This window comes from Alosa alosa, chromosome 11, assembly GCF_017589495.1.
Source record: "Alosa alosa isolate M-15738 ecotype Scorff River chromosome 11, AALO_Geno_1.1, whole genome shotgun sequence".
Lineage (NCBI taxonomy): Eukaryota > Metazoa > Chordata > Actinopteri > Clupeiformes > Clupeidae > Alosa > Alosa alosa.
In genome coordinates this window covers 8463874-8599973 of record NC_063199.1, presented here as the reverse complement: position 1 = coordinate 8599973, position 136100 = coordinate 8463874, and the positions used below count along the sequence as shown (strand labels likewise).

The following is a 136100-nucleotide window of genomic DNA, read 5'->3' as shown; positions in this document are numbered from 1 at the left end:
ATGGGAAAGGTAATGAGTTCTCTTGATGATGCTCTCCATCCACCTTTTGTTTTGCTATTTAACTGTTATTATTGTGCTTTTCTTACCAGGACACAATATATAAAAATGCAATGTTTGGATACTGATGCCTGTTGGTGTAAACAGATCCTATTGTAAAGATGAGCTTGACAGAGTGTACAGAGAGAGAGAGAGAGAGAGAGAGAGAGAGAGAGAGAGAGAGAGAGAGTGCACAGAGTGTGAGAGAGAGAGATAGAACTGGAGTAGTGGGAGAGAGTGTTAACTGACATAGAGAGTGAAGAGAAAGACAATCCATCTCAAGTGACGGGCAAATGTGTAATGAGGGCCTATCCACACGGAAGTGGGGGAACTTTTGAAATGTGGATGTGAAGACCAACACCTGTGTGTGTGTGTGTGTGTGTGTGTGTGTGTGTGTGTGTGTGTGTGTGTGTGTGTGTTGTAGAGGACCACAGAGGCAGAGCGGTGGAGAAGCTGCTGTATGGGGTGGAGAATAACAGCACTCTGCTTGAGTGCAGCCCCAGGTCCCTGCAGGCCAGACTCCTTTGGTTTCTGCTGAGAGGAACTGACATGGAAGAGGTTAGCCACACACACACACACACACACACACACACACACACACACACACACACACACACACACACACACACACACACACACACACACACACACACACACACACACACACGCTGCCGAGAGCCTCAATTGGGTCTGAAGTTTTAAGTTCAGTTGGACACAGCCTGTCAAACTTCTGTCCAAGGCTGACCACATCCTGACAAACAATACTGAGTTTGAATTCAAGCTGAACTTTTACTCAAAAATGATTGACTTATCCTGGCCCCATTTCAATCAAGAGACCAAGAAGGTGTTCAGATATTTTTTATTGTGAAATATGATTAATTATTTTAAATTACTATTGTTTATTATCAATAAGATAAAATATAGTGCATTTTCATCAGACTTTTCCCATGTTTGCCACCGTGGACCACAATACCATATCACATGCGTTACTGGGAAATAACCAAATGTTTTCTCTCAAAGAGCTAAAAATTGTCCCTATTCTGAATGCAACAAGTGATGCTGGGATACTTGCTCAATCCCACCCATTAATTGGCACCCGAGGGAGAGGAGATTTAATAGCACGTGTTAGCAGACACAGGATTCGATGCACATTACACTCAGTGTGTTAGCATCTGTTTTCTTCTAGCTCCGCTATACATCAAAGCGTGCGAGTGGGTTCCATGTCTATGTGGAAGCCTGGAAAGGGCCTCTTATCTTCAGTTCTCATCCAGTCTTAAATAATGCTAATACAGGCTACAGTGTGGAGGTGTTGAGCGTAACCTCTCCATCAGCCAATTTATAAACACATTTAAACCACAGCGCAGAAGGGCCCTTGTGGCCACTTCTGGTCTTCAATAAGCCCAATTATCGACAGAGTGGCAAATAACTACAAGGGTGCAACCTTTCCTCCGTAAAAGGGCCTGCTGATAAAGAACCACTTGTTCTGCTGGAGGTTGGGTTTATGTAAGACATATACAACTTAATAGCCCTGTCTGTAAGATAGAATTTAGACTATTATCACACAGAAACTCTTATTTGACTTGTCAGAGGATTATTTTTCCATAATGTCTGATGTTTAATCTGAATAAAAGGTGAAACCTCATATTTATAGAAATCAGTGATTGAAAGAGGCTTCAAGAGGCTTCCTTTTCCCAGTGGTATGACCAAAGTCTATCACCAAACATGTGGTGGAAGTGCTCTGGCTTAACCTGCGTGTGCTGAACCCTCCTCAGATCCCTGGAGACGAGCGGGTGGTGAGGACGGGCCACGGGCTGCTGTTCCTGCGCCTGCGCCGGGCCGACGCCGGCACCTACCTCTGCCAGTCGGTGGAGCACGGCTTTGTGCAGCCGCTGGCCCGCATCACCCTGGAGGTGCTGGAGGAGGAGCGGCTGGAAGGGCTGCTCCACCGCGGGGGAGGAGGAGGAGGAGCTGGGGGTGAAGGGAAGGAGGAGAGGGATGACGGGGGTGACGTTAGCCCCCTGCACCGGTCGTCCGCGGCCCTGCCCTGCCCTTTCCCCAGCCTGCCCACGGTGCCAGCCACCTCCAAGCTGTGGTACAAGGAGTTCCTGCAGCTCATCGGCTACAGCAACTTCCAGCGCGTGGAGCAGTACTGTGAGCGCGTGTGGTGCGTCGCCTCCGACAAGAAGAAGAAGAAGATGAAGGCGCTGGCACCCAAGTGGAGGTTCCCCCAGGGCACCGAGCGGCGCCCAAAACAGCGGGCGCCGCGACACACTCCCGATTAGAATCAGTTAGGGAGCGAAGGGAAGCTGCGAAGGAGAGAGGGAGGAAAAGAGGGAGGAAGAGAGAGAGAGAGAGAGAGAGAGAGAGAGGAATTGACAAAAAGACAGAATGGAATCAAGACAGAGACTGATAACAGAACCATGAACTTTGCCTAGAGACAGAGTTGTGGATAGGACAGACATTTCAAACATAATCAATACCACAGTTGTTGAAAGCAAATGGCACAGCCAGGCTGTAGTGGTGAAGTGTCGAATTACACCTCCTGACATTTGTGTCCATTTTCACTCAAACTGTGCACAATGGATGATAATAGGATAATGTGATAATCACATGCATTTCCCCTTGCTAAAGCTGGACTGATTTTGGACATTGGGGAAATGAGGACATTTGAATGCCATTATCGTTGCCATGGTTATGTCAGTATAAAACAAATGCTCTGCAGGCTAATGCTCCTGTAATTGACAGGCTGTGTGCGGGGTTTTCTTAGTGCGTAGCTCTCTTTGTGCATTTTCCTCTGCATGTGTCCCTCTGCTTATCCGCTACAACAGACTCAGAGGATATTACTTGGCTTGTAAATAACGATGTGTGCTTTCATTCAAAGACCACTGAAATAAGCTTGGTACACTGACAAACTTGATTCAAAAGGCATGCCACTGGTTGATAGGCTCTTAAGTCTACAAGACTAAACTGTTCATTGCCAAAAGGTTTGGGTCGGAAAGAGAGCGAGATAGATCAGCTGAATTATAACGCACACCTCATACGTATTCCTCCAGTCTGTGTCATATTACTTAAATTATTATAATGGGTGTATTGTACGTCTTTGTTAGTGGTGTTAGTTTACCTTTACCAAGAAAAAACAAAACAAAACTGGAAATGCCATACTGATGTGTAGTAGAGACTGTATGAAAGTAGAATTGTTTTTTTGAATTATTGTTATTATTTACTACTACTTATTTAGTAACAGGCATGATGATTTCAATAGATATCAGACTTGTTTTTAATTCAGGTGACAAAAATGATTTTTCTTTAAGTGATATAAGCTCTACAGTATGACGCAAATCAACATCTCAGCTGAAGTGAGTCTAATACTTGAACTCATCCTCAACAGCAGTTGATTAGTAAAAACCACTATAAATAAGTTCACTATTGCTGTTTACCTGTGTGTGAAATGTACATGGCGTATAGCATCATGTGTTTTGGAGGTCAGTGTCATGCAGTGAAGGCACCTGTAAGATGTCAATAAATATTATGACAAATAGTCTGTGTGAGCCTTCAAATAAACAGCAGGTAGAGAGGTAGACACCAACCAGAAAGCCAAGAATGTTATTAATATTGTGTTTTTGTGTTTGGTCATTTAGTGTGTGTGTGTGTTTGTGTGTGGGTGTGTTTGTGTGTGTGTAGTCATCTACAGTATGTATTGGTGTACAGGATTCCCACCAATATGTGTGTATGTGGGTAGAAGGGTCCGTTCTTAACTGGCTGTGTTTTCCACAGGCTATATCTGTTTGTGTATGTGTTTGTGTGTGTGTGTGTGTGTGTGTGTGTGTGTGTGTGTGTGTGTTTTGAATTCCTGGACTGCTGTACTTTCTGACTTGATGGATGCACACGCTTTGTATTCATGCAGCGGCGTGAACTGATCCAGGTGTTGTTATTCTCTGTTGTGTGGAACAGGCAGGTAGTCAGGCATCATGGCCGCCACTCTCCTCCACTTGCGGTAATGGAACTGCAGATGGGGCTCATAATTAGCAATATGGCTGCCAGGCTCGCGAGGCTATGATTTATGCCACGTCTGAGGAAAAGATTTGCTTCACTGGAATGATGGCATTTGAGAAACGTTTCAGAGAATTGACTCCGCAAGGATCTATTTAAGTTAGTACATAATTAAAGGTGCTCAGGCAATATGTTTTTATGATTTGATGTACACTTCACAGTAATTCATGGTTTTATGGTAATTCGTGTATGCTTTCACATGCAGAATGGAAAACCCTACTCTACCTAGCATATGGTACTGTGGCATAGCATAATGTACAATTATATCAGGTCTGTCTGTTTCAGCAAATTGAGCTTAATACTGCTCTCAGTATTTGCAATGTGGTCAGCAGCTGCAGTGGAAAGCAGCCTTTCTCTGAGCTCATTGGCCCCTGTTTGCAGTTTGCCTTTGGCATATTTGCCAAATATATTTGCTTACTTGGACAGCGGTTCGTGAGCTTCCCCCTCCAGGTGCCTTTCCTGTCTGCCCTTATCAGTGCCTCTTACACCACACCGTCTGTGGACGTCAGCAGTGCTGGATAACAAGCCTTTCCCCCTGCTCACACTATTGCTGCTCAATCACACTCTAGCTCACACTATTGCTGCTCAATCCTCTCCTGTACAAGATCAAGTCAGTGTCACATACAACTTGTTTTTCATATGCGAGGCTGTATTGTTCCATGTTTTACATATCTTAATTTATTAGCATATAAACAGCATGGCAGAAAGTTTTAATGTTTTTCAGTGACCTAATCAGGAGATCATATTGGTTATATGGTTGTGACATGTCATCAGCATCAAAGTAATGCTGTCCTGCTAGACCACTGATGATCAAGTGTGTCTGAGAGGAAAAAACATCAATCAAAACGACACTGATTCAATCATTAATCAAACACAGTAGTTGACACAACATTCTAGTTTCCAAGAATTCTGGCTTTCATTTAACATCCTTTTCTAATGTATCAAACCAGACATAATATTCTGTCAACAAGGTGATCTCAACAATACTGTTTCCTCACCTAGGTAACTTCCCCATTGTAGAAGCATAATTAGACCCAAAACGCCCCAAATACTCAAATCACACTTTTTGCTGCATCCTACTGCATGCATGGAATGTACTAGTGCTATATGGAGCTATATGATCATGGAATGTACTAGTGATATTGAGCTATATGATCATGGAATGTACTAGTGCTATATTGAGCTATATGATCATGGAATGTACTAGTTCTATGGACCCTTTCAACAAGGTAAACAAAAACAATGCTTGAACATTCTATTTGGGCCCCAATCTACTTCCTCTGCATTAAGATAACATATGGAATGTTAAAAAGGAAGTCTTGTGGGGCCAACTATGATGCTGATAATGGAACTCTCTTGAAAGGGTCCATATTGAACTATGTGATCATGGAATGTATTAGCAAAAGTATTCACATTCATTACTGAGGTAGAAGTATAGATGCTAGGGTTTAAAATGGCTTCTGTAGAAGTTGAAGTATCAGCTCAAGCTTTTTACTGAGGTAAAGTGTATGTTTCAAAACTACTTAAAGTACAAAAGTAAAAGTAATGTAAGGGGAAAAAATGCCATTAAGGACAAAAGCTTAGGCCGCAACACAGTGGCCTATAGTGCTACCCCACCTCCCCAAAAAACATTTTTCTAAAGGCCATAATGACTATAATGGTATTTTACATTACATTACATTACATTACATTTGGCTGACGCTTTTTAACCAAAGCGACTAACAACATGGTAAACAGTAAGTTTTAGAACAATTCTCACAATTTTAGGACAGTTTAAAAAAAACATTAGAGTACAGTAAGAATAAGTCGTCGGTGAGTGCTGTTTTTAGCAGTTACTTGTCAGTTTAAAGCGGCTGGTGAGTGCTAGGATCAGTAAGACTTGTTGTAAGTGTTGCTATGAGTAGATGTTCTCTAAAGAGCTGGGTCTTCAGGAGTTTTTGAAAGTGGAAAAGGATGTCCCTGCCCTTGTAGGAACTGGCAGTGTGTTCCACCAACGAGGAACAACAGATGAGAAAAGTTTGGATTGGCTTGAGCGTGCCGGTGGGTAGAGCTAGGCGTCGTTAGTCAGAGGAGCGCAGCCGGTCTGGAGGTAGTGTAAGTCTGTATGAGGGCATTCAAGTAGGTGGGAGCAGAACCGGAGACTACTTTGTAGGCAAGCGTTAGAGACTTGAATTTGATGCGGGCCGCCATAGGTAGCCAGTGTAGCTGGATGAGCAGCGGGTAACATGTGCCCTTTTGGGTTGGTTGTAGACCAGGCGCCGCCCCGCGTTCTGGATCATCTGAAGTGGTTTCACTGCGCAGGCTGGGAGACCTGTCAGGAGGCATTGCAGTAGTCGAGTCGTTGAGATGACTATTGCCTGAACCAGAAGTTGGGTAGCATCTTGAGTCAAGTAAGTCCTGATTTTCCGTTATGTTGTAGAGTGCGAAACGGCATGACCGGGCAACTGAGGCAACATGATCTGAGAAGTTTAGTTGGTTGTCGAGAACAACTCCTAGATTTCTTGCAGTCCTGGTCGGTGAAACAGACAGGGAGTCAAATTTGATGTTGATGTCGTGGTGTATGGTAGGTTTAGCTGGGATGACCAGCAGTTCAGTCTTTGAGAGGTTCAGCTGGAGGTGGTGTGCCTTCATCCATGTAGCTATGTCTGAAAGGCAATCTGAGATCCGTGCTGAAACCAGGGGTCGTCAGGTGGAAAGGACAGATAGAGCTGTGTGTCGCCTGCATAGCAGTGGTATGAGAAGCCGCTTGAACGGATAATCTGTCCCAAGGAGGTGGTGTAGATAGCAAAGAGGAGGGGGCCCAGCACTGAGCCCTGGGGGACCCCTGTGGTGAGATGGTGAGGTGCGGATAGCTGACCAAGCCATGATACGTTAAACGAGCGTCCTGTGAGGTAGGATTCAAACCAGGAGAGAGCAGAACCGGAGATGTCAGCGAGTATAGAGAGAAGGATACGGTGATTAACCGTGTCAAAGGCAGCCGATAAGTCAAGCAGAATGAGTACTGATGACTGATGATTAACATTTTACAATGTTAATGTTGAAAAATTTGGGTTGCACTAGGCTACCTGTCGGCCCAGTGTCAACCGCATATACCCATTGAAAATGAATGCATTTTAGTACAGGTACGGCCAGGGATGTAAGGTTTTTGGCTGTTCTTCCTGGATATCAACCTGGGAATGAAAACAAGCCAAAATGATATAGGAGTAACAAGGCTATTTTTAAAATGTAAGGAGTAGAAAGTACAGATAATTGTGTGAAAATGTAAGGAGTAGAAGTAAAAAGTCCGCTGAAAAATAATTACTCCAGTAAAGTATAGATACCCAAAATGTCTACTTAAGGAAGGTAACGAAGTATTTGTACTAGTGCTACGTATATTGAGCTATATGATCATGGAATATGCTAGTGCTATATTGAGCTATATGATCATGGGAATGTGCTAGTGCTATATTGAGCTATATTATCATGGAATGTGCTAGTGCTACATTGAGCTATATGATCATGGAATGTACTATCATGGAATGTGCTAGTGCTACATTGAGCTATATGATCATGGAATGTACTAGGCTACATTGAGCTATATGATCATGGAATGTACTAGTGCTACATTGAGCTATATGATCATGGAATGTGCTTGTGCTATATTGAGCTATATAATGTGCTAGTGCTACATTGAGCTATATGATCATGGAATGTGCTAGTGCTACATTGAGCTATATGATCATGGAATGTACTAGGCTACATTGAGCTATATGATCATGGAATGTACTATATGGAATGTACTAGGCTACATTGAGCTATATGATCATGGAATGTACTAGTGCTACATTGAGCTATATGATCATGGAATGTACTAGTGCTACATTGAGCTATATGATCATGGAATGTACTAGTGCTATATTGAGCTATATTACCTCACTAGCCACTTATTATGCTTATTATGCTGCTGAAACTGTAAGGAGATATTATTAGGATTAGGATTATTATTATCTATAAGATAGATATTACAAAGTAAATATATATATATATATAGTCATATTCTGCATGCAAATAACAGCAAAGACATTTCAAGTTTATCAACTTTAAATGTAAGCCTCAGCTTGTACCCACTTTTATCAATCTAATAATAATAGCACTACTAATAATAATAATAATTAGAATAATATGAATTTACTGGTGACAGGAGCTAGTAAAAACAGCTAGTTAACCTTGTTTAATTGGGCACAGTATCCCCAGTAAAAGGGGCCTTGTGATGCCCATGCTCCATTGCATTATAGATAAAGCCCTTCAGAAATGATGCGAAGACAAACTGAGCATAATGCCCTGCAATATACAACATTATTACACTTTATTAACAAAATGTGGTTGAATGCAATAATAAATCAGATATATACTGTAGTTTGGCACCCGCTAGTCCCTTGAGTGTCCAGGGATACCTTTGACGCCACTGAAGCAGTGCCAAGATGAATGTATATATCTGTGTTCTCATAGTTCATTTGCTCTGCACTCATTTTCCCATAATTCTGGACTTGGCAACTAATTCCAGATAGGAGGACGCTGGAGAGATCCCCTGCTGCCCTCTGACAGACTGACAGCTAATTCCACCTTTAGTCCGGGATCCCAGGTTCGAAAATGTTGTCCCTTCTCTGAGACACATAAATAAATCCCAAGCAAAAGATTAATGTGGATGGGGTCTCATCCCATAGCCTGCCATCAATAACATTGTTGGACTCCTCGTCTGTCAACAGGATACAGATAGGCTGACTGGAGAATGACTCAGCCTGTAAGGATTATTTATCCTTGGCAAAACATTTAAGATTTTTAGATGGTAGGAGAGGAAAAAAAAGATGAGGGCATTGTGACTGTTAGGATAGGTTAGGTCACATGGTAGGGAGAGCGCTGACTGACAGGTGGGGCTTCATGATTAGCCGTTGTGGGGTTTCAGTTATACTCTTTTATGTTTTGAATTGTGGGAGGCTTTTAGTGCTTATAGTAATATACCCTAGACAATGAAGAGCTGGCCTCATTGCCTCATAACAGTGACATTAGATCTTATGGGGTAAAAACCAAAATCACTGTAGTTTGTCATTTCCTGTGTGCACTACATGAGATTGGCAGAAAGGTGCAATATCAGATTTTCTGCGGAAGTAATTGTATTTGCCCTTTTAACTGGGAAGGAATATGTGAAAAATCATGAAGATTGGGCACTTCTGGATAAGTTTTTGATTTTTGGCAGGGTTAGGTACTGTATAGGCCCAAGTTTTCAAAAATCCATGGATACAAGTTGGGGTGGCCCCCCTAGTGGCAGTTATCCATAAAATCCAAAATGGTCCCCGCCGAAAATAGAAAAGGTTATATCTCAGCTTCCTTTAGTCTTAAATTGTTGTATAATGTATTTTCTCTACTTTGTTTGATACAAGGAATCCAATTTTGATATGTTCTTCTTATTTTAAGTCCATTTCCATGTTAAATCTTGTATTATAGTCATATTTAGCTCATAAACTGTCAATATCTCTAAAAAAGACACATTGAAATATTACTCAGGTCCCTAGACCCATATTTTCCCTCCAAGGTATGCTTTTCTTTGTTGATTGGACAGGTCACTATCACTATAGTGTCAAAAATCACATGTTGTGACCAAAAGGACCATTGTTGAGGCCTTGAATAAACACAAATTCAGAACTATGCCACAGTGAAAAGTTACAGTATATTAGGCTTTTCACCATGTCAAGGATCAATATTATATTTTACACACAAAAAAACCATTCATACTTAAACCAGAGACTTTCTAATGAGGAGACACAGCACTCAAAAAATCCTCCATAGAAATACATGAGCTTAGTTTGTAAAGGCAATATGGCAGTTGTCTACGCAAATCACACCCCTTCCAGGGCAAAATGTTGACATGTGAATACATTAAGCCAATCATGTGCTGTGTTGTGAATACATTGAGCCAATAATGTGGTGTGTTGTGAAGACATCGTGCCAATCATGTGTTATGATCTCACCGCTGGAGCAAGATTGGTGTCGTGAAGCCTTGCGCACGCAACCCATTCCATAACCACTCATTCCATGTATAGCGCCACCTAGTTAAACACAAAAAAGTAAAAATTAGGTGTTGTAATCGCAGGTATCTGTGACCTAACATAGTCAAAACTGCATGAAATTGGAAGTGTAGGATCATTATGACACCCTCTGAAAGCATGCCAAGATTCGTGGAATTCCGCTCATGGGGGGCCACACAATAAGTTAATTTATGTTACTATACACCAACTGGCCTGTAGGTGGCTGGAGACAGTTTTCTGTGAATATCTCGAGAACCGTAGGGCCTAGGAGGTCCACCTTTTTTTTGTATGTTGGTCTTAAGGGGGCATGTCAACCCATCCCATTACCACTTATTTCATGTATAACGCCACCTAGTTAAAAATTAAAAAGCAAACAATTAGGTGTTTTCATCACAATATCTCTGGCTGACATGGTCAAAACTGCACGAAATTGAAAGTGTAGGATCATTATGACACCCTCCGAATGCTTGCCAAGTTTTGTGAACTTTTGTTCATGGGGGGCCTTACAATAAAATAATTTATGTGTACATTTAGTGACCGTGCACCAACAAGGATTCCCGGGACACTGAAAGACCGGGGTACATGAAACTTGGTGGGCACGTAACCCCACATGGATAGCATGGAAGCATCATTTTTCGTTTTGATCTGTTAAGCATCTTAACCCATTCCATGTGCACACATGTGCATAAACAGATACACACGCACACACATACATTCACAGTCATCATACTGTACGTATGACTAGGGTTGCAAAATTCCGGGAATTTTCAAAGTTGGAAACTTTCCATGGGAATTAATGGGAATATATGGGAATTAACAGGAATAAACGGGAATTAATGGGAATAAACTGGGAATTTTTAATATGGCAAGTTAGTCTATAAAAGGGAACTTAATGTAGTGGACAAAACCCCATTTTGCAGTCTAATATTAGTTAAAACAACCTGATTTAATACAATTTCAGTCACATTTCTACCCTGCACATACTGTTTGTCAATCACATGCACACAGCAATCGGCATAGGCTGCTAGACATAAAGGAAACCTATGGTGCGTTCATATGCATGGGGAAAAAATGTTCAAACCAATCGGATTTTGTTGTTGAGTGGTGTGGTGTATCTTGGGCAGTTCAGTGTTGCTAGTTTAGCACGCTTAGTAAACCATAGGCAGAGAATGGGATTTCCGCTAGCATGCTAGCTAGCTTTGTATGCTAAGCTAAGCGAAAATACCAACATACAAATCATATTGCTTATTACGAAACAAAATGTTAATGTTTGTATACGAAACAGTTTGTATGAATTACTCAAAATTCCCAGTTAATTCCCGTAAATTCCCATTAATCCCCATAATTTCCTTTAATTTCATTAAAGTTTCCAATTTTGAATATTTCCAAAATCCCCCAACTTAACTTTCCATGGTAAGTTTCCGGAAAGTTTCCGGAAATTTACTGGAAATTTTCCGCCCCTTTGCAACCCTACGTATGACACATACTCACACAGTAGACATATGTACGCATGCATGCACATGCACAAACACAGGCACATAGCACACACACACACACACACACACACACACACACACACACACATAAACATAAACATGTACACGCACACATGCACACAAGAATTTCTCAGAATTATGAACAGGCAAGATGGGGGTGGGGTTGTATAAAATGAATTTTACATGTGAAATCTATGAACTAATCATGTTTTGGTACTTGTTGTCTAGCAGATACCAGTGAGAATTGAGTGTGGATAATGCAAATTAATGAGACAGTTAGAATCATATAGGCCTTTCAGCATGATTTATTTTTGTGGAAAAAATGTGCTGGACTGGGCGGCGGTCATATTTTGTACCACTCTGCGGTACATCTAGTTTGACTAAAATGTAATATTGATCCTTAACATGGTGAAAAGCCTAATATAACTTTTCACTGTAGCATAGTTCTGAAGTTGTGTTTATTTAAGGCCTCAACAATGGTCCTTTTGGTCACAACATGTGATTTTTGACCCTATAGTGATAGTGACCTGTCCAGTCAACAAAGAAAAGCATACCTTTGAGGTAAAAATATGGGTCTAGGGACCTGAGTATTTCAATTGGAGATATTGACAGTTCATGAGCTAAATATCATTATGATACTACATGGAAATTGACTTAAAATAAGAACATATCAAAATTGGATTCCTTGTATCAAACAAAGTAGAGACAATACATTATACAACAATTTAAGACTAAAGGAAGCTGAGATATAACCTTTTCTCTTTTCGGTGGGGGCCATTTTGGATTTTATGGATAACTGCCACTAGGGGGGCCACCCCAACTTGTATCCATGGATTTTTGAAAACCTTAGACCTTTACCTAACACCCTGCCAAAAATCAAAAACTTATTCAGAAGTGCCCAATTTTCATGAATTGCATCCTAGCTATTTGAAGTGTCATCTGAGGCATCACACTGTACAAACTAGAAATGGAAAAGTTTTAAATGATTCACAGAAACCAAACCTTGATTGGATTGAAGACAACAGCCAAGATTAGCACAAATGCTAACTGCTACTAATGCAGCACAAAGACCCATATAGAAAGTACACCTAAAAAAGTAAAGTTACTTCAAGACCTCCAAACAGCAAGGATGCAGAGTCAAAACCAATATAGGAGGAAGCACTACAGTGAGATTTACTGGGCTCCTACCCTGCAGCAGTCAAAGAAAGGTAAAAACAACAAGCTAGCCTTGCTCTCTTCCAAACACTAAAAGCTTCAGTAGAAGGCAGCCTCACTGAGGCCAAATGTGGCAGTGGAACACAAAGCCAAATTGGAATTCAAAAGGTGACCTTCCCAGAAAGGTAGACATCGATTGATATGGACAATCATTGCCAGGGCTTCCATGAAAAATTTTCAGAGGCAAAGCTCTAATGATAGTGACTTGCTGTTCCTTAGTGGCCCTAAGGGCAAGCAATGCTTTCCAGAGATGTGAGATAAATTGTGGACCTCACAGACAATGTCTTCACGGATACCATTGATTATGGTAACCTGCTGTTGGCTACTAGAAACTATACAGAGACATCCTGTTACATGAAAAACAAGGCTGCAAGTGTAACAGCTAAGTAGCCTTGGCACAAATACATTTATGATAAATTGGACTGGACTGGGATGCAACTGCTTGGCTTGAAGCTCTGAATCCTGAGAAGTGATACTGCATGAAGTTAAGACAGCAGGCTCAGGCCCTTGTCATTTCTGAGAAGTGACACTGGTGTGATAGAGTCCAAGCTTTGGAACAATCTAAAATGAACAATAGTAGATAACATAATAAGAAGAGCAGACCTATAGTTCAGTCAAGACCACTTTTGTCAAGAGAGTATCAGAGTAAGAGAGGTCTGCTTCTGTTCTGGGATCCCCCTGCCATTCCATGTGCAGACATTGAAAGCCTAATTGGGAGAGCAGCATCGAGAATAGCACAAAGCAGCTTAAATAAGGTGCCTTGAACAGATGCATCCAATAGGCATAGTATGGGATCAGCATAGTTGAAATCATCTAACTAAGATCAGCTGACTGGCATGGCATGTGAGCTTGACTCTATGGCCTGCCTAAACCAACAGCAAAGATTATACATAGGCGAAGCAAGATACTTCATCAGGAGCCACTTCCGGGAACTCGGATCGCATGGGGGGGGTCAAAATCCCCCTTTATGCAGACCAGAGGCAGTGACTGTTTCATTGAAGGCTATGGCTATAGCTCAGAACCCTTCTGACCATTTCAGGTATTTTTAGCATTTTTGAGCCTTCCAGTTTGGAGAAAATCCACCTTATATCAGGTGTGCACCTGTTATTTATTCTGCTGCTGTTGGCCAGTGGCTACGTGTCTGACAGGTGGAACGTCATCAATACTCCAATGACACGCCTCTTTTTGCAGACAGGAAACAATCCCAATTTCGCGCCCATAGACATGAACTACGACAACGTATCTTGCTCTGCCTATGTATAATCTTTGCCAACACTGCTCCATTCTTAGTGACTGGTAAGTTATGATGGAGGGCAACTGAACTGAAGTCTGCACAATGGAGATGACACCACTGAAGAGGGTTAAGGGCTGGCCAAAAGAGCACGGCTAGTCTAATTGCGTGGAACCTTTTGAAGACAACCAAAAACATTTTAGCTGGTGCCCATTTGTGGTGACTCAAAGATGACTCAATTTGTGACATTTTCTATTTTCAACGAGTAGGGAGAATGGGAATCACGTGCAAATATAATTTATGAAGGACAAGGCAATTTGAACAAAGCAGAATGATCATGGATTCTCAAACAGGAAATATATTGACCACAAAGCGACTTAGCTAAAATTTCCATGGGCACGGTTTCCTAATTTACATTCAACACCACAATATCCACTTTTGACCTCTGAAATAACATAATAGAGATTTCCAGCCCACTGAATGACTCTGAGGTCCATCATTAGAAAAAAATAGCCCTTGGTCATGGTGGCATGGATTGCTGTTGAGACATGATTATGATTCTGTGTGGCTTTATTTGCATGCAGAACAGGCAAACGGTGAAGAAGAACTTGAATGTGACAGCAGGAGAGAGCAGGCATTAAGAAAATGGTACCCTCCTCCCTTGTACATTGCATGAATGCAAGTATGATTACAAACACGCACACATGCACACATGCACGCACACACACACACACACACACACACACACACGCACACACACACATTTGTAAATGCAGTGTACCATGATTTGATTTGAACTCAATACATGTATACATACACCAGCATCTCAGAACAGTCAACCATTAGCCATCAAGCAAACCCTGGCAATGCCTCCATTTTATGAGTAAAGTCAGCCTCCACCTTGCTTATCTGAAATTCCAATCCAGCTTCTCCCCTGGTCCATGCACCTCACCCATCTAAACCCATTTGCAAAGCACAGTTATATGGCTAAGCTGTTATTTGTCCGGACCGCTCTCCCTCCCTGTGTTTGGTGGTGAGTGTTCATTAACAAGCATGTGCCGTGTTTAAGAATAACAGCTCTGCATCACCAATGGAGATAATTTCCATTGCATTCTTCTTATCTCACCTTTGACAGACGTGCTGACAAATATAAGCATTTCCCTTCGGGCAAACGGCGTTTGATCTGACAAAAAGACTTTCATTTTTTTAATCACATGAAACTGTCATCAAAGGTGTGGAAACAGATGAGAGAGGCCTATCTTCCATCTCCTTTTTAATCCCCATGCCTATGTGTTGTCACTATCACTATCAAGCTTATGTTTTTTGTATGCTTATATTGTGTGTAGAGTAAATATTTATGGTGGCCTGAAATAATAATAAAAAAAGACCTCCACGTATTATTTTATTATGTCCATTTGACAACGTAAGGCAGTGATGGAAAATCCATTGTGAAAACACAGTGAGAAGCATACGCCTGCCTGGATAGGATCACTGCCTGAGGAGCAAATGTCCATTATCAGAGATTATCAGCAGGCAAATAGACACTTGTCTCTCCGCTATCAGGGCAGCACAAGGAGAGGCACAGGCAAACAAATGAATGTCCCAGCAGCCAGGGACAACCACTGTGCATGAGACAGCGATCAAACGCTCCATAAAGACTGAAAACAAACAGCCCCTGAGGGTAAAAACATGTTTAACCCAAGAGCAAAATATTATTTAGAGCTTAGTCTGAATTTATTTTCATCATTTCTCATCAATAGTCTTTGAAAAATGTTATATTTTTTAAGTGCACACACAGACCATGTGATATTTACATAGCAGCCCCTGCAAGGGTGTGCTGGTAATGAGTGGAAAAGAGCAGTGAAATGTAGCATATTCTAATTCATGTGGGGATCACATGAGTAGAGAGAGAAATGGAACACAGGGATTTTCCTTGTCATCTGTGCTGAAAATGCACCCAGTCAGAGTTTACGAGCCCTCTGCCTTCAGTCCAGTGTGTGGGGACTGGACCGTTTCTCATGGCCACGGTGCCCGGCGTGACAGAGGTCAGAGTCTTAAGTGCTGCACTATAGTGCGAGTGCGGCACATCACGCGGGAAGCCCCGAGCCGTACGTCTTTGTGTGGCTGCCAACTGTAAACATGTCACGTGGCTGTGCTTGCCTGTGCCTACCATCCACCCCCATACCCACCCCACACAAACACACACATACATGTACACACACAGATGCACATAATGCACCCTGAGTCACGGCAGGGGAGGGGTGGTGGGAGGATGTGAGTGGGAGGGCATGAAGGTGGGGGCAATAATACCCACAATCCATCAGAGTGCGTGACACCTCGGTGACGCATCATCCTCACGACGTAGAGAAAGAAAAGAGAACTCGGATACTGAGTCACACACACACACACACACACACACACACACACACACACACACACACACACACAGGCGCGACACATCCCCACTGAAGGGAAGACGATAAAGAGAATAAATGAAAGTGAGACAGAGAAAGTCATAGAGAGAGAGTGAAAAGGAGGACACAGAATAAACACACTGTCATCAGAATAAATGCAGATGGAATGAGGCAGTTGATATGAAGGGCTGTTAAGCATACTGTTTTAGTCCTCTTGATGTCTAACATAGGATTATAAATGATGCCAAAAAACGATCATGAAATGCATAATGCTCTCCTGACATGATCCAGTCTAAAACAAATATCGCCTTCTTAGTTGCTTGTGCACACTCTACTCAGTGTATGTTCCTCCGTGCCCTCTAGTCTACGGTCAAGCAAAAGACTCATTCCGCAGTGTGAGGGGGCGAGGGCAGTGCCAACTGTGAGGCAGCAGACGTCACTTAATCCCGCTGTAATCATCGAGTCTGTGGCTTCCCTCTCATTTCAGTTCCGTTGTGTAATCTGCACTGATCGCCTGCACTTATTGCGTAACCTCGCCGACCTCTGCATCGTAAAGACGCAACAGCTGGTCCCATCTCACACATAATAAAATCAAAGCGAGGAAGAGCAATACCAAGCAGGCACACAGTGTTCAACGCCAATCAGCAAGGGGCCCTGGCTGCGAGGGCAAATATTTATGCTGAAAATCAATGGGATTGATCTCGGGGTGGAAACGTGAGTGAAGGAAGCTGTTTAGCTTTCCTCTGGCGAGCTGTATTTCATTGCATCTCTTGGAGGTACGGTATGCAAGGAATCTATCCTGTCTCAATATCGGAACAGACACATTGACCGACCTGTCCTATATAGAACAGGGTTTAATTAAGAGGTGTGGATGCACACATACCTGATTCAACAAGTCGGCTTTTTCTGACTTCACAACAGTTCATTTGGGGATAACTTGAGTGTCTAGTTACGTGCGTCACAAATGTCTCGTTGAGGGCTCAAGAGTTTGCGTGCATGATGTAATTCAATGCCTTTGAATGTTTAGATGGAAATATATATTCCCCTGGTGTTGGCTCGCAGGTGGGTGGGGTGGGGGTGTTGGGGGAACAAGCAAGGCCGAGGCCGAGGGCAAATGTGATCTTTCCACTTGGCCTCACTGCTTCTCCCTCCGTGCCATGCTTTTAAAACACACCCAACAGAACAGTGAGGGGAACGAAACAGAGAGATACATATGAATATCACATATATAAGGAGGCCTAAATGTACATGTCTGCAGCCTTCCTCCTGTGGAACAGGCAAAAGAGGAGCTTGTGAGACCCCGGCGGGATGAGATGGCAACGATGAGGTGTGAACACTGCTCTCTGCCCTGATATAGCCGACCGGTGGGAGCGAGGCTGTTTGAGGAACAGCTGTGTGGCCGTGTGCGGATCATGAATAAATGAGCAGAGACCTGATCCCCCATAGCCCCACAAGAGCAGAAGCAGGAGCAGGAGGGGCGCAGTCATGCTGTCCCTCTCTGGCTTTACACCCCGGTGTGACCACTCAGCACCACAATGCACCACACCACACCGTGCCACGCCACCCTGTTGCCACCAGTGAAGGTGATCGGGAGGCAGAGTGTGCCACGCGCTGCATGTGAAATGCACACCACACTGAGAGGGACGTGGCGGTTCTTTTCATGCTCTCCTTCCCATGCCATAACTGGAGCATTCCATCTCAAGGTCAAAAGAGGGAGGGTAGGACGAGAGAGAGGGAGGGAGAGAGATATTAGGCTACTAGGTTTTTTACTTGGTGCCTGTTCATTGTGTATACTGCTTTGTACACATACTGTACATTTGTGTGTTCCACATTTGCTCAGATTTGCATAAAAAGTGCCAAGTCATATTTTTTGTGGGTTATTGTATATGTGGGCATTGTGTGTAGGCACTGTAGGGCTGTATCTGTGAATGACACATAAATTCAATGACACATAAATCCACCAGAATTAGAATCCTATGAATAGATTTTCTCCAAAATCCCTGAAAGTGGTTCGAGCTATGAGTCAGTGTCTGCTCAGAGCCTTTCTCGGGGCTGCTCTGCACAACCACAAACTATGGAAACTCTTATTCCGTGACAAGAAAATATGAATACTCCTGACACTTTTTTCTCTTCTCTGAGGAATGCTTTTAATACACCTCCAGTTCATATCTCTTATCAGTAGTGCTTACTGATGGAGGTAAATAATGATAGTACGTCAATAATGCTATTACACAGTGTTCCACATACGATTTGAAACCATATGACCCAAATACAATAGTGCATATTTCTAATTTGATGTATCTCAGCTGTCCAATAAATCACTCAGATCAGACTCTTACCCCTCAACCTTAAGGTTGGTGGATAACCTAAATCAGTATCCAAACCTCAAATTTCATTGTAAATTTCACTGTAAAACAGCTAAATGTTTTGAGCTCATACTTAGTTTAAAGGAGAAGACAAACCCATGACTGTCACTTAACAGATGTCGGGGAACAGAAGATATGAGGAAAAATAATCTCTTCAGCAATCTTTCAGGAATGACACCATAGCCTCTGGCGTCAAAAAAACAACTAATTTGCTAGTTAGCATGCTAGTTCGATGCTGCATCAATTCTAATGTTTTTGATCCAACGGAAACTTGTTACCCAAAACATTTAAAAACTATAGCTTTTTTAATCATATATCGGTTATACTTTACTTGACAGTATCGACATAAGAGTGACATGACACTGTCATGAACGTGTCATAAACAAGTCATAAACTTTTATGACATAACGCCATTAAGTATCATTTATCAGTATTATTAAGTATCATTCTGCTTTTGTCATAACAAGTTAGGATTAGGGTTAGGTTTAAGGTTCATGTGTCATGATGACAGTGTCATGTGTTCCATGTCACTCTTATGTCAATACTGTTAAGTAAAGTGTTACCCATATATCTTCCAACATTGACATGATTTGTACCTAGAATTTACGATATGAAGGTGGATAATACATCCATGAAGCGAAAATTATTCTGACCTTGTGATAGCCACTCTGACATCGCGAGTCCAGTTGAAGCAATTTGTTTTGGCAACCAAAAATGAAATTCAGGAATATCCCAATCCCAATTATTGACTTGCACCTGTTTAATGTCATATGTTCGCTTATAAATAAAGGCTGTGCTATGGGGTAATTGTAAAGTTTTACCAATTATTTATTTTCGAACATCTTTACTTCTGAAGACACTTAAATACACTTAACAAATACAAATAAACTTGAGCATCGAGCGGATTTAAAGGAGAGTGCCCCTCACAGCAAATATAATATTGGCCATTTTTGTGATGTGGATGCAGGGGCGCTGCTAGATATTTTGGGCCCTATGACAGACAATAATTCTACTATATATTATCGGGGAGGGGGGGGGGGGGCTCTCTGGGGAGTTACCATACCAAGACTAACTAAATTCACTAAATTTAACTGAATTGGCCCTCAGGTGAAAATAAAAAGAAACATCTCTGATAGCATAGTAAACCATTGTACCGCTGGGGTTGTCCTCTCATCTTGTTTTACACCTCTTCAATTATATAAAGCTCCTTGTCTAGACCTCACTATTGCATTACGCCTCCAAGGGCAGCCCATTCCCCTTGTGCACATTGTTGTACAGCAGTGCATCCACTGTTAGTCACCCTTGCTATAATAATACTGATTCTTTTCCCCATGACCTTTGAACAAATGGGCTCTACAGCATCCACTCACAGATCAGGGATCAGTTTTTTTGTGGCCGTAGCCTCTTGAGGGAAGGAGCCTAGAGGGTAAGAGATCATAAATGATACAGCAGCAGGTAGTTGTCATGGGGAGCAGGAGTTCACCTGTTAATCAAGGGAGACACTGACACAGTCATAGCAGGGTCCAGTTTGGCACACAGTCCACAGCTGTTAAGACTAAACCACACACATATACGTGACATATAGGGCAGCTTTCCTTCTCTCCTGTGTGGGAAAGTAGGGAAGCTTCTCTTGCTTTTGATGTATCTTCGCTGATTGCTCTTTTAAAATCAGCTTGTGTAATTCTAGTAAAATGTACACCTGTTTTAATGAAAAACGAAGACAGGAAAAAATCATGGAAAACACATCATAAAACATATAAGAAAGCACCTTAATTTTCTTTTTTTTAACAGTTCTAATGGCATTGGTGTCACAGGCAATTCAACCCAGCTCAGGTTGCACACAAACCCCACGACGTATGTTGTTGGCCCAAAGCTGGCTAATAGCTCAACACACTGGCCCAGTGTTGAGCTGTGCAGCGGGCTCAGTTACTGGAGGACTAATGCGAATCTGACTTCTGTTGCACCACAGCCTTCAGACGACTGATTAAAGTGACTGATGACCAGAGAGATCTCCTCCACGGTCACCTGGGGTTGTTTGGCACTGTGATGTGGTTGGAATGCTATACCACCAAAACCACGCTATAGACCTCCTGCAGTTAAGTTTCCAACCTTGGACGCAACTTGCTGGTAAGAGTAATCTTGTGTGTCATTGTTGGAATAAATTGAAAGAATTTCATCTCTCGTTATGAATAGCAAAATCATAAACATAAACATTCTATCAAGGTGGAAGGCAACACCAGAAATATGTAAATTCATGCCTAGAAAATGCTAATTAATCTATTTAGGCAAAATAATAGCAAAGATGATAAACTAGCCAATGTATGGTTGATATAATAATATCGAGTGCCACACAACACCTATCATCAGTGAGCACAAAAATAAAAATGTGTTTAAACTTAAACCAGCTTAAACCACAGTTCACAGTAACTTAGCCTACTGCTCAAAAACAGGGCTAGCCAAAAAAAAAATACAAATTTAAGTGAGGATGCCAATGTTTGTAACCTGTGAAGTGGTTTCATTTGCGTCACTGATGGAGGGATTAGGCATGCGTGCCACTTTAGGGTTTTGCACTGTGAAAAGCAGATGCAGATGCCAGGGCTTCCCCTCACCATCATCCATCACCAGCACCAGCATCATCAGGACCATCGGGAGCCACACAGCCCTCCTTTTTAAGCCCCCTAATCCACTAGCATTTCTCCCCCCTCCTGTGGAGAGAGAGAGACACCCGCGATGCCAGGGAGTGAGTGCTAGTGCCACTGACGAGAGGCGATCGGCACTGATTTCCTGACAGGCCCCGATTGGACAGAGCCAGGGGCCTGAGGAGATTAGGGGGTGGACTCTCATCGCGCTCATCAAGCGGACCATTCTCCAGGGGGAAGAGAAGAGAGAGAGAGAGAGAGAGTGGGAAAGAGAGAGAGGGGTAGAGAGAGAGAGACTGTCCCTTTAAGAGTATTTTTAGATGCAGGCGGTTAGCAGTGGTCACTGGTCAGGAAAATGTGCATTAGCGTTGGCAGAATGTGTGAGCATGGAGGAGGACGTGGGTGATGCAATGTGGATTTAACTATATTTCCTAGGACATACAGTAAAAAAAGAAGACGTGGAAAGACTACAAACTAAAAAAATCTATTCCACTGGATGTGGACTTACATTATCCCAACTGACAACTGGAAAGCACATGACAGACTGAAGGTATGTTACTCACATCAATGCTTTGAAATGAATTAATGGTACATCATTTTCTCTCATAGAGTACACTTATAGTTTACTATAGCTTACATACTATTCACATGCCACACAAACTGAAAAAAAATATATCATGAGAAATGACCAGAAGATCGAATGGTCATGCATTGATGAATTCCACGCCATTAAACATTATCTTAAGCAACTGTCAGACTTACACCAATACGGTCTTCTGTGAGCTTATCCATCACTGGGGAAGTGTAGCCCAGGTCCATCTTCTTCCTCCTGGGGCCAGATATTTAAATTTAATGACACTGGCAAACAGTGAGTGATCAGGTTACTGTATTCATTACCAGTTGACCCTGGCCTATACTCATTTAGAACACTGTGACAGGCCCCACTCGCTTGGCTCTCTGTAGTCAGCGTGCCAGAGCAAGAACTCTGGCTGTACCCCCTGAGCAACGTCACTCCCATCACCGTGATATTAATTACCTGGGCTTCTTTAGTTACATTCTGCATTTCATGCAGCTTTGGAGGGAGCAGCGCTTATGTGTGGAATATTTTATCGAGGAGAATGTACAATAGATGTGGACTGGACTGCATCTCTCTCTCTCTCTCTCTGTGTGTGTGTTTGCAAGCTTTGTGTGTCTGTCAGTGAGTGAGAGAATGAGCAGGGGCGATTGGATGTATCTGTGTGAGTATGTGTGAGTGTAAAGAGAGAAAAGTGATAGTAAGACAGATGGAGGGAGAGAGAACAGTGAGAGAGAGAGGAGAGGCAGACAGAGTGTGTGTGGGAGAAATGTGAATGCACCGCTCTCTCTCTCTCTCTCTCTCTCTCTCTCTGTCTCTCTGTGAGATTGTTTCCGCTTTGCTGATGACAAATGTCGCTCTGTTTGCCCGCGCTAGGCAGAGCAGCCAGCCAACGTCCGGGCAGTGCCACGGACCTTTTTGTCAGGCAGACATGCCCCCGCACACACCTGTCTGAGCCTTCATTACACAACCTGCAGGAGCACAGGAATACCAATCCAGCACACAACACAGCATCCAAAGGCATCACCATCTCATCCTCTTGCCAGTTTGGGCTAGCCACTCGGAGTAATCCCCCCTGCTCTAGTCCTTTCTACACCCGTTTTGTCCTCTTGCCAGAAATACCTCCCTAGATGTCCTTTTGATGTGTAAATACACATTCTGATATGCTCTGCAGTGTTTGGCTCTTTTACTGTTTTGTTTTGACATTGCCAAATGCAAGCAACTGCATATTATGAACTGTCATAAAAAGATTATGTTTTCAACACAGCAAAAGGTCTACACAGGCCTTGCTTGTAGAGCTCAACAAAGACACTGATTTGACTAATATGATAATAGGATATAAAACCAACCCTCACAACGCACTGAACCATCACCCCGGTTAATAAAAAGAGAAGACAGACACGTGCAAGGCTGGTGTCTGACGTTAAGCCGTTTTAACTCGGAGCTGCGGAGGCAGATGCCGGGATGCGATGTGAAGCGTCAGTGGGGGCGGCGTTTTAATGCTGTTCACTAGCGGCTAGCAAGGCAGCACAGCCGAGTGGATGAGAAGCCACTCTCTGCTCACTCGCCAGATTGAGAGCAGGGAATAATAACAAGCTGTGCAAGCATGGGGACCGTTTGCCCTTTTCTGCCCCCGATGAACATGAGCTCAAACATGAACAGACAACACCCACATGCATGTTTGCACACACACAGACACACACATGAATGGATTGATAAGCAGTCACTTAGTGTTACTACATTTACATAAATGGGATTGGAATAAGTATACTGTTTTGCAGGGCTCAACGTTAACTTTTGAAAGTGGTTGCCAGCTTTGCCATCTTGCCAACTAGGCATGAGGTTTTGGTTCCCAAAGCCAACCAAATCTGGTTGCCACTTGTAACAATTTGGTAGCCAAGGGCAACCATTGGCAACCATTAATGTCGAGCCCTGCTGCTTTGATGCTTTCCTCAGTATCCTACATGTGAGGGATTGCTTTGTCACGACTCATGTACACACACATAGACACACACACACACACACACACATACTGTAGGCACTTTTACTCATATTCACAATCAGTCACATGGTCTCGTGTCTCATCACATCCCACCCAGTGCGGAGGGAGATGTGGGTTGTGTGAATCCAGCACGACTCCAGCTCCCACATGCACACGCACTGGTCACACCTCCACTGTCTGCTCCTCCAACTGAAGATGGACTGGATGCCTAAAGAGAGGGTTGGATTAATATGTTGGAAACCTATCACTTTGTCTATCCCTCTATCTGTCTCTCTTTCCATCAGTCTGTCTGTCTACCTGTCCGCATCTTCTGCAATTTCTGTTTACAGGGATAGTTTATTTTAGACTGAACTGTGCTGAGGGTCTCAAAGGAGGCATTTAATGCTGAAGCCATATTGTGATGGTACTGTTTTATTGTGTGGTTCTGCTAAACTCTTTATCTAGTCAAGGGTTTTGATATGCAGGACTGATTGTTCCTACTTTGAAAAGACACATGGTTAAAAAAAAATGCTGTGTATGCCTGTCACTCAAATTCTCACTATTCCATTGAGACTCAAAATAACCTGTTTCTTCACACCCTCTCTTGAGACACACTGATTAGGAAAAAAAATAAAAATACTCAACACTTCTCTTAAAAGGGTTATTGTTTATTCAAAGGACAAACAATAACAACATAGTAAGCAAAGGGTTAAGGGTTGGCCAGGTTTGTCACTGCTACATCCCTTTTGGCTAATTAACTGCATTGGTTTGTACAGTATATGGTTCCAGATAATATTGGATTGTTTTTTTTAGCCAAGTCTTTTGGCACTGCCAGATTGTTTCTTCAATAGTCTGGTGCAATGCAGAGTCACTGTCACTGCTGAGAATAAGTTAAAGTCTGTGGCTTGATCGGATCTGCATCAGTTGAGGAAAAACTCTATCTGGCCGGGCTTGTTGTCAACTCAGCTCAGCACCGGCCATGTGAGGCCACTGGGCTCACAGGTTAGAGCGCTGCCATTCCACACGATTGTCCAGTGGGACCTCTCCACTGAGATCAGACAGAGAGAGAAAGAGAGAGAGAGAGAGAGAGAGAAGGGTAGAGAAAGAAAAAGAATGCAGAGATGTACAGAAATGTATCAGAGATGTGGAGGGTGGGGGTGAAGGAACACAAAAACTGAGCAATGAAGAAGTGACATAAAAAAACAATACTCAGACAAAAACACCCACAATGCACTAGGATGGTTTCCTCTCCTTTCACGTTTCATCTGGAGCCCTGCCCTTCTGCTCTGTTCTGTCTGGCAGTCTGATCAAACAGATCCCTGATTGGAGTTGAGCTCTGCCAACACCGCAAGGCTGCAGGCAGCTGGTCACACTTAGCTGCCGTATGCTTTTCTTCACACCCAGACTTTTTTATATTTACATACATATTTATACGGGAGAGATGGCTGATATTCAACCAACGGTTGAAAGTCATTCATAAAGTATCCAAAATGCAGCTTCTACCCAAACAATTGGACAGAGCCATACTGTACAGCAAGAGGTTCTGTTCTGGTGTTTCTTCTGCAAAGTTAGCGTGTCGCGCGGGATGGATTCCGTCCCGTCGACAGAGATGCGTCAGAGTGAGTGAGTGGATTCCTTTGCTTCAGAGAGGTGTGTTGACACAGGACCAGGTCCAGGCCAGATGGCTGGTGACTGAGCTCAGAGAAGGCGTCTGCTGTCGTCCGTCGGGCCCGATGGCAGATTGCAGGCGTTGCGACTTCCGTACGTCCTCCTCACGCTTGCTGGTATTCTGAGCCTTCCTTTTCAGGCCATATTAGGAGATTTGATACTCATGTTGGTGGTGGCACAGATGGTGGATTAGCTTTGGATTTATTCTTTGATATCTCAAATGAATTATGCTATCCTGAGGAGGGAACTATTGATAGAAGTGACAGGCTTCTAAATGATTCAGGGAGAAATTAAAGTCTTCTTTCTGTGCCGTCCGCCCACCCTTAGAAGTCTGTTAACCTTCCTCTGTCACCATTTCACGTACTTCAATGTGCTGGAGGATGGAAATGGACTTTTATATTGGAAGCACTGTGCGCCACATCATTATATTTACCAAACCCAAAACAAGTAACTGGAACTGAAAAATAGCTCCTGATAACATATCTCTGGCTGATGAAAGAATACCCATCAAAGGGTCTTTGCTTCATGGGCATCAGATCCTATCATAACAGATCATTCCAGACTTATATTCTCACCCAAACACAGCACCACATCACATTCACTGATTCTCATGGGTGATTCTCTCACATGCTACAGCTTCTCAGGTACTGTAACACACAGTGCAATCCATTCACAGTAGACAGAACTGTAATACAGTAGCCTAATGCAAGGAAAGAGCTCCAGGTAATTGCCTGAGTCAGGGCTGATGGCTTTTATAGATCCACCATTAAGGATACCAGGGCTCATTATATTTCTCTCAGGACTGTGGTGCTGGAGGAAGACAAAGGCTTTCCAATACCTGCAAAGGAGAGAAAAGCTATTTTCCCTTCAGGAATAACCTGTGGTTTCTTCTGTTTGTGAGCCTGGGCATCATGGATCTCAGACCAACAGGCTGAAAGATGGAGATGAGAGTAGGAGAGACCGAGAGTGAGAGAGAACTGATTTGTCATTAGTGTGTACTGGCGCCCTGAAGGTGGTGAGCAGTTTAAGAATGCTCAAGCTCTACTAGCTGCTGATGTTGACCTTGAGAATTAGCAACACATGAACCTAGCATGTAAACATCACTGATTTTAGAGACTAATATGAACATAACTGCACAGTTTTGCGGTATTATTCAAGGCATTCAACCAATGATTGATCTATCAAGATGTGGATTCTAAAACCACAAAAATACAGGAAGCTCAATGACCACACAGCCACCTACCTTGGCAAATAAATATAAATTGTGCAAGGCAAAAAGTAATGGTAAAATAGACCTATCCAGCAGTGACATTAAACAATGTAATGTTTTCTATCGTTTAAGGGAGAAATACACCGTATCGTCGCTTTAATTTCAATTTTCTAGGGGTGAGGTAGCCTACGGAGATCAGCTGTCATATACTGAACATGCGCAGTTTGTAGAGGGGCTGAACGCGTTGCCTCTGCTGCTGTTGATCTCTCTCTCTCGCTCGCTCTCTCTCTCTCTCTCTCTCTCGCGTAACCTCCGTCCTCCGTGGAGATACCAAGGAAACGTTATCGGAGGAGAGGGAAGTCAAAAATGGGGCAATAATCAGAGATGGCAGTACGACGTGAGGTAATGTTTGAAAGGGTATTTTTCGCGACATTCGAGCGCTTTTATGTTGAATTATTGTGTTTGATTCCATGATTTGGTAGCCCATATGAAACCTTTGGTTAGATAGACCCGTAGAGGGGGACACTCCGATGAAGCCTGTGCTCGGGGATGCCTGTGATGGGGTAGGCTAACGATTGATGTTGTAACGGAATAGGCTAGACCAGAGCTCTAAAACCTCCCGAAATATGACAAATTGTTGACTCGGTTTATCATACATGTGGGCCAAAAAGTCATAGTAGCCTATTACTAGGGGGGACCACTGCGTGACAGAGATGATGGTCCGTCCACTTTCAGCAGTCATATGCCTGTCGTCTTGCCGACTCTTGTATTATGCATGCAGTTGGCTTTGCTAATCGTCTGTCTGGAATCACGACGAAAGGAACTGAATTGCCCGCAGCAGTTTGTTCACGTTATCAGTGAATTGTTTGATAGTTCGGCATTCCTTTCGTATCCCCGTCGACTTATTTGTATTTTAGTGGAGAATTCGAATTCTGAGAACATGTCAGCATTTGTTACAATTTACCCACACTATCAAGGTATTTCGTTTTGGTATGATTGAAATTATTTTGGCTAGAGTGTTCACTACACATAGTGAATGGCTGTATTAAAACCCGGATGTGCTGAAAGTCTATCCATAGACTGGTTGTGACTGAGGCTCACTTGTAGTAGCTACTCTTGGATTTCTAGTAGCCTACACTGCTCTTGCATTCGGCTATACGTCGCTAACGTAAAACGAAGCATCTTACTGTACGCGGAAGGGTAAACTGTACCTTGTCATTGGTATGTTGAAATGTTCCCAGCAAAAAGTGATGGTGCCTGTAGGTACATGGCGGTACATGTAGGATATTCGATGTAGAACTATGTCCTCGAACCGTGATGTTTTGCACCGCTGTTGGATGCCTTTTCTGTCATTTAACACAATAGTCCACTGATTATTCTGTAGTGGCTGAGAAACATTGGCATATATTTTCAAAATGAAAAGTTATTCTTTGAAATTGACCTCTTTTTCTGGTTTGGTTGCATTCACCTTTTCCAGGGCTTAAGGTGAACGTATTGTATTACCCACTGAAAGGAAGGCATCCGACTATCTTTTCTGCCGTGTGGAAGTGTAGAACAGAAATCAATAGCGAGGGTTTAGTGCCCTGTCCAAGGTGCTGAACGAAAACGTCGAATCAGGCTCACGGTGAAAAGGGAGAGTATCATTCATGGTACCGAATCATGTTGAAAAAGGAGAACATTATTCATGATACCACCACCCGATGTTGTATACTTGCCTATAACAAGCCAATTGTGCTCTTACCCGTAGTAGGCCATTAGTAGACTCAAAATCAATCACATTGTCTTTTGCCAATGATAAGTGGAATAAGGTGTTTAAGCCCTTGGAAGGAGTTATTATGGTCTCTTTACATATGCTAGTCACCTAGAAAAACATGGAACTGACCTCTGAGTGGACAATAGGCTACTTCATTAAGCAGTGTTGCTTTGTTTATGTAGGTTTATGTATGTAGTATTATGCAGATGCTTTATGTTCCCATAAAGAGCTGGAATGGGAATACTAGGATATAATGTTTGGCTATCATTCATATCTTCATCTATGTTTGTAGACAGATTTGCTTAATCACCCCACATTTTTTGTGCATAATAAAATGATAACCAAATTCCCTCATAATCATAATCTACAAAAATGTAATAATTGTTTGTTGATGGTTCCCAAAAGAAAGCATCCATCAAATACATTAGTGGCATGATCAGAATGTTATGGTTATTCAGCATTGCCCCAAGCGAAATACAGACAAAATCAGTACAAGCACAAATACAGCTCTAAAAACTCTGAACTGTATGTGCAGATGTGTCATGGAGTAAAAACATAACTCTTTTATGTTTATTGTAATATGTATCTCACCCCTGAACAATCTAAATCCTTTTTCATTCATGTATGACATTGCCATCCTTAAACATCAATTTGTAACAGAGTCGTTTGTAACAGAATCATTTTCTTCTTTCTTTCAGAGGCAGATGTGAGTCACCAGATCCATCAGTCAGGGACAGCCCCCGAGCTCTCTGAAGTCTGTCCCACCGTTCATGCCAGCGGTGTGGGTGCCTCAGACCAGCTGGCCCCTGGTGAAGGGATCCCTGTCTCTTCAGCCAGCCCCACTGTCCAGTGTGGAGACCCAAGGCCATGTTCTCCTCTAACTTCCTGAGCGGGGGCAACCCTCTCAGTGCCGTCTCCTCGGCCGTCAACAAGTTCAGTCTGTTCGGGGAGGATGGAGATCCTGAGCAGAACAAACAAAAACAGCAGCAGCAGGCCAACCCTCAGCAAAAGCCCCCAATCCAGCAGGGGAATGGCCAGCCTGCATCACAGATAAAGGGTGGCCCAAAACCAGGGGGGCAGCTACCCCAGGGCTCGCCCAAGACTGGACCCCAGTCACAGCAGGGGCCCAGTAGGGGAGGACCTCAGCAGCAGTCAGCCTCCGGGAAGCCTGGGACTCAACAGCAGCCAGGAGGCCCGGGGCCTGGGGCTCGTGCCCCAGGGGCAGCCCAGGGAGGACCCTCATCGCAGGGGCCTGCCAAAACTGCAGCCCAGGGAGGACCCCCATCACAGGGACCTGCCAAGGCTGCAGCCCAGGGAGGACCCCCATCACAGGGAGCTGCCAAAGCTGCAGCCCAGGCTAAAAGTGGGCCCGGGCCAGGGGGTAAATCACTGTGCCCCATATGCAAGAACACGGAACTTAATGTCCAATCCAAGGAGCCTCCAAACTATAAAAACTGTACACAGTGCAAGAGCCAGGTCTGCAGCCTGTGTGGATTCAGTCCCCCCGACTCAGCGGTAAGATGGTTTATGTTCTAAATTCATTCCCACAAATCATGGTAGAATGTGTTGTCACAGTGTACACAGTATAACAATATTTTTTGTTGTGTCTTGCAAAAGGATATTGCAAAATGTCAGACTGCATCTCTGTTACTGAATGTTGTGTTTGAAGTAAACCTTTTTTATATATGTAAAACACACACAAGCATGGTTTTGCAGAATACAAGATTCGGGTAACATATTTAGCAGATTGTCCAGATTTAATTTTTTCTAGTATTTTACGGTATTTCATGGTTTCAGTCAAACATTCATATTCTTGTGGGGAAGAAATGATACAATTTAGCCTTTCAGATGAAAGCAAAACATTTATTCAGATGTTTAACTCAAACTATTTTGTGAGAAAATCATGAAAAGGAACTCAGCTGAAGTGCTCAATTAAACTTTATTATAATTGTAAGGGCACTCACAGTATATATAATATTTATGAGTTTCCAAGAGCTCGGAGAAGGTTGATTAATGTTTAGCCTCTCTTGGTCCTTGCTTCTTTATCCATGTATTGTCTTTTTTATGGCAGCAGGAGGCATGCACTAACACACCTAAATGTGTTGAAGCGTGAACCAGTTTACAGTTTCAACAGTAATCCCATTAGAGCCACATAATGCAATTAACTGCAGGATGCAGGCTATTGAGACTAATGAACATTAAGGGCTCACGTGACACTGCACAAATATGTGCAGAATGCAGATGCCATATTTTCATAATTGGTTTAGATCATATTAATGCATTGGTCATTTATCTGTGTCTTCTTTTGTAATTATAGGGGAAGGAGTGGCTCTGCCTGAACTGCCAGATGCAGAGAGCTCTTGGAGGTGCTGAGCCTCCAGGTCCTCCTATGAAGAAAGCCCAGCCCCAGGCCAACAAACCCCCAACAGCCTCACATCCACCATCGGCTGCCCCACAAAAGACAGATATTCCAGGATCTCCTGAGAGAAAACAGGCCACGGTGAATGCTGCCCCGCCCAAGCAAACCCAGGAATCTGCAAAACCTCAACAACAGATGCCAAAGGGTGGACCCTCCCCTGCCAAATCTGCACCACTTCAACAGCAGCCACAACCACCAAAGCAGGAGTCTGGCTTGTTTGGCTTTGGCTTTGGTGGTCTGACTGACACTGCTAGGTCCAGATCCCCCTCACCTCAGCCTGCTGGGAAGGTTATGGGCTTTGGCTCTTCCTTCTTCAGTTCAGCATCAAATCTGATCACCTCTGCTGTTCAGGATGAGACATCTCCTACACCACCCACAGCCCGTAAGGAGTCTGTGTCAGCTCAGGCTCCTGCAAAGGCTCTATCAGCTGCGGGGACTAAAGCCCCTGCACAGAAACCAGAAGCAAAGAAAGCAGAGCCTCCACAGCAGCCCAAGGCTACAACAACTCCAGGCAAAAAGGATGTACCCCCATCGGGACCTCAGAAAAAGGAAGGACCCTCGCAGCCTCCCTCCAAAGCAGCTCCATCCTCCTGTCCTCTGTGCAAGGTGCAGCTCAATAAGGGCTCCAAGGATCCTCCTAACTACAACACCTGCACTGAATGCAAAAGCACTGTATGCAACCAGTGTGGATTCAATCCCATGCCACATGTGAAAGAGGTAAGCAATTATCAGCATTTATCTTTTGTTGTCAAAGTTGACCATGTATAGTAAGTCAGTTGACCAGGACTAGTTAATATGTTTTTGCACTGTAGTAAGGGCATTCTTTTAACATAAACATATTTTAGTCACAGTTCTGTTATTTGGATTTTTGTCTTAGAATGGGATGAAATGTTGGAAACACAAGTGTGCCAATCTCAGCGTTCAAATGGTTGTTTCAGTAATTATATTGCATGGTTGTCTATATGTATATCTGTATTGTCTGAAAGTAAATGGCCAGCTTAATTAAGAAAATGTGCAGCTTTTAAGTGGTCAGCTTCAAACACAGGCAGATGTGCTTTCCATATACAGTATAAGAGACCCTTACATTTAGCTGAAAGTGAGATAGCAATATGTTCTGTTTTTGTTTTTCATTCTATGTGCCGCCACCCAATACTCATTTTACATGATAGACTCTCTGCAGATTATAAAGTCAACCTCACCTGTTTTGCTAGAGGCTGTGTAATGAATTAGCCAGACTGCTATCCTGTACTGAGTGTGATATTCAACCTCTCAGAAACATAAACAGGGAAAATTGCATGTGATTCCCCAGTTGTGTAGGAATGAGTGGCTTTTGATGCATTTATCCAGTGAGAGCTCTCATCTCCCTCAGGCCCTTCATCTGGCAGGGTAGACGATGTTGGCTTCAGCCCCTAATGGCAGATTCATCTCTGAGGTTGTCTCCAATACAAAGGACTTGACCCTCGACACTGTAATTTATCGCTGACAGTTTGCATGCAGCCTGGCAAGGAGAGTCCAAGGATACTTAATTGCATGTGGTACCACCATGAAGAGATCACGGCCAGTCCCATTGCCAGAACTAATTTACAGATATGCTCTTTTAGGATCCCCCAACACCACTTGAGGGCAAGGTGGACAGATTGTGTCTCCTGTACTGGCAACCATGTAGATGTCAATTTACATCTTTTAATAGTTAAAAAAACAAGGTCACCTTTCAGTTGGGTGTCACTTCATACAGTAAATTCACTTCCTGTTCATAAATACTTAAAGGTGCACTCAATTCTATGATACTAATTCCATATACATGTTGTCAAATTCAGCTAATTACTCCTTATTGTCCTTTAGGTATCTGTTCAGTGTTTGTGTGCAGAATAAAAAAAGTCTGTTCTGAATATACAGTCCAGTCCAGTAAATGGGAAACAAGCACAGAGTCTCAGTCCAAGTCATAAACTAGTTAGTTAGTAACTAGCTAGTTAACACGGTACTACTGGACACAGAAGGGAGTAGCGTAATTTGATTGGATGTTGAACAAATTTAAAATTAAATAAATACCAAAATTAACAGGGCATGTGATCCAGAAAGAATACAATCATGTTACTTTCAGATTATGCATCTGAAGTGGCACACATTTGTTCTTGTACATAATAACATACAAGAAATTACCAAATCTCAACCAAAGAGCAAGGTCTGAACTATATAATAATATAATGCTACAATATTAAAATATAGAAAATATATATTTCAATTAAAATAAAATAAATGCAAGAGTGTTTTAAACATAATTTAAACATTCATTATGCTAATCTGTACTGGCATGAAATGCTTCCGTTTGAGGAGTTGGAGAGGGGAGTTTCCAGGTGTGTGGCCTTTTTCCTCTCTATCTACAGGTTCTCAGGTATTTTAAAGGATTGTGACCAGCACACAGTAAGTGAAAAGTGGAGTCTGTGGAAAAGTGTTGAGGCATGCAAGAGTGATTTACAAATTTAATATCATTACAGGTCAAGGAGTGGCTATGTTTAAACTGCCAAATGAAACGGGCACTTGGAGGAGATGATCCTCCAGGACCTATGATGAAACCTACACCACAGTCTAAAAAACCCTCCCCAGCATCCCAACCCTTTAACAAAGCAGTTCCTCCCCCTGTCTCACCTCAGAAGACACAGGGATCACCACCTGTGACTGGAAAAGATGTGAATAAACTTGCCCAAACTAGCCAGTCTGCTCCATCTACCAAACAGCACCCGCAACAAAATCCCCCTCAGCAGGTCATTGACAAAACACAGACAACTAAAAATCAAGCCTCCCCTGCCAAATCTGCTCCTTCTGCACAATCTGAGCCTCCAAAAGAAGAGACTAGCTACTTTGGCTTAGGCTTTGGTGGGGTGAAAGACACATCCAGATCCCGTTCTCCCTCACCACAGCCCACAGGATCTATCACTGGCAAGGTTTTCGGCTTTGGCTCTTCAATCTTCAGTCAAGCGTCTAATTTGATTTCATCTGCAGTACAAGATGAGGGCCCCACAAAATCCCCAGCTGTTCAGAAAGATTCTTCATCAGCCCAGGCCTCACCCAAAATATCAACTGGTGACAGCAAGGCATTGCCTACAAAGAAAGAGGATGACAAGAAATCAGAGGTTGCAAAACAAGAGCAAAAGTCATTTGATCAAAAGAAAATAGAGGCAAAGCCAGCCAGTCAACAGTCAGATGATCTTTTGAAAGATAAAGAGAATATGACAAAAGGGAAACAACTATTAGGTGAATCATCAAAAGTCACTACAGAAAGAAAGGCTACTTCTACCCCTGGTTCTCTTCAGAAGAAGCTGCTTTCATCAGAACAGCCAGCCAAGGAAGAAGCTAAGCCTGTTCCATCACCTGCCAAAAAGGTCATCCAAGAGGATAAAAAGCCTGAAAGTCAGAAACCATTAAGCCAGGTCAGTGCTAATGGGATGAGACTAAGTAATACAAACTCAACAGTCCAACAGTCTCCACAGCAAAATGCCTCTCAGCCACAGAGTGCTGGCCCACCTCAGCAGCAGCAAATACCAAGCTCTGCTGGTTTGCCTGTCAAAGGCACACCTCAAACACAGACTGAACCACAGAAGCAGGATTCAGGATTGTTTGGCTTTAGGTTTGGTGGGGCTAAAGATAGATCTAGATCTCAGTCACCATCATCTCACCCAGAAGGCTCTGTCTCTAACAAAGTTTTAGGGTTTGGATCATCTATTTTCACTTCAGCATCTAGCTTTATCAGCTCTGCTGTGCAAGATGAATCAACAAACGAACAAGCTAGTGCTAGCAAAGACTCTACACCTAGCCTATCAAATCAAATTAAATTAGAAGACAGTAAAAAAATAGATGAAAAGCCTGAGAACAAGAAGCCTATAGAAACAAAGCCTGTTTCTATGTCAGCCACTAAACCTACTGCTCCATTAAAGGCTGGAAACAAGGAAAAAACTCTTGCCACACCTGAACCCAAAGATACTGTAGCTGATAGTTCCCCACCCTCAACACAACCAGGTAGTGTAGAGGGAAGTAAACCGTCTTCTAGCACTAAAGCTGGACCAGCTCAAAAGACAACACCATCTGATCAGAAACATGCTGATGATAAGAAAGTAGATGAAAAGCTAGGTTCAGCACCACCCAAACAATCTATTGCCTCACCTCCCATGAAACATCCCTCTCCCCAGGAAGTCTCTCAAAAACCTCAACAACCAACACCCTCAAACACAGCTTCACTTAAGAAATCTGTCCCACCATCATCTGATCCTCCTAAACAGGATTCTGGATTGTTTGGGTTTAGCAGCCCATCTAGATCCCAGTCACCTTCATCTCAAACACAAGCGTCAGTTTCTGGGAAGGTTTTAGGGTTTGGTTCATCTCTTTTCAGCTCAGCATCCAACTTAATCACCTCAGCTGTAGAGGAGAACTCAAACAAACAACCCACTGGAACAAAAGATTCTGTGCCCTCAGTTTCCTCTCCCAAAATTCTAAGTGACACCAAACCCCTGCTTAAATCAACATCAGATGATAAGAAAGTTGAGCAACCAATGTCTACAGGAAACAAGCAAGAAGAAAAGAAACCAGAGGTTAAGAAACTGAATGTAGACTCCCAGGCCACACCACCATTAGTTTCAGTAAACACATCTTCCAAACCACAAGTGCAAACACAACCACAACAGAAAGAAACAGCATTATCCTCTTCACAAAGCAAACAGGCCACACCATCTGTGCAGACAATGAAAATTGAAACTGCTAATATTGTTCCAAGTTCAAGTGAAGATAGCAAAGTTCAAGAGCCAGTTAAATTAGCTAAATCTCCTAGTCAGACACTGCCAAAACACCAAATCTTACCACAAAAACCCAGTCAACAATCTCCTGCCAAAACTGCATCACAACCCAAATCTGAAACACCAAAACAAGAGTCTGGATTTTTGGGATTTGGTTTTGGTAAAGACAAACAGCCTGCCTCAACTCAGTCCACAGAATCTGTATCTGGGAAGGTTTTTGGATTTGGATCCTCCATCTTCAGTTCGGCATCAAACTTTGTGACATCAGCTGTCCAGGGTGAATCCACTGCCACAGCACCTAGCTTGCAGAAAGATACTGTATTACAAGCCTCTCCCAAGAAATCAGAGCCAGAACCCAAACCAACTACTGTACGAAAAGAAGAAAAGTCATCAGTGAAACAACAGAGCAAGGCATCAACTTCTACACCTACAACAAAAGTGCCTGACATGCAGGAACAAGTGGAACGGAAATTACTAGACAATAAACAGGAAGATAGAAAGGCCATTATTAAGAAACAAGAAATCAAGACAGAGAGTGATAGACAAAAACAAGACAATACCAAAGTAGAAGGCATCAAACAACAACCCTCGGGTATAACACCAACTACTAAACAAATCAAAGACCTTCCAAAAACAGCTCCTGAAAATAAAGATTCTTTAACAACTGGTTCCCCACAAAGAAAGGAGATTGCCCCATCAGCACAGCCAAGCAAACCAGTTACAATTCAAAAAGCACAGCCAGGCAACGATAAACCTGAGGATAAAAAATCTCAAGATCCAAACTTCAAATCTGGAATAATTTCCACAATGATTCCTGAGCATGAATCAATAAAAAATGAGGTTTCTGGAAAATCAAATGTGAACACAACCCAACCCAAGCAGGTTCCCCCAGAGCCAAAACGTTCACAACAACCTCCTCCCCAACCTCATGTGCAGGCTGCAAAGTCACAGGAGCCAGTGCCAAAAACGGTTGTCCCATCTACAAAACCAGTGTCCTCTGCACAGTCTGAACCTCAAAAGCAAGAATCCAGTTTCTTTGGTTTTGGATTTGGAGGACTGAAAGATACATCAAGGTCTCGTTCACCTTCACCTCAACCAGCAGGATCTGTTTCAGGAAAAGTACTAGGATTTGGCTCTTCAATGTTTAGTTCTGCATCTAATTTTATATCCTCTGCAGTCCAAGATGAACCATCCTCTGTGGAAAAGGGAGCTGTTCCACCAACATCTCAGCAGAAAGGAGCTATTCAACTTCCATCTGGACAAAAGGGAGTTGCTCCACCACCATCAGAACAAAAAGGAGCTGTTTTACCACCATCTGCAGAAAAAATGTCTGTCCCACCACCATCAGAACAAAAGGGAGCTGTTCCACCACTACCTGGGCAAAAGGGAGCTGTTCCAACACAAGCCCCTCCAGCAGAAAAAACAGTAGAGAAAGCAGGGGATGTAAAAATAGATGCTGAGAAAGTAAAAAACCTTGATAATATTGGATTATCTGTTAAGAAGCCAGTGGAAGCAACAGTTAAGAATCAAAAAGAAGCTTTGGAAAAGACAGATGAGAAGCAAAAAGCACCACAGGAACAAAAAACGAACATTCTTACTCGGGAAGACAAGAGACCACAAGAAAAAGCATCTCAGGAACAAAAATCAGTGGCCATAGAAAAGAAGACACAGAAACCAGAGGAGGATATTGTGGAAGAAAAGGAGGACAAAAAGACAACAGAGGACAAAAAAGCATCTGGTGTGTCTTTCATCATGACAAAAACAGACAAGGAGCCTCAGGCTAAAACATCATTAACTCCATTAAATAAAGAGTCTACACCATTACAATCTGTAAAGGAATATGTTCCTTCATCTGCTTCTCTTGAAAAGAAGGAACCAGTCCACATAACACCACAATCAACCAAGAAAGAGTCTGAACAAACTACCACTCAAGGTAAAACCATTGCAACAGGTGTCAGACAACCCCCACCAAAAATGCCTGACCTACAAAAGATTCTTGACAAACATCAACAGAAAACACCCAGCAGTAGTGACTCACCAGTCAAAGCTAAACCACAAGCAGAGGCCAAAACTCCAAAACAGGAGTCCAGCTTTTTTGGGTTTGGGTTTGGCGCGGCTAAAGATGCATTAAAATCACAGTCAGCCTCTGCAGGCGTTGTTTCCGGCAAAGTTCTTGGCTTTGGCTCCTCCATGTTCAGCTCAGCATCCAATTTAATCACATCATCTACACAGGAAGAGCCTTTAGAAAAACAGCCTGTGGTGCAGAGAGGCCCTGCACAATCACAAGTCTCACCCAAAACTCCTATCATAGAGACAAAAAGACCTGCTGTTGAGACAGCAGTTGACAAAACATCTGAAAAGGTTGTGAGTAAGAAGGGAGTGGAGGGGAAGAAACCAGAGAAAAGTGGTGATGAGCCACGGCAAGAGGAGAAAACAGTGGAAAAGAAATTAGATGAAAGAAAAGTAGATAAAAAACTGGATGAGACAAAACAGGAGAAAGCAGACAACAATGAAACTGTGGCCAAGACATTGATAGAAAACAGAGAGAAGAGAAAGCAAGATGAAAAGAAAGAAGATAAAATAAAGTCTGAGGAAATTAAACCTGAAGCAAATAAAGACATCCAGACAACAGGGAAAGATAATAAATTAGAGAGGAAGAGTACTGAGAAATCTGAAGAAAAGAAAACTGATAAGAACAATTCAGAAGTTACTAAACAAGAGGTTCAGAAGTTAGTAGAGGCCAAGAAACACATGGAAAATTCTATTGAAGACAATAGGCAAGTCAGTCAAACACATAGAGTGAATCCAGTAGATAAAACGTCAGATAATGCTAAACTGAAGGATATACAACCTTCCACTGTTGCCAAAAAAAAAGCCCTCAACAACATCACCACAGCCATCACCTCAGAAAAATCCTTCTTCTACAGATGACACAGAAAAGGCAAAACCCCTTCCTGGATCAGTGCAAATTACTATGAAGTCAGATTCTTCAAAACCTGTCCCTAGCACTAAAGAAGGCAATCCTCAGAAACCTACTGAAGTGCCAAAGCCCTCAGAGGCACAGAAAACACAGGTACAAAAGAGCACAGCATTGACTAAAGAGTCTGATGTTAACCAAACTCAAAATCCTCCTCCACAAAAATCTGCCCAACAGCAAGCACCTACTAAACCTCCACAGCAAATGCCTAAGGGTCCTGCTAAAACCCCACCACAGCCACAGCCCGAACCTCCAAAACAGGATTCTGGATTCTTTGGTTTTAGTTTTGGTGGGGCTAAAGACAGATCTAGATCTCAGTCTCCCTCAACTCAGCCAGCAGATGTGAGTGGGAAGGTGTTAGGTTTTGGCTCATCCATTTTCAATTCAGCATCCAGTTTTATCTCCTCGGCCGTGAAGGATGAGCCAACTACTACACCTGCATCCACTCAAAAAGAACCTGCACCTGAATCTGCACCAGGTCAGCCTGGTAAACAAACTGTGGGAGATACTAAACCAGTCACTGCACATAAGATAGACAGTCTTAGATCAGATGAGGAGAAAGAAAAGAAAAGTGGTCCAGATGAAATTAAAAAGGGCAGAGGGAAACTGGATGATAAAAAAACAGAAGTACAAAATGTTGCACAAGGGAAGGTAGAACAGAACCTTGACAGAAGCAACCCAGATCTCAAAGCCTCTGTGGCAAAAAATACCACTTCAATCTCACTCCAAAAGAGTGCTGCACTGCCTGCATCTCCACTGAAAGAGCCAGGAACACCAGCAGAACAAACAGGCAAGGCAGAATTTGCAAAACCCATTACCAAGTCATTAGACCAAAATATATTGCAGGCTAAAACTGATAGTAAGACATCCCAAGATGCTGCCAGCACAGCAGCAACCAAAGCACCCACTGTTGCACCCGATACGCAACCACAACCACAAAATCCAAAACAAGTACCAACAAAGCCTCAACCAACACCAGGTGGAACAACATCCCCTGCCAAAACTGTGCCACAAGCAGAGTATGTGCCCCCTAAGCAGGAAACCAGCTTTTTTGGCTTCGGATCTGGTGGTAAAGAGGCTCCCAAAACCCCTGCTGCTTCAAAGCTTAATGAGTCCATGTCGGGAATGCTGTTTGGTTTTGGTGGGGCTAAAGACACATCTAGATCCAGATCACCTTCACCACAGGCCACAGAGTCTGTCTCTGGGAAGATGTTTGGCTTTGGGTCCTCCATTCTCAGCTCAGCTACAAACTTAATATCTTCAGCTGTCCCGGATGAGGCACTCAGTACTCCTCTGGCCCAAAAGGAGTCTTTGCCAGTCCAGGCCTCTCCTAAGAAAATGGGAGAGAAACCATCTGTGATACAGACGCAAGAGGGAAAACAAACTTTGCAAGAGCAGAGTCAGACGTCATTGGTAGAGACAAAACCAGGTCTTGTGTTAGAGCCCACATCATCACCAACTCTGAGCAGAACAACAAAATCCTCTTGCCCTCTCTGCAAAGTGGATCTCAACATGGGCTCCAAGGAAGTACCAAATTACAACACCTGCACTGAATGCAAGAGTGTTGTATGTAACCTCTGTGGATTCAATCCAGTGCCACACCTCACAGAAGTAAGACTATCTGTTCAAACAAGCAACAAAAGACATTATTTTAAGTTTAAAACATTTCATTTCACACAGTAGTGCACAAAGACATTCACCTTCCATTGCCATGGTTATCGCTCATTTCCAGATGTTTGCTATACTACTAAACTTTTCTTTCTGATTGGACTAATAGTATTGTGATTTACTTTACACTGTGTATGCCTTTTGTGTGCATGTGTTACTCTATATTAATGTTTTATTTATAGTTTTTAATCTTGATATTGTGTTATTAGTTGTGTAATTTGTGGTACTTAATACATTTCGTTAAGGCCTACTGCACAAACAAAAGGCAGATCTGTCAGTTTTTACATATAGTAGAGGCTGGTTTCTTTTTTGTCCTTGCAAATGTCTATTGGATGAGATTAATGTAGTCAAATTATTTTGAAAGGATATGTTTTAGTAAGGTCAAAAGAAGCTATATTTGGACAGATCTGTCTTGAGGTATCTCTACAATGACATACCTGTGTGCAGTCTGCTTATATTTTATTGCTAGTGATAAGTTTCTGTATTTTGTTGGGTGGATGGTCCTGTTGGAATTTTTCAGCATGCACACCTGTTCACCCAGTTAACTTGTTTTCAATATGATGCCGTTTTTTATATAAATATGTAATTTTAACTTTGAAGTGAATAATGTATAACTTCAAAGACATTTTACAATATGCTATTCACGAGCACAGCTCTACAAAAGACAGTGGCTATTGATCCAGACAGTGTTAAAATAGTACCATTGCTATTTTATCAAAAATGCTGGGAAAACAATGTAATTTGCATCATTACCTTGTTCTAGAAACACAACACTTGAAAATTGGTAAACCATAGTCAATCCATAGGTCACACTAAGTTGGATTCCTTTGAACTATTTGGTCCTACTGAAAAATGTTGGTTGTTGTTCAGGATAGATTTTAAACTGCAGCCTTATAGTTGAAATTATCATATTATGCATTACCTGATGTAATGTTAGTGGCTGCATGTTCTTGTCTTAAAACTGTTTTAGATTAAAAGTGCCTTTGAGCCTGGACTTTCAATGACAGAAATGCATCAAACTGCAAAACCAAGTTGAAATGGACAGTACCATTTTCTCACACATTTAGAATGTGCTACAACCATAGATGAGCTGGTCAAATACACATTTTGTTTTTGTCAGAACATGGTAAAGTGGGTATTTCATTGTTTTGTCAGAATCTGGTTTAAAAGCCACTCTCTTTCATAGTCTTACTTATAGGCTATATTGTTTGGAATAATACATGTTCTTTGAAATGCTGTCCTGCCTAACAAACTGTTACAAATGCTAGGACAGTGGCATTCTTTATAATACTTTTGTGTGTTCTTCCATTGTTTATAATGAACCATGCATTGAGAAGCTCTTTGAATGTTACCTGGAAAGTGCTTAATAATGCAGGCTATTATTATTGTAGATGTATGTTTTTTTCTGTTGGTAGTGTGTTGGTGTTTGTGTTTTTGTTCTAATTCTATTGAACTTTAATTTATTTTGTGACATTGTGAATAAACATCAATATTCAGACACTTATTCAACAACTTTTTTTGTATCATTAGGTACTGTTTCTGTTTATACCATTTTGCATCCAAAACTATTAATTTAATATTGTATAAAACATGAATTAATATTTGCAGGATGCATGCCTTTTTTGCAGTACTAACACAGTGTAATACTCTTGTTTTTGTGTACAGTATGTGATGGGTGGAATAACAGATGCTGATAACATTGTCTCTTTATCATTACAGGTACAGGAATGGCTTTGCTTGAATTGCCAGACACAGTGGGCTCTTGGAGGTATGGAACCTCCAGGCCCTCCTATGCTGAAGCCTCAGGGTAACAAAGTACTGGCACCTTCTCAACCAACTGGCAAGGATGCACCTGTACCAGACTCTACACAGAAGATGGCGTTACCTCCAGCAGGGGCCCAAGAGAAAGACAAAAAAGTAGAGAAATTGCCCGCTGCTGAAAGCAAAGCTCCTACTCAGCAAGGGTCTGGGAAACCTGCACAGCCAGCTGTGAAAGCTGAGGCTTCTCCAGCTAAATCGCCGGTACCAATGCCACAGGCTGAGCCACCCAAGCAGGATTCTGGCTTGTTTGGCTTTGGCTTAGGTGGTCTGACCGACACTTCTAGATCCAGATCTCCCTCACCACAACCTGGCGAGTCAGTGTCTGGGAAAGTTATGGGCTTTGGCTCTTCCTTCTTCAGTTCAGCATCAAATCTGATCACATCTGCTGTTCAGGATGAGCCAACTCCTCCCACAGCCCGTAAGGAGTCTGTGTCAGCTCACGGTCCTGCAAAGGCTCCACCATCTGCGGAGACTAAACCAGCTGCTGCAGCACAGAAACCGGAGATGGAGGAGAAGAAACTACAAAATAAGAAGCCTGAGGAGAAGAGGCCACAGGGTGCCCCTCAGGCTAAGGTGACAACTGAGCCACAGACAAAAGAATCTCAGCAAAGTTCTGTGGGTTCATCTTGTCCACTCTGTAAAGTTCCTCTGAATATAGGGTCTAAGGATCCTCCGAACTTCAACTCTTGCACTCAGTGCAAGGCTACTGTATGCAATCTATGTGGATTTAATCCCACACCCCATCTGACAGAGGTAAGCCACGATCAAGAACCATCAAATAACAATTTAGAAACATGTTTATATACTGTTACCTCATGATGTGTATCACAACCAGTGTATTTAAATGAGTTGTGTTCATGTATAACACATATTCAATTTCATTATTTGATATATGCATGCTTTAACATTTGCGCTATTTGCAAAAATATATAATTGTGTATCATTAATATTAATATTATACTGTTACAGGCCAAGGAATGGCTTTGCCTGAACTGCCAGATGAAACAAGCTCCAGGACCTCCGGTGATGTCACCGCAGCCACATACCAATAAAACCCCAACAGCATCACAGCCCCAAACTAAAATGCCATCCTCTCCTCAGAAGAAAGAAGAAGCCAAACCACCAGAGCCCACCCAGCAGCCCCAACAGCAAAAACCTACCCAAAAAGAAGACCCTGGTAAACAGCAAATGCCAAAAGGTGCAACATCTCCAGCCAAAACTGCTCCACAACCAGAGGCTAAACCACCTAAGCAGGAGAGTAGCTTGTTTGGGTTTGGGTTGGGTGGCATCACAGACACAGTTAGGTCGAGATCTCCTTCTCCTCAACCTGCTGAGTTTGTGTCTGGGAAGGTTATGGGCTTTGGCTCTTCCCTGTTCAGTTCAGCATCAAATCTGATCACGTCTGCTGTTCAGGATGAGCCATCTCCTACACCACCTACAACCCGTAAAGAGTCTTTGTCAGCCCAGGGCCCTGCAAAGGCTCCACCAGCTGCAGCAGCACAGAAAACAGAAGAGAAGAAGCCTGTGGCACCCCCTCAGGTCACTGCACTGTCAGCTACAGAGACCAAACCACCTGCTGCACAGAAACAAGACAAGAAACCAGAGGACAAGAAACCAGAGGACAAGAAGTCAGAGGACAAGAAGCCAGAGGTAGCTGCACAGGCTAAAGCACCATCAGCTCTAGTTAAAAAGGAGGAACCTCCAGCCAAGGCTCAAGAGACTCAACCTGGTCCATCAATGGGAAAATCATCCTGCCCGCTCTGCAAAGTAGACCTCAACATTGGCTCCAAGGACCCGCCCAACTATAACACCTGCACCGAATGTAAAACTGTTGTGTGCAACCTTTGTGGATTCAATCCTATGCCTCATCTCACTGAGGTGATTGTTCAAATATTCCATTGTTATTGTACATTTAAGTAGTAATGTAGTTTTTTGTGAATTATTTGACAGTGGATGTAGTATGAAATACCACCACATTGAAACCGTTGCATGATTACACTGTTGTTCCACAATACAGTAACTGTAACCCTTGTACTGTTGCAGGTTAAAGAATGGTTGTGTTTGAACTGCCAAACTCAACGAGCCCTTCGTGGAGTAGAACCTCCAGCTGCACCACAGGAGAAGAGACCACAGGACAAACCATCAGTAACTGCTACCACTAAAACCCAAGACCCAGGGAAACCTCAACAAAAGATTCCAGAAGGACCTCCTCCTGCTAAGCCCGCACCACTGCAAGAAGCAGAGCAACAAAAGCAAGAGGGTGGCTTATTTGGATTTGGATTTGGAGGAGCAAAAGACAAAGCTCGGTCTCGTTCGCCATCACCTCAACCTGCAGAATCTGTCTCAGGGAAGGTCTTTGGGTTTGGCTCCTCCTTCCTCAGCTCAGCCTCAAATTTGATCACCTCTGCAGTTCAAGATGAGACCCCTGTACAGCCCCCCTCCCGAAAGGGCTCCATACAAGCCCAATCCCCTTCCCAACCAGCTTCCCGAAAGGGATCTGTCCAAGCCCAACCGCCATCCCAACCAGCTTCCAGAAAGGGTTCTATCCAGGCTCAACCGCCATCCCAGTCCCCCTCCCGTAAGGGCTCTGTCCAAGCCCAACCTCCTGCAACTGATGCCAAGCCATCAGCCACAGCTGGTCAGAAGCCTGTGGAAAAGAAACCGGAAGCAATCAAAACAGAGGAGCCTGCAAAAACCAAGGCACCATTGACACTGCCTAAAACAGATCCTGTTCCCAAAGCAGTTCAGTCCTGTCCTCTGTGCAAGGTGGATCTTAACATGGGCTCAAAGGATCCTCCAAACTATAACACCTGCACAGAATGCAAGAATACAGTTTGCAATCTGTGTGGCTTTAATCCGATGCCACATCTCACAGAGGTATGTATTTCAAGTTCTTCCTCAGATTCTGTTTTAATGAGTTGTCTTCAGATTCAAGTTCAAATAACAATATTGAGGCTGATTATTTTTGTGTTTTTCCTAAAATGTATCTGTTCAATACACTCCTACAAAATATAATTTTATACCATTAATGAACATCCCACCCAATTTTAGGTCAAGGATTGGCTTTGCTTGACATGCCAGATGCAGAGGGCAACTGCTGGCATGGAACCACCAGAACCACCAATGATAAAACCTCCATCACAGCCTACTAAGGCCCCAGCAATGCCACTCCAAAAGGAGACACCTGTTACTCCTGCACCACAGCCAGCAGAACCTGCAGCTCCAGGGTCACCTAAAGTCAAGATTGCTCCTGTTGCAGCTTCTCCCAAAACAGCAGAGGCCCCAGCACCTGCCTCACCCCAAAAAGCGGCTATACCACCAGCCTCACCTAAAGTCAAACAAGCTCCAACGCCTGGGTCACCAAAAGTTAAGGAAGAACCAGTGCCACCCTCACCGAAAAAGAAAGAAGTTCCAACTCCATTGTCACCACTAAAGAAAGATGTGGTGGAAGCAGGATCTGCACAAAGACGTCAGTCAATACCAGGTGTTTCAACACCTCCCCTTAGAAGGGAAGCTAGTGAAAGTGGCTCTCAAAATAGGAGACAGTCCTCACCAGCTGCAGCAGTATTACCAGGATCGCCTCTCGCACGTTCTCCTAATAGACAACCATCATCTCCAGTTGTTACATCTCCAGGATCACCTCTGAGAAAAGCAAGCGTGGATGCTGGTCAGACGCAGAGGAGGCTGTCCTCTGCTGGAGCATCTCCATCTCCAGGCTCACCTATAAAGAAGGAGACTGTGTCAGATAGCTCTCCACTTAGAAGACAGTCCTCTCCTGCCACAGGAACACCTCCAGGGTCACCCTCAGCAGGCCCTGAAAGCAGGAGGCAGTCATCCCCTCTGGTGGCTCCCAGTCCAGTTTCACCAAAGAGCAAGCAGGCTCCAACACCAGGGTCTCCAAAGCTCAAAGAGGCTCCAGCACCAATTTCAGACAAAAAGAAAGAAGCCCCTGCACCTGGGTCACCATTGAATAAGGATGAAGTGGATGTAGGTTCTCCAAACAGGAGGCAGTCCTCTCCTGCAGTACCTGCCACTCCAGATTCAACTGCTGCGAAAGAAAATGCTGCAACAGCAGCAGCACTTAGAAGACAGTCCTCACCAGCAGTAGCACGAGGACAAGTCCAGAAGCCTGCTTCACCCAAACTAACCGAACAACCAACCTCTACCGAAACCAAGCCAAGTGCCACCCCACCAAAGCAACCAGTAACCCAGCAGACACCTCCACAGAAGGGGCCTGCCACACAGCAGGCACCAAAAATGGAAAAGGCAGCACAGGCACCTTCAGCTCCCAAACAGGAATCTGGATTCTTTAGCTTTGGATTTGGAGGTAAAGCAACACCAAAAGATCAGCCTCCAACATCTCCAAAACCAACAGAGTCTGTGGCTGGGAAGATGTTTGGCTTGGGTGGTCTCACAGATACAGCTCGATCTCGCTCTCCATCACCACAACCTGCTGAGTCGGTGTCCGGGAAGGTTATGGGCTTTGGCTCCTCCTTCTTCAGCTCGGCATCCAATCTCATCACCTCTGCTGTTCAGGATGAGCCAACTCCAACACCACCGGCTACCCGTAAGGAGTCTGTGTCAGCTCAGGCCTCCACTAAACTACCAGTGGGAGCAGAAACAAAGCCACCTGCTGCACCAAGTCAAGAAAAGGAGAAACCAGAAGTAGTTCAAGTGAAGGAACCACCAGCTCCCACTAAGAAGGATGAAACACCATCCAAGCCCTCAGAGGTACAAGTTGTACCAGCTGCAGCGAAAACATCTTGCCCGCTCTGCAAGGTGGACCTTAACAGAGGCTCCAAGGATCCTCCCAACTACAACTCATGCACTGAATGCAAGAATATTGTGTGCAACCAGTGTGGTTTTAACCCCATGCCACATGTAACTGAGGTAAGATAATTCATGAAAATGATTTTAAATGTGAAAATAACCTTTTGTCAAAAATGAAAAAAAAACTTAAGTCTACAGCAATCATGTAAAGACATATTAGAAAGACAACTCTTTTAATTGCCTGGAAATATTTAAATTAATTCACAAAACCAAAGTCCATATAATACCAAATAATAATGCTTTGAATGCAGAGGAATATGGGGAACCACATACTTTAATTTTGTTTCATTTTTGGGAAATAAAACCACTCATTAGGAAGGGTATCCCATAGAGGAAACTATCTTTGAAAGGCCTACCGGTATATCTATAGATAATTTACTATAGTCTGTATGGTTTTATTTTGACATTTTTATTTTTATTTTGCCGAAGAATAAATAGTGCTAAATAATTGTTTGTTTTGCTTTGTTGCTGATTTCCAATTTTCCTAATTTCAACACACTAGACACACTTCCCAGTTAGTCTGAGATGATAAATTTACTGTAAAAACAGATTATACTCATGGTATACTAATACACTGTGTAAATGAGGTGATATGCTTGTGGATTACACTCTCCTTGGAGAGTAATTTACACGCCTCATTGGAAATAAGGCATACTTATTATCCAAACCCTATTTATTGATTTCTATGTCAAGGTAAATATTGAAACAACAGCCTATTAATGATGGGAGTGCACTTGACCCCAGTTATTTCTAAATTGTTGCAGGTTAAGGAGTGGCTCTGCCTGAACTGTCAGATGCAACGAGCTCTTGGGGGTGTAGAACCACCTGGCCCACCGGTGAAGGCACCTCAGAAGCTGCCAAGCAAAGTTTCTGCTCCACCATCACCACAGAAAAAGGAGATCCCTCCCAGTGTGGAGCCTCCTCAAAGTCAGAAACCCACAGTTGTTGAGAAACCACCAGATCAACTTCCTGCTGTGGCCCCTCAGCAAAAACCAGCTCCACAGCAAGAAGTTGGGAAACCACCACAGCAACCATCCAAAGGGGCAGCCCCGCCACCTGCCAAGGCAGCTCCTCCTCCACAGACTGAACCTCCTAAACAGGAGTCTGGATTCTTTGGCGGCTTTGGTTTTGGTGGAGCAAAAGACACCGCCAAAGCTCAGCCTACACCCCCATCTAAGCCAGCAGAATCTGCTACAGGATTCTTTGGCTTTGGGAGTCGCACAGACACCGCTCAAGCTCGATCTCCTTCACCTCAACCCGCTGAGTCAGTGTCCGGGAAGGTAATGGGCTTTGGCTCCTCTTTCTTCAGTTCAGCATCAAATCTGATCACGTCTACTGTTCAGGATGAGACATCTCCGACACCACCTACTGCCCGCAAGGAATCTGTATCAGCCCAGGGTCCTGCAAAGGCTCCACCAGCTGCGGACACTAAACCACCTGCTGCAGCACAGAAACCAGAGGAGAAGAAGCCTGAGGCTCCTCCAAAGGTCACTGCTCCATCAGCTGCAGTTAAAAAGGAGGAACCTCCAGCAAAGCCCTCTGAAGCTCTAGCCTCCAAACAACCTGCTCCTCCTAAGTCATCGTGCCCGCTCTGCAAAGTGGATCTCAATATCGGCTCCAAGGATACTCCCAACTACAACACCTGTACAGAGTGCAAGAACATGGTGTGCAACCTTTGTGGATTCAATCCCATGCCTCATCTTGGCCAGGTAAGAACAATTTTTACATTTATTCTAACTAGCTGAGCAGCTGTGCATCTTGTCCCCTGTTGTGCAATGTATGGCTTGGTTATAAAGGAAAAAAGGTAAAAGGAAAGGCATTGCGCTTTGTGGGAGCTTTTAGAACTTACTCATTAGAATCAAGTGTTTCAAGCGTTATCTAAAGAAGGATTAAGTTGGTGGCATTTATTATCTGATGCACATGTAGTTGGCTGTTAGTCAAGGCTTAAAATAGTGAGATCTGTCTGTTCATTTGTTGTTTCTGCCTGTGGTCAGTGGATGGAGCATTGCTCTGTCTACCATATTAATGTTTTATTTAAAGTACAATCGCTGAGACTGTCTGATATCAGTATTGCCCCAAGGTTGTATCTAGAGTCGCATAAATGTAACAAACAATGCCTTTAGTTATTTTTCACCTAATTTCATTACATTATCTACTCTGATGTCTCTCTTGAATTTGTATCCCCTTCAGACTCCCTGTACTGTTTATCATTCTGGCAGGGACAGAATGAATAGCTGTGTGAGTGTGTGTGTGAGTGTGTTTCTGTATGTGTGTGTGTTTGTGTGTGTGTGTGTGTGTGTGTGTGTGGACTGTGGACTCTCCTTGGTAGTTCCCTTGAACTCTATTATGGACCCTCATCATTGTGCATTGTCCATATCATTGCATTCTTGCTCTTTGTGAGAGCTGCCCAAGTGGGGAATAGTCAGCTAAATTCATTTAAATTAAATTTAAATCTAGAGGGATACAGTAACCGATTGGGGGTCTTTCTCTGTAAACATTCATGTCCATTGGCCAGATGTTCAATAAAAGCCTTGTTCTGTAGTAAAGTGATTTTACTTTCCGAAGCCAGACATGCCATTTTCAAACATTGACTGCGGCTTTGCCTGCAGAATTCCGAGGGTATTTATCAGAAGGAGGGAAAGGACCTTTTAAAAGCAGGATTGTAAATTAGATAAATTTGGCATTTTATTTGGTTAGCTGCCCAGACCATGACTTTATATTGTTGGTGTGTGTGTGTGTGTGTGTGTGTGTGATGTGTATGTGTGTGTGTGTGTGTATGTGTGTGAAAGAGTGTGTTTAGAGAAGGTGTGTAAACTGTCCTAGCTCGGCTTGTGTGTCAGTTATTTCCCTTAGATAGTTGCATTGTTTACGTGTAAAGTGTGTTTGTGTGTACTGTATCCACGTACCTTGTTCATTGTGAATATTCATGAGCGTGCTGCTGGGACAGCTTCCTCTAATGTGAAATGTGTTAGGCAGCCTTTCATGCAAGTGTCCTGCCCTCCCTGCAGCCTTAACGCCACATATATATGAAATTACATAATGGCTCATGCAAAGATCCGGCCAGCAGCGGAGGAGGGCAGGAACTCTATTAAAGTGATTGAAGGTTGTGCAACAGCATTAACGCAATGGGATCTTATGGGTTTGCGCGCATGTGTGTTTGTGTGTGTGGAAGCTGTGAGCACATGGGCATGTGTGTGATATGCCAATAAGTGGTGGTAAGATTGTTTTCATTGTAACCCCTGTGGGTCTGTGCGTATCCTTTATATGTTGTACCGAAATGCTGTATTCACCATCTGGTCATTGCCCAAAACAGGGGGAAGATGGTACTGTTCTTCGAACTCACATACTCTCTGACACCTACTGTACAGCCAGCGACCTCAGCTCATTCCCACTGTCCCAATGTGATCTTGATTCAGTTAAGAGAGTGGCTGAACAAATGCTGTATATGTAATACATCACATTTGTCACTGGTTTCTAGTGATGTGCATTCATGTACTGTAAGGGAGATTAAGGAAGATTTCATATCACATATATGAGCAATGTGACATTTTCACTCACACTGTTCCCTCCATGACACGTCATAGAGAAGAGAAGCTCTGTGTTTGAGGTTAATGTATGTGTACAGAACAGGATCAAGTGACCTCTCAGCCCTGTCATGCCACAGTATAGCCAAACTACTCATTATTGTGAAATCACATTACAAATGTTCACAATCCTATTAGGAAATAACAATTTATATACATGTGAATCTGATCACAGTCTTTCGAACATTTCCCTAGTGATAATAGTGGCTATGATAGTCCATGATAGTTGTCCATATTGCTGTGGTATTTTGCCATTGTTTCCAAATGTGTCATCTATTTACCAGTTCTCCTAACACAAGCCATGCTAAACTCATAAATCCTTGCAGTACTTTCTGTTTTGGTCTCCCAGCTAAATGATGGGGGTGGTATAAACACTTGAGCCTTTGAAGTTCTAATTGGCAATTTCATCTAGAACTAAATAATGTTAACAACATTAGAGACTCCAAGAGTACATCCAGAAGCTTGTATGTACCTCTCTTATTCTGGAAACAGTGGGTAAAATCCACGCATAGACATGAATCTATTAGACAAATACTGAGGGAATTTTATATACCATATATTAAGCTCAGATAGTATCTAAAATGAGAAGGAAATACTGTTACCTTCAGAGAGAAGATGTTTAAATAATTATGTGGGTCTCCAGGTAAGGCTTGAATTATAGGTGGTCAAAATGTGTTAATAGTCTATTTGATGTAAATACGTAGCCCTGAAGAAATAATTTTATTATCCACCTTTATCTCTAAATGTAAGTCATGCTCCTTTTAGGCCTATTTAAATCCCAAAGGATTTAAAATGTCAAGCCTTGCAGGGGCTGCAGTAGAAATGATGTCCAAGATATGTACACAGGGAGAACATAATGGAGAAATGGAGAGAGGATGAAAAGGGGAGGACAGAACAAGGGAAATCACTGGCGAGAGAGAGTGCAAGAGAGAGAGAGAGAGAGAGAGAGAGAGAGCATTAGACCAGGACAATAAGGCACAACTGATGAGAAAATCACTCTCCACTCAGAGACGTGACCTCAGCACCAGACAAGCATCAGTCTTTTCAGCTCAAGGCTTTTTTTAAGCCCTCAACCACTGTGATGCGTGCTCTTTTGACTGACAGGCACGGCCTATTCTTTGGGAATCATTGAAGCAGCATTGGTGGTATGTTTAGTGAAAACCAGAGAGAAAAAGTGAGAGGGAAAAGATGGAGTGTGAGAGAAATGGGGTGAAAGAGGAGAAGAGAGTAATGAAAGAGAAACAGTGGAAGGAAGATGTCAAGAGGCAATACATTAAGGAAAGATGGGAAACACAGAGAGGACTTGACTGATGAGAAGATGGAAGGGTAAAAACGAGAGAGAGAAATAGAGAGAGAGAATAAGAATGGAGAGAGAAGAAAGAGAGACGAAAATAGAGGGAGATAATGGCACTCGGTTCATGTCATGACTGGGAGCAATTTTAGCCATTTGTCTCACACCTCCCCCTTCCATTTCTGCCGAGCCGATCATAGCCAGTTAGTGGACATGCCTTATCACTGTCATTAGCACAGCCGCATGCGTTTAGTATTAGCACTGGCTGAAATGTGAGCATCCCCTGACAGCTGAGCTGGGATATGGTGTGCCAGCCCTGCAGCCTACCTGTAATGAGGAGAGAGTGTGGAAAGACCCAAGGGTTGTGTGTGCTAGTTGCACATTAATAATGCAGCTGTTAGCGTTTTAGGAGACAGGTAAAGCAGGTTAATCTAATGTAATTATGCAACGTTGACCTGGTGTGCCAGAGATCATTAGAGTAATGTGCTCCTATGCATTTGGCATGATTTTGGCCAATAAATACTCTATTCAGGTGAAACATTGCAATGCATTAGCATTTTCTCACAGGAATAGGGTTGGCTTGTTGTGTGTCACCGTACCAAACTGTTGATCATTTGATGTTAATTTCAAGAATTCAAAAAATGATATGTCCTCATTGAAAATGGCCAGTTGTTTTTCCAATATTTTTGTTTTAAATCCATGTCCATTATCTTGTACAACTGGTTTTCAGCTTCATTTTCAGTCAATGAAATCAACAAAATCATTACCCACTAACAAAAGTGGCATGATACTGAAAATAGCTCTTAATGACTTCAGGGGCGGATTAGATTCTCCTATCATATTTTACCAGCAATACTCAGAGGAGCACTGCATGCAAACGTTTTAGGCGTGACTGTGCTCTCTCTCATCTTTGACTGGCAGCTGTTCTCTGCATCCCCCGCCAATCCACACTCATAATGACATTAGTAGGTCTCTCCGATGCAACAGTATCTGTGCAGCATTCTTTGTGAATTCCCGAGGTGTTCCAAAGCTGTGTAAAATAGCCAGGGGTGAGGCAGAGGCACATGCCACAGCCATCGTTCTTGCTCGGTCGCTCGCTCGCACTCGAGCGGCTTTTGAAGGAGTGAGCTCACAGCACAGCCCCCAGTCTCTAAGCCACTTTGCATGTTTTCGGTCATTTAAAAGGCACCACCAGGCGAAAGAGCACTGGGACGCTGAAGCCCAGGCCTGGCTTTGCTGTGAGACGAGGTGTTGGATGGCAGCCAGTGTTTGGCTAAACGAACCTCATTTTTTTTTTTCTGACTGCATTCAAATCTAACTACCATAGTGTCACTGAGATAATCAATTCAGCAGCTATCTAAGGGAAATAACAGACAGACACACACGCACACACACACGCACACACACACACACACACACACACACACACACACACACACACACACTCTCTCTCTCACACACTGTGCCATCTTCAGCCTCGCTCCTCCAACAAGTACATGTAAACATCCCCACAACCAGAAGCAGCAATTCTCAGGACCAATTCTCGGGATAGCACTTTCCTCATTCTATATTCCTGTAATCTGCTCTTTTTCATCTCTCTCTGTCTCTCTTGCCCCCCCCCCCTCTATTTCTCTCTCTCACTCCTCCACTCCCCTCCCCTGCCCATGCAGTGCTGTTTGTCAGATTGCAGGACCCATGGGCCTGCACTCCATTCTCAGTACAGAGCACTCAGCTTATTACAGATTAGTGGGTCAAGATTCTCCATTATCATACTGGCTGATTTATCTGGCGTGAGGCACTGTGGGGGCTGTTGAAAATGCAGTATATTAGCCAGCAACATCTGTTGCCAAAGGCATCTGCCAGGAAATCGATAAGGTGCCAGAGCAGGTTCCGCTGTAGTGGCACCGCACCAAGGCTCTGATATACAGCGCGGGCTCTTATTCAATTCCCCACTCAAATTATATTCAATACTGTCTCCTTAAGCCTCAAAGGCCCAATAGAGCCCTTGAAAACCCTGGGAAGATGTAGACAGGAATATTATTATGACCTGTAGGATGTTATTCAGTGACTGCATGGTCGCAGGAAATGACCTTGAGCTTGTGTGAGATATTTAGTTGCTAAAGACCTGAGGATGGGTAATATATTTGGTCAGTCATCCAGGGCAAATGACATGGTATTGTTAAGGAGATGATTGAACCCATTAATCTTGAATGCTCTGCTCTGTCTTATTTTACCAGGTGCCATATCAGGCAGGATAGTTAAGGTGTATTCATGTGAATGATGGAATGAAAGAATGTTAGGGAGTCATGTAAAATATCTGCAAGTCTTCTTAATTCTATTAATGTGTGTGTGTGTGTGCGTTAGTGTGTGAGTTTGTCAGCATATATGTTGTATGCCACAATTACCTTGTTTGTAGCTGCTCATCTAGCAGCAGGGGGTTGGAATTACAGTATGGTTCATCACAGGACACGTGCTGCTCTGTGTGGCCTTTTCCAGCCCTGACTGGGAGCTCAATTAAAGAGAAGGGGGCTGGCAGGCGGCCAGTGAGCCACGTGACCCAGCCACTACTGCTTCAGTCGGCTGCCATCCCCACCCCAAGAGACAGGCACCCTGGGCGAGATATCCAGCTTGATGGGGCTAGTTAGCGCTGCTCACAGCATGCCAACAGCATAAACAGCATAGCCCATACACTTGCACAGATTAGACACCTTCCTTTGGTACTGCTCATTTTGTATGTCTTTATAAGGCTCTGCCCAATTGGAGAATAAATTGGTTTCTATTGAAGATGGATAATAGTCAGACTCATTAAGCTTTAGATATAGCTATGATGGGCTTATTTCTATGCCCAGTAGTGACTGTCAAAGATCTACAGCTATTATTTTCCACAAGATATGGGATATCCAGACCTATCAACATTCATTTGAGACAGACAGGTTGCGTAACTCCAGTTGTAAATAGCATCTTTAGAGAATTTGAACTCATAGGAAAATCACAATGAATCCATACTTCAAAAATCAATAAAAACAGAACAGGTCTCTGATTTTTGTAGTTGTCCAATGGCTTTACAGAAGAGTGAAGAGCCGTTTTGACCTACCTGTGACCTTTTTCAGAATACAAAACAATATGCTGTGGGCAGAGGGTGCATATTAATTACACAGCATCCATCCAGTTTCATGCAGAAAGACATGGCATGAGCAGCTTATCACCTAGTGCCGTTAACAATCACCACCCAGTCCCTCAGATGATTAATTCACACAAGCTTTTGAAACACTCTATGTACATTTGTAATTGTTAGTGTAAATGATTTTTTGTGGTTTAAGTTTAGTAGTACCATCTGTGAGTTGGAGGCCATTGGAGAGAAAGAAAAAAACAAGAATCAATGCAAGGGCGCCATCTTTCTTCCTCTGATTACTAATTAAGGGCTTGATTGGCGCCGCTAGTGGCACAGCTCCTCTGATTAGCCTAGGTGTGCTGTGGAGGGAGACAGCTCATTCACGTGCTCAGACCCCTGGCACAAGCCCATCACCACAACTCCCAGGATAGACCTACAACCACTGAATTCATAAACAAAGTAGATTATCCATGCTAGTGCCAAGTATGAATCAATCAGGCAATTAATGTGAGGTTTGGATTATGTGAGCAGGATAATATTAAGATTCAATTATGGTTTAGCTTACATTTTAATTTTCATCATAATCGTCATAGTTGCACATAACATGTCAAAACGTTTGTGTAGAGACGTTTGTCTTCTTGCAGGATGAGTGTGGATGTGTGAGTGGAACCTGGCCGTGGAGCCTTGGTGATCAAAAGATTAGTAGCTCAATCTTGCTCCTGATTGTAGATTAGACCCCAGCTGGATTCCTTTATAAAGGGCAGAGGCAGGAATTCTCTAGGCAGTGTGATCGTGTCTGTAATTTATTTTTATAAAGGCGGCTTTGAGCGGATGTCAAGGGGAGCTGTGCACCACACATACCGTTGCCCACTCTTGGTTGCCAATTGATTAGCATTTCAGTGGAATGGAGGTACATTATGATTCTGCATTTGTCTCAGGCATTTCTTCCCCTGCATTGCAAGCCTTTCACTCGAAACCTTCAGAGAGATACATCACCCCAGATTCACCAAATCTCCATAGGGTTTCCTGCACGCACAGAGCTTCACGTGGATTTGAAGGAAAGGCGGCTTTGTGTTTCAGACTGATGCAATAATCACCAAATTTGAAAATCAATGAATATACATTCTTACCAAAAATATCAAAGTAACAATGTCAGTCAGGAAAGTTGGAGTGATTAGTGCAACATATTATTATAAAAACTGTTAAAACAAAACAATAGACTTTTGGGATGTCACCTTCTAAATACATAGGCACAGCCTTGTTTACCGAGAAATTTAGTGGGTTATTGTAGCCTCCAGTATTCCTTGACTGTTGTGTGTTTTGCCCAAGTGTAATTACGCTGTCATGTTGTGTTACAGTGAACTGAGCTATTGCTTTCTCTAGACACTCATGATTACAGCCAGAAGCTTAGCCACATTATTTTTGCATGGTGGTGTTCTATGCAATCTTTCTTATAAGGCAATCTCTGTATCTGTAAGGATTTGTTAGTTACACATTCATTTAAACTAATCCTAGCTATGTTATTTTTCTCACAGCATTTTTCTTGATAAATTTTGCCGCCTTCATTCATGCATGGAAAGAAGGGCGATGGTATCCATATTAATCTGATAATCGTTCATGGACTGGCTATTTCTCCAAAAATATTTGATGCTGTGTCCCGTGAGAATACTTGTTGCAGTCCATAAAGGACAGCAAGTCAAGTCTCTGCAAATTACATCTATTATGATATGAGATCTGCTTCTATGACTTGTGTTATGATTCACAGATCAGAGAAAGAAATAAGTTGCCAGTAGTAGTCTTCTATCAAAACTGTTAATGTGCTGCAATAAAAATCGGGAAGAACATCATTCGCGTAAATGTGGCAGCTCCATCCAATGACAAACACTTTCTCTTTTTTTTCTGGGAAAAAGAAGAGTAGAAAACGTTTTTCACCCGCTCTTTGTAGCCAATAATGAAATGTCAGCCTTTGACAAAGAGGACTCCATTAGAATGCCTGTGAATACAAATTAAGAGATTTGAGAGTGTTTCTGAGTCAGAGCAGTGATGTGTGAAAAGAGGTCTCCTAGCTTCTCAACCCAGAGGTTTAGGTCAGGGCTGGAGCTTGTTAGGTCCTCTCTGTCCCCTTCTGTCGTCGTCTGTACAAGCTGTCAGCTTGCTCATATTCTTTGCCGTGCTATTTCTGGGAGTGATTAGGGTTCCGCAGCTACACATCTGGCATTAAAATAAGCCTGTGTCTGTGAGGGGAAAAACACTGGACAGAGAGGAGGTTACATCACAGCCCAGGACTAAGTGTAAAAGTACATGAAATATTATTTTGTTTGCGTCACCAGGCACAGCATCTTTAATCTCCCAGGGAAAACATGGCATCTGTGTTTGTGCACGTGTGTGTGTGGAAGGGATTTTCCTTTTCTACTTCCTCTCTCTCATTTTCTCTCTCTCGCTCTCTCACTCTCTCTCTCTCAATCACTCCCCCCCTTTATATGCAATCATACACACTCTCTGCAAACACATTGCTCATAGTAGTCCCATATCCTTACATCTAGTCTGTCTCATTTTACATATTTACATATTCCATGTTTCACTATCCCAATGTCAGCAAGGGAAATCAGGAGAGGCTTAAGACAAAATGAGTCAGAAGGGAATGCAAATTCTTTTTCCCAAATGAAATGCTACTCATGAAATGCTGAGTATTAGCATATCTACTGAGCACTGCAGAGCACTGGCTGGCTAAACTGTTTGGCTGACTCATGTACAGCCATGTGTTTCATATGTATTTTTTTACTGTAGCACCTAACACAAATAAATTGTATACAAATATCTCTGGCATCACACAGAGTTATGTTTTCTTGGTTTATCAAAAGTATGATGTTAGCTGGCAAAGGGATAGAATTATTGTGTGGAGTAATCCAGCGATTAATGAGGATTCTTGTTGTCATAATTACATGTTTACATAATACCACAGATATCCTCTAAATTGAGAATTAAAGTACTTTTAAAAGCCAGCCAACCAGTTTCATACTGGGCCTATATGGCCACCATAGATAGAATATTTAGAAAATTGATTAAATGAATGATATTCGGAATACATACCAGAGCACCAGGCTTCAGAAATGTTTTTGGTAGCTTGCTGTGTCATTTAGTTTTGATGAAGTCCAATGATTACTGAAAACCTCCCTATAGTATTGAGTAATCTTGTGAACTGTTTCTGTCCACAGAACGAGTGGCTCTGTTTGAACTGTCAGACCCAAAGGGCTCTCGCTGGACAGCTGGGTGACATGGAAAAGATGCCAGCACCAAAGCCACAGCCAGCTAAAGCAGAAAAGCAGCAGCCCGCAGCTCCTCCCAAAGTGCAGCCTGCAGTGCCCAAAGAGGCCATGGTGCCCATTGCATCTCCAGCAGCCTCCAAACCTGCACCTCCTAAAGAGGAAGTAGTATCCACTAAGGCTGGAGACCTTCCTGTTTCACCTGCTCCTGCTGCACCTACAACATTGCCCACTGCAGCCATTGTCTCTACCGAAACACCTGCAGTGCCACCTGCCTCAGCTGCTCCACCTGCAGGTTTTGCAGTACCACCCAAAGAGCAGGCTGAGGCTGTGGCACCACAGAAGAAGGAGGCAGAGAAGACAGTGGCACCTGCCCAGGCAGTCGAACCAGAGAAGGTTCTTGCTGTGCCAGCTCAAACTAACATTCCCACTGCAGAGCTTAAACAAGCAGTGGCTGTTCCACAGGTTGAACAGGTAGCGCATGCTATGTCTGGTGATGTTGTAGTCGATGTTAATGTTGATGTATGTGCCGTCCATGTCCTTGATGTTGTTGATGTCCTTGTCAGAGAGGATGACAGAGACAAGGAGGTCCTCACAGAGGAACTTCCTGACAGAAAGGGGGAAATCATGGAGCCTGTAGATAGATCTACAGGAGACTTGATGATCGCAGAGAGCATAGATGAGGGACAGCAGGAGACAGTGGACAAAACCGCAGAATCAATGGACACCTCTACAGAGTCAATATCTTCAGAGCTTTCTCTAGAGGAGCAGTCTGAAACAGAAGCTGATCATGCTGATCTAGTTTCTGATGCAGGGGAAGATGCTGAATTATATGATAATAATGTTTCTGAGGTCCAAAGTGAGGAACTCTCTGAAACCCATGAAATTGCTGAAATTACATCTGTTGTAGAAGATGTAGAGATATGTGATGGGAAATCTGACATGCTTTCAGTTGTTGAGTCTGCAGTGCAAAATGTACAACTCACAATTCCTGAGGCATTAGAGAGGGAGGAGATACTTCAAACAATTGACAGACAGTCAGAAGTGACCTCAGCTCTCCTGTCAGAACAAGAGTGTGAATCATATGAAGACATTGTTGAGCAGATTGCTGAGGTGTTATTTGATGAGTCAGAAATGCATGATGCATCACAGATCATGGAAGGGTCTGAAATAGATGATGATGATGATGCAGAACAAGGTCAGGTCAGAGAGAAGTCTGAATTGTATGATGGAAGTGTAGAGCCAGTTTCTGAGGTCTGTGTAGAAGAGTTAGAAAAATATACTGACACTACCAAACTTGTGTCTAGTGACCTTAAAAAGGATAATGAAATATTTGAAGAAAATGAGGAAGGATCACATGCGTGCAATGGAAATACAGTGCACAGTTCTGAGATCTTTGTTCAGGAACCTGAAGTAAATGTGGAAGATGAAGAAATAATGTTAGAGCGCCTGGAAGAGAAGAATGAAATTCATGTTGAAAATACAGAAATAGGTAGAGTAGGCTCTGAGGTTCCAGTTGAGCAGGCAGAAGTATGCATTGATGATGTTGAGCAGGCCTCTGAAGTTTCAGTAGAAGAGAACAAAATAGATGCAGAAAAGAGTGAATTTATTTCCGAGGTCCCAGTCATAGATACTGATGTGTGTGCAGAGGAGTCCAAAATTATTCCTGAGGCTTATGTGAAAGAATTAGATGTGTATGCTGAATTGAAGTCAGAGTGTCTTGTACAGAAAGAGGATGCATGTATTGAAACTAAAGCAAAGGCCTCTGACACTCTAGCTGAATCTGAAATACAAGCTGAGAAATCAGAGATACTTTCAGAAGTCCTGGTCCAAGAGCCTCCCATAAAAGACATTACTGTAGAAGGAGATACAACTATTTGTGATACCACAGTAGATATGCTATCTGATAAGAATGAAATTATTACAGAGCATGTGATATATACAAAAGACTATGAATTTACACACAGCATAGTAAATGATCCACAAGAGGAAAAGGCACAGTCTGTGTCGGAATCCACTGTCACATCTCTGTCAACTGAGAATAATGTAGATGCTCTTTCAGACAAAGTGGATGAAAAAATCAAACCTCTGGAAGCTTTTACTGGAGACTCTACTGCAGTTCATGTAGACGAACTGCTTGACACACAAAGTGAAAATGCAGAGGGGAATCTGGATATCGCTGTAGAGCAACCACCATATACACCAGAGAACAGTATGACATCTGTGGAAGTATCCACAGGTGACATTGTGTGCACAGAGGTCCTAGTAGAGGAAGCATCTGACACAATGGACAAAACAACTGAAGTTATGTGTCACACAATATCAAACGAACAGAAAGAAAATAAAGAGCCTGTGGAAATATCTGTAGAGGACTCTTTGTCTTTAGAGATCTTAGAAGAAAAAACATCAGACATGAAAGTGAATGTGACACATCCTGTGGAAATATGTACACAGCAGCCCATGTCCACAGAGGTACTCCTTGAGGAAGTGTCTAACACTCAAGAGGAGAAAACTGAATGGGCAAAAATACCTCCAAGCGAATCTGTATCTGTAGAGGTCTCAATAGAGGAACTATCTGACACACAAGAAGAACAAGCAGTGTCTGTGGAACCATCCACAGAGGAGTCTGAAGTAAAGGTAAACGTCATACACTGTAGACTTGTAACAGTTCTTGAATGCATTGATGACATAGTTAGGCATTCATGTAAAAAGAGACTTAATATGCCAAAATGCTACCATGAGGCATATCCAGAGAACTGTTTTACATTTCATCCACAGTTACCTTTCTTTGTTACATACCAAGAAAGGTTCTTAGATCCAAGCCACTGGGAACTGTTCTTCATGATCCCCCTTCTGTAGCCCTCCATCACAAACACTGTTTGAGTTAGAGGGGCTGTTGTGTTTGTCATCATTCCTTGTCTTGTTCCTGTCATTTTTGTTGTTTTTGTTGTTCTTGTTAGTTCTTCGTATGTTCTTATTGTATGTACAATGGCTGTATAAGTTGCATTGTAACTCATTGTAACCTGCTCTCTGTCACTATAGGTGCAACCAAGTGGACCCAAATCTCAGATTCAACCACAAGAAACCCAAGATAACATCATGAAGGATGACGTTAAGATTGTAGTAGAGAGCAGCCCTACCACAGAGGTCCCCAAATCTGATGAAGACAAGCTATATGTAAAGGATGTCAAAGACATACAAGGTAAAGAGCAGGACCTAAGGGGACAGGATATTATGCGGATCTCACCAGAGTCTTATAGTTCTGCAGAGGAAGAACTAAGGGCAATCCAGAAAGCAAGTGAGGTGGCTACAAAGACTGCACCCACTGAGAAGTTGACAACTCATACACCTGACACTAAAAAGCAATTAGACTCCATAGAAGATAGTAGTGAGAGTGAGCCTTCGCCCCTATTGCAGAGGAAGAAAGTCAGTTCTGTATCCTCTAACAGTGAAGACTACAAAGTAGAAAGTCCTGAGTCAATGGATGATGAGGAATTTATTCGTAGGCAGCTCATGGAAATGGGTGCAGATGTGGACTTATCACCATCTGAAGAAGATAGCAGTGCAAAGAAAGAAATCCCTCTAGACACAGCTGAGGCTGCCACAGAGAAGCCAAAACGTGTCTTGAAAAAACTTAGTGTTGAACTTGATGTCAGTCCAGATCACAGCCAATCATCAGACGATCTTGATTCTGACAAAATCCATATTGTCCCCCTTTCTCAAACAGTCAGCAAAGAGGATATGGATGTCTCTAATGAAGCTGCAAAGCATACTAAGACCATTGACACAGCTGCTGCCATGATGGAGCACAGGGGTCCTCGGCGCCAAAGCACTGAAGACGCTGATGCATCAATGGAGAGTCTGGTTGATTCAATCGATGACCGGTCTAAAGGTGATGGGTCATCTAGCCTCCATGCTTCTAGCTTTACACCAGGAACAGCATCACCCACATCTGTATCATCCCTTGATGAGGACAGTGACAGCAGTCCAAGAAATAGACGAAAAAGTGGAGAGGGCAAACACAAAAAGGCCAAGCATCGACAGCATGGCCAAGGACTTCCCACCATTGAAGACTCCTCTGAAGAGGATATTCTTGGAGAGGGAGACCAGCTCAGAGATCAGGAAAAACAGACTGACGTTGATCAGCAGCTGAGCAAGAAGGTCCCCAGGAGAGAAAAGATAAGGATAAAGGTAAATAAAGAAGAATTGCTCAGGACATCTGGATCAGAACTCTCACCAAGCATTGAATCTGAAGCTGAAGATGTTACCCCCAAGGAGACACCTCAAGTAATAGAAAGAGAGTCCTCCTTGCCATCTATCTCTCCCTACATTCCGTCTGCAGAGACATTGCCAGAGAAACCTCTGAAGAGTGCAGATCAAGCTTATGAAGAAATGATGCAGAAAGCTAAAGCTATGAAGTCCAAAATGGATGTCACACCACCTGCTGTTGAGTCTTTGTATGGTGGTATGTCAATTGAAGACTATGCATATGAGTCATTAGTTGAAGGGCCATCGCATACTGATCAGGAGTCCGAAGCAAGCATGCTTGCAGTACAAGAGTCGATGAAAAAACTCAGAACACCTGAGGAAGTGTATGAGGAAATGCTGAAAAATGGAAAATTAACACCAGATGAACAGCTGTCCCAGCCAGAGATAGCTCCATCCACAGCAGCTGAGACTTGTTATGTGACAATTATAGGTAGTGATGGAAAGCCACACTTAGAGGTACAGCAAGAATCATTGACACCTGGAACAAGCCCTTCGCAGACAAGTCCAGTATCTCCTGTAACAGATTCACTGTCCTATGATTCACCTGAGGTAATACTTATTCCCTCAAGTGGAGAAGAGGAAGAGATAAGAGAAGAAGTGCTGCCACCAGATTCCACTTCAGTTCGAAGATCTCTCTATCCAATTCCAGATCTAAAGATCATTCAGTGCTCTTCTGGTGAGGAGGAACCTGAGGAAGGTGACAGTAGTAGTTATGAACCTCAGATTGCTGCCAGTGCAGAAAGTTCTGAAGCTGAAATTGAACTTGAGAAACCAGTGGCAGTGGCAGTGGCTGTGCCAACATCAGCGGAGGCATCAGCAGATACAGAGCCTATCTCGGTTGTTTGTGAGGTTCCTCAAGCCAGACCTGGATCAGTCATCCCAGTACAAGACACAATTCTGTCACCAGAGGTATCACCCTCCTCCTCATCTCCTGATTCAAGTTTATCAATGACCACTGCAGTCTCGTCCTCACCATTATCTGACCAAACTCCAGTATCTGCTCCTGTTTCTCCTGCTGTTGTTGAAACCCAGGCTCCAGTGATTATTCCAATCCCAGACATTGTCTCTGAACCATGTGTCTCAGATCAGAAAGAACCCTTACATGCTGCAACCTCTTTTGCAGTATCTAAGAAGGAAGTTCCATCAACTTTTCCACCACAGGTTTCTGCACCAACTCCAACTGTAGCAGCTGCAGTCCCAGCTCCTGTCAAAGTTCCAGTTCCTGCCCCAGCTCCAACCATAGTTTCAAAAGTACCTCCTGCCCCACCTCCCAAGCCAGTAATAGTTTCCAGCCCAGATATAGTGTCTGCTCCAGCTCCAGTTTCAACACCATCTTCTATATCCAAGCCAGCTGTAAAACCTAAGCCAGTTGTGCAGTTACCTCCAGCCCAAGCACCTCCAAGTGCAGTAACAGTGTCAGATCAGACACGCCCACCTGTATTACCTCTGACTCAAAGTCAGGCTGCTGTTCTGCCACCATGTCCAGCCCCACCCCAGGTCACAGCTTCTGCTCAAAAGCCAGCATCATCAATTCAAGCACCAATCCCAGGTCCTGTCACTGTCCAAATGCCAAATCTTGAGTCATCACCAACCTCAGCTCCAACTGAAGAACCTCTTCCTCACCCACCTTCTGCTCCAGTACCTCAGGTAGCACCTGCCCAAGCAGTTCAATCAACAGCTGTTACTCCATCACCAGTTCCTGTGCCAGTCCACAGAGCCGTAACATCAACTGTGCCCGACCCAACTCATGTAGTTGTACAGATGCCAGATTTGGTTTCTTCCTCATCTCAAACTGCAGTTCCAACACCAGTCCCTACCACTGCTATTGCCTCAGCATCAACATCAGCCCCAACTATCCTGCCAGCCAAGGAGCAGATTCCTGTTTCAGTGTCTGTTGCTGCTTCAGTGGCAACTCCACCAGCACCTGCATCAGCTGCTGCTACAGCAGTAGTGCCGGAACCAGTCACTGCTCCACCTGCAGCTGTAGCAGTTCCTACTGCCCCTCCTCGCCCTCCTCCTCCCTCTCTGCCTACAACACAACCACCTGCCTCAGTTTTAATCCAAATGCCAGCCCACAGCCCATCTGCAGAGGAATTAAATGCAGCTATCCCAATAGCTCAAAGACCGTCACAACCCCCTCCACCCCCATTACCTTCTACTGTCTCACAACCCCAGACCCCCACAGTGGCTGTGGCTCCAACAGTTATTCCAGCTGCACTTCCAGCAGCTGCCCCAGTTGTGTCTCCAACTATAACTACTACAGTAGCCTTTGGAACACACCCACTGCAGTCTGTGGTAGTGGACATACAATCAGGAATCCAAGGTATGCAACCACAGCAAGAGGCTAGAACAATTGCACTCTCTCCCACATCTGCATCTCCACAGATTTTGCCCACTGTCCAGACTAGACAAGGGCATGTGGTCATCATTGTGCCCCGTGGTGCTTCATTTGAGAACATATCAGTGATCAATCAGTCTGCACAGGAGATTGTGGCAAATTCAATTGCATTAGCAGCTGCTGGCCCTGGTGAGGAAGTCACTGCTCAGATACCTACCACTTGTATTCCATCTGCTCCAGCTCAGCCATCTGCTCAAGCTCCAGTCACTACTGCTGTGCTGTCCACACCCTCAACATCAGTACAAGTGTCTGCTCCACCAGTAGCTCCCAAGCCATTGAACACAGTGAATACTGTCTCTCAGGGCAAAGAAGGGGTTTCAGAGCCACCACTGACTCCTTCAGTACAACCTGTCTCAGCAGCAGCATGGATCAAGGCACCGCCTGCTTCTGTCATAGTTGATACTCCATCAGAACCCCCTGTAGTGAAACAAACAGTCACTCCTACTCCTAAACCCATTGTACCACCCCCAGTTCCTCCCAAGCCAACCTGCATTCCAGCAGGGTTAAAGTTCACTCACAGGCCAGGGGAAATTGTCCGCCCTCCACTGTCTCCTCAGCCTGTTCCTGTTCAAAGGGTTCTGCCTGATCTACCTAAAGCTGCCACATTACCAAGAACCAGAGAACCACCTAATGCACTGTCATTTAGTCTGACAACCCCTGTCCAGTCTAAGTTCAGTGCAACGTCTCCTAAGTCTCCTTTGTCACCCAGGTTTGCAAGATGCCTGGAGACTTATGTGGTGATAACTTTGCCATCGGAGCCAGGATCACCTGTTGAAGGGATAACCACTCAGGCCCCATTGCGGCGCGGATCTCTTCCATTCTCAAGTCTAACAGGGTCAGTTTCAGCAGCACCACTGCCAAAACCAAAACCACAGCAGGTCCCCTTCCCTCCTGCACCAGTGCCCCAAACAGAACAGATTATGGCTACATCCATAGATGTACAAGTACCAAAACGTGAGGTAATGGTTGTATCAGCTCCACCTCCACCACCAAGACCTGTAGACACAGTTGTGGCAGTACCGCCTCCACCAGTGGCAGTACAAATGGAATCAGTGGCAGGAATAGCTACAACACAACAAGCAGACCCAAGAGTGTGCATAATAGCCACACCAACACAAGCAGAACTAACACACATATTTGTACCTGCTGAACCAGTAACCATAGAAATGGAGCAGTTGGTGGCAGCTCCACCTGCATCACAGCCCCAACCTGAAGAAGCTGTTCCACTTTTGGCAGATATGGCTGCTCAGCCTCAACCAATGCCCTCTTTGGCATCGGAGCCTGCAATACCACCACCAGTACCGATGGTACCTGTGGCTGCTCAATCTCAGTTGCAACCAACTGAAATTGCTTCTGATACAATACTGAGGCAACAACCACAACAAACAGCTGCATTTGTTACTACCCAGGCCATATTGCAGGAACAGCCTGTGGCCTTTGTGCCTGTGGAAGCTACATCCATCCCACAGCAAAATCAACCTCTGGCTGCTCCACTTGTAGCACAACAAATGATGCCTGTGGGTGTTCAGCCTGTATCACCACAACCAGTTCCCCCTGTGTTTGCTCAGACTATATCACCACAGCCAGTCCCACCTGTATTAACACAGCCAGTTCCACCTGCAGCTATTCAGTCCATCTCACCACAGCCAGTTTTACCTGTAGCTGTTCAACCTATATCACCACAACCAGTTTCACCTGTGGTTGTGCAGACTATATCACCACAGCCAGTTCCACATGCAGTTATTCAGCCTATATCACCACAACCAGTTGTACCTGTGGCTGTTCAACCGATATCACCACAACCAGTTGTACCTGTGGCTGTTCAGCCGATATCACCACAACCAGTTGTACCGGTGGCTGTTCAACCGATATCACAACAGCCAGTTGTACCTGTGGCTGTTCAGCCTGTAGCAGAAAAACAAATCACGTATGTGGCTGTCGAGCCCGTATCATATCAACAACCAATGTCAGCTCTTCAGTCTGTGCCACCACAACCAGTAGACACTATCCCAGCTCAGCTTATATCACAACAACATGCAGTAGCAACTTTAGTTGCTCAACCCATAACACAAGAGCTGATGGGACATGTCGCTGCTCAGCCAATGGTACAGCAACAACCAACTGAACCTGTGGCCATTCCACCTTTTACTCAAGAACAATTGATCACATTTGTTGATGGTCAACCTGTATTGCAGCAACAACAACAACCTGAAACACTTCTACCAATGCAACAAAGACCTCTACACACAGCTACAGTTCTTCCCCCATCACAACAAGAGCAACCAAATGCCTACCCAGCCCAAGTTCCATTCCAATATGCAACCATGGGACAGAGTGAAACTGTTCCTCCTGGTGCATTTCATCAATTTGCACCACCAGCAGAAGATCAAGAGCCACTCATGCCAGAACCACCTACTGCTCCTGTGGCACCAGTTACATATACTCAATTCACACAATCAATAGCAAGTGAAGAAATAATAGGGCCAGAAAAAGTTGTTTCAAGTGTAAGTCAAGTGTACTCTGCAATTTCAACTACAGAGCAGCAGCCTGAAACAATGCCCAAGGTAGTGACTCAAGTTGTTACAACTGAAGTGCAGAGAACAACTATGGTTTCAGTTGTACAAGAAATAATGCCTGAAGAACCTGCCCCAGTATCACCCAGTGCTAGTGTTGTTATGGAACCAGAGACCTCTCCCATCAAAGTCCAATCAAAGCCAAAACAGAATGGAAGGATTCACTACCCAGGAGATGTCATTGATCTTTGCACTTCAAAAGTCAGTGTCACCATGACTGACAAAGGCATGGACTTGACAGCTCCTGAATCCAGCCGGCAGTCTTTCTCAAGTGATTCCAGTGGGCGGCATTCAACAGCTGTTCAGCCAGAGGTGGTAAATCTGAGTGCAGAGATTACACCAGCTACAACGCTCTCTGTTGTAACGGATAGCATCACAATAGTCACTTGCTCCGCCACCATTGCTTCGTATAACAACACTACTGAAAAACCACTGGATTTGGGCAATGCTACCTCTATGCCTCTTCCACTCACAACCTACACACCATGCAAACCTGTTGCACAGATAGTATATAGACCAGTAAATTCCCATCCTAAAGTCACAACAAGCATGGAAATTCCTGTTAATCTATCCTATGGGACTGTAGAGAGCATGTCAAGTGCAACCACACCTGTAACAATTGCACCTGGGGGCATAATGAGTGACTCTACTGGTGTTCCACCCCTTATTCCAGCTCACACAGAGGCATACGCTTCAGCCGTTGATCTTACCACATCCAAGCCTGTTATGGTGGCTCTGACCACCTCTTCAGGTGTGGTGACCACAATAGTGGAGGATGATGGGACCCCTGTGGATCTCACAGCAGGCCGAAGGGCTATCTGCTGTGATGTCATCTACAAACTTCCTTTCACAGGGAGTTGCAGAACACAGCAACCCGCCACCACAATGCCTGACAATCGGTTTGGCTACAGAGATGATCATTACCAGTATGGCACTGCTACAACCCTTGGCATCACAGACCTTAGTAACATGAAAAGCTCAGTTTCAGATAACAATTTCTCTGAGGCTGGACTCTTCTACCACGAAGGTAAAAATGGATTAGGTTACCACAATGGAGCTTCAGACGGTGCCATAGACTTGACTTCAGCAAAAATGTCTACTGGTGAGTATGATTTTGTCTTCATGTCATCTTTTGCATGTGGTCCCTCTTTGTTCCTTTCCCATTTTCTCATTAAATGTAAATATTGATTTCTGTTCTGTTTTGCTTAATTTTTGTCTTTTTTTCTTTTTCACACAGATGCTTGCATGTGCCTGCGTGTTTTCCCACAGTGTTTTGGCTTTGCTTCATGCTAAAGAATAAGCATGAAAAATGTGCATGCATTACTTCTCTACTACTACTCTCATTCATGTTTTTCTTTTTGATATATTGCATGCCAATACTTTCGTATTTAATCACTGATGAAGAATGAGCTTAAGATCATATATATATCTATATATATATTTTTGATTATACAGCAGATGAAGCTTTGGACTACTCAAGCAAAGGCACCAGAGCGATTACCATCATCACCACTGCACATCAGAGTGTGCTAAGGTCAACAAATGGAATTGTTTATTCATCTATTGCTGAGCCCATTCCATCCACTTATGCAATAACCACTCAGCCAGGGTCAATATTCACTTCAACATACAATGATTTGGTCGAATTACAACCAAGTAGCACTATAGAGGCATTCTCAACTTTACAAAATGTCCCTACCCCTTATGGGTTCATACCAGTAACAGCTGCTGGTCAGATCATTTCACATGAGACTGGACTTTCCAAAGAGATTTTGCCTGCAGTCCTTGCCAACCTTTTCCCAGGTATGGCACCATACCCTGAAATATATTCTGATGCAACCCTTGAAGCCATAGCAGCCTCACTGGACACTTTGCTCTCCCCGAACTTCCCTGGTTTTGATGATGGCAAGGATCAACAGTATTATGCTGAGCGTGAGTTCCTTGAGTTGGAGAAGTTGAAGCAGTTATGCCTTGCTGAAGAGCTTGAGTGGGAAAGGCAAGAAATCCAGAGGTTCCGGGAGCAGGAGCAGATGATTGTCCAGAAGGAGATTGAAGAGTTGCAGAACATGAAGCATCAGTTGCTGTTACAGCAGGAAGAGGAGCGTCAAGCCCACTTGATCCTGCAACAGGAGACTTTCGCCCAGCAGCAAGTGCAGCTTGAGCAGATCCAACAACTTCAGCAGCAGCTGCAACAACAACTGGATGAACAGAAAATATACCCATATGGCCGAGACACACTGGAAGGCAGGTCCCCTCCAATCAATACAGACACACGTTTCCTGCACCAGCAATATATTGGCAGAGGTGATGGCCAGTATTGGCCTGTTAAGGATGACACTTCAACGCCCTCCTTAGTACCTGGTCAGGACCAACAGATCTTGGGCACTGCTCCCACTGAAGGCATTCCTGAATCAGCAAGAGTTATTAAAGATGCTAAAACCGACTCCGCACTTGCAGTGAGTGGCAAGAAGATTGTTGACAGTGGTGTGCAGACTGATGATGAAGATTGTAATGAAAAGCCATATCCTGGCAGGAGAAGAAGGAATAGGAGAAGTGTGGACAGTTGCGTTCAGACTGACGATGAAGACCAGGATGAATGGGACACTCCCATCAGAAGCAGGCGGAAGTCTCGATCGAGTAAATATGGAGATTCTGAGAAATGCAAGTCTTCTAAGGTCTCTAGCATTGCCATACAGACAGTAGCTGAGATATCAGTTCAGACAGATCATTCTGGAACCATTAGGCGTTCACCTGTGCGAGCACACCTCGACACCAAGATTGATTTCCCTGGGACTGGAAGACAGCTCAGAGGAGAAGAGTCTGACTCTGATGAATCATCATCGCACACGGGTCCCATAGAGATTGGTATAACCACCCATCTCAAAGCAGATGGCACTGGCTCCACTCCAAAGTCCCCAAAAGTTCTGTATTCTCCCGTCTCACCTATGTCTCCAAATAAGTCCATAGAGTATAGCAAGTCAGGCAAAGGTGGACAGAAGATGCTCACTGTTGAACATTCAAGGCACTCCCCAGGCAGTCCTAGATCACTAAAGCCTTCACAAAGATCCCTGTCTGACAAGTCTCTAAGCCCAACTACTGAAGACAGAATGACATCCACCTACCATTACTCTGAGAACTATGCGGTGAGTAAATCTTAAATGATTGAAAATCTGTAATCATTGTTTTGCATTGTAAGTATTCCAGTCTAATGTCCATCTATCATATGCTGTGATCATTTATGTAGCCTCATATTGCATTGAGTAGAAATGGTTGTAATTAACAGTGCTGTTTGTTTTGTTATTTTGCAGAGCAAAGGTTCACAGAGTGGCACACCTTATGGTTCTCAGAAAAAAGTCAAGCGTACCCTGCCACACCCTCCACCAGAGGAAGATAACATTGTTGGACCATCTGGGTATAGCACTGGCTCAGCTCGAAGAAGGATGTGTAGGAATACCACTATGGCTCGTGCCAAAATCCTGCAGGACATCGACAAGGAGCTTGACCTGGTGGAGAGGGAATCCTCCAAGCTCCGCAAGAAACAGGCAGAACTTGATGAGGAAGAGAAAGAAATTGATGCCAAATTGAGGTACCTAGAGATGGGCATCAATCGTAGGAAAGATGCTTTGTTAAAAGAGAGGGAGAAGAGAGAAAGGGCTTATTTGCAAGGGGTGGCAGAGGAAAGAGACTACATGTCAGATAGCGAGGTCAGCAATATCAGGGAGGCGAGGCGTAATGGCCGGGGGCTTGAAAGACCACGAACTGCTCCACAATCCGAATTCAACCAGTTCATCCCAGCACAGACTGACAACGAGTCCCAATATGGAGAATACTATCAGTATGCCCCTCAGACCCAAGCAGACAGCCATTACCCCCAGCAAACGCTGTACCAGCAGCAGTCTGTCTACCATCAGCAGGTGTCCCCCTATCAGACCCAGTCTGTGTACTCCTCAGTGCCGAGCCTTCAGCAGTCCCAGCAGACAGGCTACCAACATGCCTCTCAGCTGATGATGATGCAGCAAAAGCCAAGGCAGTCCGCCATTTCAGAACTAGAGCCGAAGATCACCACCAACTATGAGGTGATTCACAACCAGCCACTCCTGATGGTCCCCTCCTCCACTGAAAGCACATATGGCGTTTCTCAGCTCGGGGGGAAGTACAGCAACCTAGACCTTAGGATGGCCTTGGAGGAGAGGGGCAGCATGGCCAGCAGCCCAATGTCCAGTATCTCAGCTGAGTCCTTCTACACAGACATTGACCACCACAATGCTAGGAACTATGTTTTGATTGATGACATTGGTGAGCTCACAAAGGGCTCTTCTGGACTCAGTTCCAGCTTCACCATCCCAGATAAAGACATGACTAAGGCTGACCGCCTGCTCCGTGCAGCAGAGGTGCGGCGCACAGCAGAAGTGGCTGACTTCCTTGGCTCCGGGAGGCTCTCCTATGGAAAGACTGAGGAGGACTCAATGGAGGAGCCATATGAACTTAAACTTCTGAAGCAACAGATTAAGCAAGAGTTCCGGCGGGGTACAGAGGGTCTGGATCCCCTCACTGGCTTGCCACATTACTTGCCAAGTGACAGCAGCTACAGACACTTCCCTAAGTCAGAGAAATACAGCATCAGCAGGCTCACCTTGGAGAAGCAGGCTGCTAAACAGCTCCCTGCCTCTGTCCTGTACCAGAAGCAGTTAAAGCAGAAAAAAGCAGCGCTAATGGACCCAAAAATTACAAAGTTTTCCCCCATTCAGGAAAGCAGGGATCTTGAACCAGACTACAGTCATTTTTTAGCATCAACCGGGTCCTCGGTGGGTGGGCTGGCCACCAGGGCTCGGCTTCTTCAAGACGAAATTACCTTTGGGTTGAGGAAGAACGTAGCAGAGCAACAGAAATATCTGGGCTCTACTTTAGGAGCTAACCTGGCGCAGTCTTTAAACTTGGGACAGTCTCTCAACCTCAGCCCAGGGTTGAGATCATCATTACAAGATGACGGCACCTACCCTAGTGGTACTCGCTCTAGACCTTCGTCCCGGCCATCCTCTGTGTACGGACTTGACCTTTCCATAAAAAGAGACCTGTCCAGTTCCTCACTTAGGTTAAAGAGTGAAGGTGAGGGTATGGACACATCATTTGGTTCAGCCAGAGCCAAACCAACCAGCCTTCCCATCAGCCAGAGCAGAGGACGCATCCCAATAGTGGCCCAGAACTCTGAGGAAGAGAGCCCATTGAGTCCAGTCGGTCAGCCCATGGGTATGGCTCGAGCATCAGCCGGCCCACTCCCCCCAATTTCGGCTGACTCTCGGGACCAGTTTGGCTCAAGCCACTCCCTCCCTGAGGTCCAGCAGCATATGCGGGAGGAGTCCAGGACCCGCGGGTACGACCGCGACATAGCCTTCATCATGGATGACCTGCAGGGTGCCATGTCTGACAGTGAAGGTAAATTTGCTCTAAGCCTGTCTCCAAATCCTGTGGATATGCGCTTCATGCATGGACCTAATTGTGTTCATATCTGTGTGTGTCTGCTTTAAGTGCATGATGATTCACTTCCTGTTTGCCATGCTTTCATCTTGCTTCTGTAAGACATTGCATTTAGATTGTCAAGTGTGTCAAGTGATGTATATGTTGTACTTCTTTTCTCTTCTGAGACACAAATATTTATTTGTGAATCTGTTCTATGTGTGTGTTCTTCTCTTAATCAAACTATCTTCATGCTTTATTTAAGTCATTCATGTTTTTTTTTTCCAAACATAATGTCTGTACATTTTAAGGTAATTGTAATTCACTAATGATAAGTAGCTTGATGCTTAAATCAAAATTAGGTTGAGGGTATAACGGTTAAGCTGAAGGTGCCATTCAGAACAGACAATATATTAGCTTAAAGGGAAACCTTTCCTCCCAAAATAAGATATATTGTCACATTTTTTGTATATATGTAGATATTAGCAGGCATGACCCCATAGTTCTAACACTATCCAGCATTGTACCAAAAATGATTATCCATGTTATATTATTTCAATTTGTGTCATATACTGTAAAAGTCGGTCAACAGTTTGATAAAGAAATATGTGCTCAGTGCATTCCTCAGGCAGTTATGGATTGCTGACCACAGAGGTTTTTACGCTGAGTCATGGAGCCTTAAGGCCAGTGCCTTGGCATAAAGGTCACAGATTTGATTGTGTATTTACTGGACTGTCTTGCTCACTTTGAGTGAATGTCATTAATTCCCATAACTACTGCTCCAGCTGAATTGTGTAAATTCAAAACCCCTTCCTTTGTGTATTAGCTCAGGATTGGATTATGTGGTAGCCTATATGGGACATTTGATTTGCTTAAAAAATCTCTAAGTCTAAAGTCTCTAAGGCCATTCCTTAGGCTGAGTTTTTTTTGTTTGTTTTTTTTACAAAAAAGCTCCTTCCTTTATTACTGTCTTTTCCGTTGTCATTTAATCATTCTGCATTGTTGCATGTCATTATATCTTCTGTTTATGTGTGTGTGTGTGTGTGCATGTGAAAGATGAATAGAGAGAGAGAAAAAGAGAGAGAGAGAGAGAGTTGAAGCGTGAGAGAGAAATAAAGCAGAAATGAACTTGCATGCATTTGTTTGATGTCTAATTTGCTCATTTGCATGTTTGCTGTTGGTTGTGATTGATTCTGAAATATTTTATAATTTTTCACATCATAAGATCGTCAGCCTTGTTTTACACTTCTTCTGAGCACACTTCAAACTTCCCACATGACTGTTTCTGGGATTAAAATAGATTTAATTAAATATGCAAAAGACATTATGTGCAAAAAAACCATTTTCAGCCACATGATAAATCTGTAGAGAACAGGTAATATTCTCCAGGTCATGAGTTGAGGGAATAAAACACTAAGAAAAGAATATGTACATATTAGGTAACACTTTATAATTACTAATATAACTACTAATATAACTACACACAATTCATCATTTATTAAGCCTTTGTTACTTATTAGTTAATGGTTTGTTCATCATTAGTAATTTCTAATTTATCATCAGTAAAGCATTTGTTCACACAGTTATAAATAGTTTGTTCATAGTAAATAAGCCTATATCTAAAATATGTTTATACATTATTGTTAATACTTAATAAATGATGTAATAATATGTTTTTGATTAAGTAATATTTCCATTATTTAACAGTTGTTACATACACATGCACTAATGATTAGTTAGGGTGAGGATACATATTTTATAAACCACTTCCTAATACTATAATTAATAATTAACTCAGGAGTTACAAGTGGTTAGTTAATGATATTTTGTGAGCTCATCTAAAGTGAGGATGTTTTATGCCTTGCAACACATTTACAAATGAGTTATAAAGTTTACACATGCATTTATTAATTTAGCCGACACTTTCACCCAAAGCGACTTACACATGTCAATGAAATTAAAGGGCAAGGCCACATAGGTGGATGCCAGGGTTTGAACCCCTAACTTTATGGATTACTGCATGTTAACCTGGCTCCCTATCCACTACACTACCTCTGCCCAGTAGTATTACAACAGTCAATTCAAAAATACAATATAGATATGCGTATTTACTATGAGCAAACCATTTTTAACTATGTGTAAACATTACATTACATTACATTACATTACATTACATTTGGCTGACGCTTTTTTAACCAAAGCGACTAACAATATGGTAAACAGTAAGTATTAGAACAATTCTCACAATTTTAGGACAGTTTAAAAAAACATTAGAGTACAGTAAGAATAAGTGCGTCGGTGAGTGCTGTTTTTTTAACAGTTACTTGTCAGTTTAAAGCGGCTGGTGAGTGCTAGGATCAGTAAGACTTGTTGTAAGTGTTGCTATGAGAGTAGATGTTCTCTAAAGAGCTGGGTCTTCAGGAGTTTTTTGAAAGTGGAAAAGGATGTCCCTGCCCTTGTAGGAACTGGCAGTGTGTTCCACCAACGAGGAACAACAGATGAGAAAAGTTTGGATTGGCTTGAGCGTACCGGTGGTGAGGGCATTCAAGTAGGTGGGAGCAGAACCGGAGACTACTTTGTAGGCAAGCGTTAGAGACTTGAATTTGATGCGGGCCGCCATAGGTAGCCAGTGTAGCTGGATGAGCAGCGGGGTAACATGTGCCCTTTTGGGCTGGTTGTAGACCAGGTGTTTTAGAGTGTCTGTAGCGCTGTTGATTTTGTCATTGTAGAAAGCAGTCTTAGCAGCAGTGATGCTGGCTGAGAAGGAGGTCAGGAGTGTCTGGTAGTTTTTGAGGTCGTCAGCTAGTTTGGATTTGTGCCATTTCCTCTCCGCGGCTCTAATAAACATGATTTACAGATGAGAATTAATGTAGGAATAATTCTTTACAAACAAAGAATACAGCATTTAATAATAGTTTACAGATGTTTAATAACAGTGTGTAGTAGAAGACTACAAACTGAAACTCTTGCATAGTTGTAGGGGTTTCTGTCTGGGCCAAGGTAGTGTAGTGGATAAGGAGCAGGACTAGCATGCAGTAGTCTGAAAAGTTGGGGGTTTATTCCCGGCTTTCACTGTTATGTCAATGACCTTCAATTTAATTGACATGTGTACGTTGCTTGTCTGCTAAATGAATGAATGTGAATGTAATCTTTACAACTCATTTGAAAATGTGTTGCAAGGCATAGAAAGTCCTCACTTTAGATAATCTCACAAAATATCATTAACTAACCACTTGTAACTCCTGAGTTAATCATGAATTATAGTATTAGGAAGTGGTTTATAATAAAATATGTATCCTCACCCTAACTAATCATTAGTGCATGTGTATGTAACAACTGTTAAATAATGGAAATATTACTTCATCAACAAAATATTATTGCAAAATGCATTAACAATAATTCATAAACATATTTTAGATATAGGCTTATTTACTATGAACAAACCATTTATAACTGTGTGTACAAATACTTTATTTATGAGAATTAACATAGGAACAATGCTTTACAAATGATGAACAAAGCATTTTGTAATAGTTTGCAACTGATAATAAGAAAGTGATTTCATTATAAGTGGTTGTTTCATTACTTATTAAGTATAAATCATGTTTACAAACATATTTTTTGGATAGGCTTACAGTATTTACTATGAACAAACCATTTATAATTGTGTGAACAAATGCTTTACTGATGATAAATTATGTATGAACAAGAAATTACTAATGATGAACAAACCATTAACTAATAAGTAACAAAGGCTTAATAAATGATGAATTGTGTGTAGTTATTATAAAGTGTTACCAAATATTGTTTTATCGCTCAAACCAAGGTACCATCAGGTCAGTTTTCAACAGAGAGTTATTCTTTGCTCAGTTGATGCCACTGATATAAAACTACAATAGTAGGCTATCGTTGCTCAGTGTCATAGATATAAAAGTCTGCGTATGCCTTGGTTTTCAGCACTAAGTGACCCCCTGCTGATATTGAGCAGAGATGATCCCACACTCTTTCATGAGTATCTTTCGAGTATCACACACGGTACAGTATTAGTATCACATTTCTAAATCCTAAGACCCACACCGACCCACCTTCTGAATGATCACAGGCACAATGCAGCCCTATTTTATCACTTCTGGTGTTGACAAATATGCATTAGTCATCGTGATATTTACGCAGCTAGTGTGATGCCTTTACTGTAGAAACCAAGAATGTTATCACAACCCTCCCAGGTATGTTAACATGCTCTAATGCTTAACTGTTGCTCAACTGTATTTCCCTCGAGAAATTAACCTCTTTGAAAGACCTCGTCTATGAGTCACACTAGGATACACTGCAAATGTAGGGGACTGTGGGTCTTTCAAAGAAGTTTTAACTGGATCTGATGCTCTGCCCTGTGTCCTGTATGCATATTTGTTAGAGTAAGCTGCTGACCACTGCATTTTTCCAACGTACTGTATGCGTAGCACAATACAAACATGCTAGTACATTGCTACCTTATAATTAACCTATAATCAGGTGTGCATGGTTTCTAGATAAATCAATTGAGACATAAGGACAGAGCACAACAATATTAGAAATTTTGGACATTTTTGAATGTTTTAGGAGTACCTCTGTTTGCACCAAGACCCATAAAGCATGTTTCACAAAAATAGGAAGTGCATGTCAAACAGCTGCATTGGTCGCTACAGTTGAATGTTCACAAAATGAGCATTTATAGCAGTAGAAGCCTTATAGCACCACCAGACACAGTCAGCACTGGATCTAGAAACGTTTTGTCATGGATACTGCCTAACAAAAACCTCTAAAATATAACTTTCATCACCGCAGGAGTTCCTAGCTGGAATATAGAAGGTGAGAAAACACTGAAAACTGCACAATGACATTCAAAGTCCCCCATACAGCATATTTACACCACACCCATACATGTCATAGTCAGTGCTGGGCATTTCCCCTGTGGTATTTTCAGACCCATGCATTCTGGCATTCATATTCATGCCCTCTTGCGTACACTGTAGGTATGTTCCTGAAGACCTGGTCATGCATACCATGTATACATACTGTACATAAATGCATATGTTTGTTAAATCACTTCCACAATTTGTCTGAATGCCAGATGTGCTTGTGTTGAGGCCTTCACCCTCCTCTGGTGCCTCGTATACATCACAGCACCATTCACTTACACGTAGATCGCCTGGTGCTCATCACGTCGGATGCTTTCCGGTGGCCTGCAAATGGATGGAGAGTGTGAGATTTAATGAGACACTTGCAGATGTAGGGAACATAAAGTCCTCGGTGCGATTCAGCCAAACAAGCTCCCACTGCCAGCTTCCATCTCACTCTCTCAGGACCGACATTAAAGAATTGGGAGAGAAATGTGCTTGCACAGAGAGGCTCTCCATCCTGATTTTCAATGAGAGTGCTTGTTGAGGGGGTGTGCTACCTCCAGAGCAGAGATGAATACAAAAGCAATTCTTCCAGAAATATATTCTAGTCTATTTGAATGTTTTTTTTTCTTGTTATCAACATCACATAATAATTCCTCCCTTAGGGAAGTCAAAGTCTATTGCATGGCTCATCCAGAATTATAAGAATGTTCCAGTGATAATGGAATATAATGGAATTGTATTTTCAACCACAACAGGAAGCCTCAACAAAATGATATCAAATGATTTCTGTTTAATCAACTTTTTATACATAAATAGTGTAATTTCAAACATGTCATGTAAGAGTTATATCATTGCAAAGTATTCCAAACCACTTACAATTTAATCAATGTCTGGCAGTATGGCAGATACTACTGTGAAGAGGCAGTAGTTCATTATTGAGTCAGGTTTGTGTAGGATTGAAGAAAAATACTTCCCCTGAACCCCCTGTCATGAGAGTGATACAACCATGTCATAAACATGTCATGGACTATATCATATCCTGTTGATGTTCATCATAATGGTCAATATGAAATGACATGACAGTGTCGTGTTGCCATTTTTAGTAATTACCATGGCAGAATTTCTGGATGCCATATAAAAATATCACGTCATCATGTTGAAAGCTGTCATGACAATCTTTGATAATGATCTGCTAAATCATTGAACAGTGACTTTCATCAACTTATGATAAGATAGGAACATCTGTCATGACATGGTTATAACATGTATGTTAGGCGTAAAGTCAATCCCCGAGGTAAATAATGTAGTGTAGTAATGTTCTGACCATCAATATACCAATAGGACACTCGAGTGAGTGGTTACATAATACTCCAGAATATTCAAGCAGAAGTGTGGAAGGCATCTTTTCTCTGACTTCCAGAGAGAAAAACAAACTCTGCGTGTGTGTGTGTGTGTGTGTGTGTGTGTGTGTGTGTGTGTGTGTGTGTGTGTTTGTGTACGTGTGCATAATGCATAGGGGTGTGTTTGTCTATTTTGGTGTGTATGTGGTGGTGGTTTGTGGGACTGTTCTGGGTGTCAGTTCTACGCGGGAGAGTTCCGTTTCACTTCCAAAGCATGCTGATCGATACTCAGGGGTGTGTCTGCATGTCCAGACAAGCATGTGGTGTGCTCAAAGGAGCTGTGTGTGTTTGTGATAAAGAATAAAGAATATACCACTTAATTTCCTACCCCAACAGCTTACCACCTAAGGCAAGAGGAGAGCGACTGGTTTGATAAACCACGCATTGGACGTCCTGGCCAAAAGAATGGTCAACAGCTGGATAGTAGACAGGTAGAAAGCTATACTGTACATACAGTACATCTAAACAAAATAACTACTCTCTCTCTTTCTCTCTCCCTTTCTCTCTCTCTTTCTCTCTCTCTCTCTCTACACATAGACACATACGGGACCACCTATTCATGCTCAGAATGTTGTTTTTGTTGTTTTTTTTGTAATTTGATGATTTGATCTGCCAAATTTACACTGGTTTTACTGTTTCAGATGAAATCAATGCATTACCCATTTCCCCACACTCGTCTAAAACTTCAGAGGGACCCTAAAGATAACAGTGTGTCGGGTAAAAGAGTATCTCTTTATTTTTTTTCTCTTCAGTAAGATTATTTTTAAAGAAAGGCTTTAGTTGTAAACAAAATGGTGTGTAATACTGAGAAGGCATGACCCAATTAATATAAGAACAGCCTCTGATCTATGTTTAATGAAGGCTGTTATGGTAGAAGATCAGGCAGTGTTTCTTTTACATATTTAACATGCAAGGCCTTGGTGATTAAAATCACACTGAAAAATAAACAAAATATTATTTTTTTCTGTTGACAAAAATAACCAGCAGTTTTCTCTGCTATTTGGTCAGGAAATGGATTGGGAATTCGAGTGGTTGGTGGCAAGGAGATCCCTGGGGCGAACGGGGATATCGGTGCATATATTGCCAAAGTCACCCCTGGTGGACATGCTGAACAGTCAGGGAAAGTGGTGGAAGGTAAGACATCCAGTGATCTCATGTGTCTGATCAAGATGCAGTATCTCCATACATTATCTTCTCTGCAGGGACGCAGGAGCTTGATTAGCGGGCTGATGATCCAGTGTCACAACGAAAAGGCTCATATGCCACTTTGCTATTTCAAGATAGACGCCAACCCCAGTGCTGAATAGATGTTCATTGCTACCGTCTGTTTCTCTCTTTTGATACCACTTCAATGCAGTTGCTGAATATGGCTGCAGTGAGGCTTCAGTAGGCGCGTTTCCCTGCCACTTGCATCTAATTTAAGAAGCAATTCTTTACCCCCTGACTGAACTGCTGTCCTTGCAACCGAAGTCTGCACATTCGCATCTAGCACTCGGGGCCACGGGGCCAGTCAGGGCCTGGCGTCTCGCCGGTCGCCAGAACTGAGTCTGAATCTCAAAGGATGTTCGTAAAGCCAGCAATCTCTCCAGATGAAAAAAAATGCCTTTGAGCCAGAAATGTCAAGAGTGCAGAGAACCAGTATGAGGGAGGCGGGGAGGGAGACGCCTGGGCCTTTGGTTTTAATCCTAAGCCCTCTGGGAGGAGACGATAAGGGGGCAGCCATTGGTGTAAGCTCACTGGAGCCGTCATTATGCAGGGTTCACTGGGGACCGAGATGGCCTTTCTCTCAGTGATGGTAATGCTTTCGGTGAATGACTAAAGATATGGCAATGCTTTCAGTAAATGACTATAGATAAATAGGATTATTAATAGATCAAAAAGTTAATAAATTAATGGTAGCAGTTTTTGTTTTAAGTGTTGGTCATCATTTCGAAGATTTTTTTACATTTTTTTGTTCATATCATATTTATTTTCAGCAAACATGTACTTAGACAACATACAGTAGTTATGTGCTGCTATTTTGTTCAAAACGATTGCTATTCGGTTCTAAACGCAGCCTACTCAATTCACTGTCCTAAAAATAATCTTTCTGTAGAGTATACTCTGATGTGCTTACACTGAAATTAGAATTGATTCCTTGCATAGCATAGCCAATCATTTTCTCAGAAAGACTGGAAACAGAGCTGAATTCCTTAGAGCCTTCAGAAGGTGAGGCTGTCTGTGGGCTTCGGTTTATATCTACAGCTTGCTTTATCTTGTTGCGTTTTTTATTTGCTGTGATATTGGGTGCAGTGATCTGGAATCAGATTAAGAGAGCATCACTAGTGTATCTTGAACAGTGATTTCCGGAGCCTTCCTCCTCTAGCACCTGCAGTTTACATGCCTGTAGCAATTGATGAACCCTGTGATTGCAGCTGCTATAGAGTGTCATGAGCAAACATCAAATATCATTACTTGTGTGCTTGTGCACGGGCACGTGTCTATACATGTGCTCACGCAGACACATATGAGCACACACTCTCTCTTACAGACATACACACTCACACAAACATACAAACACACTCACACAAACATACAAACACACACACACACACACACACACACACACACACACACACACACACACACACACACACACACACACACACACACACACACACACACACACACACACACACACACACACACACACACACACACACACACACACTACCTCACACACATAGAAAGAGAGCAAGAGAGTCAGACAGACAGAGAGAGAGAGAGAGACTGAAACAGACACAGAAATCCATTAGAGACTGAAATGATTTAATTGCAACCTGCGTTGCCAGGAAGGCCTCCTGTTGACAGAGTGAATGTTGGTTCTTGGTTCTTCAAACAGCTGAATACACTCTATTGTCGCCACACAGCTCGTGAACTGCTCCGTAAGCAAAAGGCCTATCTGAAGACTCGCTTTCATTTGTGTAAGTGGTGGTGAGCTGCGCCTGGGTGCCTCTGGGTTTGCTGTGCCGTTTTTAAAAGCCTGTTTCTTCCCCCTCTCTGCCTCTCTATCATTCTCTACGCTCAGCTCGCTTTATTGGCATGCTTTTCCTCTCGCTCTTTCTCTCTCTCTCTATCTGCGTGTGAATAGAACTCTGAGACAGACTGTAATTTAAAGGAATGTAAATGCGTTGAAGCTAAATGAAATAATGAAATCTTCAATTTCCCTTTCGTTTTTTTTTTTGTTTTGTTTGAATACTCTGATTGCACTTTGTTTGGTAGAGCTTTTCCTCTCTCTTTAAGGTCTTAGCAGATAACCTCCATTTGGTAAATGAATGTGCTTTGTTATTATGGTGATAGGTGCAGTTTGTTTCCAAAGGGAGAATGTTTAACCTGTGTCTATGAGATCTTCCCATCTGTCTGGTGTTGACGTCTGTGTGACGTAGCTGACCAACTGCTAAGCACTTTATCTTAAGCAGACTTTAAGATAAATCCTGCATACTAATTTGAAAACGCTGTTGTCACGTTTTGGAACACACTATCCAATTTTAACATATTACATGTGATAATATAATTGTTAACATAATTGTTATATCTGCTAAATCCTATAACCATAACCATAACCATAGTTGGATAAACAAAATAATACCCCACCCAAACAAACAACAAAAGAAAATAGCCTTCATAACACTGTTTTTCTGAAGTCTTCTGTGTATATTCACTGATGTGGTTGACATCAACCTGAAGCATGCTGTCCACTGTCCATACACAGGAATGCAGGTCCTGGAGTGGAATGGAATTGCCCTGACCGGCAAGACCTATGAGGAGGTGCAAACCATCGTGGGTCCACAGAGTGGGGAGACTGAATTATGTGTGCGACTGTAAGTCAGAACTTCCATCTCACTCCAGCACAAGCATATCTATTCCAGTGCCAATCTATGAAATTGTTATTCTTATTTTTACCACTCCATTTTTGTATAGCAGAACAATTCTGCACGGATAACACTTTATAATAACCACCACTTACAAATTGTAAATAGATGGTCTGATAAACTTCAGAAGAAGTTATTTAATTGTTAATGTGTGTGCATGTAGTTATTTAATAGATTAGTAACAAGTTGTGTAACTGATAACAAGCAATGACTTGATAAGTAATACATGTATACAACATAACACTATAACACTAGTGTTGAATATTTTCTTATTGTACACTCACATTATTTTGTGTAAAGGCAGCATTTATAATATATCATCACTTATAAATGGTAAATTGTGCTTTATTAATGTTTGATTAGAACTTAAAACTGGAAAACCATCTATAAACATGTTTTGGATTGCTATTGTAAAGTTTCAACTGATTATTATACAGTACCTTGTATAAATATTAATGAGTAGTTTGTAAACCATCTATAAACATTATTTGAATGGCTATCGTAAAGTTGCAACCGGTCATTATAATCAATCGTAGAAATGTTAATGAGTAGTTTGTTAGCCATCTATAAGCTTTATCTGGATGGTTATTGTAAAGTTGTAACAAATGTTTACAATGCTTTTACAATAGTAATACATTCTGTGTAGTGCATCAATAAATACTATTTCGATGGCCATAATAAAGACTGCGACTGGTGTTGTTAATAAACACTTTGCAGAACATACATAAACATTATTTGCATGGCCATTACAAAGTTGCAAGTGATATCTACAATTTTTAGTTATTGGTTGGTAAATTCTTTGTAAGTTCTTTGTTAAAGCACTTGTTGTTACTACCCCAACCCCACCCATGTTACATATTAACAGATTATTGGTGCACTATTCATAGAATTGTAATTGATTTTTGTAATCAAGTACAGAGCTTTTATTAACAAACCTTTCAGACAATATTGCAGCAGTTTATCACAAATGAACAGGGTGGGATATGAGAAAGATGACTCAATAAGTGAAGAGAACTGAGCAGTAATATTTTTTTCTCATTATTACAAAACTAATGGCATAATACCTTACAGTAGGCCTGTTATCAGATCTGTTATCACTTTACTTGAAGGTGTCTACATTAGAGTGACATGACACTGTCATAACCCTAACACTAACCCTAACCCTAACCCCAACTTGTCATGACAAAAACCGAATGATACTTGACAGAAGCAAGTGACAGAAGCGTTATGTCATAAATGTTTATGACTTCTTTATAATGTTTATGACATGTTCATGACAGTTTCATGTCACTCTTATGTAGATACCTTCAAGTAAAGTGTAACCAAATAATCTTTGTCTGTTTTGGGGCTACTTGATGGCACAACATGGTAGACTTTGGGGACTTGTTCCCTATGCAGATGTAAGGGGCAAATTCTAAGCATAGGAGAAAACAGTAGTTCATACACACATACACAAACCTGCCAACACTTTTATCATCAAGCTAGGATAGCAAATTAAATATTTTTCAGGCTTTAACGCCTTAATTTCAATACTTAATTTCGCATAAATAGCATTTCACAAGCATTTAGTACATTCTCCACAATAATCTTGGATGGCAAACCACCTGTGAAGTTTAACATTTTATTTTGCATTTATGAAACATACAAGAGCATAAGAACATAGAAAAACAGCTTGCACCTTCCAAGGATTTTCAAACAAGAGGATGTTAAAAAAGAGTTTTACACCTATTAGCAATCCATCAACAACAAATAGGTGAGCCAAGGACCTGGTAAGAGATCACCTGATTGTGATCAAGTGGAATAAATGGCTAGGGCTATCATTTGTTAACATGCCTGTAGAGTACCTCTACACCCACCGTTTGCATATAGTGGCATTACTGTATCATTATTGCTTTTTAAAGTTTTTACAGTTTTTATCGCGTTGTTATGTTAGCCTATTCTTTGCTATCTGCTTATTCTCATCTCTCAATGCGTATCCATGGGGTAATGCTACATATAAGCATTGCCTGTCTGTTCATAAATCTCTTCAATATTATGATCAGACATTCTATTATCAGTATACATAAATACTCTTTTATAGATCACCAATGAAATAATTATTTGGGCCATTAAATGTTACTTGATACTTTCAATGATTAACTAATTATTTTAATAAACAATTGCAACTTTACAGTCGCCATGCAAATCATGCTTAAATCATGCTTAGAGACCTTATATAATATAAACCATTGCCAAATTGTCAATAATCTATGAAACATATATAATTAATAATCATGGTAAAATATTAAAAGTCATTTTAAAATAATTTATTATCTGTAAACATTATAAAATATAATCACTTAGTTATTATTAACAGTAATTCATATTAATAGTAGGAATGACTATAAACAATAATAAAACCATACAGTAATTTACCATTCGTAAGCAATAGTTATCATGTGTTGTATCAAGTGTTTCCCCTCCAATTCTTTTACCGTAAACACAAAACACAGCTTGCATGTCTCTCATGTTTTCTTTCTGTGTGTCCATCCCTTCCTGCCTTTGTTTCTTTCTCCCTCTCATAGGGACCTGAATATGCTCGCTGACTCTGAGCATCCACAACACCTGGAGCTCCACACACAGATGAAGGCTGGTGAGGGAGCCATTTTGTGATCTGTTTCACCTTACTAGCTCAGTTTGTCTCTGTAATTGTTGTTGATGCATGGGGCATTGTATTTTTATGTTTCTGAGCAGAAGCTTTTGTCCAAAGCGACTTACAATGACACAGTTACATTAACATTAAAATTATCGGAACGTCACATATTACCAACCATCGCATATGTCCAACCTCTTACGTGTATGTGTCACTTAATTTTCATTTCTATACAAACCAAGACGGTTAGCTATGTACCAAAAATTACATTTTACTGTGACTCAAAGAGCTGTAAACAGTGTTGTAAGGCTGCGCGTACAAATCCGCTGGTACAAATCCAGTGGAACGACGACGAGAATTCTCGGGCTAACCGTTGATGTGCTGTGAGAAAGGTTGGGAATAAATACCCACCAGCCCAGCACTAAACTCCGAGCGTGGTACATAAAATCGGATATTTCAGGCAGTAAAAGCCCCGGTAAGAACCAAACTAGATTTTGTTCAAATCTACACACCTATGGCTACTGAAAATGTAAGGTTCATTTAGCAAATGTTATTTTGAAGTATTAAAAACCATCGTTGTTTTAGAATTTTCGAAGAAATGGTTGGTAATTAGCACGTTTACAATAAGAGTTTAAATTTAGGCAGCCTAAATAATAAGATAAACCAATGAGTCTTCAGACACTTTGTGAAGATACCAAAACTATTGCGAGAACAAAGATCAGTAGGTAGGCCTAATAAATACTTACAATGAGGGGTCACAGAAGAAAAGAGTGATGACTGTATCCTCTTTTTATCCGGCTCTTCACAATGCTAGTAAAATGCTGCATTGACTTGAAGGGGATTTCCCTACGTTCTACGGTCAAATACATGTAATTATCGCTAAAACCCGCTAAAACATATAATTACCGCTGTCAATGGCAACTGGTTTGGTGCTTCTGATTTACATCTTTCATATCACTCCGCAAGTAGTCCGGTCACTTCTTGGAACTGAACTGGAATCAAACAGCTGTGTTTGATTCCAGTTCAGCGTGTGTTGTTTCTCAGCAAAAGCCACGACAAAATGTGGAGTTTATTTTTTCGTTTTGGCAAGTAGCCGTATAATAAGCGGGATTATGTATAGGTCATTATTGGGAAAATAAGTCCCTTCAGGGCGAAGCAAGACCGGTTCCAGTTCGCCCTGTCGGGACTTATTTTCCCGATAATGACCGGCGTTCCATACATTATCCCTTACTTAATGTTAATAGAAGTCAGACATAGAAGATACTCCTCAGAAGACTGCAGTGGACGAGAGGGGAGTTAGAGCTGGATCAAGGAATTAAAGGAGAGACTTTCTGGGGATATGTTTGTGAGCCCCCATGTTCATGCCCCAAGTGTAGTGCTGTAGCTGCCTGGTTGCTTTAGCTGTTGGCCATATAGCAACTCGAGCTAGGTAAAGCCCATAGTAGTTTTTTTTTTTTTCGACAGTACTCGGTGACCCTGATAAATCTATGTGAAAAAAAAAGTAGCTGTATCTCTCCTTTAAGATAAAGGGCTTCACATGAGGGCTGACACTCATGTGGAATAATGCATTTAAATAAATAAAAGCCTAATTGATCATGAGATTAAATGTATGTGATACAATTGGTTGAAATTGCATATTACTTTGTGACATGATCCATATGATATTTCATGTAATAGAAGTGATGAAAAATATGCACTCTGCATGTAGTATAGTACACGTGTTCTTGGCATCTGTTGTGTTTGCAGCGCCAGGGAGTGAAATAAATGTTCTGTGATATCAAGTATGACATTTTGCTCGGGTGTTATTGCTCAATGCGCCACGGTATGCGCTGCATGTTTGCTGTGCAGGGGACAGGCAGCGCTCCCCCGGCGTGGACCCCAAGCAGCTGGCTGCAGAGCTGCAGAAGGTGTCCCAACAGCAGGCCCCCGGTACTGTGCTGGCCGCCCACATCCACTCTGGCACCGCCTCAGCCACGTCCAGTGCTGTGCCCAGCCCAGGCCAACCTGGCTCCCCCTCCGTCAACAAAAAACGGCACGGCAGCAAGGTAGGGTTGCACAGTGTCCCTCTAGACATGGTGCAGATTAAAGGTGCAGTCCTTGATTCCAATCCAGTGCACCTTGTGTCATGTTCAGAAAATGACCTCTCATGGACCTCTAGCAATTCTATTCCTTATGTGCTTCAACAAAAACATTTCTGGCTCTAAACAAAGCAAATCTGACCATGCGGATTAACAATCATGTTGCTTCAGGAGCATTGGGGGGGAGCCGAAATATCAACAACTTTTCATCGCTGATTTGCCTTGTTTGAAGAGGTTTGGTAAAATAAAACCAGCTGTAAACATTGTGTCTGCTTGAGACATTTCTTCAGATGTGTGTGAAGTGTGTGATCATTTGATCTGATCTGGTTCAAATGTACCTCCGGGTCACAAACCTTGGTATAATCATCCGTTGGCCTTTGAGCAGCAAAAAAGCGTAAAAGTGGCAACTTTAAAGTGGATCTAATGGTGCTGGATGAGGGAGACTGGCCTCAAAGATGACCTTGTCCTGGTGAAGGATTAGTAGTTGGGCAGGGCTGACTGATGTTGGGTCATTGCAGCTTTGATCACTTCTTGTTTTCACTTCAAATGAGCAAGCTCAGAAAGGTTACACAGGGAGGTATTCATCTAAAAAAACATGACAGTTAATTAAGGACAGGCACGAGGTGTGTGTAAGTGTGTGTGTGTGTGTGTGTGTGTGTGTGTGTGTGTGTGTGTGTGTGTGTGTGTGTGTGTGTACTGTATGTGTGTGTCTGTGAGTGTGTGTCTGTGAGTGTGTGTGTGTGAGAGAGTACAAGGAATGATGGACAGACAGATAAATAGAAAGAGAGAGAGAGATGGAGGGAGAGAGAGAGATTCAGTTATAGTGACTGAGGTGTTGAAAAAGGAAGAATGAAAGTATAATGTATGCAAGAGAGAATGTGTGAGGTTGAGAAAAATCGATAGAGAGTTTGTTGTTTGCTGTGAATATGTTGACTTATCCATTGTTTGGTGATGTTATACGCTACAGACCTGACTGTTTATTTGTGGTGTTGTGTTCAGTCCACAGAAGCTCTGAAGCCTCAGCCTCACCCTATCACTGGTGAAATCCAGGTACAAATTTAAAACATAAAATATATGGAGATACTATTAATCAGTTATTTATCAATGTTTCCATATCACATATCTCAGGTTGGTGCCCATATTTGAAATTAGAGTAGTAATACTATCAAGCACAAGGCTTAACCATCCTTAGATAGTATTTCCAAGTGGAGTAGCAAATATCCTTGTGTGAAATATAATACAGCACATATTTTAGCCTGCATTTCTTTTTCCAGCTTCAAATCAATTATGACAAAAATATGGGTAATCTAATCGTCCATGTCCTGCAAGCGAGAAACCTTGCTCCCAGGGACAACAACGGCTATTCAGACCCCTTCGTTAAAGTCTACCTCCTTCCAGGGAGAGGGTAAGCAGTCACTTTTTAATTTTGCTTTGGCCTTTCATTTTGTAATAAAATCTAAACCTCTTCTTTACGTGACTCTACTTAACTTGTATAAACAACAGAACCAAAAAACACTCTAATATTCAGTGCAGTATCTGCTTCAGGCATCAGCTGAAGTGTGTCTTCCAGGCACTTTTGTCAATTTATATCTCAATACTTGAGCTTTGTTATCTGTGTGAGAAGCTTGACCTTTAAAGTTCTGTTGAGATTACAATAGGCAGCAGAAGTCAGCAGTATGACTAGTTTCACACCACTACACCTGTCTTGGGCTCTTCACATGATCGATTCAGAATGCTGCTGTTGAAATTACTGACATTTACCAAAATCCTCTGTTCAGTCTGTTCAAAACTTGTTATTGTCAGCAAATGCCTGAGCATTGCTGCAAGTTCCTAAAATGGAGTTCCTGGTAAGCTCAGCCCAAGTGAAGATTTCAGAAGTAGCTGATTATTTACCAGGCACTTCCCAGTGGTCTCTAAATCTGTAATTTAGCTAAAATAGAAACACTAAGACAGTCCATCTCCTCTCCTATGTTCCTGAAATCAACAAGAGAAGAAGCCACAAAATCAATATGGCCGCTTCGCATATCAGGCAGTGTAATGGTATCTACTATCTCCTAATGGTCGTATCTGGCTTGTTTATATGATTATAAGGCATTATGTACACCGTGCTGTCTGTATCTGATCCGGCTGCTCAGCAGGCTGAACCAGACTCCATTACATGACAGTTTCCAGACGCTGGATGGGCTATGTTTCCTGTTTGTACTCTCCCATCTGTCTGACTGCTTTTTATTTGTTTCTTTGCCTGTGCATATTTTGCTCTCCCCCCACAAAAATATCTCTGGATTGTCACAGCCAAGTCATGGTTGTCCAGAATGCAAGGTAGTGTAGAATTATTATACTTTTTTTCTTCAGGCTTGCTGGTGGGTGGTTGTTTATTGATTTCATTTTGTTTTTACAGCATTCATCAATACATCTTTGACTATGGATCATCTCATAATCACAGCCTTTTATGTTTATGTTCTGATAAAGGCTTCTTTCAAAAGCATATCAAAAGCAAAATTGTTTTATGTGTGGCCTTGTTTTTTCCTCATAATGCTATTGTGTACAGTCAGTCACACATCCAGACATAAACCATACATGTAAGGTCTAACTCTGAATATTACATGGAAATCTGTAATCTATTCACAACAAAAGCAAATGATTGACAATCATCTGCTGAACACTGTGAAATGAATAGCTATTGCATTTACAAGCACAGTCTGTTGCCATCAATGGGTCCAATGTGTTTCAATGTTTCTGAAGCAAACATGTACCTATTTTTCAACAATAGGATCAAAATAATTATCTGATTTGTATTTGTATGTTTCTATGTTACGTGCATCTGTATGTACACATCTACATAGTCATCCATTGCGCTGTCAGCATCGTCACCTGATCCTTTCTCCATGTGAGCTGCCATGCGGACTGCCTCCCCTAACTAAGCTCAGTTCTTACAACCTCTTTCTCCTTCTGATGATGTTGCAGTGCTGAGAACAAGCGCAGAACCAAAAGTGTGCAGAAGAGCCAGAATCCGGAGTGGAACCAAACTGTCATATACAAGAACATCCACCTGGAACAGGTACCCCTCACAAGCCCCTCCAGCACATTCAGGATGGCTGCTCCCATACAGTACAGAATGTCTTATCAGACAGAGTAATTGTATCGTGTTAGGAGAGGCTATGCAATTTTACACTGGCAAGTTAGGAGAAGTGCATGAGGAAGGGGAGGTGTTTAGAAAAGAAGAGAGAAAAACACCAAAACAGTACCATACATGGCTATGTGAACACATTGTAGAAACATGTCCCAATCTGTATGGACATATTTGAACGTGTGATGCTTTGGCTACATTTGTTTGTGTGTGTGTGTTGTGTGTGTGTGTGTGTGTGTGTGTGTGTGTGTGTGTGTGTGTGTGTGTGTGTTTCTCTGTGTGCACACATCAGTGTTTTCCCTGGAGGCCCATTTTGTATTGTACTCCTCAGAGTTTCCACAGATGTCTCCAGTTTAGAGCCGCCTCCTGTCCTGCAGCTGAAAAGTGTGGTTTTAATTAGGCCACTCTATATATCAGCATGACTCTGTTTCACCAGGAACGTCCCCTAAAATCACCCCAAAACTAACATCCTATGCAGCTTTTTTTACCCCATCCATAAGTTAATGCTGCTGAAGGGTTGTTTTTCTTTTAAAGGGCGTACAAAACATTTTTATTTAGAGGGTTTGTAATGTGACAATGCGGAATGAAACGAAATACATTTGAATACATTCCAAATGAAACAAAGGAGGAATACATAGACTGGAGGCAGAGATGGAACACAGACACGCAGTGTTTGAGTGCAGATTTAGATATTACTGGAAATCTCCTAAAGTTTTGATGGTTTTATCTAAGCTCGCATAGAAGTGAATATATGTTGAATATAAACATGTTTATATTTGTTCATTCCTTTCTCCCATCTCCCAAATAAGCTTAAAAGGAAAACCCTGGAAGTGACGGTTTGGGATTACGACAGATATTCCTCAAATGACTTCCTTGGAGAAGTAAGTGCTCTTTGCCAATATATTTATCATATTTAATATTTATTTTTATTATGGCTCTTCACAATGCTAGTAGAATGCTCCATTGACTTGAATGGGATTTCCCAACGTTCTACGGTAAAATAAGTAAGGGATAATGTATTGTCCGCCGGTAATTATCAGAAAATAAGTCCCTTCAGGTCGAAGCAAAACCCCTCCGCTGTGCGTCGGGGTTCTGTTCTCCCTGTCGGGACTTATTTTCTGATAATTACCGGCGGACAATACATTATCCCGCTTATTACACGGCTACTTGCCAAAACAAGAAAAGAAACCTAACACAATGAATCTTTAAAAATGATTTTGCTACCATTTAGTGTCTTCCGCTGACAAAATAAATAGTTCGCCACACAGATAGAACTTGACAGTTTCAGGTGTTGCGTGGCAACGTCTTACTAGCTTACTTTCCCTTTCATTGAAATTCCATTGCAATAAGCGAACAATTCTTGCGGAGGGATGTGAAAGACGTTTATTAATTAATTAATTAATTAATTAATTAACCCGTTGCCATTGACAGCGGTGATTATATACTTTGCCGGTGATTTATATAGATTTAACATAGGCCCGAACGTTGGGAAGGCCCATTCATGTGAATGGAACTTTCTGCAGCACTCCAAAGAGCCGTGTAATAAATTCATGTAATTACCGCTGCAAACATATAATTACCGCTGTCAATGGCAACGGGTTTTGTGCTTCTGATACGTCTTTCATATCACTGTCATCAGCTGTGTTGATCAGCAGCGTGTGTTGTTGCAAACTATTTGTTTTTCAAATGCCACGATGAACGGGACAAATAGGCTAGGCTATGTAGGCTAAAGTCATATCGTGTGGAGTTTATTATTTCGTTTTGGCAAGTAGCCGTATAATAAGCGGGATAATGTATAGAACGCCGGTCATTATGGGAAAATAGTCCGCTGCGCGTCGGGGTCCGGTTCGCCCTGTCGGGACTTATTTTCCCAATAATGACCGGCGTTCTATACATTATCCCTTACATATTTATCGCTGAGCTGCCACTCCACAGTTACATTTATCTTATTTATATCTGTTTAATCTTTCCCTTCATCATCTTAGCCATCAGCACACACTTCCACTGATGGTATGTGTCTCAATGCCCCTAGGTGCTGATTGACCTCTCCAACACAGCTCAGCTGGACAACACACCTCGCTGGCTCCCCCTAAAGGAGCAAAGCGAGAGCATCCAACACGGCAGAGCCCATCCCCCACAGGGCCCCGGCGGGCCAGGCGGACAGGGAGGACCGGGGTCTGGGGGTCAAGGTGGGCCAGGGGGATCTGGAGGTCCCGGAGGTACCGGTGGACCGGGCAGCCAGCAGTCCCCTAAAACCTCAGTCATCAAGAGTCGGAGTCATGGCATCTTCCCTGACCCAGCTAAAGGTAGGGTGACGGGTACTTCTCACCGCACATGATCAAGATTTCAGATGTGGCAGTGGCTTTAGATTACTGTAAGCATCCTTAATAACAAAGTAATGAAATGAATAATGAATAATAGTACTATGTAAGTACATGTTATTGTATGTCACTAACCTTAAATTAAATCCTAACCATAACCTACATTTCATATCATTATGTACTAACTAAGATGTATATTGAGTTTTAATTATTGAGTTAACATGCATATTAGAGTGTGTAGTAATTAAAGGCAGCTAATAAGGGGCATCAAATAAAATGAAGTAGAGCTGAGATACCCATAGAAAGTAACTGTGTCCCTGGTAATTGATCTGCTAGCAAAGTCAAGCTTGGTGCTTTGTTTTTAAGCCAAGCAGCAGCTTGGCTCAATTGTATGCTTAAATGTTGACATCTTGCAATGCTGTACTGCAAAGAACACGCTAAATCAACAAACAGTGCAGGCCCTAAAAGAACTCAGAAAAGAAAACAGCTGGTTAAATGTCAACCAACCCGGGTGAGACAGAGCATCCCAAGGGAGGCCGCCTCTCCAGCGGCGCATATGGTCCTCACCCGACTTGATTTTCCCTGTTCCAGATTCACAGATGCCCACGATGGAGAAATCTCACAGCAGCCCCGGCAGCTCCAAGTCCTCCTCGGAGGGGCACCTGCGTTCCCATGGACCCTCGCGCAGCCAGAGCAAGAGCAGCGTCACACAGGCACACCTCGAGGAGGCGGGGAACGCTATCGCTGCTGCCGAGGCTGCCGTGCAGCAAGCGCGCCTCCAACCAAGTAACCCCTTCCCCCTACGCATGAACACACAGCTTATCTGACCTTTTCCTCTCCTCTCTCTCTGTCCTTCTCTCTCCCTTTTTTGCTCTCTCTCTTTCTCTCTCACTCTATCTCTCTTTGTCTTTCTCCTATCATTTCTCTCAGAATCGTCCTTTGTTTTTGCTTTTCTGTCCCTCATGTGTAAGCCCATCTGTCATGTTTTTGAGTGTTACTTTTGTTCTTTTGTTTTATTTTTATCTCAATGTTCGTTCTGTAGTGCAAATGCAAATTATAATCAGGGCCTGCTCAAATAGCTGACAGCAATTTCCCTTTAAAGCATTTAGCCAAGCTGGATGGGAGAGGCTTTTAAAATGATTCTTAAAAATGCATCAGAGTATAATTTAGTGGAATGGTTTCACTTAGCACATTCTCATGAATATGCATATTGTCTAGTCAGAGCAGAAAAAACATTATTATTCTCTGAGAGACATACAAGGTTTAAATGTCTGGATAGTCAATAATTTACTCACAATCTTAGAATTAGAATCAGTTTAAACTAGCACTTGCAAACCAAGGTTACTGAATCTTTAGCCATAAAATACCTTTATTCCCCTGATATAAAATTACATTGAAACCTGTAAACCTTACCACTGAGCAATGTGAGGTGTGTGTTTCAGCCCCTTGAGATGTCAGTCGCTCAGTCCATACACCCATAAGCCTCAGCGACTGCTGACAACAGACCCTGTATAGTCTGCACCCCAACCCCGACTGAGAAACTGAAAACCCCCACAGAGTGAAAACCTCTCTACTAACACTTCCTTCAAGTCACTCTGCCAGAGGATGCTTGCAGTCCTTTGTAAGCTCCGGGTAATTTTACTGGATATACATCCTGACCAAATTCAAGTGTAAGCCATGTTGAATTACTTAACATCATTAATATCAGTTGTTTGTAATAGCACAACATGACTTTTTTGACTAGTATTTAGTGGTTTTAGTGTTAAGGAGACGTGTACGTATGTTCTTGTTTCGGTGAGCAGAACAGTATGTGCCAGATTCAGAGCAATTTAAAGGAAGTGTTACTGAGACCTATCATCATTAACACATGTGTTATTGCCTTTGAGTTTCTAAATCCAAAAAAAAGCATCTCGGTGTGGAGTCGTTCTCTCCTCCCTCCCTATGTGTGGTGCATGCACCTCCTCCCAGTCTGATATGTGTAAAAAGTCCTGCTCCACTGGCCAGGCCTCTTCCCTCCAGTGGACCAACCCTGTGTCTGTCTGCATGACTGTGACTTCAATAAGCTGGTTCCATGTGAAGGGAAGCACATACCCCTAGACGAGTGTCTTATGTCAATGCTCATTTGACACTCATGAATATGCTTCAGACTATCACATCACAATAAAAGACATGAAGATAAACAGCCACCCTATGACTGCACACACACACACACACACACACACACACAAACACAACACACACACACACACACACACACTTAAACACATGCGCAGTAGAAGAAGTCCCCTAAGACACCACCATCCAACTCAATCTGACAAAGCTGTCTGCATCGGCCAATGAGAGCGCAGCTTCAAGTCAGCTGACCTTCAGCGAAGGACACGCCACAGAGACTGGAGGAGGTGAGAGACTCATGACTCCACCTGCTATCTCTAAATATACACTGGGTAAAGGTCAAATTTGGACATGACCTGTGAAGATTGTTTATGTCTATTTTTTTATTCTTTTTGTCGTCCATCACCACATGAGTATAAGCATCAATAAAGCATTTGCAGACACTCAGTAATACTTGTATGCTGCCAGTAACCTACAGAGTTAATCTTTTTTTGTTAGACATGATAAAATAAAATACAATTAGGGTAAATTGGCAATGATTCAGTTTGAAACTAATTATTTAACAAATCCATAAATTATTCTAAATGGATGATAGGCATTTTAGATAAAATAGATTAAAATAAAATGCTTTAGGATGTATAATAATGCATAAAAGCTCTGATGAATAATGAGGAATTCTTAGAGAAGCCAAATAAAATAAGAACAGTAATCCATTCCGTGTGTTGACCATTACACACATGTGTTGATTTGACAGTATGTCCTTACCTCACCTTTTGATTTAAACTTTCATACTGTGTTACACATGACATGTTTCATGCTCCTTGTAAAATCTGAATGCTTGCTCACATAGCATACACACACATATGCACACTCAGACGTATATACACAGAAACATACAGACAGACACAAAAACAGCCACACACACACACACACACACACACACACACACACACACACACACACACACACACAAACACACACACACACACACCACACACCACACACCACACACCACTAACCGACAAGGCTCTCTTGTGTGTACAGACAGGACAAATCACAGAATAACAGAAAACTCTACTATGCCTGGTCTGAGCGATGATTACCGGCTGGATGCAGAAGATGGCACAGGAACCAATGCAGTGGACAGTGCCATCTTTCAGGTCCCACAGCTGTAAGTCACCTGAACCAAGTCGTCTTTAATAGTTTTCATTACCATCAAGACGGTATGTTTGCTCTGGTGGATGGAAGGAAACTCAGTAACTCAGTATATTTACAATAACTAATTTCTTTTCTCTGACTGAAGAATTTATGATATTGCTCTTTTATGACTGAAGAATTTATGAGGTATTTGTTTGTTTGTGGGTGCCCGTGTCAAGGGTATGTTGATACGTTGCTGATCAGATCATAAATGGCCACAGCAGCATAAAGGATTGACTGAAGAATTTGTTGGTATTTGTGAGTGCCTGCATCAAGGGCTTGCTGTTTGTCTGGTTATGTTGCTGATCAGATCATGAACGACCACAGCAATGAATAGGAATGACTGAAGAATTTGTCAGTATTTGTTGGCAGAGAACCCACCATGAGTGTGGATGGGGGTGGGTCTGGGACACCAGATACCACTGCTGACCCTTCTGGAGGTGTCTTGGGCCTAATTAGTGAAATGCTCTCAAAAGTTGTTCTGTTGGTGATGTTTTATGCCCACAAAGGTTGATTTGTTAGTGATTTTGTTTTTGACAGTAAATAGGCTTGGTTGTTGATTGGCCGCTGTGTGAAATCCCCTACATAAAGCACTAGAAATTTACTATCTCTCCTGTGAAATTCTCTGTAATGTCCAGTGACATTTTCTGTTGGCTTGCAAATGTATCGATTTATTTGTCAGAATGTCATTGCCATATAACTGTTATATTCATTTTTTATTCTATTTTTTATTCTATGTATATTCACAGCTACAGGTTGAAGCTAAAATGTGAAATGTTTTTTTCAAAAAGCAAACCAACAATATATCTCTATATCTGTGTCTAGGAAGAACATCCCAAATGGCATAGATAAGAATGGAACTGACACTTTGACATCAGAGGGTAAGAGTTTTACACACACACGCACGCATACATACACACACACACATATGTATATGCATACATACAATACACATATGTATATGCATACATACAATCCCACAACCACCTACAACCCTACACATGCACAAACACACATTTGCCCACCTACAACCCTACACATGCACAATCAACATTCTCCTTTGGGGGGGTACTTTTGAGGAAATTCAAACAGGGTTGTAAGCCAATCCGCCACTCCAGTGACGCACACCTGAGGAGTCGGGTGTACGGGCGAAGGCCTCTCACCTGACCAGCGTGCCTGGCCATGGGTCTGGTTACAGGTGCTGACTGAGCAGTGCTTGGCATCCGCTCTGTGCTCGCTTCAAACAAAGCCAGCCAGGGGCAACCATTTAGACAGGGGAAATGGAGCGCCATGGCAGGGGGCATTGTGTGGTTAGAGTTGGCAGCCTTTACTGAGTGCACCGTCATTCTTTGCTAACAGCTCTGCTGATTGTGCCATGATTATCTCAGTAGCCTGTAGCATATCATCTTCTTTACAGTTGTAATATGTTAGATGTTAATCCATTAGGATAGAAAGGGTGAAAAAAGACAGACCTCTTACAGTGTCCATGCAAGCTGAGTTCAATCAGTCCAAAAACACATTCAGGCCTATTTTCTTATCACATTACGTCATGAGGCAGCAAAAGAGCCTGGTGATGGACCCATCCTTACCATCCTTTTAGATTCATAAATTGCGTGTACAGTTTCAGGGGCTGAATTATAAATGTTGTCTTTGTCTTTCATGATTATAGGCTTAAATATAATCCATGATCAATCAATCTCTTTTTACATATATTATATTAAACATATATTATTGTATCCTTGTTCCACTCATCTAAGAAAACAATTAATTAGTGTGAGTCACATTTTAGACACAAGCATGGGCACTGTATGCAAAGCTGTTACCACATAAATCCACTAAGAGGCAGTTGTGTTCTGTTTTTGTCAAAGCACAAAACGGCAAAAATGGCAAAACAATAGCAGCACCAACAGTCTAACATCTTTATTTTCAGAAGATTGTTTAAATGTTTAAACAATGAGCCTCCAGGAATATCCACTTGTAGCCTAACCCCCTCTCTGCCCCCAGGTAAAACTCAGGTAATGGGGGAGATCAGAGTAGCTCTGAAGAAGGAGATGAAGACTGAGGGAGAACAGCTGGTGCTGGAGATCCTTCAGTGCAGGAACATCACATACAAGTTCAAGTCACCTGATCATCTACCAGGTAAAACACACACACACAAACACACAAACACACACACACACACACACACACACACACACTGCATGACTGTAGGCACATTGAGTATAATCCATTGTAATATTTCGTTTTTTATACAGTATTGAGGATTTTCATACTGTATATTTTGATTAATTATTAAAATTCAAATGCAAAGTTAGATAGATACTTTCATAACTAATTGATAATCAGGGGCCGTATTCACAAAGCCTTTTATCTTACCACTAGGAGTACTCCTAAATCACACTAAAAGATTTTAGCTAGGAGTTTTCTCTTAAAAATTCACAAAGCCTTTCAGACCTACTTTTAGTAAGGAAAAATGACAACTCCTAAACTAAGAGTGAGCATTCGTTGCTATGGATGACGTCATTACTCATGCACGAGCTTGACTGAAGTGACCACCTTGATTGGCTGATGATTGTAACGCAGGAATGATTCCAAACACCTCCCTTACAATGGATGATGAGTGACAGGTGACAGGTCTGAGAATTTGTGCGCTACACAGGTAGTGCGAAGGACGGAAGATGATGAATAAACTGAACTGAATAAAAAGGCCTAGCCTAAATGAATAAAGAGTAAGGCAAAACAAATAGCCTAGTAGCCTAATTAAACATGCGGATTGATGCAGTATCTTTGCAACATTATTAAATGAACCTGTCACCATAGCCTTTGCCCACGTTTGCAAAGAGGAGAACATTTTAATTTGATTCACAATGAAACATTACATTTAATTTACATGTTGACAATGAGTAGTTTTGGTTGTTGTTGGTGGCGTTATTGCATCCCTTTTTTGCCTACAATGCAAAATTGTTCCCTCGCGATTGGAAGCTCCTGTAGCCGCATACGCATTTCAAAACATTGCAACGTGAAATGCCACAAAAAGGGTTTGTGAATAGATCTTAGTGAGTTAGGAGTCCTCTCGACTTATTTTAAGCTGTCCCAGACTTAGGTGCTACTTTTAGGTCTAAAATGCTTTGTGAAAGAGTCCTAAAGTTAGGAGTGACACGCCCATTATTTTTAGGAGTTGCTCGTAAATTCGCCAGTTAGGAGCTACTTTTAGCCTTAAAATTCTTTGTGAATACGCCCCTGATAGTTGATTACTTGTCAAATCCCCCTCAATATAATAGCATATGTGTGTTTGTGTGTGTGTGTGTGTGTGTGTGTATGGCAGACCTGTATGTAAAACTGTATGTAGTGAATGTGGCTACACAGAAGCGCATCATTAAGAAGAAGACCCGAGTGTGTCGGCACGACCGGGAGCCCTCCTTCAACGAAACATTCCGCTTCAGCCTCAACCCTGCTGGCCACTCCATCCAGGTCAGTGCCAAGGACACTCCACAGCTCCTGGCCCACGCTGGCGGCTGCCCATATGCACGCCCTGTCTGTCCATATTAAGTGAAGTAATGATGATATAATTGACCCTGTAGCTGCAAATAAGGTACTTTAGATACCTTCTAATGCATTAAACCTTTATTTATCATTTCTGACATACAAATGCTGTAACTTTGTTATAATATGTATTTACCTCCTGTAAAGATATCTCTCCTTTTCTAAGTATGCAGCTTGAATAAACATGAAAAGACATTCCATTTTGAATACATTTCATGAACAAGAAATACAGGTTCTATATTACTATCAGTGATTTTGTATGATGGTAGATCATCACACATACCATACATCTTCATTTTTTAATATTAAGTCAATTGTTTTACCCCAACTTTCTCTCTCTCTCTCTCTCTCCCTCTATCCCTCTGTCTCTTTCTATCTCTCTCTCTCCTTCTCTACTGATATGATGCAGCTTTTCCTTGTGTCCAACGGTGGGAAGTTCATGAAGAAGACTCTTATTGGTGAGGCCTACATCTGGCTGGACAAGGTGGACATGCGCAAGCGGGCTGTCAGCTGGCACAAACTGCTGGTCAGCTCCCAGACGCAGCCGTGATGGAGCAGCGCAACCCCCCCCACCAGAGCTGGTCAGGGAAACCCTAGGAACACAGTGAGGGAGTAGGATAAAAGAGGGAGGAAGTAGGATGAAAGAGGATGAGATGAACACAGCAGAGGAGGTGGAAGAGGGGGAGGAAGAGGAAGAGGAAGAGGGGGGCCTGTGAAAAAAAGATGACAGGGCCGAGGTACTGCTGTCTACTGTCTGTCTGCTGGAACATAAAAGAACGAGGTAGAAAGAGGTGAATGGTAATGACATCATAAAGGGGGGAGATAGACAAATGAATGAGAAAGAGAGAAAAGACAGGCGCTGAGGAGAAAGAGATGGGACAGTATATGAGAGGCATGATTTCTGAAAGAGTGACTAAAGGCCCCACTTTCTCCCTGTCTGTGTATTTTTATAAGATGTACATGTCAAAAATATATGTCTGCAAAGAACATAGATAGATATAAACACATAGAAGAGAAATGAAGAGGAAGACTGTCAAACACTAGTATATCATGAGATCAAAATTAAGAGTATTTTTAACTGAAAGTAGATCTATGTGATTCACCTTACACATACACATCTATATTTGATATGTTTAGAATATCTCTATAGTACAACATAAAGGAACTATAAAGGAAATTGAGACAATCTGCAAACTCTAATATAAGAAGATAGCTGCCTTAGCAGTGGCTTGTGGAAAAGAGATTTGCGCCACAGATAGTTCTGGTTCCATTTTAAGATGCATGTCAGGAGAGACTTCAGATGATCACTTCTGTCATTGTTTTAACGTAGATGAGGTGTGTGTAGAGTCATTATCCCTTTGGACTGATGCTCATCCCCAAACCTAAATGAAGAGAACGGGATGTCAAAATGGTGAAAGAGTGACGGTTGCACAGGTCACCGGCACATGTGTACCACCACGCAGAGCAAGTAGCACTGGAGCTTGTGTAAATGTTCTGTCGTCATTCCATCGTCATATCACTGGAAATTAACTGTGCAATGGTCAATGTCCTTTTGTTTTTGTTGCTGGAATGATCAGTTCCATGGTACAATTGTTCATTGATGATCTTTGTTTATTTTTAAGGGGGAAAGGGGGTTAATGTTATGTCCCGTAACTGTTGAAATGTTGTTACTGGCTGTCCTTGTTTTATGTCTAAGTTGTATGTGGCAAAGAATTATGCAAAATAGTATATAAAAAAAATCAAATGAAATTTTTTTGTCGAAAAAAAATCTCACCAGACACTATGTGCGGTGTGGTGTTCCTCCCGTCTCATGAGATTGGACTGTGCTGTCACTGTTGCTCTTTTTAATCTTTCTGTTGTCCATCTCTCTTGTCACGGTTTTTGTGTCATTGGTTGCACGCTTTGTATGAGATGTTCCTTCCCATTGGTGTGTGCAGCGCTGTACCGAAGGTCTCACAGTGACTTTGAAGTGACGTTGTTCCAGTGCTTAGGCATGCCAGGTTGCTGAAGCTGCCTGTTGACCCCTGAGGCAGTTTGGCATGGCGACCATGCTGTTCTTGTGTTGTGTGACTGATGTAACATCAGGAAAAACAAAAAGCGAGACTCGAGAGACAGAAGATGACGAAGTCAAAGGCCAACACTTGTTGAGTCAGGCTTTTCAGTGACCTTGAGATGACAGTCTATTCTGACAGAGGATGATTTTGATGTTTTAAATCGGTTGTAAAATAAATATAATGTAGGTTCCACAGTGAATGGTGGATTTGTGCCAACCTACTTTCATTTATAAACCCATTGATTTTGTTGGGGTAATTCTATGCAACATAGATTATGTGTTTGAATGCATTTTCTTAATATGTGGAATCAGTGAACATTTTGTCTGAAAATATGTCTTTAAAAATAAAAAAGTTCAATAATTTCCTTTGTATAATACAGAGAAAAATGATTATATATAATGTATTTTCTTTTTTACATTCCTAAATATTTTTCAGTTATTGTATACATTAATCTTACGCACTTTAGTTTAACATTACTGATCCCATTTATGTATTTACGTTAGATTTGTTCAAATCTATATGATGTCAGCTACGGAATCAGTGATGTATGGTGGCTAAAAATTTACATTTTTATGTTTCTGCAACTTAAAGTGTACAAGCAAAGAACAGAAATGATCCAAGGAATTTCACACCTGTTGTCATATGTATGCTGTCCCCTTTGGCTGCTAAACATGACATTTCTTTGATGGTTTGAGGTCCATTTTAAATCATGTATATGTTGAAGTCAGCTGACATAAAAAATGGAATTCTATATGATATTCAATGTTCACTACATGTTTCTGTTCTGTTTCTATGGGGATCCTGTCCTTATGGAATTTGTTACATTATTTTGCAGTGAACAGCGCGAATGTGGCTAATTTATTTTTGTAAATAGATAGCATATTTTGTATGAGAAAAAGAAGATATTTAAATATTTATTTGGTCTGATGTTGAGCATGTGTGTATGTGTGTGTGGATGTGTGTGTGTGTCACCAAGGTGAAAATCTTTTCCACTGTATATATGTTTCTTGTGCGTTCACTGTCAGTGGACAGGTGGTTCAATTGTTTGACTGACTTGTGTGTGCTGTCAATTCATCCAAATTCACATCGCAATTCTAAAATTTCTCAGTGAATCAAGGCAGAAAAAAAACAAAAAAACAATTCTTTTCAACTTGAGCAGTTGTGAAAGAATTTATGTGTTTTTATGTGGTTGTTGCATGGTTCGTTAGTTGTCTATTAATTATTTTGCCTCCAGATTCTATTTGAAAAGACAAAGAAAGAGCCTGTATAAATTTAACTGAAGATGTATGCTGACTGTAAAAAAAGAAAATGCTTGTAAAATGAGTCTTGTTTTTCACTCAATGTAAAAAGTCAAATCAAATGTTCTGGTTTTGTGGTTGTCCACAGGATGTAATGACATTATGCAAACTGTGCTGTATAAGAGAAAAAAGTACAAAATGACTGTTTCCCTGAGTACATAATAAATATTAAAAGAGATTCTATTCCACAATTCAAACTGATGTGAATGTCTTGACTGACCTGTTTTATTTACCTTTGGTTCATGAACATATAAATGCAAAGAGACTCATCTCCTGCATTTCACAAGTTATATAAATAATTGCCCAGGATATCAACAACACCCCGTTGGAGTTGGGCATCATATTACTCAGAGCACCAGTGTAAACATTCAGTCTCTTCATTGATAATTAGGTTGTAATGGAGTGCAATTTTTATGTTCATCAGCAGTGACCTCGACAGGAGTGTTATGGAGGGCAATGTCACTACAAATTCCGGATCTTTCAGGATAGTGAAGCTTTTACAGTGAATGGACAGCAGAGGGACCCAAAGGATCATTACAAAACACTTTGGTGGCTCTACTCCATAGACACCAACGTTGGGTAAGGTTTAGCTTAACCCAGTCTAACCCAGCAGACAATTATGATTTATGATGAGGGGTACACCAAGGGTTGATTTGGGATATGTAAAGTTTTACAAGACAGCTCTCAGTAAATCTATCTTCTGACGATTAATAAGGACCCATCATATCCACTGACTGATGTTATCAGTGTTTTTTTTTTTTTCTTTTTTTTTTTTTCAGGAAAATCAAATCATTCAAGATTTTCCAGTTTTGAACTCTGGTTTTTTTGTTGATAGCTTGTGGCGGTAGTGGGGTAGCTTAACGGTTGGGCGCCAGGTGGATTTATCCACCACCACTCAGACAGAGTGAAGATAAACTAAAGTTAAGAAATAATAACTAAATTACATTACATTACATTACATTACATTACATTACATTTAGCAGACACTTCTTGACCAAAGTGACTTACATATGTCAGCTATATTACAAGGGATCACATTGTCCCCGGAGCAACTTGGGGTTAAGTGCCTTGCTCAAGGGCACAATGGTGGAAGCTGGGAATTGAACCCACAACTTTCAGGCTACTGCACGCTAGCCCAGCTCCTTAACCACTACACTACCACTACCACATAAATGGCTTTATAAAGCACCACAAACCATTAAATGATTTTAACTCTAACTAAAAGACTTCAAGAAATGCAAACAGGTGTGTTCAAAAATGGAATATATTGTTCAGGACACACATGAACACCACACAAGCAAACAAATCACCACAACAGCAGTAGCAGTCCATTGAGCCTATTTTTAGGTCCGGCCACTAGGAGGCGGTAGGCGGTAGCCTCGACAAAAATGCAAAAAGGCAAGACGCAAAAAGGTCCAAAAACGAAAAGTATCTTCGGTCAAAAAAGACCTCTTCGGCCTAAGGCCACAATAAATTCGAACAGGTTAAACAAATTATGCTGCTTTTACAAGCTACTCAAGTGCAGCACAAACAAGACCTTTTAGTTAGGCTATAACTAATTGGCTACTATAACATAGCCGACTGCTTCAAAGCTCCCAGTGTGGATAAACCAATAAACAAAATAACATTAAATAGCAAAATCACTTAACAAAAAGAAGAGCTCTCCAAAACTAGAGCACAAACGTGAATGCTTTCAGTTTACAGTTTAGATTAGATTACAATAAAGGCAGGCCGGCGCCGGAGGAAAGGAAAATGTAGAAATAAAAATATCCCCAAAAGACAAAATAATAATCCCCAGGAAAACCCCCAAGGAAACCCTCCCCAGTAGCCTATGTAATCTATATTCAACTTAAAGTCGCGCCGCTCACGACTAAACAACAAGAGCGCTTTTAAAGAGCACAGGACAACACCGAGAAGTGGGCCAGCTGCTACAACCTCGCTACTGTCGCGTGTCTCCTGCAAACAATGGTAAAACAGTTCTAATGCAAGGAGATCACGGAGCGAATGGAGTGCACACCAAAGGGCCAAACAACTCGCACAAAACTACTAGCTTACCCACGTTGCGTGACTCCTGCAAACAATGATAAGACAGTTACAGCGCAAGGAGATCACGGAACGAATGGGGCAAGACAGGCCGACAGGCCAGGAACAACAACTTTGCTGCCGTGATCGCTTGCTGAACAATGATAAAACAGTTCGTTATTGCAAAGTGATCACGGAGCTCGGTTTGGACTAGACCAAACACGCACAAAACTCTGAACTACTCGGTGGAGTTATCAACCTGCCGAACAATGGAAAGACAGTTCTTTGAGGCTAGGCAATACTCACGGAGCGTCCGAGACAAGGACCAAACCAGGCCGCTCTCACAAGGCAAAACACTCTACCTGTCGTCACGTTCAGCCTACGCAGGGCAACACCAGCGAACCAAACACACCGCAGACGAAACACCGGTAGAGGGAAACGAGAGAGGCGGAGACAGCGCTACCTGGGCTGTTATTTATAGACGCTGACCATCTTCCGTATGTAGCTGCCATGTTTTCATTAAATTACTTTATTATAGGGGGTCAGGTTTGATCGCCACAAGCTACAGTGTTTAAGGTGGAACATAACCTCAAAGCTCATCAGTAAATCTTTACACATTAGGCCCTACATGTAATTTAAATGGCCTTGTCAATGTTTGCACTTGGTGGTGCAATATTAGCAAATGGATTTTGTCTAGATATTAAATCAGCTTTATTTAGATTTTAAATTTTGCACTTTGGCCCCATCATTGTGTCATCAAACACATTATTAATCAAACCACTGCTTCACAATGACTGCCCATTTATCACAGACCAAGTTATTATGACGTAAACGTAAATACCTTAGTCACCAATCAACAACTCTCTTCTATAGCGCAAGTCTTACAGATGTGTAATTCTACAGCCAGACTGATTCTGCACTATCATGGCTCAGACATGATCAAAAGGAAAAACAAGGATTTTTAGAGTGTGCAATACTTCAGAAATGACAGCAGGGGAGAGCACCTACTAATATATGAAGCCAAGTACAGCTAAGCCTTCCACCTGGGATTCAGCTCAGTCCTAGATTACAATAGCATGGCATAGTGACTTGTCTCAGCTGTTGCAAAGCAGATAAAGTGACCATCACTCAGTTGTCCATTTGAACCCTCAAGACATATCATGTCTAAACCGGTACAATATTATTATTATATTATTGTGTGTCTTGGCATTTAATGTCAGTATGCACTATGACAGTATAATCAGCATTGTACAATGATTTTCTTTCTTTCTACAGTAACCAATATGTGTATGCATTAGTGCACAACAAGGTCTGTATTAAGCATCACTGCACATGTATTAGGTCTTTATTGAACAGTTTCTTCTTCTTAATCAATAGGTCATTCATTCTTGGTAAATCCTTAATAAGCAACTAGTTGGTCTTGATGTAAGGTTACTGGTATATAGTATGGATCAAAATATAGTTGATAGATTCCCTATACACTGTCTGAATATGTGACTTAGATTGACAGAATAGTAAAATATTAACACAACGTATTAGAAGGATATAAAGTTTCTATTTTGATCCATATTCCACTTACATCACTGACAGGAATTGGTCTTAAAAATCTATAGGGCAGTATAGTATCTACATGCTATGTTTATGCCATGATTACTATCATTTTATGATGAAGGACTCCAGTTTGTGTGGTGCCAATGCACCCTGTTGCCATATTATGTGTTCTATCCCCTAGCTCCCTCATAGTTGGTATGGTGATAAAGGATACTTTCTTGGCTTCCATTTGTGTCTCCTTGCACGGGGAGAGGTGACATCGTTGTTTTGATGGCATGTGTTTCCTTAAAGGACAGCATCTTTTTATATAGACTTTTTCTTTTGTAAAAAAGAAAAGTGGCAGCCATTCTAACAGTACCATACAGTGCAGATTGCTGACAGCTTGTCTCTCTTCCATCAAAGGTCTCTTTGTCATTAAACCTGATGACCCTTAGCCTGGACACCAGACTCTCTGACTTTGCAGAGAGTCTGGCCTAGATCCATAGGTGTTCGTTTATTTCCGGGTGGGAGGGCACAGTTTGAGGTTTAAAATCATTGGAGTTCCTTAGAACCGCTTTGAACCAATCACTAACCGGCGTTTCATCATACAGAGAAGTTTCTCTGCAGCACGCCCATAACAAGCACGGGTGCATCTTATCAGCAAACAATCACAAGTTTCATCTGCGTAACTCTCGCCAAAATGCATCATATAGTGTTTTGTGAATGTACCCAAGTCAAACTTTCATATAAATGCATAAGTACGTCCAAAGCGCCACTTTTAAGCTTGTATGCGTTGTCGTTTTCGGGTGAAATTACCTTTTGAATGGGATTCCAATAGGGCTACTACTTTTTTGATACAATCGCGTCAAAATCACTATTTTTCAAATACTATGAAGGCTCGACACAACATGCAACTTTGATCGAAGTATCATCAGTGTCTCTACACATGAACTCGAGCATTGAGAACATTGTTGGTGTACACAGAGTTTACTAAAAGAGAGGTTTTGAACAACTCACTTGTTTTTTCTGTTCGCTGCCATCTTGCAAGGAGTGAGTTGTCCAAAATATTTCTTTTTAGTAGGGTACAACCGGGACGATTGACACGGGGGATGAATAAAACATTCCGGTTTTCTCCGAGTGCGATAGACAGTCATCATTTGGACAAAACATAGAGCATATTAACCTCTGTTGCTCAGCCAAATGCCTTCCTGTTACGTCCTGGTATCACAGAGTTACAGGCGATAAACGATTTTGATGGTCACAAGTTTACTTCATTAGCCGTTTATTTTTTTATTATTATTAAAGAGTGTTTTTCATGTACAGGTTTGACTTCATGCTTATTATGACCGCCGCGCAGCGAAGCGGCCATATAGGTCATATAGGTTTAGTCAGATTTTTTTCTTTTTCGCATGCCCAAATTTCCGTCAATGATTCCCGGGACACTGAAAGACCGGGGTACACGAAACTTGGTGGGCATGTAACCCCACATGGATAGCATGGAATCATCGTTTTTTGTTTTGATCTGTAGCCCCCCCCCCGCTGGACTGGACCCCCCGAAAGGAGGGTAGGGCAGACACAGTTTTCTGTGAATATCTCGAAAACCGTAGGGTTTAAGAGGACCATTTTTTTTTGTATGTTCATCTCAAGGGGCCATGTCAACCCATTCCATAACCACTCATTTCATGTATAGCGCCACCTAGTTAAACACAAAAAAGTAAAAATGAGGTGTTGTAATTGAAGGTATCTGTGACCTAACATAGTCAAAACTGCACGAAATTGGAAGTGTAGGATCATTATGACACCCTCTGTATGCACGCCAAGTTTTGTGGAATTCCGTTCATGGGGGGCCACACAAAAAATTAATTTATGTTACTATACACCAACTGGCCTGTAGGTGGCCGGAGATAGTTTTCTGTGAATATCTCGAGAACCGTAGGGCCTAGGAGGTCCACCTTTTTTATGTATGTTGGTCTTAAGGGGGCATGTCAACCCATCCCATTACCACATATTTCATGTATAGCGCCACCTAGTTAAAAATTAAAAAGCAAAAAATTTGGTGTTTTCATCACAATATGTCTGGCTGACAGGGTCAAAACTGCACGAAATTAAAAGTGTAGGATCATTATGACACCCTCCGAATGCATGCCAAGTTTTGTGTACTTTCGTTCATGGGGGGCCTTACAAGGAAATAATTTATGTGTACATTTAATGACGTACACCAACAACGATTCCCGGGACACTGAAAGACCGGGGTACACAAAACTTGGTGGGCATGTACCCCCACATGGATAGCATGGAACCGTCATTTTTCGTTCTGATCTGTAGCCCCCCCACTGGACTGGACCCCCCGAAAGGAGGGTAGGGCAGACACAGTTCTCTGTGAATATCTTGAGAACTGTAGGGCCTAGGATGACCATTTTTTTCCGTATGTTTGCCTCCCAGGGGTCATGTTAACCCATTTCATGTGCACACATGTGCACAAACAGATACACACGCACACACATACATTCACAGTAATCATACGTATGACACATACTCACACAGTAGACATATGTACGCATGCATGCACATGCACAAACACACATACGCAGGCAAACACACAAGCATGCACACACACACATAAACATAAACGTGTAGGCTACACGCACACATGCACACAATTCAAGAATTTCTCAGAATTATGAACAGGCAAGATGGGGGTGGGGTTGTATAAAATTAATTTTACATGTGAAATCTATGAACTAATCATGTTTTGGTACTTGTTGTGTAGCAGATACCAGTGAGAATTGAGTGTGGATAATGCAATTTAGTGAGACAGAATCATATAGGCCTTTCAGCGTGATTTATTTTTGTGGAAAAAATGTGCTGGACTGGGCGGCGGTCATATTTTGTACCGCTCTGCGGTACATAGTTGATTTACCATTTATGATATGTTGTCAAATATTGAAATTGTGGGAAGTTTACATAATTTAAGCTGTATGTTTCATTCGTCCCCCATGCTGTTTCATTCGTCCCAGCCAGGAACAAAGAAACAAAACGCACGTTCTCAAAGTCAAAGTCAAAGTCAAAGTCAGCTTTATTGTCAACTTCTTCACATGTTCCAGACATACAAAGAGATCGAAATTACGTTTCTCACTATCCCACGGTGAAGACAAGACATATTTTACCAATTTTAAGTCCACAGACAAACATAACATTCAAGTAAACAAAAAAGTAAGTAAATAAGTAAATAAGAGGGCACATATAATAATGAAAAAATAAGAGCAGCAAAATTTTGTTGAAATTGTGCATAGACAGTCAATAAAAAACTAGTGCAAAGTCAGGCCAATAAGAGGCTTGGGTAGTTCTGTTTGACCTCCTTAAATAACTCTTGAACGGTTTTGTTCAGAGCTGTAGATGCTACTGTATTTGAAAGAGGATAGATGTAGGTTTGCTAGAGACAAAATATTAACTTTCAGTGTTTTACGATGTCTTTGTAAATTACATTTAATTAAGAAGTGTTTCATTCGTCCCGGTTCTCCCCTAAACTATGTGTACACGAACAATGTTCTTAATGCTCGAGTTCATATGTAGAGATGCTGATAATGCTTCGATCAAAGTTTCAAGTTATGTCGAGCCTTCTTAGTGTGAAGTGTGAAAATAGCGATTTTGACCCGACCATGTAGCCTACTAAACTACAGTTTGGCTCGGGTATGTTCGTAGCCTATTTCAAGTGACAAAATCTATGACTATGTCTGTATTTAAAGTATGTCTATGTCTGCATGGGAAAGTAAGAAACAAAATTTCAATTCTTTGTATGACCAGTGCATGTAAAGAAATTGACAATAAAAGCCGACTTCACTTGACTAAAGTTTAGCTGACGATATAACATCCTACTCCACTGTGACTTTGTTCATGACACTCCTGTTAATAGGCTAAACTACTATTTACATTTGCTCAAAGATTTCATAAGTATAAGTCCTTTTTGCTCCCTACGTTGATGTATTCCAAGCGATCTGCTTCAGGGGCGGGGACGTAGTAATAGACCCCTTCATTGTTTGTAAACATCGAACGTTGGGGTTGGGTGCGCACGCAGCATGGGGTCAGAAAAATGGCGCGGCTAATAGACCGGCAAATTGTGTCAAGCTATGCACTGTCTTTGTCACCACAGGACCGGGAACAGTACCATAACAAAATTGTTTTAGCTGATGGTGATTGTCTGCCTGACCCTGATCTCCTAACAGAATGGGTAGACAACGTTAGCAAGTGGCCAGATATTCACTGGCCCGCTATATACAGCTACCTGGTGGACAAGCCGAGTGTTTACGCTCGCGAAAAACTGAGAGCCTACAAATCGCTAGACGCGTATAATTACGTAGTCTGTGGGCATGTCAAGACGGTGTTGTACAGCGATATAGGTGATGACTTTTGTGTGTTAAAAGCGGAGGTTTTACCGAGCCAGCGCCAAGGGAAAAACACCACTATGTACTAAGCCTGGGTTGTGATCAACAAGCGTGAAGGCTACATCCACACTGCAAATTGCACCTGTATTTTGTATTTATCATTGGAGACGGGTGCACTGTAGACCGATTTCCTTTATTTGATGGGTTTATTGCTCTACAAAACATGTTGCACTATTACAATCCACATCACCTACTATTAAACTTCATTGCACTTGCTCTCAGTTCAACATAGCATCTAGTCCAGTCGCTATCTTACCTCTTCTCTGCGTCAATAACAAGTGTAGCCTCCACACGGTCTGCATTTTATTTCAGACAGAGCCAGTTAATCCATCATTCGTAAATTATACTTGTTAATCCATCATTCGTTAGTTATCGTCGTTAATCCATTATTCTTTCTTGTGAGAAAGGTGTCCTTCCGCTGTCACGACTACTAATTTAACTAGACTGCATTTCTGGCGGGAACTGCGAAAGTGTGCTTGCCCTGGTCCAGTCACCAAAGTGAGCAGACAGTGACATACGCTATGCTGAACCTGGCTTGATCCAAGCATTCAGTGCCTTTCAGTGCTGGAGCAGTGGCAATACCTCAAAAGCTCTATTCAACTATTGCCTTGCGGCTGTCACGGCCCACAGACTCAGGACAGGGAGGTAGAGTTCAAACAAGATAGTTTATTTACAAAAGGAAAACCAGGAAATGGGTTGTCAAACCCAGGTCGGGATCAAACAGAAGTTCCACTGGAAACAGTAGGCCAAGGAGGGTCCAAAACACAGAGGATCGACTTAACTACAGTAGATCCAAATCCGGCGGTGACTCGCGGGGTCGGACCAGGAGGCCGCTGGAACAGGCGAGGGGAATCCAGGAGGCGTATTCCTTGTGAGCCAGGCTGGTGGCTAGCACCTTGGTGTCATCACTGACGAGGCCAGACAAAGACTGAGGGGAGACTGGGGTTTAAGTAGGGAGTGAGGCTGATTGGGAACAGGTGCAGGTCATTAGTAAACTGGGGAGTGTGAACGAGTGAGGGGAGCTTCAGGAGAGTGAGCAGTGGGTGTGGCTGGAACCGAACCTGGTGTGACTGTGACAGCGGGGTGAATGCGGTTCGTTGGCTTTTACCTGTGGCCTGCCTTCGAATTTAGCTTCTATGACTAAAATCAAATCAATAAAATAAAACAGCAGTGATTGGTTGCAAAAATAAATAATGTCACGCGTCTTGCACCTCTCAAACTGGGCTATCAGGTAACCTAGAAATTTAAAATGTGAAATTATGAAATATGACTAAGGCATTAAAATGCTGCTTGTTTGTCAGGATACTTTTTCACTGATTTATTTTAGAAATATGAGCTATGAGTGTGAATGTTATATATTCCATCCCCTAATTCTGTTTTACTTGTTTATTTGACAAATAATCTATATGGATTTGCTCTATAAAGACCTTATGTCTGTTTGGGATTGTTTTGAGAGCCTATTGATGTATCTCAGAATAAAGGAATGTCCACAACATTAGTGATGGGTTTTTTTTTTGTGTGTGAATGTATTTTACTTAACTCATTGAATGTAGCTGGATACTCATGAACGCATGTCTCTAATAGCCACAATAGGAGTAATTTTAGCAACACCGTATTTTGTGTGGCCCATAACGACCCAGTGGATCATGAAAATGTGCCAAAATTCACATTCCTTGCTTGTAGTTGGTACATTAATCCCATTCAGATTGCCACTTATCTGAGATGTAAGAGTTCAGTATAGGTTTAAGGTCTGGGGCAGGGATTTGACATTCTGTGACTTCTTCATTGAGGGCTTGCTTAGCAGCACTGTCCGCTTTCTCATTTCCCCTCAGACCAACATGGCCTGGGACCCAGCAAAAAACTACACTCAAGTTTTGGTTCTTTAGACGTTCTAGTTGATCAAGCTCAGCTTTGGTTGTACTTTTTGCGTGACATTAAAGCCTACTGGAAAGATTTTTAATTGCAATTTAATTGAATGCAATTTACTTTTACGATTAAATAAAAATAATTTATCCCTCTCACCCATAGTTTTCTATTTATTTACAAATGTACATAGGCCTACTGTAATTACATTTATACATAGTTATTCTACTGATCTTTATACTATTCATCCTGCACATAAACTTATTCTTACTACTCTTATAATGTTGTTTCTGCACTACAATGACACTGTTTCCACACTGCACATAGCTGTATGTTATGTACATATCTGTAATATATTTGGCATATTGAATATCCATATTTATTCTGTTTTATTATATTCTGTTAATACACTGCATATATCTATTTTATTATTTCTACTATTATAATGTTACTACTACATACATTATTCTACTTATTGTATGAGATAACTGCTAATACACTGCACATATTTATATTTAATTCATATTACTCTAAACCACCTTCTGTAAATCAACTGTATACTACTGTCTACATTGCACTATATTTCTTGACCTGTCTCTGTATATTTCATCACCTTTCTATACTTTGCATCACATTGTATGCATACTGAAGCTACATGAATCACAGCTAAGATCCTTGGTTGCTATGAAGGCCAGTCGTTCTAAATGGATGGTTGAATGCTATGGCCAAAGGCCAGTTATCTCTGCCGTTGTCAAGCGGGCATATCCTAACTTTATCTTATTTTAAACATCTCTATTTTACTTAGCCTACTTCCATACAGTGACTCCTATTAAGAAGTGGCCACTTCATTCGCGCTTACCGTGATTCACGCAGCAACATTATTAAATGAATCTGTCACCATATGCCTATGCCAACGTTTGCAAAGAGGAGAATCTTTTAATTTGATTCACAATGAAACGTTACATTTAATGTACATGTAAACAATGAGTAGGCTAGTTTTGGTAGTTGTTGGTGGTGTTACTGCATCCCTTAGTTATGCCTACAATGCAAAATTGTTCCCTCGTGATTGTTAGACGCATTTCAAAACATTGCGACGTGAAATGCCACCACAAAACATTGTTTGTGAATCGGTCTTATTAGGAGTCCTCGCTTAAAGGAAAACTTGCCAACTATTTCAATGTAATAAACCCGTTTAGAAATCATTTGGATGGTTAAATGACCTGTTCCGGTGAAAACGGTGACTTTTCCCGCTGCCCTAGCGTCCCCAGGCGGAAAACCAACCTTGCAACATTGAGACTACCGTCCCAGAAAGAGAAGTGAGAAACAAGAAACTTGTTTTAAATCGTGTTTCTTACCTTGTAACATCCACATTGTCTACCGAACTTATGCTAACCGTTTTGCTAGCTTGTAAACAAATCCATGTGCTTTATCGTTACCTTTTTCCACAGTTTGAAATAGCATAATGCACAATTTCTCCAGCAGAGGGGGAAATCCTGCCAAGTTTCCCTTTAAGCTGTCACAGACTCAGGCGCTACTTTTAGGGCTAAAATGCTTCCTGAATTACTCTTAGTAAAAAAAAATAGGAGTCCTAAAGTTACGAGTGACGAAGTACAAGCATCTCATATAAAATGACCATGGCATTACGCTAAGCAACATAAATCTCATAACGTTACAGCAACATCTCCTCCCTATGACCTAGCTAGCTAGCTTCTAGCCACACAAGAAATGAATGATGTTAAAATGTCCGCTTAGCATTCTAATAACAGAAGGGGCCCATTTATGTGGACCACTACAACATGACTCATTATGTCTGTAACTCTATAAAACACTTACTTTCATAAAGGAAGCACACCATCCAGCACATACACATGGAAACCAATATTTTAGGTACTTAGCCACGAACTCAAAACGTGTCTCTCTGAAGCTCTGTTCTAGAATCTTTGCTCTGAAGTCTGTTCCCGTTGCTAGGCAAAATCAAATAAACGAAATGAGTCTTCCAGTATTAAATGTGTACGTGTGATTACGAATGGATGTGTGTGGTTTGCAATTAGAATAAACAAGAAATAACATTTCCAATAATTTCCCATGATAAATTACATAATATTTGCACCTTCCTTCCTACTAATTCCACCGCATTTAGTGAAATGTAATACAACGTTGCCACCTAGTGTTCAGATGTAGGCTATTTAAGATTAACGTGGCATTTCCTGCTTATTCTTTTGTCAACACCATGCTTTTAGGAAAACAATCTTTTTATCATAGTTTCCTCTTCAGTGAGCGATTACCTGGTCGTTTTTGTAACAGAGATGGCTGTGTATTGTCCCTAGGTTTACAGAAACACCTATTCATATTAATACGTATGGAAATCAAGTTAACACTGCCGACCACTGTTTGTCTATTACATGGCCCAGAATGCCTTGCATGTCTTTACAACAAAACAACCCAGTAAAACCTAATTTCCCATAAACATATGAATTTGCATACTTGTAACATTTTTAATAATACTCTCCCATCATGACATTTAACAATAAGGAACATTTTTATTTGAATACCGTCAATGTGAAAACAACTCTATTATGTAAGCTATATACAGCTACTGTTCTCCTTGCTACTTTAATTCGTAAGTCCATACTATCCCATGGCAGAGCAAGGATATCATGATTGGGCAAAGCTGCCTAGAGATATTGTGGCTCCCCAGAGAGATTGTGCATACTTGGAAGGCATTGTGATAGCAGTACAACTGCAAATGTGAAAGGTGATAGTTACCAAAAATGGATGGGTGGTTTGCCAAATGATGGAAACTTTTAGAATATTTCTTTTTTTTTAGCTTATGCACCCTCACACTGGAGTCCCCAGTTCATATACAAAATTTGGTATCGATATGTGACAGTGTTCCTGAGAAATGGACGACTTCCTGTTTCGAGCTTCACTCGATTTCGCTTTGGCTGTGACGGGCAAACGCTTTTCGAAAAATCAAAAATCCTTCCGTAACTTTTGTGAGGCTTGGTCCAAGGATAATGTACGCCAAGTTTCGTATGCTCAGACCAAATTTGTGACGTGAAAATTTAGTTTCGCTTTCTGTTCAATCCAATATGGCGGACGAACGGCACGCCCACCTGACGCCATCTTCGCGACCAACTTACACCGTACTGACCGGACGCTTTAAAGTTGGAACGGTGTCTCTGTCTCAAAGGGCCTAGGCGCTAGAGCTGACAAAAAATTAGGGAGACGGGAAAAATAATAATAAAACTTAAGAAGAACAATAAGTGTGCTTGCAAGCACACTTAAAAACTTAAGAAGAACAATAAGTGTGCTTGCAAGCACACTTAATTACGCTGCCTCCGTCACCTTACCTCTAAGGTAGCTACTGCTAAACTAAACTTGTGTCTGTTATTTTACCAGTTATCGCGGAGATGCGTGGAAATCGCTTCAGTGCGTGATGAGGTCAAAAAAAAAGAAAATACTTGTCATTAAGACACACAACACACGGTTAGAACAGGCATACGTAAGTACAGTACGTTTATTTTTATTTCATAGTAGGCATGTTAGTAGTAGTATTTAGTCTGACCAAATTTGCTGAGAGCAAGTGTTAATTTCAAGACCCACTCATAACAGTCTTTACAATTCCATTCATTACCTAGTAGCTTAAATAAAACAGTAATTGTTACACTCTTCCATTATATGATTTTCTTTAATGGAACATATCCAGAAACAATATTACATATTTTGACAATATACAAAAGTAATATAGCATTAATTATTAAACATTTTAAAACACTTATTTGGAAACTTTGCCTTTGGGAACCACACTTTTACAGAGGTTTGTTAATGCAGCGCACGCAATCACTACATCAATCACTAGCATATCAACCTGAGACACAGGAATAACTGCTTGCAAAATTTTACATTTTTTCCATCGACCAATGACACGTTCAACATGAATCCTAACCCGAGATAGTTGCCTGGATGTGTCTACTTCTTGTGCAGACAGTTGAAAGTGAAAACCAGCGCCCCAAGCGGTTGCGTTCCTATCGAAGAGCAGCTCCAATGTTATTTCCCATAGACCTATTTTTTTTAAAAATATTGTGAAGCCAAATCAGCGATGTTATCCACCAAAAATATTTTTCAGTGTTTATACAGTGTCTTGAATTTCCCCTTGAGGATCAATAAAGTATCTATCTATCTATCTATCTACAGTAATACTCTTCTAACTGTGAAAATGTCAGACCCTATTTTGCCTTATTTAAAAAAATCGAAATTGCTCCTTTTGTTTTATAAACGGACTACAAAAGAAGTCACGTGACTTTACCCTTCGACGTTACTCACGGTAGCATGGTTTGTTTATTAGCCTGGTTAGCACTGACACTTAACACTTACTGCCAGCTCTTCATGTGAGTAGAAGCACAACACCAGTTATCCAGACATAAAGGTAATCACCACGCGGTTTACATCACGTTCTGTTATTACAAAAACATGTTAAGCCAGTTAAGCAAATCGCCATATTGATCAGTTAGAGATTAAGCACCCAAACATGTGATGTCACACGCAACTGTAGTTTGTTATCACCATGTTACGACAAAAACTCAAAACAATTCAACTGATCCTAAAAATAAGGTATGACCACTAGAAGCAATAGAGGTGACCCCAGTGCCTAACATATGGAAGGCATTAAATTAAGATCCCAATGTGCACCGAGATATATTTTTTCTAAAAAAAAAAATCCCATCCACTCCGCTAAACTCTAGGAACGCAACCACTAGGTGGCGATGAGATTACTTTCCCTCCCTATTGAAACACCATGCCTGGGTAGGCTACGTAATCACTCTCAGGGACGCCCTCTGTTCGCTGGTTGGTCGGCTGCCCAACTGCCGAAGTAAACGAGCGTGAATCTATGGCAAGCCGTTCAAGACAAAACGTCTGTCAAAATAACGCCTCCACGTGTAGATTTTTTACTTCTTCAGGAGTAAAAATAGACGCCTGAGCGCCAGACGCCAAATTTTACGTGTGCCACGCGCAAAAACTTTAAGGCCTGGCGTCAGAGGTAAAAAATGACGTCTGGGTGATTTGCTGCAATGCCAGAGCCTTTGTGCCAGAGTTGACACAGCATTGGCTGCTGGAAACAGGAAATGCAGCCGCTATAGTTGCAGCAGAAGAAACAAGATGCCAGAGCAATGTGCAGCATATTCCTGCTCAAATTGGCGGACCATCGCAAACAGGGCTCGGGGGATTACTTTTCACAAGTAAGATTTAACATTATCGTACTATTGGTTGTATTTTGTGAATGCAATATTACCAGAGTTGAAAAGGAGCAAGGATCTTTGTTGTAATACGATACAATGTAATACATACAATGTATGTAAATCGTAGCCAGCTAGCTAGGCTACTTGCTAGGTGTTCAGGTGTTCACCCGGCTATGAACTGAGACATGATGAGTCATATTCCATAACACTGACTAACATTACAACTGACACAAGAATGCTATTGTAGAAATGAATCAAATATTACTAATATAACTTTGGCCGGTGAATTTTAAGTGGCACAGACTGTAGCCTATTATCGGGCAGTTGCTACTTGTAGCTTAGCTAGTAATAAGTGTGTTGGTGGTAGCTTCACTATTTCCTGAATAAAGTAACTTTTCAATAGCTTAACTTCTTTATATGAAGTAGCTTGGCCAAACAAGCTACACTTTTGTCCTGTGAAATTAGCACAATTTAAAGTAGCTTCCTATGTAGTGAACTAGCCTACTGCTGTGTTTGTGTTACTAAGCTTGCTACATTTGACTGGGGTGGTAGTTTTTTGTAGTGAAGTTTTATTCATGGCAGAGTAACTGATAGTTTTGCTCACTACAATCCCCAAGTTGCTTGCCCAACACTGTATTATTCACATGTAATTCACTCTTAACAAAAATAAGATGCATCTCAAATCCCTTTTTATTCATTTATTTATTTTATATCTCCCAGAACAACTGCCTTGCTCAAGGACTACCACGAATGAACTGAACGGTCCTCACACCCCTGGAACTGAGGAAGATGTAGCTCTACATTGTATTACTGCAGGGCATCTGCTAGACTGTGACTGAATATTTGATTTATGAGCTCCACCTTCATCACCTTTTTGGTATGGCAACTGCTCTGCCCATGACCGGAAAGCACTGCAGAGGGTGTGAAAACTGCCCAACGCATCACCGGTTCCTCACTCCCCTCCATCGAGGCCATCCAGGGCAAGCGATGCTTGCGTAAGGCGCGCAGTATCATCAAAGACTGTTCTCACCCCAACCACAGACTGTTCACCCCACTCTCCTCAGGGAGGCTTTACAGGTCTCTCTGCACCCGTAACCACGTAGCCTACTTGGAATAGCCTACCCCTCAGGTGTCTGAATGGCTGATCTCATGTAAATGTTTATGGAACCTTTCTGTATAAGTATATATACACTCTTTTGATCCCGTGAGGGAAATTTGGTCTCTGCATTTATCCAAATCTGTGAATCAGTGAAACACACACAGCACACAGTGAACACACAGTGAGGTGAAGCACACACTAACCCCGAGTAGTGAGCTACCTGCTACAGCAGCGCTCGGGGAGCAGTAAGGGGGTTAGGTGCCTTGCTCAAGGGCACTTCAGGCGTGGATGTGGGCATGGAAGAGCAGTGCTCAACCACTTCCCCTGCCCACATTTTTCCTACTGATCGAGTGTAAGATCAGCCATTCAGACACCTGAGGGGTAGGCTATTCCAAGTAGGCTACGTGGTTGAGTGACAAACCTGAGTAAATTGACTCAGAGTAGAAGAGCTGATACAGGAAAAAGGGTTGTGTGTATTTTAATATTCATAGTGGCTTAACAGTAATAGAATATTCTGATACTGTATATCAGTGTTTCTTAACTGGTGGGTCTGGACCCAAAAGTGGGTCGCGGAACCATTCTGGGTGGGTCGTACGTGGAGCTTGTGGGTAAAAAAATAAAATAAATAATCACCCATTTTAAGTGCTACTTTGTCAGATCTACAGTACTATCTTAATATCCTGAAGACTTCACAAATGTAATGCCAAACATCAGCATGTTCTAAACAAGTAGGCCTACAGGCACTTTGCGTGTCTTACCATGTACAGTAGCTCACCTTATCTGTTGGCTTGAACACTAAAAACAAAAAAATGGGTCGCGACTAAATTAACATGGGAAATTGTGGGTCCCAAAGCCAGACCAGTTAAGAACCACTGCTGTATATAATATAAAGTGATGACATCCCAGATCAAAACTGGGAACATAATCCATAATGTCATTGTCATTGTAATGTCAATGTCATAGACAAAAACTGGTTTGATACAAGTTGTAATGAGTTAAATGTAGTTGTAATTCCATACACATTTTCAAGTGTTTTCATATTTAAGTTCAGTGCCATCAAAAATAAAGTTTAACAGACATTGGTTGGAATAAGTAAAGGAAATGGTGTAACTGGGTTCAATATCTGTTAGAAAAGTTCCATAAACATTGAAAAGTGCAAGTTTGTAGGTTTGTTTCTGATCGTTAAAAAACAGCAACCTTGAGCAAGGCAGTTGTTCTGGGGAGATATACAATAAATAAATGAATAAAAAGTGATTTGAGATGCATCTTATTTTTGTTAGAGTGAATTACACGTGAATAATACAGTGTTGGGCAAGCTACTTGCGGATTGTAGTGAGCAAAACTATCAGTTACTCTGCCATGAATAAAACTTCACTACAAAAAACTACCACCCCAGTCAAATGTAGCAAGCTGAGTAACACAAACACAGCAGTAGGCTAGTTCACTACATAGGAAGCTACTTTAAATTGTGCTAATTTCACATGACAAAAGTGTAGCTTGTTTGGCCAAGCTACTTCATATAAAGAAGTTAAAGGAATTATCCGGAGTAAAATGCACTTTAGATCGATTTACGGATGATTGGGAGTACCTACGTTGAGTTGACATCCAAATCATGTCATTCGGATGTGTTTTGAGAAAGTTCGATGTTACCGTTTTTAGTCAAAGCTCGTTAGCGTGGAAGTGAGAAGGGCATTTTATTTCGGCGCTACAAAACGCTATTTTTATACCTCTTACGTGGTAGTGAGTAGAGGGTCCCTAAAGCCAAACCGAAGTATCCCGAGGTCTTTATGTGGTCGGATAGAGAGTCCAGAATGAATTTCATCAAGCCAGTACCTTTCCGGAAATGTTGCCATCTTTGCTGCTGTAGGAGTCGATTGCCAAGTGTGCTCTGGAAATTCACAATTTCGTTGCCGTTTAAAAAGAAAAAAAAAAACATAGTCCAGTCCATACAACTTCATTTCAATTTCAAAAGAAATACTGGACTATGTTTTTTTTTTTTTTAAACTGTTTGGAACAGTTACCTCTTCTACAGTTTGGAACTGTAGAAGAGTTATAAAAATAGCGTTTTGTAGCGGCGAAATAATATGCCCTTCTCACTTCCACGCTAACGAGCTTTGACTAAAAACGGTAACATCGAACTTCACATCCGAATGACATGATTTGGATGTCAACTCAACGTATGTACTCCCAATCATCCGTAAATCGATCTAAAGTGCATTTTACTCCGGATAATTCCTTTAAGCTATTGAAAAGTTACTTTATTCAGGAAATAGTGAAGCTACCACCAACACACTTATTACTAGCTAAGCTACAAGTAGCAACTGCCCGATAATAGGCTACAGTCTGTGCCACTTGTGTAACATTCGCCGGCCAATGTTATTAATTAGTAATATTTGATTAATTTCTACAATAGCATTCTTGTGTCAGTTGTAATGTAAGTCAGTGTTATGGAATATGACTCATCAAGTCTCAGTTCATAGCTGGGTGAACACCTGAACACCTAGCAAGTAGCCTAGCTAGCTGGCTACGATTTACATACAATAACAAAGATCCTTGCTCATTTTCAACTCTCTGGTAATATTGCATTCACAAAATACAACCAATAGTACGATAATGTTAAATCTTACTTGTGAAAAGTAATCCCCCGAGCCCTGTTTGCGATGGTCCGCCGATTTGAGCAGTAATATGCTGCACATTGCTCTGGCATCTTGTTTCTTCTGCTGCAACTATAGCGGCTGCATTTCCTGTTTCCAGCAGCCAATGCTGTGTCTACTCTGGCACAAAGGCTCTGGCATTGCAGCAAATCACCCAGACGTCATTTTTTTACCTCTGACGTCAGACGCAAAGTTTTTGCGCGTGGCACACATAACAATTTGACGTCTGACGCTCAGACGTCTATTTTTTACTCCTGAAGAAGTAAAAAATCTACACGTGGAGGCGTTATTTTGGACAGACGTTTTGTCTTGAACGGCTTGCCATATGAATCAACCTATTCCAGACGGAGTATAAATTAATAGATTATTAGCAAGGCACCATTGTGATTTAGTTGTGATTTTTGTGATTTTAAATGGCTTATTAAAATAGTTTATTGGACAAGCAAGCCTCTCTGAAGTGTAGTAGCTTTGTCTCTTCATTATCATTCTATCTGCTACCGCCCCCTCTATCACACACACACACACACAATATGGACCATGCAGCCACCACATTAAAGTCAGAAATCATTATATTGGCCCTAAAGCCATGGATTCCCTCATGAAAGTTATAGTGGTGTGAGTCATATGAAAACACAGGACATTTCAATACAAAACCTTTCCTGGGATGCTGACTGGCAGGTTGTCCTCTGGTGAAATTCATTGCACTGAATCAGCTCCACTGAAGCCCATACTGCAGAGAGGTCTCACAAACTACATTGCTTGGAAAGGCATTCATTCGGATTGGAAATTTGTTTGCTCAGAGTATTTCAATGTATAATCTATAGCCGAATGAGGATGCACATGATAAGAGAAAGAAAGAGAGAGAGTAGAGAGACAGAGAAAGGGAGAGAAATTATGTGCTTATGAGACTCTCCCTCACCCTGTGCGTGTGCGGCAGGATGGTTGCCATGGTGATGTGGTGTGCAAGGGTAGGGAAACCCATGGGACTGGTGTAGCTTGATGATAAGTGGTGTGTATATGTGAGCGTTTGTGTACACGCACCGGGTTTTGTGTGTGTGTGTGTGTGTGTACTTCTGTGTGTGCTAGAGTCATGTCTGAGTCCATTTGTGTGAGTGTTTGTGTATGTCTATGTATACGTCTGCAGGAGCGTGCATGAGTGAACACTTGCGTCAACACATGCGTGATAACGCGAGGCTGGAAGAGGTGCCAAGCTTGCACCATTCACGAGCTAAAGGTGCAAACGGGGTTTAGCTGTATGGCCGGATGCATGCTGACACCTCTGAGCTATTGCTCCGGCAGTCACTCTGATGGCAAACCTCATCCACTGACTTGCATCTCTTCACCACACACTCACTATCATTTTCGCCTCACACCAGCAGTGGATCAACAGATCCTGAAAACAGCAGAAGGCATGGACAATAAGCCTACACAAGAACATCAAGACTGGAACCAACTTGTTGCAGTGGAGTGGTGGAGGGTGTCAGAGTCATTAGTGGCCTATTGGTTAGTAGTAATGAATGAATGGTTGAACTTTCTGGTTGAACTTTCGCCAAAGCCCTAATTTCCACAAATGCTGCATCAATTTTAATTGGTTCAGGTTAAGACTCTTACCGTAAGAGTATCCTATATCTGTTGTCTATCAGGAAACTGTAATATTTATAAAGATAAAGACACAGGGCGTTTGATAAGATTCCTACTGTAGGTTAACAGCTAGCTACAGTAGTTTTAAGCCGTGTAAATATGAATATGCACAAATATTTCTCTGTTTAGCCCTTCCATCCACACTAATTTTGAATATGTCAGGTTTGCTAGCAGGTATTAGAAACAGTTCAAAGAACGAAAACTGGAAAAGAACAGTTTTTGGATGAACGTAACCAAAAACGTGAACAAAACCAATTGCACTTGTTCCGGGGTGAAAACATTATTTTCAATTTTAGATAACTGGTTAATAACAGTATTTATCATTCCGATTAACCTTTGTTTGAATATTATTCAAATGTCCATAGGCTTGGAATGTGACCTGTCCACACAGTGTTCCCCAGACCCCTTATAGGATGAATTTAGTCAGATGTTATGAATCAGTGTCTCCCCTGTATAATAGGATAGAACTACTAGTTGATAAAAAAAGGATTTTCATATCCAACATTATCTTACTGCCTTTTCCAAGTATGTAGCCTAAATTACTAGAGACACTACGAAAATATCTATAGGCCTGTCATGCAGTTGGTAGCACTACACATAGGTTAGTCTATCACAGGGCTTAAAACAAGGACATTTTCTGTGCCTGAAGTTAGGCTATCAGATTTTTTTTAAAGATTTACATGTAATATTACATCAATAGGCCTACTTGCCTACTTTCAAATCTTGCCCCACGCCTGAATTCAAGCAGAGTGATTTTAACAGTTAGCCTTGATATTGAATGTGCTTTGATTTAAGGCTGTTGGGCAAAAAATATATATAATTTGTAAAGACGATGTCAATTTTAAAGGAATGTTATTACCCATTCTTCTATAATGTTCTAACCGGTTACCATTTAGAGGAGAGGCCTTGGAACACTGGAACAGGAGTGAAAAAATAATGTTTTTGCTCAGAATGAACCAATATGAAAATCATTCTGTTTTCAGTGCCTGTTTACTAGTGTGGACAGTAAAAACTCAGAGTTTCAGACAAAATGACGTACGGTTGCCATGATACTGATAACATTGATTGTTCCAGACACCACTAACAACAAATAATTCTTTGGCATTTTGTTGTGTTTAGTCTGGATGCAAAACTTTACATAAGAGTGACATGACACTGATATGAATGTGTCATAAACAAGTCAAAAACATTTATGACATAACGCTGCTGTTGTTAAGTGACATTCGTTTTTTGTCATAACAAGTTAGGGTTAGAGTTAGTCATGAAAGTGTCATATGTTCATGACAGTATCATGTCACTCTTATGTCGATACTGTCAAGTAAAGTGTTGATATTCGATTGTTTTCACCTAAAATATGCATATTTATATTTAGTTGGCTTAAAGGTACACTATGCAAGTTTAGGTATTTCTGGCGACTGTAGAGTTCCCTCTATAGTCGTGATATATTTTTATTAGGGCTGTCAAAATAACGGATTCATTTTGATTAATTAATTGATTAATTTTGATTTTAATTAATTTCAGAAAAAATAACTGATTAAAAAAAATAGTGCAGATTAATCGATTCCGTATGACCTTGACCCCGAGCTGTTCTAGTCAGTAACCAGACTGTAAAAAAAGATAGATAGATACTTTATTGATCCCCAGGGGAAATTCAAGGTCTCAGTAGGATACAGACAACACACATTCACTAACAGCAGAAAAAGTAATTAAAAGTATATAATATAAAAACACAACTAAGCAATAAGGACAGTAGAAGATAAAGAATATACTAAATATACTAAAATACTAATTATACTAACTAACACTTAATCTAAATCAATTCTAAAAACAGTATCCACATAGTGGTGATTAATCAATCAAGAGGCGCTTGCAATGACTGAGGCAGGGACTGAGCCTGTGATTCTCTGTGCATAGTAAGGTAAGGTAAGGTGCTCTGTGTGAGTGAGTGTCATGGTGATAGTGCAAATGAGTACGTCCAACAGTGCAACAGTGCAAGAATAGAGTCTATATATCTATATATATAACTATTTTAAGAAAAGGTATAAGTGTGGCCACAGTTCGGCTATGGCATGGAGGGAGGGGTTATGCATATGTGCTAATGTGCTAATATAGCACTCAAACAGTGAGGTAGAAAGACAGTGGTAAATGAAGGAGAGAGAAGAAAATATGCTGCCTAGATCATTGATTGTAACATTCACTATTAAAAAACGGCCTGATGGTGTTGATAAAAATAAAGTGTTGATTAAAATAAAGTCCTCTGCCATGTCTGCAGCAAGGAATTTGCATATCACCGGAGTTCGTCAACTCTAAAGTCGCACATCAATGCAAAGAAATAGTGTTGACATTGAGGGGAGTGTTAATTTATTTTCATTGTCTCCCCTAGGTTATATCTATGGTCTGAAATGCCTTGTATGTGAAAAAATATTCTTCCCGAAGCACTTTTGAATTTATTTCCTCAGCCTATTAGGTCATATCATAGATTATTATGGCCATTATTTGAACAGTGAAAATAATAATAAAAGAGTTTTTGAACTTTAATGTCATGCTGATTATTCAATGATTCATTTGAATTTAAATATTTAAAATACTTTCACAGAATAAAATATATATGTGATTAATTTAGATTAATTAATCACAGAGTATGTAATTCATTTGATTACATTTTTAATCGATTTACAGCCCTAATTTTTATTTTACTTTGCTGTTGTAAATAGCAAACTTCTCATGACTTATCCCCCCTGTACACATTGAAAATGCTTTTGTTGTGGAGGTGAAGGATTAACAACAGGCAAGAACCCAAAGAGTTTTATTGTGGAGGTGAAGGATTAACAACAGGCACAACAATCTCCATAGAGCTATATCTACTGACAAGGTAATGTTTCATGATTCTGGAGAGATTAGTTGGGCCAGCGTTCTTAAAATTGCATAGCAGGTTTTCTCTGTAGCGACGTCGCTACATCTATGCTGTATTAACATTTTTCATGTGACGTATTCTAGGTTCTATAGCTTTGTTTAATCCACCTGGTAGGCAAGGGACAAGTTGAACCCAATGAACATCGTTGTCTGCAGCTGCCTCTCAGTAGGCTACATCTCTGCATTTCAGCAATGTCAACATTTCAGGCATCAATAAAGGTGATGATGAAACGTTATCCCATTGTTCAATATTTGATAGCCTGTCACAGGAACGTTATTTCGCTAAAATCGCCCTGATTTGGTGCATTGATCTGTATCGATAACGTTATGGGAGAACCTGCATGTAGCCTAGCTAGAGCTAATGGTAGCCTAACTTTTTTTTCTCTGTTCAAAACTCGGTTTACACGAAGAAGATAGACTTTCTTAGAAGCTGTGAAATTTGGCCAGAAAGGAACGTCTTCCCTCTGAAAGTTGACACAAAATCAAACAATATTTGATCATTCAACTTCAACTAAACAGCGACAGGTTTTGGTAGGCATGTAGACTCAGCAGACGTTAAACGGTAGCCTACTTTATAGTCAGCATCATGTAACATATTATAACATAACAGCGATGGCTTATTCGAAGACGATCTGCATGGATATATAACCACCCAGAAAAACTCAGAATGTGAGTGATAAAGTTAATTATTTTGTATGAGACTTTTTATTAGTTATCCACTGCTATATTAGGCTGTTATGCTAGCTCAGCCTTTAAATATGCTGTTATTTTGGTCATGTGGACTTGATTAAACGGGTAAAGATAATTCATAAACTGCTATTCTTACATGACTGAAGCAGTAGCCTAGGTTTAACAGTGGTGTTTGAGGTTGCTGTGTTAACCCTTTAGGCGCCAGCGTTTTTTTTCTCGAAACGTTGGATTTTGACATCTTCATTTCAAAAGGCTATATCTTAAAAGTGATAAGAGATAGAGACTTTCTGTAAATTAGAGAAATATTAAGGATGACCCAAAGTTTATGTAGGGATTAAATGTTTATATCTAATTTGCATATTATGACGTCATATGGTGGCGGCCATCTTGGATTATAGAATTTTCATGAAAAGTCGCATGTTTGAATGATAAAATGCACCACTTCTTTCCCCCCAAAATGTCCCTCACCTTCTGTATGCTATATTGCACAATACTGAATGCTCAGGTAAATACTAAGTAGTAAACAAACTATGTAAATCATTACTAATAAATGGCAGAAACAAACCAAATGCATGTAGCGGCAGGCACCTTTTGCTGTAGAGATTTTCCATTTACTACATACAGTAGGCACTCTGATTCCATGGATGGGGCACATATATATTATTCAGATGACACACAAACACAAGTAGACAAGACCTATTTAGTTCAAACGCTCACTTGCCACGGCAAGGCACACATCAGGAGTGAGATGACGAGACAAGACAAGAGACAATGTTAGTATTTGTTTTCTTTTTGTTGTTTTTGTTGATGTTTTTTGTTGTTGTTTTTTTCTTAACTGACAAAGACACACACATCCCAAGGACATGAACACACAAAAAAGAACACATATATGTCCTAAATGGTCAGGGAAATAGATAATCAACAGTGTAAATCACTACTAATAAATGGCTGACAATTTTTTTTGGTGTAGAGATAATTTTTTGGTGTAGAGATAATGACTATCCATATCCATATCCTATCCATACAGGGGCGGCATTCCCATCATCTTGTGATAGACTATGCATGGCCTAATGGCTCTCCTGCCCCGTGTCACCACCACCTCTGCTCCTGTTGCGAGCAGCATGGCCAGATCTGCCTCGCGCTCGCGTCGAGTGGAGAGAATTTGCGCAGCTCGGACTAGGCCTACTGTCATTCTCATTGCGACTCCCCACACTGCCTCTACGTTCCCCCCTAACTGTCCTATGAGCACTTCGACCTCGTCTAACATACCCAGTGGCATTGGACAAAGGCTCCAGACACTTCATTTCGGGTAAACTTTTTTGATGCCATTAGACGATAATCTAATGCAAATACTCGCTGACGTTGACAATATCGCTCTGACAAAGTGGCTCACACGCACACTAGCTCCGGTATTTCACGCACTGATTCAATGTGCTGTAGCTAGAAAGTTTTGTTTAAAGCCTGCCATTTTTTTGACTCGGGGATGACGTATGACATGTCTGCTATCTAGTGGAGTGGAGTGTAACGAAATATGACACCCTATTTGACTAAATCGTCCGTTTTATTCAGTACCGCATCTTGTCGACTAAAGTCGACCGTGGCGCCTAGAGGGTTAAGTTGTTGTGTGTGATCGCTAAACAATTCATAGGATCAAATCAGTTTATTTTTACATACGGGAGTTAGCCTAACTGACCTGTAGGCTATAGCACATAAGCCTATTCTGTTTTCATTTATTAGCATTTATTGTGATTATATAATCAAATGACACTCATGATAACTTGAAATAGAAGGACAGGAGATAGGTGATTGATGTCCACAAGCACAAATTTCACGAGACAAAACTGTCCCGGTAAAAATATTCGTGCCATGTTTAAAATGCACTTTTTCCCTTCATAGCCTATCTCTTGCAATACATTTTTGGATGACTGTAGATAGTTGTATTTTAGCCTACGTCTTCGTAGACAGTAGCCTAGGCTACACCATTAGGCCATCTTGAGAATAAAAGACTTCACAGCTGCTAACGATCTTCCTCCACAACCATGAGGATAGGTAGGCTAAACGGTCGTTTGTCGCCTTTTTGCTTCTTATTGTAAAACCAACTGTTAGGGCCTACACAAGTGGTCGGCATCCCGGTCAATATTTGATATTAAAATTTCCATTTTGAAGCTAATTGTAACTATGTGTAGCCTATGCAACCCGACTGTTAGGCTTGCCTACCACTCTGCAGTGCCTTGCCTACCACTCTAGTTGTAAACAAACGGTGACGTCCCAGTAAACAAAATAAAGTCCTGGCGACGTCCCCTAAAGGTCCCCTGGCAAACGTCACCTCCTCGACATTGTGTAGGGTTCCCTTTATGTCCCGCGGACCTCTGTTTGGGAGGTCTAAAAGATGTCCACGAGACTTTGAGAGGACGTCCTGTAATGGTCACCGCGACGTTATGCGCGCAACGTTTATATTTCTGCGATGGTAAAAAAAAAAAAAAAACAGCTACGGCATAACTCATAAGCATACAACATATCATTTCGAGTGAAAAAATTAAGAGAATCCAAAAAAAGTCAAAGGTACAAGACTGTGTACATATTTTCATTTCCGAGTGAAGGAACTACTCATCCCATAAACCAACGCGCCTCACTGAATAATATAGGCAAAATCGGCGCAATTTATTTTGCCATTTAAACCATTTCAAACCGGCGACAGCACGCGAACCCTTTCCTCCAACAGTGATTTTTATATAGTGAATGTGCAGGTAATAGCAGTTATTTCAGGAGTAATCGTGTAAATAATAGTGTTTTGATATTGAATTTTATATTTATCATCGTGTATTTTATATCGTGTGTGTGTGTGAAAGCGGTTAACGTTAACGGCAGTGTTTCGTAACATTACCTGACTCATCCTATGCTGTTATCACTGCTCAGTCGGGCTGATGCATGGACTGGTGCATGGTCTGCTCTTGGACCACCATATTCAGTTTATTAATTTGCCGTGAATTATTACACAAAATGTTCATTAAATGCACGAAGAAGTATTCCTAGGTTAATGATTGATATGAATCATACAGTATGAAGGCTACAGTAGCCTAGCTAATGTTAACTAGCACTGCTAGCAGCATTAACGTTACCAGAGCCCGTTTACGGAGAGCCGGATCACTCCCTATTAACTCCATTGTACCTGCAATCTGTTGCAGTTCCGCTAGGGGTGATCACGAATAAGCGCAAAAACAATGGGGGTCTATGGAGCTAGACGGCTACATTTTTTCTCTTTCACCTGGTTGTTGTTGAAAAATCAAAGATTTGATTGTGGTTTCTGCAAGCTCACTATGGATTATAGGTAAAAAGTTGAATGAACGAGTACTTACGTCCTTTCGATTTCTTACAGGTTGGGTCGTTGTTGCCCACAACACACTAGCTTTCTGCTAATGAATGACGTCATTGACGCATTTGAAAGGCTTTTTAGAACAAATAAGTGACTCAAAAAATATAATACTCAGCGGTGTGTATTTTCTCTGTCCCCTCTTTCGCATGCAACATGCAACAACATTTCTAACACAATTGTCAATGGAGAAACATTTCTAACACAATTGTCAATGGAGAAATTGCATTGAATTTTTACATCCGGCATCGGCTGTGGGCGGGACTGTGCAGCTCTATAGCTATGTTAGGTGAACACTGGCTACCTATGGCGGCCCGCATCAAATTCAAGTCTCTAACGCTTGCCTACAAAGTAGTCTCCGGTTCTGCTCCCACCTACTTGACTGCCCTCATACAGACTTACACTACCTCCAGACCACTGTGCTCCTCTGACCTAACGACGTCTAGCTCTACCACCCGGTGCGCTCAAGCCAATCAAACTTTTCTCATCTGTTGTTCCTCGTTGGTGGAACACACTGCCAGTTCCTACAAGGGCAGGGACATCCTTTTCCACTTTCAAAAAACTCCTGAAGACCCAGCTCTTTAGAGAACATCTACTCTCATAGCAACACTTACAACAAGTCTTACTGATCCTAGCACTCACCAGCCGTTTTAAACTGACAAGTAACTGTTAAAAACAGCACTCACCCGGCGACTTATTCTTACTGTACTCTAAAGTTTTTTTTAAACTGTCCTAAAATTGTGAGAATTGTTCTAAAACTTACTGTTTACCATGTTGTTAGTCGCTTTGGTTAAAAAGCGTCAGCCAAATGTAATGTAATGTAATGTAATGTAATGCCCCCCATTCAAGCTTTACTCAAAAGACTACAATCTTTCAAGAATCTTACCAAATCTTGTCAAAGTTGGTTTAAGGAGGCCATAAGAAACTACAGGTTCTCAGCTTTATAAATAGGTCAAGCATTTCATGGTAGGCCAAACAGTGCTCTCTGAAGTAGGCCCAGTACAATGTCGGGGGGAAAGCCTATGGCCCATACCAGATGAAGTCAAGGTATTTCATCAAGCATGTTTGAATGTGGTCCAGTCCACATTAAAGGTACACTATGCAAGATGTTCACCTTAATATAACCTTTACATCTTCGAACTGACCACATTTTATGAAGGTATATTGGGTGCAAAAGTGGCGAGCACATTTAACTGCAGATTTTGCATGTGCACACTAAAGTCATAAATGTGTAACAGTAGAGTTGAAGTTGTACATATCTTGTTAACACAAAATAGGGGCTATGGGTTCACAAATCCTTTTTACAGGTACACAAATCCTATCCTGTGAGTCACAACTTTCAAGAGTCATGCACTCGACACTTTTGCTCCAATGGTTGCAGCGCAGTTGGTGCAAAAAAAACATTTCCACATTCGTGTTTCATAATCTGAGAACATGCACAACATTTGTGCATTTGTAAACCCAAATGTGAACTAATGCATCCGAAGTTGTGCATCTGTGAAATAATTTCTCATTAATAAAATTCTACAGATCGCTTTGATTTTCTTGCACGACTACAAGTCAATTGATACAAGTGCTCGAATCTGCTTCTACGAGTGACGATACTTTTGCTCCTGGCTAGGTGATATAATAGGAGCAAAACGATTTGTATGTGTGCACGTCGAGCAAATCGATCGAGAAAACAAGGCGGCCGGATCTGGATCCTGGATCGCGCTCATACTACCATTGCCTGCTCATAAGGTAAGCCCTAGCCACTAGCCCCAGCTCCAGGTCGTGTGAAGCTGTGTGTAAAAGTAGATCAACATAGAAAAAAGATGAGTAGATTACAGTTATTTGTAAAGGTCTGTCCATGCGTTCAATCCAGAAAAAAAAAACTGATACAGTATACACCACTTCCACCGGCAAACTTAGATCTTGCTTTACATTGACTTTATTCAGTGACCAAATAGAGCTTCTTTAATTTATGATGCAGCCCTCAACTACTTTATCTTGGTGTGAACGAGTTGTTCATGCCAAACAAAGTCAACAAAATATACCCTCCAGTGTGCGATGTATACTACTTTTTGACTTTTCAATACTTTATCTTGGTATGGTTCTTTGTATTTATTCCACTGTCTTTTTCTATGCATATAATTCTTCATGCAGTTTCTGGAAACACCAACACAAACCATACACATTCCAATCCATGTATGTTCTTGCTCCTTCATTTGCACAAGTACGAGTACAGGAGTTATATACTGTACAGTCATTTACATTATATGTATAAATTTAGCAGACGCTTTTATCCCAAGTGATTTACATATGTCAGTTATTACAAGGGCCAACTTTTCAGGCTACTGCATGCTAGCCCAGACCCTTACCCTCTACATTACCAAACACTGGTGTCCATAAACTGTGTATGAGCAACCTATTGGGATAATATCATAAAAGCGTAGAAGAAGCCATAAAGAGGCACATCAATGTGATAAGGTCTGTGTTAATAAACACCACTAGCAACACTCACGGTAGTCAGGATGGGGGTGGTGGTGGTTGGAGAGTTTGGTGGTAGAGGTGGTCACATGACAAGACCTACAGTATTCAGCTTAAAAGCAGGGGGATTGTTAATGGGAGCAGCACCTATGCTTAGGATGTGGCATGTCTCTCATGCTGGGCGCGCCAGTCCATCTCTTTATTTATTTTTCTCTTGTTCTGACCTCTGTCTTTCATTTGTACGGTTCATTCTGGTTCTTTTTCACCCGGGATGTTCGAGAAAAAGCCACCAGTGGTCTTGTTCGATCCAATGTTCTCCTTGGAGTCTTTGGAGTGGTGGAGAGAGCAGCCGCTAATGGAAAGGCACACTAAACACAAAAGACAACTGAACTGAGAAGGCAGAGTGTTCTGCCATTACTAGATGCTTCTCTTTTGCTACCAGTGGTTGCGTGTGTATACTTTATGTGTGTGTGTATGTGTAAGTGTGCGTGTGTGTACAGTACGTGCATGCGTGGATGCTTTTATGTGTGTGTCTGTTTCATGGTGATTTGAAAAGAACTAGACTCCATCTCTTTTTCCTTTGTTCCTCAAGACCTCTTCTTTTCTTCCGCCTCTTCCCATCTCCCCTTTCATTTCTGCACCTTACCTCAGTCGCAGGCCTATGTCTCACCACAGCTAAATCTCTATGGAGCACTAGAGAGAGAGAGAGAGAATGTGTGGTTGCTAAGCAATCGCCGAAAACCAAATCCCCTAGCATCTTGTTGTCTCTGCCCCAGCCTGCATCGGCAAACAGGATTTGGTGTGGCTTTAAGTTTAATTTAATCAAATGATTCAGACAGAGTTACATTTTTCAAATCAAATAACTGTTTCTAAAAAAAACATGTTTTGTTTAAATGTCTTCTACCTTGTTTTCTCAGTAACTCAGTAAAGTGTTTTTTCCTTTAATATGTTGGGGAGAAGGTCAAACACAAGTGCCTTGTGTAAAAATTGCCATGCCATGTGGGGAAAAGGCTCATAATTCTTTTGGTTTTAATTTTTGAATGCATTTTCCCAAATAAAACAAGGCAAAAAAGCTCTGCTCGTAATTATCAACAGGAAATGTGGACAGAATGTGTCACATACAAGTTACCACACACTTCCCCACACTATTTACCATGGATGGAATGCATTACTTCTGCAGATGTACAATGAATAATTAATGCACTGTCAGTTCATTGTTTATATTCACTCTCTCTCTCTCCCCCCTCCCTCTCTCCCTCTATCTATCTCTCTTTGTGTTAAAGATAACAGCTATGCATGTCTTTGTGAAATGCATCCTGACCAGGTGAGGACTGATTAACAATGTAATTTCGAAGGGAAGCACCAATCTGTTCACACTTTAAGTGAGGGAGAGTGAGAGCGCGAGCAAAAGCAACCAATGGTGGGTAGGGCAACCGTAGAGGGATCATCAGGATGAGATCAGAGGGGGGCGGGTGAGACCCACCGCTATCGATTGTGCTCGCTCACTCTCTCCATGGGAGTTTGAAAACAAAGCAGGGGTGAACAAGCGAAAGAGCGCGTGTGCCGTCTGAATTTAAGGGCTGTGTCAACACGAACTGACTGAACAGGGGAAAAACTCAGGTTTTCACCTGAGAAAAGAACACTGTAGAACCGCCAGATCTTACATGAACAGACTAATTTAGACACTTGAAGAAGACGTGCAAGGCACCGACAAAAATAGCCTAACCTAGAGCAGGCTGACATGCTGGAATAACCCTGATGACGGGTAATCTGATTAGCGCGCCAAGACGTGTTGTGTTTGTGTGCGGTCTGTTCCCGAGACGCCGGCGGAGATTCACTGACTGAACTGCCCAACAGTAGGCTACATCCCCTCCTCGGGCGTCGGTGCGCATTTTGTATGCCGGTGGTTGCACCTGACCATGGTGACGTACGGACAAGCCGCCGTTTTTGTTCTGCTCTCATGGATGCTTCAATGCTCAAGTCCGTCGCCTTTTCCTTCTTCACAAGTGTAAGTAACGTTCGCGTTTGGAGTTGGAAGTTGATAGCCTACTCTCTTCCCCTCTCCCTCCCTATCCCCATATCTCATTCATCTTCCTTATGTTGTTCACCTGGTACATTGTCGTGGATATTTGTATCTTAACATTTTCCACATCCAAATTTCGTTTTGTAGACTACCCTTGTGTGTCCTCGTCCGCTCAACCTGTTAGACCACGCGAGTTATTGTGAAATGGTCTCGGTCGAGTACCCTGTCTGCGCCAAAAACTGAAACCATTTTCTTTTAACCAGCCTAACTTTGTGAAATACGTGTTGATGTAAAATCTGAAAAAGTAAACAGGAAACGTCACTATAATGGTTAACATAACAGTATTTCCTGCAACTTTCCACATGCGAGTGAAAGAACGGTCATGTGTGTGTGTGAGAAGTAATTCCTGTCCGGCTATATGTCAGTTGAATCGAAGAGACATTCAAGTCA

At 41.8% G+C, this 136100-nt stretch overlaps 2 protein-coding genes across 10 annotated transcripts in view; both read left to right on the top strand.

The window, feature by feature from the left end:
- Positions 1–3574, top strand: part of sema3e (sema domain, immunoglobulin domain (Ig), short basic domain, secreted, (semaphorin) 3E) — a 45215-nt gene extending 41641 nt beyond the window's left edge. The window contains exons 16-17 of the mRNA XM_048257847.1: positions 461–594; positions 1809–3574. Coding sequence (XP_048113804.1) covers positions 461–594; positions 1809–2318 — 644 coding nt within the window. The 3' untranslated portion in view covers positions 2319–3574. The remainder of the gene's footprint in view (positions 1–460; positions 595–1808) is intronic.
- Positions 3575–21850: 18276 nt separating this feature from the next.
- pclob (piccolo presynaptic cytomatrix protein b) lies at positions 21851–100911 on the top strand. 9 transcript variants are annotated; one of them, XM_048257653.1, is made up of 32 exons: positions 21851–22059; positions 29394–30210; positions 31013–31831; positions 42263–43117; positions 43334–44242; positions 44408–45241; positions 45416–47254; positions 47959–48903; positions 58397–58918; positions 61487–68786; positions 69140–70827; positions 70993–73117; positions 77096–77173; positions 77963–77986; positions 79758–79852; positions 80063–80138; positions 80430–80555; positions 83173–83281; positions 85897–85964; positions 87813–88009; positions 89042–89092; positions 89317–89447; positions 90335–90361; positions 91007–91100; positions 91979–92050; positions 93202–93475; positions 94082–94276; positions 96647–96773; positions 97625–97680; positions 98804–98938; positions 100125–100270; positions 100752–100911. In XM_048257653.1, exons 2-32 carry the CDS (start codon positions 29563–29565, stop codon positions 100890–100892), a joined length of 20706 nt encoding a protein of 6901 aa, XP_048113610.1. In that variant the 5' UTR covers positions 21851–22059; positions 29394–29562; the 3' UTR covers positions 100893–100911. The 9 variants fall into 9 exon arrangements, with proteins under 9 accessions (XP_048113610.1, XP_048113609.1, XP_048113603.1 ...); XM_048257652.1 differs by lacking the exon at positions 21851–22059 and adding an exon at positions 27249–27344; XM_048257646.1 differs by lacking the exons at positions 21851–22059; positions 29394–30210; positions 31013–31831 and adding an exon at positions 38736–40486 and having other exon boundaries at positions 69143–70827.
- The last annotated feature ends 35189 nt before the right edge of the window (positions 100912–136100 follow it).

Coding starts and splice junctions, on each gene's coding strand:
- pclob (XM_048257645.1), top strand. CDS start 38,873: ATGAAGTCAGATTCTTCAAAACCTGTCCCTAGCACTAAAGAAGGCAAT. Junction 83,282..85,896: donor ACTGAATTATGTGTGCGACT/GTAAGTCAGAAC, acceptor TCCCTCTCATAG/GGACCTGAATATGCTCGCTG. Junction 93,476..94,081: donor CTTCCCTGACCCAGCTAAAG/GTAGGGTGACGG, acceptor TCCCTGTTCCAG/ATTCACAGATGCCCACGATG.